The 113361-nt window shown below is 36.3% G+C and overlaps 1 protein-coding gene across 2 annotated transcripts; it reads right to left on the bottom strand.

Moving 5' to 3' along the window:
* Positions 1 to 10482: 10482 nt before the first annotated feature.
* Positions 10483 to 113099, bottom strand: ANO5 (anoctamin 5). Of its 2 annotated transcripts, XM_045808608.2 has the most exons (22): positions 112670 to 113099; positions 101961 to 102007; positions 90850 to 90897; positions 79782 to 79823; positions 76982 to 77095; positions 72694 to 72762; positions 71491 to 71775; positions 66293 to 66406; positions 63758 to 63873; positions 50971 to 51105; positions 50507 to 50612; positions 50338 to 50398; positions 38008 to 38159; positions 35128 to 35202; positions 32846 to 33068; positions 30796 to 30965; positions 30067 to 30164; positions 22791 to 22921; positions 20199 to 20404; positions 17907 to 18085; positions 16433 to 16538; positions 10483 to 13722 (listed from the first exon to the last, which is right to left on the bottom strand). In XM_045808608.2, the coding sequence occupies exons 1-22, from the start codon at positions 112707 to 112709 to the stop codon at positions 13501 to 13503; spliced, it is 2739 nt and encodes a 912-aa protein (XP_045664564.2). In that variant the 5' UTR covers positions 112710 to 113099; the 3' UTR covers positions 10483 to 13500. The 2 variants fall into 2 exon arrangements, with proteins under 2 accessions (XP_045664564.2, XP_087711472.1); XM_087855346.1 differs by lacking the exon at positions 79782 to 79823 and having other exon boundaries at positions 112670 to 112849.
* Between the last annotated feature and the right edge of the window lie 262 nt (positions 113100 to 113361).

Genomic DNA, 113361 nt, shown 5'->3' with positions numbered 1-113361 from the left:
AGCCTTTACAATCCCATTTAGAACCAGAATTAAAAAAAAAAAAAAGGTTCAGAGATCCAATTTCTTTCTAGCCCTAGGGTGGTCTTTTGGAGATGGAGAAAGGCCTTTGGAAGGGCAGTGAAACCGATTAGCTAAGCAAGTCTCGATCCTTACTAGTGACGTGAGGCTGGACGCAGCAATGCTTCAGTGCAGGGAGGGACAGAAACTCCTCCGGACTTCGCAGCCTGTTGTGTGCTTCTCTGCAGTCTAGGAAAAGAACAACCACGGTGCTGTGTGAACACAAAAAGGCAGCTTTAAAATTTTAAATAAGATTATTCACTACCCAAAGTATAGATCGGCATTCCAGAATAGAGACCACTGAAAAGCATGCAGTATTATTTCTGCCCTGTCTTCACAGCTGGAGAGGCAATTTTGTGGTCCGGTGTTGCCATCGGACTGACCTGGTTTAAAACTCTGGTGGAAATGTCACTTTTTTTTTTTTTTTAATGAGTCATGAATCACACAGGTTTTAAATCTACTTTTTTAGGGTTTGACAGTTTGATGGCTGAAGTCATTTAATTTCCTTAAATAGAGGGAGCTGAAACAATTATATATTTATATATATATATATATTTTTTGCTGAGACACATAATTTTAGAAGTTGAAGATTATTTAGCCATTTTCCAACTATTCATTAAAATTGATTTTTGTGTATTCACCTTACATGCTATGACCTTGCTAAATTCAACTATTATTCTATTAGCTTTTGTTAAGGTGTTCTACATGTGCGATCATGCCATTGACAAATGCAGCTTTGTTATTTCCTCTCCAATCTCTATGCCCTTTATTTATTTATTTTTTGCCCTATTACATTCATTAGGACCTTCAGCACAATGTTGAATGAAGTAGATTAAAGCAAAAACCCTGGTTTTGTTCCCCAAATTTTCCCTAGGTTTGATGTTAGTGTAGTTTTTTGTTGATGCCCTTTATCAAGTTGTAAAAATTCTCTTTTGTTACCAGTTTGCTGAGGGTTTTTGTTATGAATGAGTGTTGAATTGTCTTTTTATTTTTCTCCAAAATTTTAAGTAACGTGATTGCATGATTTTTTCTCCTTTATTCTTTACATGTGGCTAATTATGTCAATGAACTATTGAATATGAAACCAACTTTGCTTTGCCCCTTTAGGATAAACCCCATTTGGATGTGATGTATTGTAATATTTATATGTTATTGATTCGGTTTGCTAACATCAATTTAAAGATTTTTGTTTCTATCTTCATAAGGCATAGAAGCCTGTGCTTTTGCTTTCTTGTAATATTTCTTTTTGATTTTACAGAGTAATGCTGGCCTCATAAAATGAGTTGGAAGCAATCTTTCTTGTAAGTCCCTGGATAGACAGATAGATACTAGGTATAGAGATATTAGCCAATTTAAAGTCAATAACCAGTAATTTAATCATCTCTGTCATTTCTACATCTGCTTCTGTTGACTTGTTTGACTTCTGTCATGGATTATAGTTTCCCACTTCATTACGTGTCTAATAATTTTTTATTATATGCTGAGCTTTGTAAATGTTACACCGTTGAATGTCTGCATTTTCCTTTCTTCCTTTGAAAACTGTTTTTAAAATGCAGTTATATTATTATGAATCCATCTGATTCTTTCATGACTTATTTTTAAGCATTGTTGAGTAGCCTATACCCTAGGGCTAAGTTAATCTGTCTCACATGAGACGACTCTAAGGTATCATACAAGGTGTGACCTTTCTAGGATCTCTACTGATTGTCACGGGCGTTCGCAAGTTCTTTCCACCACACATAGTCAGAACTCTGCCTTTCCCCGTATCAGCATGAGCTCTGAGAACTGTTCAGCTGATAGCCACCTGGGAATCATTTGCCTGACCTCACACACAGTTTAGTAGTTGGCAAGAGAATTAAGGGAATTCCTGTGTAGATTTCTGGAGCTCTCTACATAGGTTCTTCTTTTCCAGTGGTACATCCTGCAAATATCAGCCTTCCCAGCAACCTGAACTCCAGTATCTGTCCCCTCCACTCAACAAGCCAGGCCCTGGTGGGGCCTCCTCTCCTGGTGGGGCCTCCTCTCCCTATTATTCAGCCTTGAAAGTGCCTCCAGGCAGAGAGCCCAGAGGCTAAAAGAGTTCTCTTCATTCTTTTCCCTTCTCTCAAGAAGCCCAAATCAGTGAGGGCTAGTTGTTTACTCTTTGCAGGAAGTCCAAGACCAGTACCTCTGATATGCCAGAAGCAGAAGTGCCCTTCATAGGGTCTTAATAATAATAATGTCCCAAAACCCTTAATGATAATAATTAATAATAATAATAATAATAATAATAGGGTCTTACATTGGAATTTAATACTCACGTTTGTGAGTCCTCTAGCACAAAGTCATGAATGGTGGTGCTGATAATTACTGTTCTCCCTCATCTGCCCACCTTTCAGTTCACAGTAGCAATAAATCAATGTTTAGGGTATTATTTAATCATCATGTGTATGTAAATATACTAAAATCCACTGAATTGTACCCTTTAAATGACTGAATTGTATATGATGTATTTATACTTCAATAAAGAGGTCTTTTTTTAAAAAAATGCATTTGGCTTCCATTTGCAAACCAAGAGCTAAGCTTAGAGATGTCACCCATAGAGTTCTTTCAGTGCATAGGAAAAAACAAAAAATAACCTCAGTTTGCTATTCAAAAATAATCTTGAGCAATAATGGATTTAGAACTGGGGAAAAGCAATGTATGACAAATGGGAAATCTCGCTGCTTTGGAGGATGGTGACAGAAAGATGAAATCAAAAAGAGGAAAGAATATTAATCAGACATGAATTTCAATTTCCCCTTCCTAAGTGTCAGTCCAGAGAGGAATACGTATCCTAATAAGGTGAGGGGATGTAAGCAGATGCCCCTGGTGCCCCACCCCTTGCCCTTCACTCTCCTAGAGTTTACTGCAGCTTCAGTGCACAGTTTCCATAGAGACGGTTGGCATTCCACCCCAAGTGCCTGCATCTCTTGACCTTTTTCAGAATGATTTTTCTGGCTGCTAGAATGTTCTTGGCTTGCAGGGACAGGTAGAACTTCATAAGAGTTATTCCTAGAAGCAACCTTTAATCAATGAGCCATGGACGTTGGTGGATAAAGACCCCATCTTGTCCCTCCCTCAGTGTAAGAATTCTGAACTTTGTTTTCAACAGTATCTCTGAGGATTCTCAGTAAAGCTGAACTCTAGTTTCCTATAATGGTAGCCCACTGATAAACACATGCTTTATTCCCTGTCCAATCTTCTCACTCCTTGGAATCACATACTAAAGACAGTATTTCACCCAATCCTTATTGCATTCTCTGCAACAAGCATGGGAAGACTGAGAGAGGGAAGTACTTGCCCTGATATCCAGCTGGGTCTCAAGGAGGAAACTAGGAAGTTATACAGAGGACTCGGCACTAATATGGATCAGCCCAACATAATAACAAAGAATGGGTGGGTGTGATCAGGCCATTTAGTTGTCCTCCTCAAGCCTCCCTCAATTCTTTTTTTTTTTTATTTTAAGATTTTATTTATTTATTTGACAGAGAGAGAGTACAAGCAGGGGGAGTAGCAGGCAGAGGGAGAGGGAGAAGTGGGCTTGCCGACCAGGGAGCCCAATGCGGGGCTTGATCCCAGGACACTGGGATCATGACCTGAGCTGAAAGCAGACACTTAACTATTGAGCCACCCAGGCGCCCCAACCTCCCTCACTTCTTGTGTATAGCGGGTCCTAAGGTGAGAACCTGTAAAACTTCCATTTGGCGCCCTTGGAAGACGGAGGGCACTATCCAGCGGAGGTTGAGAGCAGGCCCCTGGGCCAGGGGGCTAGATGAGGCCATCACATAAGCTGAGAGGCCGCTAGCTAGCAAAACCTGAGGGCAAGTAGAGCTGGCAAGAGGAAGAGAGTTGCTCCTCCTGGAGTGTATTATCCAAGCCAATATCACAGGTTTGCTTGTCATAGAATGCCACCAGGTTCCCAGTGGCGGTGCCTACAAAGGTCATTTGCCAAAGAGCAGTGGAGAACAGTGCACATAGTCCAAAATCAGTGGGAGACGAGAGACCCTTCTCCCATTCCACATTTCCCTCCACTAATAAACTGGAACACCATCTTTGCTGTAGAAACAAGAGGGGATGCAGGCCCCCCTGAGAGACGAAGTATTTTTATCCAGGAATTACGGAGATTAACCTAAGCGTTCTGTTTACTTTTTTGGTTTCAACTAACTCGGGAACTAGGTAACGGTTAGAAATTATATTTCTCCTTGCTACCAGCAGGTGGCGATCAAGATAAGAATGATTACAGACAAAAATAATCCTGCTTATCTCCGTTTCTAATATAAGTTAAATTGTGAACTCAACTGTATACAAATGAAATTACTATTTTGCAGAATCTCCATATTCATTTTATCAAATAGACTGTGTTATATCCCACATTGTTAACTTATTTAATCTTTACTTTCGGGTTATCTCCAATATTTGCCTGTTATAAACAATACTCCCGTGAAAAGAATATACTTGAACTATCAACTTTCCACACAAATTTCTCTATCTGCAGTTTACGAATTTATTATTTCTGTAACATAAATTTCTAGAATTAAATTGTTTGCCAGTTTGTAGTTCGCTGTTGTTTTTGACTGTTGTGAAAAACTTCGGACACATACAAAAGTGGAAAGAATAGCTCTGAAAACAGTTATGTCCCCCTACTGAACTAGAACAAATGTGAACACCTGGTAATCTTGTTTTATTCATATCTCTTCCCATTTAACTTCCCCTCCCCATCAGGGATTATTTTAAAGGATATAATTACTGTGTCATTTCACCCACAAATAGAATGTGTCTCTAAAAGATATATATTCTCAAAATTATAGCAATAATGCCATTACCATACCCAAAATTTGAAAATGATTCCATCATCCATTTTGAGATGAAAAAAATAGTTTTCTGGAAGTTTTTATTATGAATGGGTGTTGGATTTTGTCAAATGCTTTTTCTGAACCTATTGATATGATTATGTGGTTTTTCTTCATCAGTTTATTGGTCTGATGGATTAACTGATCAATTTGTGAAGACTGAACCAGCCTGAGGTGCCTGGCTGGCGCAGGCGTTAAGCGTCTGCCTTCGGCTCAGGGCGTGATGCCGGCGTTGTAGGATCGAGCCCCACATCAGGCTCCTCCGCTATGAGCCTGCTTCTTCCTCTCCCACACCCCCTGCTTGTGTTCCCTCTCTTGCTGGCTGTCTCTCTTTGTCAAATAAATAAATAAAATCTTTAAAAAAAAAAAAAAAGACTGAATCAGCCTAGCATTCCTGGGATGAGTGCTACTTAGTTGTGGTGCATAATTCTTTTTATACATTGTTGGATTTAATATTTTGTTGAGAATTTTTACATCGATGATCAGGAGAGATATTGCCTGCATACTAATTTTCCTGCATAATAATAAAGTTGAGCACTTTGTCATGTATTTATGTATTTATTTTATTTGGAAAATTTTTTTTTATATTGTGTGTTTAAGCCTCTTAACCATTTTCAATAACAGGTTGTCTATCTTATAAATTTGCAGCAGTTTCCAAAAATATTGTGGATATGTCTTTGTCAGGAACATATGTTGTAAATACCTTTTCCTATTCCAGGATTACAATTTCAATTTTTTTATTGATACATAATATTCATAGAGTACAGTGAACAGATATGTACAGCTTAATGAATTCACGGTTACGTATACACCTGTGTAACCCAACTCAATCGAAAATATGAAACATTTTCAATAGCACAGGAAATTGCTTCATGCATTCTCCCAAAGGACAACTCCCCCTGAAAGTAACCATTACTCTGACCTTTCCCATCATGGTTCACCTTGCCATGTTTTGTAACTTTATGGACACCAAAAACATGTACATTAGACATGCAAATGTACTCCTTTGCGTTGAGCTGCTTTTATGCTCTGTGAAATGTAATCATGATACTTCATTATTTCATTGCCGTTAGCATTCTATTTAATTACTATAACACAACTTAATTCTCCATTATATTGTTGTTAGATTTTTAGATAGTAGCTAGTTTGGAGTATAATAAATAATGGACTATGCTTTACATGTCTTCTGGTGGATTTAAGTATCTAAATATTGTTCAGTCACAGGGTAAAGTAATGTTTAGAGTTAGCAGCTCATACCAAACAATTTTCAAAGTGTTGGTAATAATTTTCGGTCCCATCAGCAGTGGAAGAGCATTCCACTGGCCTCTTTCCTTTCTAATACTTGTATTGTCAGTCATTTCATATTTGCCATTCAGAGAGGGGTGTACTGGTCTAATTGGCATCTCTCTCATGACTAACGGTGCTGTTTACCTTTCCATAGTTCATTGGTAATTTGGACGTCTTTGGTAAAATGTCCGTTTAAAGTCTTTTACCCAGTTTTAAAAATTGGGCAGTCTTTATTTCATTTATAGAACTTACTCATATATTCTGGGTATGAGCCATTTTGGAAATACTTTTTATCTGTGGCATATATTTTCACACTCTTAATGTTGTCTTTTATTGAATAGAATTTCCTACTTTTAAAGAAGTTAATGTATCTACCATTTCTTTAATGGTTGTTTTGCTGGTCCCTGGCCATGAAGATAGTCTCCTGATTTGGGTCATTTGTGATTTCTCTTTCTCTTGATCATTTCTTGCTAGGCATTTATTAATTTTGTTAGCTTTTTCAAAGAATTGACTTTTGTCTTAGTTAATATTCTCTGTTGTATGCTTGCTTTCTGTTTTATTTTTATTATTTGCCCTTTTCTCCATTCTTTGGCTTTATGTTGCTAATTTTCTTCCTATATATTTGAGATAGAAGTTTAATCTATTTTCGTAATTTTGTCTAATGTATGCATTAAAATCCAGGTATTTTTTTCTTAAAACAGCAATTTAGCTGCTTCCCACAAATCATGAAATGGCAATATTCATTTTCATTTAAAAAGGTTACCTAATATCCATCGAGATTTCTCCTCTAATCCATATGGCATTGAGAATTGTGTTGCTTAATTTCCAGATATTTTGAAAATTTTCCAGTTATCTGTCTTCTACTGAGTTCTAGTTTAATCTGCTGTGGTCAGAGAACATACTCCAAATGATTTCAGTTCTCGGAAATTGTGTTCGCTTTATGGCCCAGGATATGTTCCATTTTGGCTAATATTCCATGTGCACCTGAACCATGTGTGTATTTTGCTATTTTTGATGTAATGTTCTCTCTATGTCATGTTGATTGATTGTACTGTTAAATAGGCCATGTCCTTGTTGCATTTTCTTTTTCCTGTTTAGTCTACCAGTTACAAGAGCATATCAATATGGTTGTGGATTTATTATCCCTTCTAGTTCTACCAACATTTCTTTTATGTATTTTCTTGTATGTTATTAGTTATAGATCTTTAGAATAGCTATGTATTTCAAAAATTACTGTTTTTTATTATAAAATATCTCGAAGTCTAGTTATTACATCTTGCCTCATAATTTACTTTGCCTGATATTTGTATAATCTATCTTATTTCATTTAAGTTAGTGTCTCCATGGAGTATTTTTTTTCCATTCTGTGCCTTTCAACCTCTTTGTGTCTTTATATGTGAAGTCTCAACAGACAGCCCTGGGATTTTACCAAGAATACTTATCCATGGTGGGCCCTGAACTTAAATATTTTCCCCAAGCCCTAAGTCTGTTGAATGCTCAGCTCAGCTTCTCTCCCTTTCAGCTAGTCCTTTTTGCTTTGGGAATCTCCAATTTCCTTTAGGAGAAAAATCACCACAAACACGGGCTGACCTCGCTCACTGTGTTTTTCTCCCCTCTCTTGGATACTGATTCTAAAAGGCTGCGAGTCCCCCCTTTGCTTTGTAATTCTGATATTTCCAACTTTTTAAAACATTTCACCCAACTTTTCTAGTTGTTCTCAGAGTTTCCATGATCTGAACAAAACCCAGGCTATTATTACTGGAAGTGTAATTTCTTTTTGGTGATTATAAAAGCGGCGGGTCTAACATGTTCCCATTAACAATGATGATTTCTGGAAGCTTTTCGTAATTTCTCCTCTTAAATTCATTTCTCCTTCTTTTTCTTTTTGTTTACATTGCTATTCTCTAACTTCTTTTGATGCTTAGCCTATTTTTTCTTCGTTCTGTTTGAATAGCCGAACTGAAGGCTGTACACTTCCCCTAAAAGCAATCCAGAAGTATTTAGTACACTCACAAAATTTGAGCTGCTCAGAACTTCTGGATCCATGTAATTAGAATTATCTTCTAGGTTCTATTTTGATCGATTTTTTTGATCCATTAGTTATTTCACAATCTGTCACATACTTTTCTAGTTATCTTATTGTTTTCTAGTTTCATTTTATTGTAGACAGAGAAAACCTTTCTGATTGATTTTAGTCCTTTGAAATTTTCTAAGTTTTTTTTAATGACCTTACATTTGGTCATATTTTGTGTTTACAACGTTCTTGAAAAGAAATTCCTATTCTTAGTTATTGAACACGGCATTTTATGAAGGCAAATTGGCTCCATTTTTTAGTCACATCATTCAAATGATCAATAGTTTCATTAATCTGGTAAAATTTTGTTCATACAGTAGTTTTGGTTAAGCTGGAGCTGTAATTTCCAGAAGTCTTTTCCTTATATGGTGTCAGGTGAGATTTGCAAAAGAGGCAGACAGAAGTAAAGCAGCTGCTACTTCTCTCTGGAGATCTTTGCAGCCAGATAGAAGGACACACAAGTCGGGAATCTTGTCTCACTCTTCACGTCCAGATCTTGCTGACCAGCAGGGAAGCTGGGCTGCAAACTCGCAGAAGTAAGTAGGTATACAGAAGCAACAACCTTCCAAAGACTCCTTCACTCGCCCTCCTTCCCAGTCTCACTTCAGCTCTTGAATATCCACACGTGCTCCAATTTGTCCATCGACGGCAGTGTTCCATGAGAGGTGAACAGTGCCTTTCTCGGACCCTCCAAATCTCCCTTTCCCACCATTGATTTCCATTTTCTTCCACAGTTTCAAAAGGCTTATTTTTCTATAACAAATTCTATATTCTACAATATTCATAGTTTTGCTGTCCTGATTAAATTCTGAAAATCTGTGTATTCTTTCAACCTAAAATACATCTTTCATACAGAGAATGTGATGTATTCACCTTGATTTCTGGCCAGTGTGCACTTTTCTTTTCTTGAATATATAGGTAAAAGCAGATATATTTTATTTTATCTTCTCTCTCTTTTTTTTAATTAAGTAGAAACTATAAGTCTAGGGCTCTTAAGGTATAAGATTTGGATTACTTCTGCACACTGCAGAATTAGAACAGTTCTACGAACTTGGAAATCCTGAGTCTACCTGCCCTGATGAATGGAATGACAAGTTTGAGAGTTATTACGAAAAAGTGCTCTAGGCTAGGAAATTTGGCATTGTTAGGAAATTCTTGAGTCTTATACCCACTGAAATTTAACTTGGGAGATTTTTTAAAGCTCCTCTCCCAGAGATTTTTTTCCTAGAGATCTGGAATAGGACCAAGGGATATGCATTTCTCACAATTATCCCAGATAATTCCAATGCATGTGGTTGTGGGTTTCTTTTTCAGAAGTATGGGATTTTTATTCAGATTATACCTCAACATACTATTTTTCTCCCTAGGGCTTTCTATTCACCTTTATCCACCACCCAAAGTAGAAAAAATAAAGAGGCAAAACAATGAAAATAGTTTCATTGCTTTCCAAACTTCTGGACCACGCAGCCTCTTACTCTGAGGAATTTGCATCTCTAAATCTCACAAACACATAATCTAGTGAATTAAACATGTTACATGTAACACATTTAATGTTTCTAAACAAAAAGAGGCTTAAAAACCTTTTGAGGAGGTTTTTAAGAAGAAGAATTATATTAACATTTTACCGTAAGGATAAATTGAATTCATGTCAAAGTATTGCCTTATTCACTGCATGAGTTGAATCTCTTGAGATTTATATACATGTTACTACAGAGCAACTTTCCCTGCATAACCCCATATTCATCTCCTCGGGGGAAGGGAAAAATGGAAGAAGGAAAACAGAAAGGACCACTCATTTTCTTGGTTAACACCATGGCACAAAATCGCTCATAGGAAAGACATTCCTAGTCAAATGTTTTTGGGGGGAATGGAAGAAGGTATCTCACATACATTCAACCATGCTCTTCTTTTTAATATTCTCATGAATTTTTACATAATGCTGGAATACTCGACATACTTGAATTATCACACATAAAGCAGAAGAGTAAAAATTTTCTAGAAAAAGAACAACGTAATAGTTACAGTGAATCATGGTAGCGGACTTCAAAGCCTAGCCAACAGTACTTCTGGAAATGCTCTTTTCCCCATTAACATTCTTTGCTAACATAATAACTACTGCTAATTAAAAACAACTATTATAGAAAGGTTCTTTCAAAACAATAGATTCCCCTTCTGCATGAGCAGTACAAATTCCTCACCCTCAACTGGAGTCAATCAACAGAGATTCATGGTACATGTAGCACCTCACGGTACAAAATCACTTTGGAATCAAAGTTTTACTTTTGACACCTAACAGTTTTCAACTTGAAACTTTGGCTTTTCTCTCACCCTCACTAAGATGGCTTAGGAGAGACATTCCTCTTACCACCCACAGCAGCACCACGCTGCCTCCCAAATGCCTCTCCCCATTGCAAGCAAGCACAGCTTTATAAGGACAGAACTCTATACCGTTCATCTTCTGTCCCTCTTATCATCTTCTTTCCATCTTCTCCATGATAACTGCCTTAATGGCTTAGTTAAGAGAAGAACGTTAAAGCCAAGAGGAGTCATGAGATGCAGCAAAAATAGGACAGCATTCCATCTAATTAAGATACTCCCTTCTTGATGGATTCCTCCGAAATAAGTGTTTTGAAGAGGATTCTGCTTCTTGTGTGCAAAGAAAAACTGATGAAGGCAAGGATTAGGGATGACATTTGAAAGAGGTTTTTTTGGTTTTTGGTTTTTGCACTTAAAATTATTTCAAATAAAGTCTCAAATGTTTCTCGGACCATTTCTGAAAAAAATAAGTATGGGTTTGATTGAATGATAAAAACATTAGCCATGCTGATAAATATCAACTTCTTTTTAGTATCAGGTGCTCTTGATTAAGCCCTCCCATAATAACATGAGTTTAATTAGATAAGCCAAATCTACCTGAATTGATTTGGCTTTAGATTTTGGTTAGCAACCTTTTAGGAAAGTGAGGGATACTTGTATTTCATTTTAAAACCTGTGAAACAAGGAAAAACTTCTTGGTGGAAAATGGAAACATGAATACAAAGTATTTGTCAATAACGTTTTAAAAAGGAAATATCTACCAATCATAGGAATTATTTTCTTGTCTTAAAACTATTTCCTCTCTTGCTAGTTTCTCCATACATTCTAGAAACCCGACACTTGAGTTGGTTTGTTTTTAAGATTGCAGTGTACAGATAACATTGTGAATTAAATTTGTCTTTATTTATCTTAACACTCTGTGTCTATAAATACTGTTAAGCCATACAAACTAAAACTTATATCCAAGAAATCAATTTCCACACTCTTCCTTATTTTTATTAGCACCGAGGAAGAAAGCAATACGTATGAGCTGTGCAAAGGGGCAACACTGTAGTAACACAGAGTTTGATATGACAAACCAAAGATACTGCATCTGTGGCTTTACTTCGTAGTTAACAATGACTGGTGTTCTCAAGCAAGAAATAGGTCTCCTCCTCCTATGACATCATTCTTCAATAATGAGATCATTTTAAATTACACAAAAAAAATGTGTTTTTTTTTTTAAATAAAATCTACCCAGTGGATGACAAGTCATTACTGCCAGTATTGGGGTAACAGTCTCATGGTTTTATAAAATTCATAATCCTCATTTCTACATGCTTAATATGGATCATTAGTTAATACTACCTGCCATATACTTAATGTTGGCAATTCTACAAAAATGTATTAGTATCAAATAATGAAACTACTTTTAAAAAAATATCTTGTGATAAAGTTTCTTCTTTTGTATACAATTAAAAAAACACCATTCTTTTGGAACTGAAGTGTAATTTGAAGCTAGAGATGCAAGTCCTATATCGGAACTGTATCTCTCACTTTTCAGTGTTAAAAATATAAACGAAGTATTTTTTTAAGAGAAAGAAGAACTGGTGTACATGTGTCATAGGCCTAAGTATGAAAGAAATAATGCAATTAATTTTTTTTTTCACTTAGCTATCAAATCCATCACCCCCTTCTTACTTGGTTGATCTACTTTTGGTGTTAAACTCTGTGACTGATGTAATATTGACAATTTCTCTAAAACGAGCTAATATTTGAGATGTTACATCACATCAGATGAACAGCACAACCACTTCTTGTGTGTCAAAGGCATAGGGACAAGGCACTGAGCATTGTATGAAGTGATGCATCAATAGAAAACAGTGTAAACTCATTAAAAGATTCAAGATTGCTTTAAACAGAGAGATCAAGTTTCATAAACAACTTGTACCTAACTTACACAAAGAGCTTATGCTCAAACAGGCTTCATGATGCAAAATACGCATTGTAGAAGAAAAATGATTTTTAAAAATAATTCAACGATTTTTTCAGATTAAAGTCAATAAATTAATCAATATTCATTGTCTTGCATTCGTTAACTACTAAGAAGACACATTTACTTCTCTATAATATCTTTCATTTACTTGAAGAACGGAAGCAACCTAACAACTTCTTAATGCTGTTTTCCAGATAAGACAATCCAGCCTTGAAACTACTGTTACCAAAATGTTGTCTTTAAAGAATAGAGTTGTTAGTTTTGTTGAAACCCAAATGTTCAGTCTCTTGAAAAATCAATTCTGCACTGACCTGGAAGGGGAATCTGGGATTCTGATGGAAGTTTAACTTAACTTACTCAGGATGATTTTGGGAACAAACCCCTGCCATGATATTTTTACCCAACATTTTTAATATGTGAGTTTTCTCAAGTCGTCTGATTTGGGTTTTTCATTCACGTAGTCTGCGATGGCAAGATATACATGGCTCAGGAGGCCTCTTCACTTCCCTTCTTTTTATCCCAACATTTTTCTTGATGGGAGGAGTTATCAAACACCCCAAGAGAAGACCATGAAAATGTGCAGATGCACTGGAACGTGATGGGACAGCCCAAGTCCAGTGTTTAATCTAAACTGCAACATTCCATGATTTTCCAATATTCTGATTCAACATGCACTCTTAACAATCATTTCTAGAACTTCAGAAAACAATATCTGGGGAGAGCAGAGCCAATGAAGCAGACAAGTGGTATTCTTCCAACTTCACAAAGGTGACCTCTGTAGAAGTGTACAAAAACTTTGAATTAAAAAAGAAGGAAGAAGAGGTGGCATGAAATTGACACATGCCTTCTGGCCTCTAGCCCAAAACCCAAGGAAAATTGTGAAGCCAGACAGGCAACCAGTTTCTTGCTCATTATGTTGATTAGACTGTTGATTTAGCCAGTTGTGCTTTGTTTTCCTGAATCAAGACTTGTTTGGCAAGTTCACTAGAATTAATTCTCAAGTTCTCTTTTAATTTGTTAAGCTCAAAGTCATGGAGAATCTTGATAGTCATTAACTTTTCTCGCTTGATTCTGTCCAGAACATCTTTTGGAACATCAGGGATCATCCAGGCCAACAAAAATTTAACCAGAAACGCAACATGCTGGAGGAAACATAAGAGAAAATCAAGGACACTGTTAGAATTGTCAGATGTGCAGTAGAAAGCTCTTACAAATCAGTCCATTCATTCAATAAACTGTGCTCAACACAGAAGGTATGAGGAAAAGCAAAAAGATATGGTTCCTGTCCTGGAACTTTCCCAGAAAGACAAACATTAAATAATATATACTAAAATGTGTAATTACAGAAATTCCAGTTGATCATGGTTATTGAATATACTCTTTATCGGTGCTCACTCCTGAATACCTAATAAAATATTTGTAAGGGAATTTTATGAAATGTTATAACTCACAAAGACAAAGAAAAAAAAGGAAGGAACAGTGATAACAGACTCAAGAGAGTAAAGAAAGCTCGCACTTAAACTTGCAGTTGGTGATAGGACGGTGGTAAAACCCAACAAGTCAAAAGCCAACTTTGTTTAGATCTTCAATAAAGCTCAGGAAAGATGGTCCTAAGGCCTATGAAAGCATACATGTGGGTGGAGTTGAAAACCAAAGAAGGAGCCAATATTTGGTACAAGGAACAGCTGGAATTTTCAGGATCTCTCTCCCGTCGTCATCCAGGTACTGCTCTTCTCCAACCTCACCCTGGCAGCAACTGAGTAATTTACTTCATGCAGAAATCAAACCAGAAAGCTGTGAACTCAGGAGCACCAGAGACGGTGGATGATGGAGGAGTGGTGCCATCCTGAAAATAGGGCAACTACGTGAAATTCAGGGAATCCTAAGATCCTTAGTCTTCTTTGTCTTGCTCAGCTCTCAGAACACAGGCAGCCATAAAGACTCCATAGAAAGGAGTTCAGGGGACTTGTCTCTGGGGAAAGTAAATAGTCTGTGAAATTAGAACTGCAGATACCAAATTTTGTAGGTTTCAAATGAAAAGATCCCCTCACTACCTCATCGCCCTACAGTGAAACCCACCAAGTGACATTCTCCTATGTGCACACAAAGCTTATAATCAGCTTTCATTTATTCACCCTGAAGTATGAGCGGATTGCCAAGAATCAGCAAATACGTAAGACAGTCTCTAAGGCAAAAGCAAAAGATTGAAACAGACAAACAGAAACTAAGAAGAAACAGAGATAATGAAGAAGCAAAAGAACAGCAGAATAAAAAGACAAAAATATGAGTTCATCTATTTATAGGAGAAAAAACAATTACAATTTCAAAACAGGAAGTATAACACCTGAATAACAGAGCTTCCAGAAAGACAGAACAGAGAAAAGAAGGAAAAAACAAAAAAAAACAAAAACAAAAAAAAAACACGTACAAGCAAATTTTCTCAACTTGAAGGGTAAGTACATTTTCAGATTCACAGGGCTCAGTGAGTGTCCAGAAAAATGAGTATTATCCAATAACAAGAAACTGTCTTTTGATGTTTCATAAAAGAAGGACTAGTGAGAGAATCCTTAAAGCTTACTGATTTATAAAAAGATCATAAACAAAGACTGGGGAATTGGAATGGTATTGCATTTTATAACAACATTGAAGTTGACAGAAAAAAGAGGAATGTCTTCAAAATGTCAGGAATACCTAAATAAAGTTGGTTGAAAAATTTTCAGAGAAAATGACTTTCAATCTCGAATTCTATACCATTTGATCATCTGTGAGGAAAGAAAAGAAATGTTCAATATTCAAGGTCTCAACGACTGATCACCCATAATTTTCCTCAGAAAATTACTGAAAAATGTACTTCATCAAAACAAGCTAGTAAACCAAGAATGGGAGAAACACAAACCACAGAAAATATAGTTTTCAATATAAGAGAAGGTGAAGAGAAGTCCCAGGATAATGGTGAGTTAGAGCCTGGCATAATTAGAAACATTAGTAAGAATAATAAATAAACAAAAATCAAAAACTCTCTGGTGCAACTGACCAGACTGAAAGGTGATCTAAACTTATGATGGAAAATATGGGAATGAAAGAGTGATAAAGTCATAAAGAACAGAGAGAGAGAGGGGAAAAATATGGGGAAGGATACACATAAGACTGCTCTCTTTTTCATCATGGAGAATTTGTGTGTGCTTGCATTAGACTTTACTATTGAACTTCATGGCAGAGTGAAAAAGTGCCTTCCCTTTATTTCTCTCTCCTTTATTGGCCCTCTCGTCTTCCGATATAGAACATCACTATGAAATTTACCCAAATCCCCCCTCTGTATTTGTTCTCTTTTAATGCATGCCCTATATCCATAATAAGATTAGATATTCTACAAAGGGGGAAACATAATATAGTGGACAGAGCAGAGATGTGGGAGTGATAGATCTGGCATTGAAACCCAGCTCTAATATTAGCTGATTATCTTTAAACCCACTGCCAATTCTGCTGAGTCTCAGATTCATTTTTCAAGAGTGAATAATAAAGTCTAACTCACAAGGTTATTATTAGTGTCTGGAACCAGTATGTAATAGCTCTTCAGTAAAATCAGTGCGTTCTCTGTCCTTTTCCTGACCTCGAGGGAAGAGGCCCTATTTCTTCTTTTCTTTATGTCACCTTGATATCTTCAACAATAGTAAGTGAATAATAGGCAACAACCCATTGTACTGAAAATATTCCTAAGTTGCTTTCCAGGACAACGAATACTTCCTTCAAAACGATTTACTGAGATAATACTAGTTTTCTGCTGAGCCAATACCCTTAGAAGTCTGAAGGGAGAAGACAGACTAAGTGGAATGCAAGTTAAGAGAGGCTTACCTCCATAACGATGATGAAGGTCATCTTGGCAGCGAGGACGTGCCAGTACTGCATATTATGAAAATATTTCTGATCATGATCAGGAGGATATCTGTAATCTCTGTACCTGAGAAACAGAAGTAAATGCAAAAAATTAGTTATAGCTTCCAAGAGAGACCTAGCATAAATTCTTATTATTTCTCTTAGACACCTTTAATTGACTGCAAAATTAAGTCATAGGAAGGTAACTGCTATTATGTTACATTTCATTTTTGCGCAGATAAAAATCATGGCCACATGTTACGTATATATAGTTTGGTGAAGCAGGAGACACAAGTGAAACTTCTCTCCTGCCCTTCAAAGTCAAATTTCTCAAAAGAGTCAGCAAAATGATTCTGTCTCCATTCGCTCTCTTCCACTCCTTAACAGACTTAGCTCAATCCACCACTCCACTGAAACGCACTGTCTCCTGTCATTAAACTGAAGAAGCATGCTAATCCTCATCTTTTTTTATCTTTTGAGAATAGGACTTGACATTGTTGACCGTTTTTACTCTTTTTAAATTCTATTTTCTTTTGGCTTATCTGACACTGCATTGTTTTTATTTTTCTTATTATTCTTCTGGACTTTTCTTAGGGCTCAACTTTGTAAGGTCACTGTTTTCTACAAAGTTTCTAGGCATTGATGTGCTTCAAAGATTTAGTCCAAGTAGGAAGTGATGAAATCAAGAAAACGGACCCATGTCCATGCCCTTAAGCACTATACTATGACTCCTCCATATGCAAATCTACAATCTAACAATTGTTTGGGCTACCTATGTGTCTATCAACATTTTGCTGTCTCTTGCTATTTCCCAGATGAAGTAGCTCAAGGTTTAAGTGAAGTGGTCTTGATGTATTAGATGTATATTATATATATAACCTTGATGTACTATACATAATCCTTATATCCTGTATCTTTATTATATACAATCTTTAACTAATTGAGTAAAAAGACCCTCACAGTACATGAGATGCTGAGTGTGGAAACAGGTTCACAAATCTAATTTCATGCTCCCTGCATGGAAGAAACCCTTTACATGGGATGGATGGTGTATTTATCATACTATTTCTCCTATTCTCACTCTATCTGTTTTTAAGAACATACAGTTAAATTCAAGTAGGTTAAATGCAGATATAATATGATAATGCTGTAAGATCTAATAGATGTTATATCTTGGGACCAAGGGGCATTTGTTGGTGAGAAATCTCTACAATAAATTTAGAAAATAAGAAACAATTCAAAATTGATATTATTTTTATCCAGAATATTCTTTTACTTTTGAACATTTTGAAATCAGATTCATACGATGAGTGAAGTCTAAAACTGATGCGCTTTACCCAGGATATTTATTGCCCTGAGTAAATCCTTCACATTTCAAGACATGGAGGAAATGGAGAACTTAAAAAATACATTTTAAAAAGCAAAATTAAAAGCTAAGAAATCAAGAGGAAACCTGCAAGTGACGAAGTCTCGTTTTCCCGAAGGTGCAGTGTGGTTTGGAAAATCAGCTATGAGGAATGTTGACAGGCTGTCATTGACATATCCTTTCATGGGCTCAGTGGCATCTGTTGAGTAGGCATAGTAGTAAACTAAACGGGGAATGATGTCCGATGTAAATGCAACAATAAAAGCCTAAAAGATAAAGCAAGAGGGAAATCTTGAGCTAACAATCTAGTTTTTAAAATACCTGATTTGCGTATCTCTCCGTTCCATATGGATGCAAATAATTAAAATGTTATTACAAATTACGTTAATATATGAGTCTTTGGCCTACAACATGAAATAGTCCTTTTCAAGTCTATGATCAGTATTCCACGGGTTCCCAGCTAGAGAGCGGCCAAGTTGAAAACTGAACCTGATGTATCTAGCTGCAAAAACCATGCTCTTTCCACCATGCCTTGTTATTTCTTACATGTTTCACAGCACATTTCTACTGCCCTTAACCAAATTCACTTGCCTGAACCAACTCCATAAGCTAGGACAGTGTGTGTGCATGCGTCCGTACCTGCGTGTACACGCACCTGCACGGGTAGGTGGTGGTGGGGAGGCAATGGACAGAGAGAGAGAAGACCACGTGATGGTAAATTTCCCACAGTTCAGTGCAATTAATTTCAATATTTGATTCTATAGGAAGGGTATTTTCCCATCCTTCGTAAAGCTCTGGAACAGTATAAATACCATGTTTCTTTTAGGTTAGGTAAGTCCATTTAAAACCATCTGGCTCTGCCTTCCACATTTTTAGTGGTAGGTTGTTTTGTTTTGTTGAAGATTTTATTTATTTATTTGAGAGAGAGAGACAGAGATAGCGAGAGAGCATGAGCAGGGGGTAGAGGGAGAAGCAGGCTCCCCGCTGATCAGGGAGCCTGATGTGGGGCTGGATCACAGGACCCTGGGATCATGACCTCAGGTGAAGGCAGATGCTTAACCAACTGGCACCCCTTAGTGGTAGCTTTTTAAAAAAACTTTTAATATTACTTTGATAGCTACTGGTCCAGTCAGGTTTTCTATCACTTACTGAATAAACTTCCGCAGTTTTTATTTTCTAAAAAGGTGACAATTTCAAATAGATTTTAAAATTTTTTAGAATAAAGGAACATATAACAGTCTCATAATTTTCTCACCTGTATCTTATAACTCTTTTTTTCTTGCTGGAGATTTTCAGAGTTCTGTTTATTTTATATGTCTTTTCAATGAACCAACTCTTGATTCACTTAGGAATTATAACACTTTTATTTGTTTTCCAATTTGATTATTTCTGATAATATCTGTATTAGTTATTTCTTACTACTTTCTGTTGATTAGTTAAGTTTCTGAACTCATTCTCAGCTCATGCTTTCAAGTCTTCTTTTTTAATAATAAAAGCATTTATTGCTATGAATTTTTCTATAACTATGGTTTTAGCTAATTCCTATAGGCTTTCATTTTAATTAAGTGGTCTTTATAATTTCAATTTTGCTTCCTCTTTATATAATAAAGCTTACTTAGAAGTGTGAATGTTAGGTGGTTAGATTTTTTTAAATTATCTTTATTATCAACTTTAATTTTTATACCATTAAGTGTATGTAAATATATATGGTAAAAAATTCTGCTTTTGGGGAATTTAGTTGTATTATCATTTTTTAATAAGTACTCCATAAACATAACATGTAAATGTTGCATATTCTCTATTTGTAGTATACAACATCATGTATAATCAAGTTTTAACTGTGTTATTCATAAATCTTTTATACACATTTACATATTTTCTGTCTACTTTGTCATGTGCTATGAAACTGTATCATGGTATTTCAAGGAGAGTGGTTTTGCAATTTTCCTTATATTTCTAAGAGTTTACATGTCATAAATTTCTCTATGTTGTTTAGTGCATAAAAGTATAGGGATGGGGGGGGAACCTGGGTGGTTCAGTTGGTTAAGCATCTGATTCTTGATTTTGACTCAGGTCATGATCTCAGGGTTGTGAGATCGAGCCTGGAGTCAGGCTTTGTGCTGGGCGTGGAACCTGCTTTAGATTCTTTTTCCCTCTCCTTCTGCTCCTCCTCCCCGACCCCCATTCACCCACATGCTCTCTCTCTCTCTCTCTCTCTCTAAAAAAAATTAAAAATTATAGGGATGATTTATAGTTATGGACTGTCACCATGATGAAATCAGCATAGATAAAAATTGAGTACCGCATCATTCATATCTTCCCATCCCCAAAAAAACATAATAAAATACAAAGCCACCCAAGCAAAATGGGTCCACTTACATTAGTTGCAACAGAAAGGACAGCCATTCCATAAAGAATGTCTTGCCAAACACCTATGCTGTGAGCTTTGGCAGCTACGGGTCTCCTGTACTGAGTTGTAAGTTTCCAGGCATCCACTCGGATCTCTATAATATTATTCAAGAGAGCAAGAAGAGGAGCCAAAGGAAAAGAGGCCACAAATAATGTAACAAATCCAAACTGGATAACTGTAGGGAAAAAAGAAAAATTAGTGAACTCATTATTACGAAGGAGGAAAGGGGGGAAACTCTGCCCGAATCCTGCAATGTCCTCATTTTGGAGGGATCTACACCAACAAAACACTCCAGGCCTCTTTCCATTTGCCCACTTCCTCCTCCCCACTGGAAGCATAGTGACTTAGTTGCTGGCTAGAATAGAACGGAGAAACTGGGCATGTACAGCTCAGTTCTGTCCTTGCTGTTTCTTTTGACATCTGCTTGCCTGAAGAAAGCATCTCTTCTTGTCAGACAAGAGATTCTCTTTATTCTTCTTAAAACATAGCCTTTTATTAGGGGCTATGTTTAGGTCTATGCTGGTCTAGTCTTTATACTGGTAGTGACACATTAGCGGGGTAAGCAAGTTTTTCTTTTCTTTTCTTTTTTTTTTTTAAGATTTTATTTATTTGACAGAGAGAGAGACAGCCAGCAAGAGAGGGAACACAGGCAGGGGGAGTGGGAGAGGAAGAAGCAGGCTTCCAGCAGAGGAGCCTGATGTGGGGCTCGATCCCAGAACGCCGGGATCACGCCCTGAGCCGAAGGCAGACGCTTAATGACTGAGTCACCTAGGCACCCCTAAGCAAGTCTTTCTATCTTGCTAAATCTATGAGATCAGGGATAATGACTGATTCATTTGTATGCATCCAAGAGCCAGCATGTGTTGGGTATATAAACGTATTCAACTACAACAGTGTACAAACTACGCTGTTTAAGGTTTGAAGATGCTAATGGGTGAAAAGGCAGTGCAAAGGAAGATATCTGAAAATAAATCAGAAAATCAATCATCTAAAACATTACAAACATATATAAACTACATGTGGGCCAAGGAAATACACAATATTCTGGAATGAGGTGTTTGTTAGGGTCCTGATCCTCTGTACTATCTTGACATCTTTCTAAATAAATTTTATTCTCTTTCCTCATTAAGACTTAACACCTATGTAAGTTAGCTTCTCTTCCCATTTTTGTTCTATTGTTTCTAACAATGAAGTATAAGAATGCATTCAACTGCTGGTCTGGGCTTCCCACATGAGTGGAAACCATGTAATAAGAGATACAGGAATGGCTTTCCACTGAAGGGAGAAAGAACAACTCTTCTACTAGTGCTCTATTTTTAGATGAATTTCAAGTGTTTCTGAATTTCAACTTTTCTCATAGGAGTTTCTCAAAAGAATTAGTCTTGCCATTTACTAACCCAAGTGAACACCACTACTGGACTAAAAGACAGAAAATTCAGAGGAAGCATCATGCAGAAACAACTTGAATTTTCTGGGCTCAAATCCCACATTTTTCCTTAAAATCTTTGTGGCCCATGGCACAAATTGACCCATCCAAATTTCAGTATCCCCTAAAACAAAAGGCAGTGATTAATGAGTACTCTGTGAAATGTTTCAAGATTAGGGATAATGTACATAAAACACCCAGAATAAACTAACTCGGCTGTGTCTCAATAAATGGTAGTTAATTTTCTTATGAAACCTTGATTTCATTTTTTAATTTCAGTGATAATCCCTAACGCATTTATGTACAAATGCATTTGATACTTACACAATTAATTAAAATTACAGCTGTATCACCCTATAAAGTGAGGACTGCCCAATTTTACAAACAGCTATATGAAACGGACTTCTCTCGATTTGTCCTACATTTACCTATTTCAATCCAGGTATCATGTGTATGTATCACAGTGGAGAATCAGTAGCAATTTCAGGTCATTTTTTCATTCCACCATGCTTTTATGGGCCTTGAGAATAAGTAAAGCAAATTGTCCTCCTTAATTCTACCAGAGAAGCAGAGAAGTAACTTGAGAGGAAACATTTAAGTAGACTTTACAAGCAGTCTCCATCATCATCCCTCCTAAAATTTCACCTCAAAATCTCTTCTCTGTTCAGTCCATAGCATTTTTTATGCATTTCTTGTGTTCAACGTGAACTTGCCCACACAACTGTTTTTAGCCCACTTCTTTACAGCCTGAAATAAAGGACTTCCACTAAATGTATGTCAGACTCTGGAAATGTCTTTCAACTTATTCTCTCTCTGGGCTGTCAGTGAGGCAAACAGGAGAGCTATGCAAGCTAATTTGAGACAGGAGTTAAAAAGTGATCCTTACTTTAGTTGGTTCAACAATCTTAACATTCAATTGATAGGAAAAATATCTCTAACATTGGTGTTTTGAAACTAAGCTTCATTCTGCATTCTATCTAGTAAGGAATATAACCATTCACCTGTCTTTTCATCCACCATTCAATGATTTATTGGACGCCTATTATGTGCAGGGCAGGAAGAAATATGAAGAGCTAAAAAAACACTTACTTTACTCAGCCTGACTCTATGTTTCGAGATAGTGGTTAAAAATTACCTGTTTCTAAGTACTCATAGAATAGCCCGAGAGATCCAAAAGTTTCAAGGTCATGATCCTGCTCCCATCGACTGTAAAGCTTTTCAGAGTTGGTCCGAGCTTTTCGACGTCTCCACCAATTTAGAACCATACTGTTGGAAGTGATAAAAGTAAATACATGATTAGAATTTAAAAGAAATGATTTAGAAAACCAGGGTGTTAGATCTAGAAATTGGTGGTAAGAGAGGTTAAGTAACTTAAGATCACAGAACAAGAAGAGTGTAACCACAGCTAAAGTCGAAATAAGGATCTAGTCTTTTTACAACACATGCTGAGGTCAAAGTTCATTCTTTCTTTTTCTTTCTTTCTTTTTCTTTCTTCCTTTCTTTCTTTCCCTCTCTTTCTTTCTCCCCCCCCCTTTTTTTTTAAAAGATTTATTTATTTATTCGACAGAGATAGAAACAGCCAGTGAGAGAGGGAACACAAGCAGGGGGAGTGGGAGAGGAAGAAGCAGGCTCATAGCGGAGGAGCCTGATGTGGGGCTCAATCCCATAACACCGGGATCACGCCCTGAGCCGAAGGCAGAGGCTTAACCACTGTGCCACCCAGGCGCCCCTTTCTCTTTCTTTCTTTCTTTTCTTTCTTTCTTTCTTTCTTTCTTTCTTTCTTTCTTTCTTTCTTTCTTTCTTTCTTTCTTTCTTTCTTTTTTATTTATTTATTTATTTATTTATTTATTTATTTATTTATTTATTTATAAGAAAATAAGACAACCCTGACTCTCCCCATGGCAATATATTTACTCAGAGACAGTTCCGTTAAAGAGCATGAGGAGGACAGGGTCACCATAGGACTGCTTTTTTTTCTATTTAATTTACTAATCTTTATGTTGTCATAATACTCAGAAGGATGCTCAAGGAAATGAGAAATTGATTACAAGAGAAAATATATGGCAAAGGAAACATAGAGGTCTATCAAACACATGAAAATAAGGGCAATAATCCTAAACAAAATATTGCCTAACTAAATTCCATACTATTTGAAAAATAATGTATCATGGTAATGTTGGATTACTTTAAGAAACAGAAAGGTTTTTTTATTAGAAAAGCAATTGATGTAATAAATGACAGTAACAGATTTAAGGAGAAAAATATAAAATTATGTTGACTAATGCAGAAAAATGCATTTGATACATTTCAAGCACCTATTAAAACCTATTTATGATGGAAAAGCAGGAAAAGAAGGAAATTACTTCAATCTGATCAAAACCACTTACCAAAATGCCAGGGCAAACATCATTCTGAACAGGGAAAAGTTAGAAGCTTTCTCTTTAGAATCGAGAACAAAATAAGACTTTGCATGATCTTACTCAAGAATCTATTAGACAAAGCAAAGGAAACAACCAACAAACTATAAAAGACAGCCTACTAAATAGGAGAAGATTCTGCAAATGACATATCCAATAAAGGATTAGTATCCAAAATATATGAAGAACTGATACAACTCAACACCCCAAAAAACAAATATTCCAATTTAAAAATGTCAACATGAATAGCCATTTCTCCAAATGGACATACAGATGGCCAAAAGACACATGAAAAGATGCTCAACATTGCTCATCATCAGGGAAATGCAAATCAAAACCACAATGAGACATCACCTCACACCTGCCAGAATGGCTAAAATCAAACACAAGAAACAGTAAGTGTTGGCAAGGATGTGGAGAAAAAGGAACCCTCTTGCACCGTCGGGAATGCAAAATGGTTCAGCCACTGTGGAAGAGAGTATGGAGGTTCCTCAAAAAAGTAAAAATGGAACTATCCTATGATGCAGTAATTGCACTACTGGGAATTTTCTCAAAGAATAAAAAAACACTAATTCAAAGGGATACATGCATCCCCATGTTTATTGCAGCATTATTTATTATAGCCAAATTATGGAAGCAACCAAAGTGTCCACTGATAGATAAATGAATGTATGAAGAAGATGTGGTAGGGGCACCTGCGTGGCTCAGCTGGTTGAGTGTCTGACTCCTGATTTAGGCTCAGATCATGGTCTCAGGGTTCTGGGATTGAGCCCCACATCGGCTCCACACTCAGCAGGGAGTCTGCTTGAGATTCTCTCCCTCTCTCTCTCTGCCCCTTACTTGTTCTCTCTCTAAAATAAATAAATACATCTTTTTTAAAAAATGATGTGATATGTGTGCATACACACACACACACACACACACACACACTCTCTCTCTCTCTCCATGGAATATTATTTAGCCCTAAAAAAGAATGAAATCTTGCCATTTACAACAATGTGGATGGATCTAGAGAGTATAATGCTAAGCAAAACAAGTCAGGGAAAAACAAGTACCATAGGCTTTCACTCATATGGGGAATTAAAAAAAAAAAAGGGAAAAAAAGAGAGAGAGAGACAAATAAGAAAACCAGACTCTTAACTGCAGAGAACAAACAAATGGTTACCAGAGAGGAGGTGGGTGAAGGAATGGGTGAAATAGGTGAAGGGGATTACTAGTACACTTATCTTGATGAGCACTGGGTAACGTATAGGATTGTGGAATGCCTATATTGTACACCTGAAATGAATATAACACTGTGTGTTAACTACATAAATTAAAACTAAAAAAAAAGAAAGTCATCTTACTTCAATAAAGCAGCACTATGCCGAGCAAATGTTATGAATTCATGGTCAATTTAATAAATAATTTTCTGCAAAAAAAAAAAAAAGAATCTACAGGAGATCTTAGCAAGATGAAAAAGAAAAATGCAAAAGAATTGAAAATGAAGAGAAGAAATCTCTGACTTAGATTATTAACAGTACTGTGAATGAACTGACTGCTTAGAAAACCCAAATGAAGTTAGATAAGAATTATTAGAAAAAATAATGGAGTTTATCTACATATTTTATTCCTATATACCCACAAAACACAGGAAGAAAACATAATTTTTAAAAAGATACCATTTACAATAGCAACTAAAATTGAAAGTACCTTTAGATGGATTTGACAAAGTCCTATAAGACCTATATGCAGAAGTTTAAATCTTTATTTAAAGTCATTAAAGTCCAAAATAAACATTCATGAAATAAAAAGACTTGCTATTATGAAAATGCCTGTTGTTTTATTGAAACAACTGAAATGTAATTTCAATAAAAAAAACAAAATATTTTTCCATGTGGGGTCTGACAAGATGTTTCTAAAATCCGTACAGAAAGACAAAAGACAAAAGATAGCCAATATATTTCTATAGATGAAGAATAAGTTGGTAAGACTTGACCCACCAGAGATCAAGACTTACTATAAAGCTGTATTAATTAAGAGAGTGTAGTATTGGTACAAGGATAGACAAATCCTAGAACAGAATGGAGACCTAGTAATAGCCTTGCACTTGCTATATGGCATAAGCTGGTATTGTAGATCATGGAGACTGGAGAAGAGGAACTTCTTAATAAATGGCAAACACAACAATTACATATATGTGTGTATGTGGGAAAGAAATTAAATTTGAACTTCATATCAAACACAAAAATCTTTTCCACATATATTCAAACTTTAAAAGATAAAGAATAATATTAAAAGGTTAAAAATTAGAAGTATATGAGAATATCATTTTGATCTTGGGGTAGGGAAGGATTTATTAATTAAGACTTGAAAAAGGCTAACCCATAAAAGAAAAGATTGGTAAATTCTACCAAATTAAAAGTTTATTCTTTTATCCATCTCCACCAGAAGTTCCCTAGAGAATGATTCAGCCCACAAGGGTATATTTGCAATGCCAGAGACATTGGTGGTTGTCACAACTGGGGAGAGGGTGGGCTGCCAGCATCTAGTCTGTAGAGAGTCCAAGGATATGCTAAACTTCTCGCAACGCAGAGCACAGCCCCTACAGCAAAGAATTATCTGGCCCAAAATGTCAATAGTGCTGGGGTTGAGAAAAATAAGACAAAATTTACGTTGGGATATAATGTACCCAACACACATGACCAAATCCCAACAAAAATACAGTCACCAGAGGTTATAAAGTATTCAAATCAATTAGAAAAGGACAAATTGGTAGAAAAATGGTTAAACACCATCAACAAGGGTTTCATTAAAGAGGAAACACATTGGCTAAAAATGCTCATTCATGCTATTAATCAGGGGCATGCAAAATAAGACCAAAGTGAGATATCATTTGTACCTTCCAAATTTGTAAAATTTAAAAGATGACATGAAGTACTATAGCAAATGTACATTAAAATGAACACTTACATGCTGCTTATATCCAAACTGAAAGACAAAGAGTGAGGGCACAGAACACCTGAGATTTTTCAGACAATATAAAAAAGATGGGCATACATGGAAATGGAATCACAAAGAAAAGGGGATCACGCAGGTTGAGCAAGAAAAACCTCCCAGGAACCCCAAGAGCACGTCCATTTACTAACTGCTGAGTCCTCACACGGTAACCATTATCTTGAATTTTATAATAAGTACTTCCTTGGTTTCCTAAATAAGGTTTGATTATCTATGATCCATTTTCAGTTAATTTTTAAATGAGGTGTAAGGTTTACAGCAAGTTTTGCTATTTTGCAAATGGAGGTCCGATTGTTCCAGCAGGAGTTGTTGAAAAGACTGTTCTTTCTTCACTGAGCTGCTTTTGCATCTTTGTCAAAAATAAAATGGCCACATTTATGTAGACTTATTTCTGCAATCCTTCCTCTGTTCCATTAATACAAATATGTATCACTTCACCAATCCCAACATCTTGATTAATATTTTATGGTAAGCCTTAAAATCGAGTAGTATAATTTTTCCAACTTTATTTTTTATCAGAATTGTTTTGCCTATTTTAGTTCTTCATCTTCTAAATAAATTCTAGAATCTGCTTGTCTACATGTACAAAAAGAAATTCTGCTGATGTTTTGACTGGAATAACAAATCTATATATCAACTTGGGGGATAATTGGCATCTTTACTAATTTGAGTCTTCCAATCCGTGAACACAACATTTCTCTCCATTCATACAGATTAAACAATTTTTTCCATCAGGATCTGTACTTTTCAGCATACAAATCCCATATATTTTTTAGATTCATATCAAAGTACTCATTTTTTTTTTTTTTTTGGTGCTAACTACCTCTGTACTGATCAATGCTTCTTCCATCCTAAACTTTCATTTTGTATTCTTTTCTTGCTCAACTACACTTTTCAGCGACGGTCCATGAATGTAAACTCTTTTTATGTCTAAAAGTTGTCTTATTTCACCCGCACTTTATACATTAGTTAAACTGGTTCTAGAAATCTAAGGTGCACATTAATTTTACTCAGAATCTTGAAAACACTCCACTGTCTTCTGTATCTAATGCGAGGAGTAAGAAATCTGCGGATAGTGTAGGTGATATTCTTTTCTCTCCTGAAAGATTTTTAAATTGTTTAGCTCTCATGTTCCGGAGTTATGCCATAATGTATCCGGGTGTGAATTTAATTTTATTTATCTTACTTCATAATCCGAATTCTTTTTTTTTTTTTTAAGATTTTATTTATTTATTTGACAGAGAAACAGCCAGCGAGAGAGGGAACACAAGCAGGGGGAGTGGGAGAGGAAGAAGCAGGCTCCCAGTAGAGGAGCCTGATGTGGGGCTCGATCCCAGAATGCCGGGATCATGCCCTGAGCCGAAGGCAGACGCTTAATGACTGCGCCACCCAGGTGCCCCCATAATCCGAATTCTTTTTCATTTCTGAAATTCATGTTTTTCTTCATTTCTGGAAAATTTCCAGCAATTACCTATTCAGAGAATTGGTGAGAAGGAATTGGTGAAAGAATTTTTTCCTCCACCATTTACTCAATTCTTTTTTTCTGGAACCACTGGTAAGTTAATACGGAAGCCTTTAATATAATATAGCTTCCTGTCACTTCAATTTTTTAAAATCTCATTGTAGCTCTGTTGTATTGTACAATGCGGGAATTTCCAGTACTGTTTTCCAATTCATTAATTCATTCTTCAATTGTGCCCAATCTGCAATTGATATCATCTACTGTACTCTTTATTTAAAGTACCATGTTTCATTTATGTAGAATTGGTTCTGTTCATATTTATTTGTTCTTGTTTCATTTATACCTGTTTTTATTTAAATTATTTCTTGACCCTTTTAAATGACAGTATCACTTCCTTTCATGTTTTTAGGATTTGCCAGAATCTTCTAGTTAGAGTAAGTTCACTTTCTAAAAACTGATTCTTCTAGCAGCCTTTGTAGCATGAAATCTCATCATAAGTTTTGGAATTTTGCTTTGTAGGCTTAATTTTACTTGTTTCTTTTTTCTTTTAGTTCCTGTGTGTCTGTCTCCTTTCCTCTATCTGCATATTTATTCTCCCTCTTGTGTTTGGTTTAGGAGTTATCCCCATTCTGCCCTCCAGGCTCTCAATCTAGAGTTGGGACCTAAGATAACAGTTTAGAGTTATTTCTCTACAGTAACCGGGATGTGGTTTATCAAATACTGTTTGCAAAGATATGTCTTGTTCTTCCTTTGCCAGCACATGAAATAGAACCCCAGGAGAACTATTGAACTGTGGGGAGAGGGGGAGAGCAGAGAAGGAGGGTGTTTCCAACCTTCTTTCATGAAGAGGTGAGAATAATCCCAATCCCTAACTTCAAGTACAGTTACACTGGCCGAGCCCTGGTCTTAGTGGAGCCCTTTAGTCTACTTGATACTGTAGGTGCCAAACCTCAATGCTATCATTTCCTAACTAGGAGCCCTGCAAGATGACAGGCTTATGATTCTTTCTCTTTATATTCATGGAAATTTTCAACTTGTATTTGAGATCAACTGTCACTCTGTTTTTCTCTTTTCATAATATATTCATTATTGCTATGCTTTTGGAATAGGAAGCAATCCCTTCACATACCAAAACTTCATTCATGACCAATTTTTATGCCTAAGTGTGTCCATGTCACATGGATATTTTTACAGAGTTCAACTTTCAGTAATCTTGAGAAGTAATATGCAACATATAGAATAATGTACAGAGGATAAAACATTTAGGTTTTATCCATAAAAAATGGAGATATCCCAATGGAATCTCCATAGGAGAGGGAGATAATACCTTTTTCTCAACTTCACTCAAGCAATAAAAATCTATATCTAAAAGCCTATATTACCTTAATACATTCCTGACTATTGATTAAAAGTGAATTTTTGTTGTTGACTTAACAATTTGCTAACAATGATACCATGATAATCAAAGAATTCTTCTTCCAGAGGAAATCTCTCATGGTTACTTGAATCAAGAAAAACTTTTAAGTTGTACATACGGATAAATGGCTTCTTTGACATTTCCAAAGATCTGTTTTCCAGTCATTATGATGGTCAACTGGGTTGTCAATTCTATTAAACAGCCTCCAGGATCACACTAGTCAGAAACAAGAAAAAAAAGAAAAGTGAATGATGAAAGATGGATTTTTGCCAACAAAAGAAATCTTAGACCCAAAGATTAGAATCTGAAAATTTTGATGGGAATGGGTATTAAAGATATATAAAGATATTTAGCTCAACAGTTTCAAGCAGGATCACTAACCAGTTATAAGATAGCTGCACTACATTCAGATTGCTGGATCTCATTCTTAGAAAATCCTGAATAGGGCTAGGAGTTGTTGTTTTCTCCACGTGATTTGGATGCAAGGCAGGTATGGAAACCACTGATGTGGTCTAGCTCTAGGACCCACAGTGGAGCCCTTCCTGCTGTACTTCTGGAACGCTCTCTCTCCTCCTTTGTGAAGCCTCCAGGAATATAGAACACACTCATCCCATTTCATAGCTCATATTTTATTCCTAAATAATAGGCACAAAATAACTGCTTGCCCTAAAGGAACTGGAAAGTCTACCAAATGAAAGGATTGTAAGACCAATACTCTCTGTGGAGAGAGTCGGTGTCTTAGACTTCTCTTAAGTCTTGATAAGATCTGAGTTAGTACTGGGTACACAAAAAGTATTTAGTTAATACTGAGTTCCTGAAGCCACAAACCTCTCAAGAGAATCCTTACCTCTTCACTTCTCCACACATTAAACAAATATGTGTATTTTCCAGGATAGCCCACGAACTTCCCTTTAAAGAAAGCCACGTAGAAGCAGGACGAGTAAAAATTCACAAACTGAAACAGGAACATTTTCAAGGTAAGACTGCTCTCATATTCCTGGTAAGTTCGAGGAATTTCTGTTAAGTAATAAAACACCAAGGTTAAATTTTGCATCTTTCTGTTTCTCCCTGAATTTTGTATTGCCTGGGAGAAGTCACATTATTAGTCATATTATTCTGAGAGCCTGTTGAAATATGGCCCAGTGTTTGTCCTAAAAGACCAATATTGAGGAACTATAGATTTGTTCTTGCCTTTCTATTAGAGACTTTGTATTAATCTAATCACTGGAGAAGCCTAGGAAGCAGTCATCGCTATATTTAGATGGATAAGCTACTTGCGTGGAGTCACACAGTCAGAATATGGAATTCAAACCAGTATCAGACTGGAGAGGCTTATGCTCACCCGGTTACACTGTATGATATCCTGTAAACATATTAGATCTCTCTCTCGTCTGTTGTCAATCAGGTTTAAACAAGGACAGAAGATGATTTCCAAACTAAATTGTGTTTTCCTCTCATGAATTAAATGATTATATCAATTTTGAAAAGAATGTCATGCAAATGGTGGCAGTAATGATATACTTTCTCTCCCCTTTATTTAAAATGCATGATCATGATCTAAAATTTAGTGAATTCCAAAGGTAAAGAATATTAGATTCCTTTTACATCACAGAGAAGCATCAGGAGGTGTAAGAGAGTCAGGGAATCTGTTTTTCTGAACTGATGATCTCCCAACAGCAGGAGCTGATCCAGCCAAATTGCTGAGAGCTTCAATGATACTGAAATGGTAACACATATTATTCTAAAGACACAGACAGTTCCTCCATTTTAGTGACATTTAGCTGCATTCTTACAAAATCTCTAATGTGTATACAAGTGATTTTTCTCACTAAAATCTGTGATTTTTTAGATGCTTTGTTTTTAAGTGCTATCTGCTAGATATTTATTAACAGAGAAAAGCAACAAAATTGGGCAAGAAGTACAAATGTGAAGACAGCATTTAATGAAAGTTGCTTCCTAGCGCATGCTCTCTTTGGTTACTGTTGGACGCAATGATGGTGTAGTGACTTAGAGGAGGGACCTGAGCACACAGAAGAGAAGCTGAGGCCGGGAGGGAGGGGGGTCTCGATCTCACTTACAACTTGCCAGGGTCAAGGCGAGAAGCAACTGTGCTCCACACTCCTCTCCCTGACTGAATCTCCCACTTCAACTGTGACCCCTTTACTGTCCCTTGTAGCTGTAGGAGAACTTTTACTAATTTAAAAGGAAAAGAGGGGCACCTGGGTGGCTCGGTCAGTTAAATGTATGATTTTACTTCGGCTCAGGTCATGATCTTAGGGTCGTGATCTCGAGCCCCATGTAGGGCTCCACGCTGGGCATGGAGCCTGCTTAAGATTCTCTCTCCCTCTTCCTCTGCCCCTCCTCCCTACCGTGTGCACACATGTTCCTATCAGCCTAAAAATTAATTAATTTTAAAAAGGAAAATAATTCAGGGTCTAAGACCTATGGCAACTGAAAAGAAAAGTATTGTATTTTAGATTTACTCAGGAGGAACTGATTGTTTTGTTTTTCCTGCAATGGTTTGCAAAATCAAATATCTTCCAAAAACCATACACATCAAATAAAAATTATCTGTGTCTTGAGAAAAGTAAGGATTTTACTTAAAAGTCAACTAACCCAATCAAAGGAGGGTTAAGGCAAGAATACTCTGAAAGATCTACAGAGCCTGATTTCTTCCATTTAGTTGTTTTTCTTGCTTCCACCATAATGGGCCTAAATGTGGCTGTTAGGGGATTCTGACTACCAGCCTCTGCATCTACCTATAGAACAAAACTGCCTTCCCATGTGCCTTTAAACACTGCCTTTAAAAAGGAACTCGCCAAGGGATGGTCCAAAATGGATGTATAGCACCGGTAGAACATTTTTTCAGTGTCACACAGATGACCTGGCCAGCTTACCCATTTTTGTAATCCACGCAGATATCTTTTCATAAAAGAAATTCAAGATCAGGATGACAATAAAGTTCAAGCAGGATCCGGTGAGTGACGTGGTTATCTGGGGAGTGAGGAAACTTTTGACGTGCTTGAAGGACGCTTCACTTTCCATAAAGCTAGCGAATGTAGCAAACACTGACAGGCGGTACACAATCACAGCTACCATACACGCGATGACAAGGGCCATCTGGAAAAGGGAAACAAGGAATCAGGCACTCTGGTCTCTATCTTTGCGATGCGTACACATCTGAAACATACTACTCTCTTCATCTCATTATATTAAGGTTAGCCCCTCTGACTTGGGATACAGACCAAGCCAGTCCCTCTCACAGAGATGGCAGGAAAAGAACACTGGCAACACAAAAGGGTTGGAGAGAAGACAAGACATATGGTTGCAGCTGGGTGAGTCTAAAACAGACAAGTAGCCATTGCCCATCCTTTAGGCCTTTCTTCTACCAAGCGTTAGAAGACTAGCCAGAAGGCCAAATCCTGCCTGTGGCCTTACTCGCTCTTGTATGGTTCTTTTTTTTTTTTTTTTTTTTTTAAAGATTTTATTTATTTATTCGACAGAGATAGAGACAGCCAGCGAGAGAGGGAACACAAGCAGGGGGAGTGGGAGAGGAAGAAGCAGGCTCATAGCGGAAGAGCCTGATGTGGGGCTCAATCCCAGATCGCCGGGATCACGCCCTGAGCCAAAGGCAGACGCTTAACCGCTGTGCCACCCAGGCGCCCCGCTCTTGTATGGTTCTTGAGTTAAAGATGGCTTTTTGCTTTTTTTAAAGGTTATAAAGAAAAACAAAGATGATTACATGCCAGAGATTTTTTTGTGGCCCACAAGCCTAAAATACATGTGTCTTCCCCCAAAAACGGTTGCCAAACTCTGCCCCAGGATTGTAGTTAAACAGGTAGTGTGAAGGGGCGCCTGGGTAGCTCAGTCGTTAAGTGTCTGCCTTCGGCTCAGGTCATAATCCCTGCGTTCTGGGATCGAGCCCCACATCGGGCTCCCTGCTCAGTGGGAAGCCTGCTTCTCCCTCTCCCACTCCCCCTGCTTGTGTTCCCTCTCTTGCTGGCTGGCTGTGTCTCTCTCATCAACTAAGTAAATAAAATCTTTAAAAAACAAACAAACAAACAGGTAGTGTGAAGACCACGTACCTTCCCAAGAAGAACACATTTAGAGATTCTGCTTCATTTCCCCTCAGAATGTTACCATCAGAGTTCTGACCGCCTGGCAGTTTAGATATTTGTATAGATCCTACATAAATTTTAAACACTTCCCGTATTGCAAAAACCCAAAGATCTGGGGATGCCTTTACCTCAGTGATTGGAAAATCTGATTGTGAAAGTTGGGGGATTGAATCAAATGGAATGAATACTAGAAGTAAAAGATAGAATAATCTTTCCGGGGCCATACTCTAGATTATTTCTCAATCAAGTGCCCTGAATTGATTATTGCTCTATTATTAACAGAGTATTATTTACTCTATCACTTCTCCTCAGTGACTGTTATATCATCTAAGAAAACACACATTTAGAAGGGAAAAATCAATACCTTTTCACTAGAATTATTAAAGATAAAAAATCATGGGATAATATGAACCGTAAGGTTAAACTCTAGTCAACAGCTGCTAATTATTTATAGTTCAAAATGCTAAACTCTCAGAGGGTTAACACTGCTTCTTTTCCTTAAAATTTAAGGCCAACTGTGAGAGGACACACATTTGGAAAGTTGGAGAGCAGGAAATAAATCGTGGTGATGGAGGAATCTATTAGTTAAAAGGTATGGAAAAAACCTGACTCCCTCACCATGAGACATGCTAATTAAATTCTTCAAGTAGAAGTAGTACTTTCTTCTATTTCAGTGAGAAAATAAATTTTAAGAGTATATGCCTCTTTTTTTTTTTTTTGCATTTTGTAAAAATATTTTAAGTGGAGATAAAGATAAATTAATGATTTTTTTTAAGGAAAGAAAAAACCAAATAGTCTGCAAACGAATTGTCTGTTACACTGTTCTGGTTGCTGGGAGAGGGGGGAGGGGCAGGCTCTAAGATGAGGCACCAGTCTCTTTCCCCCAGCACTTTCTCCAAGGTTCAATTATGGCACTTTCATGTGAATCACACGTGATTTTATATAGGAGCTCTATTCAAAATAAAAAGACTGGGGAGGGACACATGGCAGATGAAACTCCTGAGCTAATCCTGATATGATTGCACATCAAGAGATGAGAGCAGTTTTCCGAGAATGCTCACCCATAACGTCACCGTAGCTCCCGATAAAAAGTACCATGGAAGACGACTCCATAGAGGCATGTAAGGTTCCATCTCCTGCAATTTTGAAGAAATCACAGCAAAATTCAAAATCTACCCTCAAAGTTGGGGTGCTAAGCAATAGTCAAAACCACAAAACCCCAGTTACAGTAGAAACCTCCCTGAGTGCACTAGGGCTCATGGGCAGCTACACTCGCAATGGTGCCTTCCCTTCAAGGAGAGACCTTCGGGGCTCTTAGGTGAGATATTTCACACATGATATGAGACATAATGGATACACATAGCCTCAGGGTTAAATTAGAGTGGTATTCAGGGCTTAGTACAGAGGAAACAAAGTCGAAACCTGAGGGCTGCTGCATAAGAGTACGTGCTTTAATAATACTACAGTTTTATTCTAATTGAATTGAATCGAACTGCATTGCTTGATAATTGCTACGCATGATATTAAATAGGGCACCATCTTTATATTTACGGGATTGTGTTCTTCCATACAGTTCAGGGGACCGGACTTCTCTACCTTGATGTTTTTCTAAGTCATATAGGGAAGATATTCATTATATCAGCTGAAACTCTTAGCTATATCAAGAGGCAGTGAGATCTTATCCAAAAAAAAGCTATATTTACTATATTGCCACATAGTAAAAAAGATCTGTCAGCAGAAATCTAAATCATGTAATCCCATCTAAAGGATAGGATTTTTAGGGAGGATTTTTACACCATGAGGATTTTTAGGGAAGACTGAATGCAAACAGAACTCGACAGGCAGATGCAAGTTGGTACAGCCACTCTGGAAAACAGTGTGGAGGTCCCTTAAAAAGTTAAAAATTGAGCTACCCTATGATCCAGCAATTGCACTACTGGGTGTTTACCCCAAAGATACAGATGTAGTGAAGAGAAGGGCCATATGCACCCCAATGTTCATAGCAGCATTGTCCACAATAGCTAAATCGTGGAAGGAAACGAGATGCCCTTCAACAGATGACTGGATTAAGAAGCTGTGGTCCATATATACAATGGAATATTATTCAGCTATCAAAAAGAACGATTTCTCAACATTTGCTGCAACATGGACAGCACTGGAGGAGATAATGCTAAGTGAAATAAGTCAAGCAGAGAAAGACAATTATCATATGGTTTCTCTCATCTATGGAACATAAGAACTAGGAAGATCGGTGGGGGAAGAAAGGGATAAAGAAAGGGGGGGGGTAATCAGAAGGGGGAATGAAGCATGAGAGACTATGGACTCTGGGAAACAAACTGAGGGCTTCAGAGGGGAGGGGGGTGGGGGAATGGGATAGATTGGTGATGGGTAGTAAGGAGGGCACGTATTGCATGGTGCACTGGGTGTTATACGCAACTAATGAATCATTGAAGTTTACATCAAAAACCAGGGATGTACTATATGGTGACGAACATAATATAATAAAAAAAAATACTACGATTAAAAAAAAAAGAACTCGACAGGCAGAGTAGCTGTCCAAGAGCTCTACTGAATGTGTGTGCATGTGCGCATGTGTGTGTCCAATATGTATGTGCTTGTGTACGCATGCTTGCTTGTGCACGTGTGTGTGCGTCCACACACACGGATGAATTACTGACACAGACTCAAAGGGAGGGCTCTGGTCATCCTGAACCACTAAAGAAGCACTGCGAGTATGGCAAAAACCCTGATTTCAAAACCATTCAAGCAGATGATTCACAGTGAATCGATCCCTACTGTTTTCAGCTGGTTTCAAACACAAACATTCAGTACTTCTTGTTTTTACGGCAATAAGTTTAGGCCTGCTTTTAATTTCCTTTTTATACCATGAAATATGAATAGATACACTTTATGTCATGATCATGACAATGCCTCTTTTAATTATTTTCCTAATGTCCTACAGCCACCCAAGTTGTTAATATATTTTCTGAGGTGATTTTTCCCCCTTTGCTCATTTACTGCAATTTTTGTAATGTCTCAGTAAAGTTGATAGATGCTTAGTGAGTGCATGAATGCCTACACTGTGCAAATAATCTTGAGTCTTATACCACAAGAATAGTGGCCCGAACAGAGTGGGAAATTCTGCTGAAGAGATTGTTAGAGACATACTCTATTCTCCCTTTACAGCTTCAGGCCACACAGTGATTATGGATGATGGAAAGGTAGGGATGCTAAGAATATGTGGCCAAGAGTCCAGTCTTTGAAGGCAAAGTACCTTGCATTTTTCACATTAAAAAAAAAAAAAAAAAAAGGTACCAAGAAGTCAAATTACTCAGTCAACAACATATAGGTGATATTTGTCAGTGAAGGATCCCCAGATCTGGACTTTGCTGTCTAGACACTAGCGCAATGATCTTCCCATTATAATAAATTAAAAGGGACTAGGTGAATAAAATCTGGTCTAATAAAACAATCACTCATAAGCTCACTATCTTAATACAATACAACTTTAATTTGGTATATTAACTTAGTATCATTTCCATGTGTATATATATTTATATACTAAGTCCACAGCATACACATTATTTTCCATTTTCCTTTTACTTCATTTATTACAAAAGTATGTTATTTCATGACATGATGTCTTGTATTTGCTTCAAAATCATCTCATGGCAGGGAGGAGCAAGTGTGAATGAAACTAGACTGTCCATGAATTAGTATTCACTGAAGCTGGGTGATGTGTCCATCCTGGGGTTCATTGTACTTTTCTATCTACTTTTTTTGTAGTATTTGAAATACATATGAGAAACAAGGAAAGAAGTTAATAAGATTTATATGTTGGCGAATATTTTGAAGGCAAATTAAAATATACGCTATTACTTGTGCGGCAACCACAGCGGTGTGTCCATCGAGATACGTTGGCCATGGGTTCCCTGACCTACCTTAGTCACTGCATTCATCTTCCTGTGTTTACACATCGCTTCAAATTCCGGTCTCAGCTGAAGCTGCTGCTGCTCCTCTTCAAAGTCCACCAGGTCCCACTCATACTCCATTCTGGCCTGTCGTTGTTTCCAAAACTCCAAAAACAATGTGACTGTAGACAAAGAAATGTATAAAAACAATTGTAATCAAGGATGGAGAAATAAAGTACATAAGAAAATAATCTGTTTTTTTTCCCCTCTACTTTAAAAAACCATGTTGGTTGAATGATGGTTCTTTTGTCACTACTATGTTGGCTTAATAGCATGTAATAACATTGAAATAACTCATGTAGAAATTCAAGTTAATTTCATAGCAGTCCATGCAAGATAAACAATGATACTCTGAAGTAATATTTAAATTTAACTTTTTACTAACACCTAGATTTTGTTTGCATGTTTTTTTACTGAAATCATTCAAGCAAGTATACCAGTTTTTCAGGCTTAGGTAAATTTAAGGAAAACATGAGAGGCATTCCCATAGCACAATCTCTGTCTCTCTGTCTCTGTCTGCCTCTCTCTCTCTCTTTCTATATATGTGTATATATGTGTGTGTGTGTATGTGTGTATACACACACATATATATGATAAACTTTCAATTGCAGCATAATCTTAATAAATTTTCAATTGCAGCATAACACATTTACAGAAAAGTACAAAAAATACAACTGTACAATCTAAAGAATTTTCACAAAATAAACACTCTCGAGTGATCAGCATCAATATCAAAAAATAGAACATGACCCCCAGAAACACTTCTTTAGGACTCTTCTAAGATGTAAGTGTAACTAGTATCCTAGCTTCTAATATTATTATAGGATAGTTTCACCTGTCTTTGAGTTTTTCATAAACTGGTGACATGCCACAGGTAGTTTTTGTGTTAGGTTTGTTTCAGTTCAACTTCTCTTGTAAACTGAATCCATATTGCTGTATGTAGCAAAAATTCATTTATTTTCATTGTTGTATAGTATTCCTAAGTAAATCACAATTCTGTTTTTTCTCGGATTCATGGTCGTTTGGGCTACTGACAGGTTTTCTGCTATTACAGATAGTGTTGCTGTGAATAATCTTAGACATAAATTTTTTGGTGGGCATATGCATGCCTTTCTGTTGGGTATCTATCTAAGAATGGAATACTAACACAATCAATATTAACTTATAATTTTATCACCTGTGATTCAAATTTTAATGTTTCATCTGACTCATTCCCTACTTTTATTTTAATTTAAAATTTTTATAATTTTTAATTTTTTTTAAGTAGAATCCCAACATGGGGCTTCAAGTCACAGCCTTGAGATCAAGAGCAGAGCTAAGATCAAGAGTCAGACACTTTACTGACTGAGCCACCCAGGTGCCCCTTTATCTCACTTAAAAAAAAAAAAATTATTGTTAGAACACCTAACCCGCTTTTTACCCTCTAAACAAATTTTAAGTCTACAATACCCTACTGTTGACTATAGGCACAAGGTTGCACAGCAGCTCTCTAGAGCTTACTTATCTTACTTAACTGAGACTATATGCCCATTGATTAGTTACTCCTCTTTCCCCCCACCTCCCCTTACCTCCAACAATCTCCATTCCACTCTCTAATTCTATAAATGTGACTATTTTAGATACCTCATATAAATGGACTCATGAAGGATTTCTCTGTGACTGGCATATTTCACTGAAGAGAATGTTTTCAAGGTTCATCCATATTGTCATGTATTGCAGAATTGCCTTCTTCTCAAAGGTGAATAGCATATCAAATGTACATACCAACAGTATATGGTGTATATATATATATCACAAATTCTTTATCCATTCATTTGTCGATGAACATTTAGGTAGTTGCCACAATTCACTTATTGTGGATAGTGCTGCAGTGAACATAGGAGTCCCAACATCTCTTCAAGATCCTGATTTCAATTATCTGTAGTAAATACTCAGAAATGGTATTACTAGATCATATGGTAGTTCTATTTTTAGTTTTCTGAGGAATTTCCATACTGTTTTCTAGCTGCACCATTTAGCATTCCCACTAACAAGGTACAAAAATTCATTATAATTCTCCACATCCTCACCAGCTCTTGCCTTTTGTTGCTTCGGAAATAGCCATCCTGACAAGTATGAGATGACATCTCACTGTGGTTTTGATTTTCATTTCCCTGGTAACTAGTGATACTAAGCCTTTTTTCATATACCTATTGGCCATTTGTATATATTCTTTGGAGAATGTCTATGTCAGTCCATTGCCCATTTTAAAATCAGGTTATTAGGGTTTTTTCACTATTTTAAAAAAGATTTTATTTATTTATTTGAAAGAGAGAGTGTGCACAGGTGGGGAGGGGCAGACGCAGAGGAAGAAAGAATCTGAAGCAGATTCCACACTGAGCACAGGGCCTGATTCAGGGCTTGATTCCACAGCTGCGAGATCATGACCTGAGCCGAAACCGAGTCCAATGTCTAACTGACTGTGCTAACCAGGCACCGTGGGCTTTTTTTATTACTGAGTTTCAGGAATTCGTTACGTATTTTGGAGATTAACCCCTTATCAGATAAATGATTTGCAAACATTTTTTGTTTGTCTTCTCTTTTTTGGGTTGTCTTCTCACTATGTTGTTTTCTGTTCTGCACAGAAACTTTTTAACTTGATGTAGTCCAGCTTGTTTTTTGTTTTTGTTACCTGGGCTTTGGTGTTATGGCCAGGAAATCATTGCCAAGATCAATGTCATCGAGCTTTTCCTTAAATTTTCTTTTAGGAGTTTTACATAGTTTCAGGTCTTACATTTAAGATTTTATCCAATTATGAAGTGATTTTTGTGTATAATGTAAGATAATGATTCAATTTCATTCTTCTGCATGTGGATATACAATTTCTCCATACCATTTGTTGCAGAGACTACCCCTTCCCCATTGTGTATTCTTGGAACTCTTGTCAGAGATTAGTTACCCATAAATGCATGGGTTTATTTGTGAACTTTATTCTATTCTACTGGTCTGTATATCTGTCTTTATGCCAGTGCCATATTGTTTTGATTACTGTAGCTTTGCAATTTTGAAATCAAGAAGTGTGATGCCTCCAGCTTTGTTCTTTCTCAAGACTGACCTGGTTACTTCAAGACTTTTGTGATTCCACATGAATTTTTTTCAGTTGTTTTCCCTATTTTTGTAAAAAAGGCCATTGGAATTTTGGTAGAGATCATATTGAATGTTTAGATCACTTTGGGTAGTATGGAAAAATTAATAATATTAAGTCTTCCAATCTATGAGCATGGGATGGCTTATTATATTATTCCTCCAAATATTTAGAAATATAGGTATTGCTTGCTTTGCATGGTTCCAGTATGCATGGGTTTCCGTTTCCATGGATTAGTTACATAACACCAGTCCCCCATCATGACTCAAAATTCAGGTACTGCAGTATATTAACTGTGAACTGTTTCATAAAGCACAAATTTTCCTGTAGTTCTTCAAACCACAAATCACTACATAAATAGCAGATGTGTATCATGATTATTTGACCAATCACATCACTTTAAATGCTGCTGGTATTTGAACAACTGCATTACTGTTATTCTGTTAATGCGGAGACAGCAAATCATGCTTTTGTGTTTTCTCGTCTTCCATGTGACATTTTACAAAAATGTATATCAAAAGATAGACCTGATCAACAAGGATGATAGTATAGCAAGAAATGAAAAGTGATAACAAATAAAACATAAATGGAGTTATAGAAGAAACAGGAGACCGAGAGTATTGACGCTGCTGCCATTTGAGAGACTCTACATACACAGCCAGACAAACCTAGCAAGGGCAAACCTGCTGACATAAATGAAGAAAGCAGTTGTGAGAAAGAGGGATGATGTCTCATAGGAAGTGATGTTGGCAAAACCTTCAGCTTAAACAGACTGTCAGTGATAGTTCATTACAATGAAAGCACAGAGGATAAACTAATGCTCACACCAGATTGTTCTATCCTTGGATACCTTTCCCCCCCTTTTCCCTATCAAAATCCTATTTAAAAAAAAAAAATCCCAAACAAATTCCATATCTTCCATCGTTATCTTAATTCCTTTAGTCAAGAAATAATTCCCCCTCTGTACTCCCTCAGCACTTAAAATTTAATGAGAGTATGTATCAGATTCTGGCCAAATTAGATTGCGACCTTCTTAAGAACAGGTTATATTTCACTCATTTTTTAATTCATTTTTTAATTTAATACTGACTGAGGCAGATGGCTTTTACTCATTTATTCATTTCTTTACTCATATATTCAGTAGATACACTGTTACTAGGAGAACAAAGTTTTAAGAGCATAGTATAATTAACCAGTGTTTTAATATTCCAATCTTTCCCTGAAAGAGATCTACTTGCATACTCAGAAGCTGTTACCTGAAGGTCTGGCTTCCCCAAACAGGCTGCATCTAGGTGCTAAGATCTTCCCCCTTTGGGACCCTGACAGCTTTTGGCATATTCCCAAATACTGGGAACCACTAAGAACAAAGAAAGCAGTGTAGACAATCACAGAGTTTAGAGTTCAGACTGGATTGATCAAAAAGATTCATCTCCTATACCAGATCACATTGTCAGGACTGGGAGAGGTAGCTGTTTTAAATAATGTGCAGAAACCAACACACAGAGACAAAGCAAATGAAGAAACATAGGAATATGTTCCAAACAACAACAATAAAACAAAAACAAAAAGAAAATAAACCTCAGTAAATGACCTTAATGAAATGAAGATAAATGATTTACCTGATAGAGAGTTTTAAATAATGGTCATAAAGATGTTTACCAAAGTCAGAATAACAATGTGTGAACAAAGAGAAAGGAAATATAAAAAAAGTAATAAACACAAATCAGAGAGCTGAAGAATGCAATACTGTACTAAAAATTTCAATAGAGGGATTCCACAGAAGATTAGATCAAGTGAAACAAGGCTCAACAGACTTGAAGACAGGGCAGTGGAATTCAATCAGAGGAGCAAAAAGGAAAAAGAGTGAAGTTAGCTAAAAGGACTTATGAGACATTACCAAGCTGACCAACATTTACATTACAGGCTCCCAAAAGGAGAAGAGAAGTAAGAAAGGAGCAGAAAACTTACTCAAAGATAAAATGGTTGAAAACATCCCTAACATGGTGGGAGGGGTATATCAAATCCTGGAAGCACAAAGCATTCCAAAGGAATCCCAAAAGACCCACACTAAGACAAACTATAATTAAATTCTCAAAAGTTAAAGGCAAAGAGAGGATCTTATAACAGCAATAGAAAAACAACTTGTTAAGTACAAAGGAACCATCATAACACTATCAGCAGATTTTTCAGCAGAAACTTTGCAGGCCAGGAGAGAGTGGCATGATATAGTCAAAGTGCCAAAAGACAAAAACTGCCAACCAGGAATATTCAACCTGGCAAGCTCTCTTTCAGAACTGAAGAAGAGATAAAGAGTTTTCCAGACAAGCAAAAGCTAAAGGCGTTCATCATCACCAAGATGGCCCAGCCTTATAAGAAATGTTAAAGGGACTTCTTTGATATGAAATAAAAGAGTGCTAATTAGTAACACAAAAACATATGAAAGTATAACTTCACTAGTAAAGGTAAATATACAGTTATATATAGTTAAATTCAGAATACTCTAATGTAATGGTAATGGGTAAGTAAGTCATTTATAAAACTACTATGAAGGTTAAAAGACAAAGAGTAGTAAAAATAACTATACGATAACTGGTTAATGGATAAACAAGATGAAAAATGTAAATTGTGACATCAACAGCATAAAAAATGGAGGGGAAAGTAAAAATACAGAACTTCAGTATGCATTCAAAACTAATTTGTCTTAGTTTACCATAGATTATTACTAACTATAAGATGTTTTATATAAGCCTCGTGGTATGCACAAAGCAAAAACCTATAATAGATACATAGAAGATAAAAAGAAAGAACATAAGCATACCATTAGAGAAAATCATCATAGCCCAAAGCATGAGGGCAAGACAGGAAGGAACAAAGAAATTATAAAACAGCCAGAAAAAAATTAACAAAATGGCAAAAGTAAGTCCATACCTACCAATTATTACTTTAATGTAAATAAACTAAATTCTCCAATCAAAAGTCTTGGAGAGGCTGAATGAGTAAAAAACAAGACCCAAATATATGCAAACTGCAAGAGACTACAGCTTTAAGGACATACATACTGAAAGGGAAGGGATGAAAAAAAATATTCCATACAAATGGAAACCAAAAGAAAGCAAGGTTAGTTATACTTCTATCAGACAAAATAGACTTTAGACAAAGGCTGAAATAAGAGGCAAAGAAAATCATTATATAATGATAAAGAGGTCAATCAAGCAAGAGGATATAATATTTGTAAATATTTATCCATCCAACGGCGGAACACCCAAATAAATAATACGAATATTAAGAAAACCGAAGACGGAAATCGACAGTAATAGAAATAGAAGTAGGGGACTTCGATACCCCCACTTTCAACAGTGGATAGATTATTCACACAGAAAAATCAATAACGAATCATTGGACTTAAATTACACGTTAAACCAGAAGAACTTAACAGACATCTGCAGCACATTCTACCCAACAAGAGCAGAATGCATATTCTTCTCAAGTGTACATGCAACATTCTCCAGGAAAGATCAAATGTTGGGACCAAAAGACAAGTCTTAATAAATTTAACAAGTTTGAAATCCTATTAACCATCTTTTCCAACCACAACAGTAGCAACCTAGAAATCAATTATAAGACAAAAACTGAAAAATTCACAACTATGTGGAAATTAAACAACATGCTTCTGAATAATGAATGAGTCAAAAAGAAATCAAAAGAGAAATCAAAAAAGTATTGGAGACAAATAAAATTGGAAATATGACATACCAAAACTTATGGGATGCAGCAAAAGCAGTTCTAGGAGGAAAGTTCATAGTAATAAACGCATATATTAAGACATAAAAAAAAGCTCAAATAAACAACCTAACTTTAGACCACAAGAAACTAAAAAAGAAGAACAAACTGAGCACAAAGTTAGTAGAAAGAAGAAAATAACAAAGATCAGAGTGCAAATAAATGAAACAGGGACTAAACAGACAATAGAAAAGATCAATGAAACTAAGAGCTGTTTTTCTTCTTCAAAAAGTAAACAAAATAGACAAAACTTCAGCTAGACTTACCAAGAAAAAAAGAGAGAGGACTCAAATAAATAAAATTAGAAATGAAAGAGGAAACAGGACAACTGCTACCACAGAAATACAAATAATCGTAACAGACTACTATGAACAATTATATACCAACAAATTGCACAAGCTAGAAGTGGGTAAATTCTTATAAATACAACCTACTAAGACTGAATCATGAAGAAATAGAAAATCTGAACAGACCAATGACTAGTAAGGATCTCGAATCAGTAATCGAAAACCTCCCCACAAAGATAAGTCCAGAAGAAGATGACTTCACTGGTGCATTTTGCTAATCATTTAAAGAATTAATGCCAATCTCTCTCAAATTCTTGCCAAAAATATAATAGGAGGGAAGACTTCCAGGCTCATTTTATTAGGCCAGCATTACTCTCATACCAAAACCAGACAAAGACATCATGAGAAAGGAAAACTACAGGCCAATATCCCTGATGAACACAGATGCAAAAAACTTGAATAAAACACCAGCAAATCAAATTCAACAATACATTAAAAGGATCGTACACCATGATTAAGTAAAATTTATTCCAGGGATACAAGGATGGTTCTACATGCACAAATCAATCAATGTGGTATACTACATTAATAAAATGAATGATAAAAATTTACGGTCATCTCAGTTGATACAGCAAAAGCATTTAAAAGAATTCATGATAAAAATTCTCAACAATATCGGTATGGAGGAAATGTACCAACATAATAAGGGTCATATATGACAAGCGCACAGCTAAGATCAGTCTCAGTGGTGAAAGCTAAAAGGTTTTCCTCTATGATCACAAACAAGACAAGGAAGGATGCCCATTCTTGCCACTGTTTTCAATAAAGAACTAAAGTCCTAGCTAGAACAATTAGCCAAGAAAAAGAAAGAAATGGCATATAATTTGGAAAGAAAAAAGTAAAACTTTCTTTATTTGCAAATGACATTAAATTATGTATGGAAAGTCCTAAAGATTCCACCAAAAATAGAATAAAGGAATTCAGGAAAATTTGAGGATAAAACATTAGTTGTTTCTAGACACTAACCACATACTATCAGAAAGAGAAATGAAGAAAACAATCCCATTTTCCATAGCATCAAAAGGAATAAAATGTCTAGGAATAAATTTAACCAAAGAGGTGAAAGATATGTACATTGAATACTACAAGATATAGATAAAAGAAACTCAAGAAGACACAAATAAATGGCAAGATACTCTACGCTTATGGACTACAAGAATTAATACTGTAAAAATGTCCATACTACCCAAGCAATCTTCAGATTCAATGCAATCCCTATCAAAATTCCAAAGACATTTTTCATAGAAATAGAATAAACAATACCAAAATTTGTATGGAACCCCAAAAGACCTGGAATAGTCAGAGCAATCTTGAGAAAAAAGAACAAAACAGTAGGCATCACACTACTACATCAAAGCTACAGTAATTACATTTTATAATTTATATTACAAAGCTATAGTAATCAAAACAATAGAATACTGGCATAAAAACAGACACATAGACTTATGTATCATAATGAGAATCCCAGAAATAAACCCATGCATGTATGATCAACTAATATATGACAAAGGAGCCAAGAATATTCAATGGGAAAATGACAGTTTCTTCAACAAATGGTTTTGTAAAAACGGATATTCATTTGCAAGCAAACAAAGCTAAATCCCTATCTTAGACCATATGCCAAAATCAACTCAAAATAGATTACAGACAGAATGAGCATAAGACCTGAAACCAGAAAACTCCTGGAAGAAAATATCACGGGTAATAAGCTCCTTGACGTTGGTCATAGCAATGATTTGTTAGATTTAACATAAAAGCTAAGGCAACAAAAGCAAAAATAAACAAGTGGGACTACATCAAACTAGAAAGCACAGCAAAGGAAACCATTACCAAAATGAAAAGAATGAGAGAAAATATTTGCAAATTATATATTTGATAAGGGGTTAATATCATATACATATGATACAACTCAAGAGCAAAACAAAACAATCCATCAAACTGGACACAGAATCTAATTAGATATTTTTCCAAAGAAGACACAGAAATGGCCAACAGGAAGGCACCTACATGGCTCAGTTGATTACTTTGTCTGACTCTTGATTTTGGGTCAGGTCATGATCTCAGGATCATGAGATCAAGCCCTGTGTTGGGCTCTGCATTGGGTGTGGAGCCTGCTTAAGATTCTCTCTCTCTCTCTTCTTCTGTCCTTCAACCCTACTCATGAGCACATATGTGGTTGCTCTCTCTCTCTTAAAAAAAAAAAAAAAAAGCCAACAGGTACACGAAAAGAGGCTCAACATCACTAATCATCGGGAAAATGAAAATCGAAACCACAATGAGATATCACTTCATACTTGTTAGAATGGCTGTCACCGGAAAGACAAGAGATAACAAGTGCTGGCAAGGATGCAGAGAAAAGGGAACCTCTGTGCACTGTTGGCAAGAATGTAAATTAGTACAGCCACTACTGAAGACAGTATGGAGGTTCCTCAAAAAATTAAAAATAGAACTACCATATGATCCAGCAATTCTACATCTAGGTATATATTCAAAGGAAACAAAAATCACAAATTTGAAGTGATATCTGCATCCCCATGTTTACTGTGGCATGATTTATAATAGCCAAGTCAGGGAGATAACCTGTGTCCACTGATGGACTATGAATGGGTAAAGAAAATGTGGCATATATGTATACAGTGGAATAACATCCATCCATAAAAAGAAGAAAATCCTCCCATTTGTGACAACATGGATGGACCTTAAGGATGTTATGCTAAATGAGATAAATCAGAGAAATACAAATACTGTATGATCTCACTTGTATGTGGCATCTAAAAAAATCTTGTAGACACAGATAGATTGGTGGTTATTGGAGTGCGGGGTGGATGGATGAAAGTGGTCAAAAGGTACAAATTTTGGGTATAAGATTAATAAGCTCTTACAATATAATGAACAGAATGGTGATTATACTTAAAAATATTGCATTGTGTAATTAAAAGTTGTTAAAAGAGTGGACCTTAAATGTTCTCATCATAAGAAAAGTAAGTGAAATGATGGATGTTAACCCAGCTTAATGTGGTAATCATTTTACAGTATAAACATATATATCAAATCATCATGTTGTACACCTTAAACTGATACAATATGAAATATCAAATATATATCAATAAAACTTGGGAGGGCGAGAAGTGACCAAATGTCTCAACAGAGAATTGGTTACATAAAGTGTGATAAATTCATAAAAGGCAATTCTATTCAGTCATAAATACACACGCCCACACACACACACCCACATATCCACTGCTCTGAAAGGAGTCTCATCACTCACTGCTTAAACAATGAGTAGACATAAAACTATGTACATCAGTTATGTAAAATTATATGAACTCACATGCCCACACACAGAGCAAAAGATTCTGAAATATCATGGCTAAGATAATGTTTCTGTTTCTAATAATGTTAACATTATTTTTTCTCTACTTCTATATACTACTTGAATTTTTTATGATGAGTATGTATTTTCATTATGAACCAAAAGTGAAATAAAAAGCATTTCCTATCTGCCCGTACAAAGCATAGTAAGCATGATTTTCAGGTCTCAATCCCTTGAACTAGTTGTTCCTTTAACCTAGAATGTTTTTCTTCACATCTATTCCGCCAACTCATCCTTTGATTCGGCTTCATTATTTATTAGTGGTGGTACTAAAACAAATATCCTCAAATTTCCGTTTTCCTAAAATTTGGCCACGATCCTCAAAAACCAAAGGTGAACCAACCCACTACTAGAGTAAACTTTCTCTTCACAATTCTTCCAGTGTCTGTGTGTTCCATGTCCGGCTGCTTCTCTATCTGCGATGAAATAGAAGGTGGCTGTGGGTGCACACCCTCTCTCATTGGAAACAACTGCACACTACCGTATTTGCTGTAACTGGTGCACCTCTCATGCACCGCTGATTCTGAGTAAGGACAGAGGAAGGACTTGGCAGCCACATGAGAAAGATGTAGCTGGACTTAGCAAAGTTGGGGTAATTAGAGGATTGTTGGTAAGATTTCTCTGTTCTCTGTTCTTTGAATCTAGGCTGTTCTCTTCAGAGCACAGCAGCTCAGCATTTAACTCTGCTAAATCCCTCTGCTTCACACCCACACCCCCACATTTGGGTGTCTTTTTGCCTGGATTAAGCTACCCTTGTTCTCTTGCCCAGTTTTTAAATGCACATATTGTGGAAGACTTTTTTTTTAAGTTGGAAAGAAAAAGGGTCTATTTTTTCCCAGAGTCCCCTGAAATTTGGAACATGGTTTAGAAGTCTTTAGGCTTCCTCCTGATGAGTTACTCTTACATAAAATATTTTCCTCACAGGAACAACTTCATGACACCTCTACTTCTCATGTAAAATGAAAAAGATGAAATACGGGGACATTTCCAAAATTAAGGGGAATTCCACTTTACATGGAAGATTTTTAACAAATGGAACTGGAAGCTGGAACCAGAATTATACACAGGGAATTTAGACTCAAACATGGATTTATTAGCCTTCAACAGTTGTTGATTTTTGTTCAACTTTGTGCCCATGATTCAATATCTTCCAGCCAACAAATACTTATGTGTATTCTCTCCTGCATTAAGTACTTACTGAGCTGGGGTTTTTTTTACCATAGCGCTGGGAGACAGTGTGAGCTAAATACATACAAAGTTTCAAAAATGATATTATCTCTCAGGGAAATAAAGAGATGATTAATAAAGACCTTTCTGGACCAAGGACCAAGGACTACAGACCACCGATGCAGACTCTATCAGTGTACTGAGGCTAGCTAGCAAAGACACAAAGGCCCCAAATCATCTTTGATATATAAGGTATGCCATCTGTATACACTATACAGATGGGCTATATAACACATAATAGGGAGAAAGTTATTTTTTTTTTTAAGATTTTATTTATTTATTTGAGAGAGAGAGAGACAGCCAGCGAGAGAGGGAACACAAGCAGGGGGAGTGGGAGAGGAAGAAGCAGGCTCCCATCTTTCATCACACCCTGAGCCAAAGGCAGACGCTTAACCACTAAGCCACCCAGGAGCCCCAGAAAGTTGTTTTTTATGTGACTATTTACTCACCCCAAATTCCCATGAATATTGCAAAGAACACTGTCGACTCATTATCAAATAAATGGGAGATCTGTAAAAATAGCAATAACATCACAAAGGCTACTTAGTATCAAACGTGATAAAAAAAAAAAGAGAGAGAAATTGCAAGTCTTTTCACTGTTCCACAATCCATACATACCTTTGAAGCCAAGCACGTGGTATTTAGTCTCCAATAATCACACACTTGGTCACAGAGTGGGCACATGATAATCTGACCTCCAATTGTAGGGTCACAGATCTCAGTGCTGCAGAGGGAACAGCAAAGTTATTTTCCAAGGGATGTGTTTTCAGGTGACAGAACCACTGTTTATACTGCTTCTCACATATGGCAAAGGGGCAATAAAGCAGCAATTTCTCTAGTAGGTCAAGTCATGTTTTGAGAGACAGAAGCGTTAGAGTTGATCATTACAGATTTTCCATAAAACACCAGGTGAGAGACAGCTGTTATATTTGGTGTTTTGTTTTGGTTTGTTTTTTTCAAAAATATCAATAATCTGCCTGCCATCAGGAAACATTCTGAAACACACGCCAGGGAAATAATAACAACAGTCTCAGTATAACAGCAAGACGTTCTCTCTGTTTGGGCAATTCAGCTGCACTCACCTGTTTGAGTTACCATCCATTGATAATAAGCCGTAAATGAAACAAGCTAAGCCAACGATAGCTGCAAAGGACAGCATTTCGGTGTAAAAGCCAAGAAAGACAAAATACATGGCAATTTTTTCTCCAAAATAATTCCTATGAAAGAAGGTAGAAAAAAGATCAAAGGTTAGAAGAATGGTACCATCCAGAGAGCTTTGGTTTTGTATACAGACAAGATCTGTAGTCCTGGCTCCTTTGTTTCTAGCCCTGCAATTTTGGTAAAGGTACTAAACTCTCCTCACTTTAGTTTCCACCACACAAAACACAGGATGATGCTTACCCACAGAACTGGTATAAAGACTAAAGGAGATAACACATATGAGTTAGAAACCAACTGAGTATAAGTGAAGTTTTAATTTTGAAATGAGGTAATTTGAAAAGCTTCTAAGTTTTAAGGAGAGTTTAAATGTATTGAAATAAAGTGTAGAACGTTCTGCAATGACTTCTAGCAATTAAGATCAAATTACATTCACAATGTGAATGGAGTTTTGATTTATTTCTCTTTCTAATATAAAGAAGGTACTCTGACCACATTAGACGAGGTTCTATGTATAAGCTTCCATCTTCCTGCAATTTTGGATCTCTCGTGGATGTTTATAGGATTGTGAGATGGGTAGCAAACCAAGGAATTAAAAATGACCACTTAATAAGAGTTCCACAAAATACGCAGTTGAGCTCTTGCTTTACAAAAAGTTGAAAAGTTACAGCATTACGTGTCCTAAATGTTTAAGTCTCACCACCAAGGTTTTTTTCTTGTTTCTGTTTTTGTTTTTCAGACCATGTCCAAAGGAATCCCTTAAGGAATCTGAGGATATAGTCTTCTCTGTCTCGAAAAACACATATTTTTAAACCAGATTAATCCTCCTTATTCATATGGAATTCAGCTTAGCAAATCTGTGAAATTTTTCCCCAGTTTCCAAGGCAGATAGATGTGATCCCCACTGCGTTCCAATAGCATGCTAATTCACAATCTATTACGTCGCTTAATATTAACTTGCAATTTCCATACATGCTCGAGAAGAAGACAACTCTAAACATAAGGGTATAATTTCCCAATATTTACATATTTTCTTATTTCCAATACTAATTTTATTGAACCTCATATTCTTCAGTGCTCAAAATTCCTAATCTTTTCTAATTAAATAGGTATCTCACTGCTTATCCCATCTTTCATTCTTTTCACTGATTATAAACACTTTTGCACTGTTGTTTTCTCTTGTTCTGTTCCTCAAATCACTATAAACTTGAAATCAAAGTATAACTCCATCATAGTCCCTTGTTAATTGGCCATTCACAAATTCCTTAGGTTCACTTACACTTAGGATAAGTGAACTCATTTTTTTCTTTTCTGCTGAAAAATATAGCAATTACTTCAATACTGCATAACATCAAAATCTCTCTCTTTTTTACGATTTTGTTTATTTACTTGAGAGACAGATATGAGAGAGCACAAGCGGGGGTAGGGACAGAGGGAGAAGGAAAAGCAGACTCCCTGTTGAGCACAGAGCCCAACACGGAGCTGGATCCAGGACCCTGAGATCATGACCCGAGCAAAAGGCAGATGCTTAACCAACTGAGTCACCCAGGTGCCCCATAACATCAAAATCTTTTAATAAAGGATAAAATATTTGATTTTGTGGAATTTACTATTCATCATCTCTATTTCCACTTGATGTTTTAAAAATTACAAAACCGGGGCGCCTGGGTGGCACAGCGGTTAAGCGTCTGCCTTCGGCTCAGGGCGTGATCCCGGCGTTATGGGATCGAGCCCCACATCAGGCTCCTCTGCTATGAGCCTGCTTCTTCCTCTCCCACTCCCCCTGCCTGTGTTCCCTCTCTCACTGGCTGTCTCTATCTCTGTCGAATAAATAAAATTTAAAAAAAAGAAAGCATTAAAAAATTACAAAACCAATCATTTTTTGAAGTGAAGATATCAATATTACTGCTATAGATTTAACCGAAAAATTCTTTGGGAATTCATAAAGAACTGGATAGTTCAACAACCTTATTTTTAAAGAACTACCTTTTTTTCTCTTTCAAATTTCAAGAATCTAACTCCTTGAGAATTAAAAAAAAGAAAAAAGTCTTCAAGAACTTCAGATCTTTAATTTAGTATTAAAAAATTCTTTAAAAGAGAAATTCTCAGATAAGCATTTATTATACATGGAATCACAGAACTTATTTTACTAAACTTTGGACTTCGGAAGCTTAGCAATCACAGAGTAACAACAAAACCATATCTTACAAATGTAAATGCAAAAGATATCTCAGACTTGTATTATGGTAAAAATGTACACAGTATTGAAATAACATTTAAGGTGTTAAACTATCTCATTATTCGTAACAAAGAAAAGGCGAGAACTCTAGTAATATGAGATACTCTATAAAGACTCAAATATAAAGATAATCTTTCTTTTGAGTATTTATTTTTAGAAAAATGAGCCTTATATTCACACCTACGGTATTTCTTATTCTGCCCATTTTACTTAGACTTTGAATCCATCTGTGGCCCCATAGCATCTGAACAGCGTGTTGACAGGTAGGAAACATTCACTAATATTGTTTGTGAGATCTGGTGAGAAGGCACTGGTCTAATTTTGTATTTCCAAGACTTAGTTGGAAATAATCAGCAAATAATCAAAAGAATGATGATACAATTGAGCTGAGTATGGGCTTGAGGAATGAGCAAACAATGCAAACATTTGATTAAAAGGGATTCATTTTTATAGTGAATTTATGGACATCTGAGACACTTAGCTATTACATTTAATAGCATTTGAATAGCATAATTATATTCCCTATAAATATACTTACTCTAAGCTATTTACTATATAGGCATATGTTAAGAATTAAGCCACTCAAAATAGGTGATATCAAAAGAAAAAATACAGAGAGCTCTTAAATTGGAAAGAAAAAATAGGATCAGAGGGCATATAATACGGAAGACTGATAAACCAATTCCTATTTTTTCTTTAAAAATCAAATCTAATATGACAAAATGATCAGTATCCAAAAGACAGCAAAACTATTTACAAATGTTTGAACATGGAACTTAAGTTTGGTGTAGAGGTAACGTGAACTATGTGAAATCTCAGAAATCAGACTCCTAAATTCTGAATCTCATTCTAGCCATCCCAAGTCATCTTGTTTTCCTTTTTTTTTTTTAATTTTCCATATCCAATCATCCACTAAATGCAATAAATTTTGTTATAAAAATCTTTTTCTAATCCATAGTCTCCTCTCTTTCCTATTACCGGTATCTTGCCTGTGACCTTCAATACCTATTACTGAAAATTTTTAATAGCCTCCTTACTTCCCTGATTTCAATCTTGCATCCGTCTCTCAACTATCTTCCTTATTTCCAATGATGTGATGGTTCTAAACCAAAAACTGAGCCATGTCTTCTTCCTCCTTCAAGTGGTTTTATCCCTTCTTTTAGCAGTGTTCTGCATGATATTCCTGATAAACATTCACGTCTCACCTGCTCCTCCTCCTACATGAAGAACTAAACGTACAATGCTCTTCTCAGCCCAGTGCCCTGTACGATGTCTCTCCGCCTGAGACATTCTTACCTAACTTGTTTACTTTGGAGCTTACTACTTATCTTTCAAGACACAGCTCAAGAATAAGTGCTGTGAAACTTTCCCTGAGCTTCTCATAAAAGTAGGTGCTTTTTCATCTGTGCTCTGTTCTTTCCTGAGTATCGCTCTGTTATAATCATTATACATTTGGGTGTCTTCCCGCAAATATATTCATATTAGGAAACCAAGTTCTGATTATCTTTGTAGCCCTACTTTCTTGCCTGGTATCTAGTGATGTTTAATGAATGTTCATTAAAGGAACTGTGTGCATGGTAATCATGCGTCTATGGACAATTCCTTTCTCTTTTTAAGGATGTTTTTATTTTTATTATCTTGCTATCAAGTGCTACCAAGTCTCTAAAACTTTTCCTAAAAACCATAAAATCAACAAGGAGAAGAAATAAAACCATACCCAATACAGGCCTTAAGCATCATGACAGAGAACACCATGATATATAACACCTATAAGTAAAAACCCAATTCCAACAGAGCACCTGCCACCTGCTGCCACAAACCTGAGGTACCAGAGAGCAAGTGCAATTATGAAGTATTCAAGAGAGAGAATAAAGGGACAACTAAGTGAAAATCTAATAAAAGACAGGAATAAAAACAGGAAACCTGTCAGAAGAATGAAAATGACATGGAGAAGTAAAAGGAGTCTCAGAGAAATTGTTTGATATAAAGGCAGGCCAAAAAAGACCAACATAGGTATAACTGGAGTACAAAGAAAATCAAAACACTGGAAAAGAGCTGATATTTTATTTTATTTATTTATTTTTAACGACTTTATTTATTTATTTGACAGAGAGAGAGCCAGAGAGAGAGGGAACACAAGCAGGGGGAGTGGGAGAGGAAGAAGCAGGCTCCCAGCGGAGGAGCCCTATGTGGGGCTCGATCCCAGGACTCTAGGATCATGCCTTGAGCTGAAGGCAGACGCTTAACGACCAAGCCACCCAGGTGCCCCTGATATTTTAAAACTATAATCCAAGAACACTTTCCAGAAGGAAAAAAAAAAAATAGAAGGTATACATTGAAAGGATCCAGTAGGAACCAGGAAAAACTAACTTAGAACAATCACCTCCAAAACATAATGTGTTAAAACAACCAGATTTTAAAACAAACAAGCAAGCAAACAAAACTCTCGAAGCTTCCTAGCAAAATGATAAAGTAATATTCAAGGACAAAAGAATTTTCTACTCATGAGGACACCCTGGAGGCATTTCCACCAAGCGAGGACACCCACTATCTCACTACTATTTAATATTGTTCTGGAATTACTAGCCAATGCAACTGAACAAAAGAAAATAACTGGAGACCTAAGAATTGGTAAAGAAAAAAGTGACCTATTTCTATTTAAAAATGACAAGTGGGATACCTGGCTGGCACAGTTGGTTAAGTATCCGACTCTTGTTTTCAACTCAGGTCGTGATCTCAGGGTCATGAGATCAAGCCCCATATCAGGCTCCATGCTCAGTGTGGAGTCTGCTTGAGTTTCTCTCTCCCTCTGCCCCTTCTACTCATGCATGCGTGCCCTCTCTCTCTCTCTCTCTATCTCAAATAAGTAAATCTTTTAAAAAATAATAAATAAATAAATAAATGAATAAATAAATAAATAAGACATAGTAATATACCAGGATAACCTTAAATAATCAATTATAAAATTAATTCAATGAAGAATTCATCAAGGTGTCAGAATATAAAATTAAGATGCAAGAATCAATAGCATTCAATATATAAATAATAACAGGTTAGAAGATATAAGAGAATACATAATTTATACTAGCAAAAAAATATATAAAATATCTAGGATTAAGCCTAAGAACGTTGCCTAACCTACACAAAGAAAAATCTAAAGACTCCTGAAAAACCCAAAAGTAGGCTTGAACAAAGAGATATCTTTTCCTTGACATGCCTTTTCCTTGATTAGAATGACTGAATTATCATGAAACTATCAGTTCTACCTAAGTTAATTTATAAATTTAATGTGATTCCCATACAAATACCAATGATCTGTTTTTTAGTAAAGAGCTAGATAAGTTGATACTAAAGTTTATATGGAAGAATAAATATGCAGAATGTACAAGGAAACACTGAGAGTAAAAGCTATGATGAAGTATTAGCCCAACCAGATTTTAAAACATACTATATAGTGCTACATAGTAAAACATACTGTAGCAAAGGTGCTACATGAGAACAGCCTGGTACTGATACATGAGTAGCTAGCTAGATCCAAGGAATAAAACAGAATATCCAGAAAGAAACTCAAAAGCATATAGAAATCTAGTATAAGATAAAGGTAGTACCTCAAACCACTGGGACATCAATAAACTTCTTAATAAATGGTGTTGGGACAAGTAGATAAAATTAGATCTACTCCTCACATGACATGTAAGAGTAAATTCTAAATGGATCAGGAATCTAAACATAAAAAATGAAACTATGGAAGTAAAAGGAAATGTAGGAGAATTCCTCTACAACTTGTGTGTACGAAAAAAGGCATTGTCACTAAAAATCCAAAACAATAAAAATTTTTATAAAGTTGACTTCATGTAAAATAAGAAAATACTTCTACATGGCAAAAACCAAACAACCAAACAAATTAAAAAAAAAAAATAAGCAAAGTCAAAATTAAAATGACAAATTTGGAGAAATATTAGGAATCCGTATTATAAAGTGTTATAAAACCTCAGTATATAAAAAATTTAAAGACGTAAAGAAGGCAAAAATTCTGTAGAAAAATGGACAAAAGATATGAATATACAATTCATTAAAATAGCTATAAAAATGTCCCTTAACTTATGAAGAAATGTTCAATTTCATGCATAAAGGGAAATACAAATTAAAACTACACTAAAATACCATTTCTCACCCGTCAGCTAGCAAGAATTAGAAAACTTGACAGTGCACTCTGCACTTTCATACACTGTTGGTGGGGATTCCAAATAGTCCAATCCCACTGAGAGGGAATTTGGCAATTTTTAACACAACTACATATGCACTTACCTTGCAACCCAACAACCTCACGCGTACGGACCCTAAAGACACTCCCAACAATACAGAAATACACATATCCATTGTTAGTCACTGAAGCACTTTTCTTTGTAATTATGAAATACTAGAAACTACCTAAATGTCCAAGGACATGTAATGGTGTACCAGAAAGCAGAAAAATGAATGACGATGTCTCCATGAATTCATATGCATTGATCTTCAGGATATTTCGCTAAGTGAAAAGAGCAAAGTGCTGAAGAGTCTATATAGAATGCCACTTCTGTTTAATAAGGAGAAATTTTAGAGAATACACATACCTGCTTCTTTTGATAAAGATAAATCAGGAAACAACAAAGTTGGCGAGCTAGAAGGGATAGGGAATGAGAGAAGAGGGCAAGGAATGGGTGAAACGGATCTGGGAAGGAGTGCTGCATCTGGGTTTTAACTAACATTGAAAACAAACTGAAATAAGCCTTATTTTGCCAGAAGTGAGAAGGGTAGAGTTTCAGGAAGGAAAAAAGAAAGAATGTTAGAAGACACGGGATCCAGTTCCAAGGGCTCCCAATGGAAATTTGGTGAAAGAACATTGAGGGACAACTAGTAAATGTGGAAGGAGTGCTGCAGCTGGAAACTCATTTTTGCAACCCAAACGGTGACTGACTCTTGGGTTCAGGTGAGAATGATTCTCACGCTAAGTCTAGGGAGAAATGAGTAGCAGAACTTCCCATAGATTGTTTATTACTAGCAGGGTAAAAACAGTGGAGCAATCAAACAAATTCTTAACTGGATAATCAAAATTAATATTTTAAAAATGAGGAGCTTATTGGAAGCAAGGGGGAAAAATATAGAGAGTTGTGAGACAGGATCGCACTTCGACTGGATGCTCAAAATTATCAGCAACAACCTGGTGCTCCCGGAGCTAAAAGTCATCCCCAAAGACGGTGTCCATGGCCAGTGCTGCTATCTCTAAAGTCACAGGAGGGGGCAGGTGGGGCTGAGACCCAGGTCTCCGAGGAGGAGGTCCTGGCAAGCTGTGGGCTATCTGATGGGGCTGGATCTGCAAGTGTTGGCCCAACTGTAAACAGCATTCAGCCGCAGCAATAGGAAAGCACTGCCACAGTCAGGAAAGAAGCGTTGTCGGGGAAGTGCTCACAGGAAGCAAACAGGAAACACATTAAAAAAACAAGAGAAACAAATCCTCTTTTTCTCCTCCCATCTTTCGGTCTCCTCAGTGCTTCTTGCTGGCAGAGCCCAGCAGTGAGCTCACTGGTAAAGCATACTGGTGATATTCAGAGTTCCAGCCTCAATTTCACAGAGCAGATTATAGAAAGGTGGGCTGCAGCTGAGGAATGATAGCTTAATGACTGGTACAGAAATGAGATCACATTAAGTGTTAATCTAGGAATCCACTATCCAATTGCCACTTCCTACCTGCATAACCGCAGGCCTTGCCCTCCATCTCCTGCGTCATTTCCTTCCAGGCATCCTGGGGAGTCCCCAGGCGTGTCTCACCTGTACTAGGAATATCTTTGGGGGACAGCTTTCAACACTGTGTCCAGGTCATCGTGTAAGGATTGCAGCTCCTCCAAGCCAATGGTGCTCATTTCTCCAAGAAGGAATTCCCCTTTCCCCCTCTGAGTTTTTTCACCAAACCCCATCTCACCCTCTATCCCAAAAAGTTAATCCTCTAAGAGTAGGGTTTTCAAATTGATTGGGGTGTAATTCATATGTAATAAAATGCACCTAAGTGTATAATTTGATGCATGCATTCAAGTAACTGAGTAAGAGATAGGTGAGGCTAGGTAGGTGGCTATGTGACCAGGCTCACAGAAATAAATCCCAGATGTGTTGGAGCGCCTGGGTGGCCCAGTCTGTTAAGCATCTGCCTTCAACTTAGGTCATGATCTCAGGGTCCTGGGATCAAGTCCCAGCTCAGCGTGGAGTCCGCTTCTCCCTCTCCCTCTGCCTCCCGCCTCATGCTGTCTCTTGCTTTCAAACAAATAAAATCTTAAAAAAAAAGAAATTCCAGATGTGGAAAAATGTTATACACAAGATACTAACTAGAGGGAAGAAAACATACCAAATCCACCTTGTTTGTTCTAAATATAGACGAGATATTTTCATAATATTTACAAATCCAACTTGTTTGTCTTAAATGTTATAGACGAGATATTTAGCAAGTTCCCTGGTCAGACTGACCATAAAAGCCAGCAATGGCAAACCATCCGGGACCCCTCTCACTCTAGAGAGCTTTCCTTTCTGTTCTCAACTTGCCTTAATAAACTTTCACTTCACTTCACCCTATTTGTCACAAGATTCATACTTCAGCTCCATGAGACAAGAACCCTGCAATCATGCAACATAACTACCGCCACAATACAGATCATTTCCATCATCCCAAAAAGCTCCCTTGAGACCCTTGCAGTTAACTCCTTCCCCAACACCCAGATCTGGGCAACTCCTCCTTTAATTTAGGTCCCTATAGTTGTGTCTTTTCTAGAATAATGTTTTATAAATGGAAACATAAGACTATGCAATCTCTCAATGGCCTGCTTCTTTTCCTTAGCAAAATGCTTTGAAGATTCATCCTTTGATGCTGCATGTATCCAGTAATTTATCTCAGAGGAAAAAATCCATTGTGTGAATACATGATAATTTGTTTATCCATTTATCAGTTGATGGGCCTTTGAGTTGTTTCCAGGTTTTTCTTATTATGAGTTAGGCTGCTATGAACTTTCAAATAATGGTGTTTCTGTGGATATATGCTTCATTTTTCCAGGATAAAGACTTAGTAGGGGAATTGCTGGGTCATACAAAAAGTGCATATTTAACTTAATAAGAAACTTTTTTGTAGAGTCAAATTTTTTTGTAGAGTTGCTCCACCGTTTTGCATTCCAGCATTACTTAGAGATTTCAAGTTGCTCCACATCTCTGTCAGCACTTACTGCTGTCAATCTCTTAGAGTTTAGCTATTATAGTGGGTGGTATAGTAGTATCTCAAAGACAGATGTTTTAATTTTTATTCCTCTAGTGAATACAGATGCTATGTGTTTTTTGATTACTAACTGGCCATCCATAAATATCTTTCTTTGGTAAAGTATCTGTTATAATCTTTTGTCTATTTTTAATGATTTTGTCATATTACTGAATTGTAAGATTTCCTTAAATATTCTAGATGTCCTTTGTCGCTATGTGTGCTGCAAGTATTTTCTCCAGCATGTGGTTTGCCTTTTTATTTTTATAACAGTGTCTTTTAAAGAGCAGACTTTTTTTTATTTTTATGAAGTCAAATTTATGTATTTTTAAATTGTACTTTTTGTGCCTTTTCTGAAAAGGCTCAATCCCAGGCCATATAAATTTTTCACCTAAACATTCTTCTACAAGTTTTGTAGTTTTAGCCCTTACATGAAGTTCCCTGATCCATTTCAAGTTAGTTTAAATTTTTGTACAGGAAAGGACTGAGATACCTGTTTTGCATATGGAGTTCCATTTGTTCTAACAAATGGACTATTAACAGGACTATCTTTTCCCCAGTGAATAACCAGGCACCTTTATTGAAAATCAACTGACCATATATGTGTGGATGTACTTCTGTACTCTCCTTTTATTAAGGTCTCCATTTGTTAATAATTTCAAGTATACAGAAAAGTTGCAATAATAATTCAGATAACTTCCATATACTCTTTAATTCTTTTATTGTAAAAATGTTCCATTTGTACTTTCTCTCTCTTCATACAACTCTCTCTCTCTTCATATATGAAGAGATATAGATGTTTATCTATATATCTATATCTATATATCAATATCTGCCTTTGACAATATAGATATATACAGAAATGGATATAGATGTAGATATCTTTTGATGAACCATTTGAAAATAAGTTGGTTGAATATGTCATGGTCCTTTACCCCTAAATATTTCAATGTCTCTTCTTAGAAAAAGAATATTATCTTACATAACCATTAAAAAGAAACCTTAGGGATAATAGTTGTTTTCTGCAGTTGCTACCTCTGTGATAACATAGTGTCTTCTTTTTTGCCTTTTCAGTTACCTAGTTAAAAACTTTTCACCTACGTTATCAGTTCTTTACATTAAATTTTGTTAAAATTTTACATTTATTTAAAAATATCATTTCATTATTGAACTAGAAAAGCAGTATAACTTGCTATAAATGGAAAGTTATTATAATAAGAAGAGGAAAAACTTTTAAGAGTTATTAAATTTACGCTAGCCACTGTCACCTGATTAAATATCTGAGTTTCCATTTTGTCGTAAAAGGAAATTTGCAAGGGCTAACAAAGTATTACAGATATAGCCCCACTGACCCAAGATGCAATGTGTTTGTATATACCTAGGGTCATAAATACAAACCTTTGGAGAATACTCAAAGCAGAAACACCTGTTGATAGTTTAAAATGTTAAATGAATACATACTTTAAATATATTTTGAACAATAAAAACTATGTAAACTATATAAACTATTCTGATGACTATGCTTCTCTAAAAATATGCTATGAAAACATTTTCCAAGGGCCCAATGTCTGCAAATGTCCTTAGCAGCAGGTTTGTGATAGCGAAAAATCTGGGACAGCCTGTTTTCCGACAGAAAAACAGATAAATGAATTTTGCAACATTTATAATACAGCACTCCGTGTTCTGTTAAAAAGCATGAGATAGATACGTGTGTATTCTGGAGGAGTACCAATAATATATTATTTAACACAAAAAGAAAATCACAGTAGAAAGTAAATAAAGATGCCTTTGTTTTTTCTAAGGAAAAAATACGATTGTGTATGCATTTTATTATGCATGCACATAAAAATAGAACTGAACAGATATACCAAATCAAGGGCAGTTGCTTCTGCAAAGTTCGACAGAGGTAGGATTTCACTTAAGACTTTGCAAGTCTCTTTAGGATTTGAATTGCTCATAAATGTGCTTCTTTTGTCGTTTAAAAAATTTAAATATATACCCTAGGTATATACAAACACATTACATCTTGGGTCAGTGGGGCTATATCTGTAATACTTCGTTAGCCCTTGCAAATTTCCTTTTATGACAAAATGGAAACTCAGATATTGAATCAGGTGACAGTGGCTAGCGTAAATTTAATAACTTTCAGAAGTTTTTCCTCTTCTTATTATAATAACTTTCCATTTAAAAATTTAAATGACCATTATTCAAAACAATTAAAACAGCTCTCCAACGAAGAGTTCATGTAATGATTTATTAAAAATACCGGCTTATCTGTGCTATCTGCCTTTCATTTGTTCTTAAAAATTTCCCCTTATTTGCCTTAAACGAAACCGTTGAGATAACTGTTCAACTGATTTGGACGTATGCACCAAAATCAGTCTCATGAAAAGGACAGGGTGATGTTGTGCAAGCATAGCACTACCCGCGTAAATCACCGAGTGAAACACGAGGTGTGTAGCAACCAGGGTCTCATCTGATTGTTCCTTTACTGAAATCACAGCACGAGTCCTCCGACATCCTGTATGTACGGGGTATTGTTGGGGCTCAAGGGAGGAACCTGCAGCGGCAGTCTTCTTGCTTAGCCAATGAAACGGTCTAAAGAATTGAGGTCAGGGAACCAGCGCCTTGACGGATCTCTGAGATCTACGCGCGCGTGTGCGCGCGCGCACACACACACACACACACACACACACACCTCCATACACAAGCTTTCTGCTATCTTCTAACTTCCTGGACTCAGAGAAAAACAAAAGAAAACAAAACAAAACTAATATATATGAAGCACTAAGTGCTAGTCCCTATGCTAAAACATATACATGTCTCATTTCATTACTAAATAGCCCCATAAGGAAAGTACCATTGTTATTCCCATTTTACAGATGAGCCTCATAGAGGTTAAATAATTTGACCAAGTTTATGTAGCCTCTAAGGGGAAGAACTTGGATCTGAACCCGCCTACCTAAATACCTAAACGCCCAACCTCTGAACTATCAAGCTACCTCTGCATGGTTAAGAGCTTTCCAGCAACAGCATTCTGCACACCAAAGGAGTGACTCAATGATCGTATGGATACAAATCTAGGAAGATGTAACATGTAGCGGGTGAAAACAGTGGTAAAAGAAAGGGAATGAGATGCTATTGTGAATAAAAAATCACCTCATCATGCTTTAATCAGTTTGATACAATGTAAGGAACTTACCTAATCAAATCTAAAGGCTGCTCCTTGTAAAAATAGGAAAACCGAGCCCAATTCTGGCAAAGTATGTACCTCTCATTGACAGGATTGGGAGGTTCTGAAGGCTTCCAATATTGACCCTACAGATATTCAAAAAGAAAGTACTTGAATGACAAAGCAAAAGACAGGGATGAAGTAAACAAACACAGCTTTTTAAGGTTAGTGCATGAGGCAAATTGTTCTTTTCCTTTTGATTTGAACTTTCATATTCCACTGATACACAACTATCTCCTAAAATCTACAATAAACTATGACAATAGTGATAATCATTAAGATCCTCCACTCAGGGAGTTAAAAACACAAGTTAACATTTGAGACTCTGGCCATACTCCAGCTGCTCTTTCCTATGGAATGCCCTTTCTTCTCTACTCAAATTCTACTAGGGATTCATGCTGACTGTATAACTGGCTGGGACTTTCGAAATACACTAACACTTTTATTTTATAGATGGAAAAATTGTACTCAAGCAAAATTCAGTGAACGGTCATAGTGCTATGACAGGAATCTCCTCCGCACTTGTGTGGTCCTCACTGGTAATCATTGACACAATTTCCCAGAAAATTTAAAACACGCATCACAAACGTCAGCACCAAAGACCCTCAGTACTGTTTCATGCATAAGATTTTCCCAGTGTTACATACTGAGTTGCCTTCTTAATAATATCCCTTCAGGACAGAGCAGAGTATTGTCTACGCATGGCAGTTCAACACATTCTTTTAACTGTTCGCGCAGACAAGTGAACTGCTGAGGACAACATGAATAAACAACCAATTGAAAATTAAGCACATGTGAAAATCTCTATATGATAAGGTATAAGATTTTATATCACCTAGATTCCAACTTTTTTCTTCTTCTGCAGCTAATCCTACTGAATCTTGAAAAATGAAATAAAAAGGTAGCCTATTTGGGTATCTTGAAAAATGATTCTTGAAAGCACAGAGGGAAAATCCAGTACCTAACCTTGCATTCAGGATAGAAAAAAAGAAAAAAAAAAGTAAAACTAACAGTAAGTTACAACGATCTCTCACAACAGCTAAGTACCACTGATTTTCTAGTGATCACAAATAACTCAGCTGGAAGGCTGGATGTACAGATTAAAGTTGCTGGTGACTTGAGGATGTTAGTTTGGCTTAATGACCTGGTAATAGTAAAATGAGAATTAATGCCCTAAAAACAAACCAACAATCCTCAAAATCTTCTAAAAGGAAATGAGCCCTTTTGTGAAGAAAGACTGACAGATAACGCATTGTATAGTATTACCCACTATATATCTCTCTACCAAATGACCATGGCATTATATTGAATCTTTAATCCCCTAGAAGTTCTTTTGCCCCAGAGGGGGAAAAAAATGTGTGTGGAGGGAGGGAGAGGGTTGGGGAAGGAGGATGGCTTCTCTAACACTGGAGTTAATTTCATCTGAATTGGTACTCCCTAATAAAAACTGCCACCCATTTTGGAAAATTCTGCTGTACTCTCATAGAAAACATATCAAAGATAATCAACGAGACAGCGTTGAACAGACCTAGTTCATCAAAAAGCATCTCTCCCTACAGAGAAATTATTTGTGAAAGGAAGAGTCAAATCGATGTGTCAGACTTCATTTTCTTATTTCAACATGCAGCCACAGCCACCCCAACCTTCAGCAATCACTGCCCTGATCAGTCCCCAGCCATCCGGAGGCAAGACCCTCCACCAGCAAGAAGACTGCAACTCGCTGAAGGCTAAGAGGATGGTTAGCATTTTTTAGCAATAAAGTACTTTTTAATTAAGGTATGTACATTTTTTAGGCATAACGTAGTGCACACTGAATAGATTACAGTTTAGTGTAAACAACTTATATATGCAGTGGGAAACCAAAAAAAAATCACTTTTTAATGAGACATGAAATAAGCAAATGCTGTTGGAAAAATGGTGCCAATGGACTTCCATGACACAGGGTTGCAAGAAAACTTCAACTGGTAAAAAAACAAAACAAACAAACAACAACAACAACAAAAAACAACCCACAATATCTTCAATGTTCCATGAAGCAAGGCACAAGAAAAGGAGGTATGCCTATAATGAAAACCAATCATGTATCTAATGAATGAATACATAAATGCATATAATTTAAGTCAAAACTTTATAAATGAGAAAAGATCTAATGGGTTCACATAGAAATTTCCAAATATTCTATTCTGTAGTGTTTTTTTTTTTTAATAAAACTGCTGTCTTCAATATGGGTTCTAAAGGAAATTCACATACAAAGGCAACATTTTTTAAAAATAAATTTCCATTGAAACCACAGTGTAAAGAGGTATTGACCATGTATTTCAGCATAACCGGTAAAGTTCTCACTGGGAACTAGGGAGGCTTTGGGGGATTTTCCCAACATGAAAAAGAATTAAGCAACCTGTCATAAAAGGGGAAGCAAAGGGAAGTTTCTCTCTCCCAACAAGGCGACCTCTGAATGTCAGAGGGAAAGTGGGCTCAGTATTTCAAAACCAAGCTTATACTTACATCATGGAGTGGATAGGCGGATGAGTAAGTATTAGAAGTTAGCAGTCTTTCAATCCCAAACTTTTTCTTCCCATCTTCTATGCCAAAAGGACACCGTGAAAGAATATAATAAACCTATGAAGTAAGCATTAGACACACATTTCAGAAGTTTATGCTATCCACATTTTTTCCCATCACAATTTAACAATGTCCAACTTTGTCTGAATGTGGATACAGGCTCTCATGAAGAAGGAACCTTCCCTCTGTTGTTTGAGGGAAGGTGGAGAGGGTGAGTTCATGTGGAGTTTGCAGGTACTTTAGCTCCTGGGTATGAGAGCTCTCTGTTCCCTCAGGGAGAGGCAGGAATGCTTCTGGAATGTTCCAAGCTCCTCTGGACGTCTTGTGCCAAAATTCCTATAATCAGGCCTTCAAGTTGGGAGTGTAATGTCACCACTAACAGTCCAGTTGGGGGAATATGGGATAGAACTGATACTTAGCTATGTTGATTACTTCAGATACTCTGAGGATTTATACACGGCCTCTTCCTGACATCTGAATTTATTAACACAAGATGACCATATCTCTACAACTACTTTGCAATCACCTATACCTTTGCATCAGTTTTTTCCTCCATATAATTTGGGCTTTGCTGTCCTCTGCTCTCACATTTCTGCCAATTCAATCCTATCTGCATTTTGTTTTTCAGCAACTTTTCAGACTTTCTGCTCTTCTGCTGAATATGGTCTTTTCAGCACTGTTTTCTATCTATTTCCCTTCCCCTCCTTTTCTTAAATCTCACAAGTTAAAGAATTGTTGGTTAGAGTGCTGGCTGTTCTTGAATCACCATGATGGTAAAAATATCATAATTTATGAAAGCAGTTTTAATTTTTACAAATAATGTGATAGATATTAATTATTTTACATACTTTGGATTCTTTCTTTTTTTTTTTTTTTAAGATTTTATTTATTTATTTACTTGACAGAGAGAGAGAGACAGCCAGCGAGAGAGGGAACACAAGCAGGGGGAGTGGGAGAGGAAGAAGCAGGCTCCCAGAGGACGAGCCTGATGTGGGGCTCGATCCCATAACGCCGGGATCACGCCCTGAGCCGAAGGCAGACGCTTAACAACTGAGCCACCCAGGCGCCCCCGGATTATTTCTTTAGGAAAGATTCACCAAAACTAGAAGTCCGTCCTGGGGTATTAACAAAGTGGAAAATTTTACTCAACAGATATTGAGACTTATTATGAAGCCATGGTAAAAAAAAAAAAAAATACAGCATGGTATTGTCAAATAAAAACAAATCTGGACTTAGAAAAGACATTATATGAAAAGATTATTACAAGAGGGGGAGGGAAACTATTGTAATAGGGAGACCTGTGAACATCTGAAAAGTCAGGCAAAAGGGACTTTTCTTTTTATTCATTCATTCACTCACTCATTCATTTGGGAGAGGCAAGCCAGGTTCAGGGACTGTCCTTCTTTGCAGTAAGGAAGGGCTATTATACATGCCAGTATTGGCTTGGGTTAATGTCATCAAAGTTTAGGTTCCTTGTGGGAGGAAAGTTTAATTAATGTTCGGTCAAGTCAGCTAACAAATACTTTGTTTTGATCAGTGGGGATAAATAGTTCAGCTAGCCATTTATCAGACCAAGAGTGAGAATATGGAGGGCCTATGTTTGACTCTTACTACTACAAACTGATTACAAAAGGGAGAAATTATAAGGCTAATTATAAATCTAAAAGAACTGAAATTTCCCTGGTGTCAAAAGGGAAAGAGACTTCCTTGACCTCTCTGTTCTTAGAGCATTTCCTTTAGAGAACTCATAATTATAAACTCTTTTTCTATCTGTTTGAGATTTATGTAAATCTGTAACAAAGCTAAATAAGCCTCTTGACAGTTTTACAACCCAGGAGTGATTTCCTTAAGTTTTCTAGGAGCCATCCCTTTTAAATGTAATCACCAAGCAAACCAGCATCCCTACCTCCCTGTCTCTACGGGAAAGTATCAGGGCACCTGACTCCAACTTGTAACTACTTGCTTGGCATAGAGATATGAGAAGCTTAATTTTTTCTTGGCATAAAGACAACTAACATAGATGGACACTTTAATTGCCAGGTGAATTTAGGATGAACTATGTGGCAAACGGTGCCGTCAAGTCAAACTGGCAGATGGAGGCAGTGGTTATCTATGAATACTCATATGTACCCCATATCCTTTGCAGGAAGTAGCTTCCCAGAACGAGAAGAGTGGGGGATATCTTTAACGGTCCCTGTTTTCTAGGACTACAGAACTCAAGTAACGTTCAACATTGTTGGTATCAATACGAAAGGAGACTAAAAGATCAAGGCTGCAGAACCGGGCCCCGAAGTAGACCTATGAATATATAGATACTTGAGTTATGGCAAAGGTGGAACTGAAAAACGGTCTGAAAAGTTGAATGTTTTCAATAATTGCTACAAAGTAAATGACCACACATACGGTGGGAAGTTGCACCACGCAAAAAATGAATTCCAGGTGGACGCCAGTTCTCAGTGTGGGAAGTAAAATAATACAACTTCAAAAAAATAATATAGGAAATTAACTTCATGGTCTTGGTGGTAGTTAAAAGACTAAGAGCATGATTCATAAAGAAAAGTCTTGAGAAATTGGACATTAAAATTAAAAGCATCTGTTTAGCAAAAGAAGCCATTAAAAGAAAGAAAACGGAAGCACAGTAGGAAAAGATCAATAACATATATGATAAAAAAAAAGGGCTCACATAAGGACTATATAAACAATTCCTACCAATCAACAAGTAAAAACTTAATTGACAAATAGACAAGAGACTTCAGCAGGTACTTCACAGAAGTGCCTATCTAAATAAGCAATGAACACATCCAAACACATATCCGAGAAATGCAAAGTAAAACCATAATGACACATACACAAATAAATTTCAATACAAAGTAGTGAAAATGAATGCACGAAAACTCATGCAAGAGCTAAATTAATGACCCAAACAAGCGTTGAGCCAAGGAAGCCAGACTCAAAACAATATATACTGCATGATGCCATTTTTATAAAGTTTAAAAACAGCCTAACCTCTGCTGTGGGAAGTTAAGTTAACTTCTGCTGAGGACGATGGAAATAGTGATTGGGAAGTTAGTAGGGCTTCTGGAGAGCAAACAAGTTTTTCTCCTTGATGTGGGCGGTAGTACACAGCTGTGTTTGTTTTGCGATGATTCAGTGAGCTGTTCGATTACGGCTTGGGGGCCTACCTCTATATTATGTCATAATTCAAAAAGAAAGAAAAAGATTGGTAAATTCTAGTGTCGAGAAAGATGTGGAACACGGAGCACTCTCATAGGTTGTTATCAGGACTCTAAATTAGTACATCTTTTTCTAAAGAGTGATAGTGTAATATTTTAAATGTGTGTGCCCTTAGATTCAGAAATTTTATATCTGGTATCAATTCTTCAGGAAAATTTATATATATATGCTAAAATATGTAAATACCAGGTTGAAAACTACAGAATTGCTTGTAAATCAGTCAGAATTGGAAATATATAAACATGCTAGGTGTTATAACATATACACCACGAGGCTCCAATGTCATGGTGGTTGGAGATGTCTGCTTTGAGAAGCATGAAGTTCAATACCAGCGTTAAGATGCTCTTGGAATACTTTGTTTGTACATACATAAACTTGAGTGTCCTAAATGAGGATAGGAAGGAACGTTTCCACATTAATCTCCCAAATAACTTCTTCAACAGAGCAAAAATAGTTCTGCTCCATGGTGAAGGAGGAAAAATTGCTGTTTTAATGCTGAATTAATCTAAGGTATCCATGTTCTTTATACAGAACAAGTGAAGAGAAATTGATACTAATATTTCTATACTTGATCAAGTTCCTGATTTGCTCCTCCTGGTTCACTGGTGCTTTGTTAGCTACTTTTTAACATAACAAGTCTATCTAAAGTACTCTACAGTTTGCAGAGTGCTTCACACAGAGTCTTTCATTTGATTTTGACAATAATGTCAGTATTGACCATCATTAGTTCTATCTTCAGAGAGGTTATCTTACTGAGAAAGCAGCAGAGGTGTGACCTGAAACCAGGTCTTCTGATTCTGTGTCATAGGCTCTTGACTCCCTCAAAGGTTGCCTCTTAGGTTTATAGTTGTGATCCTGGTGGTGGTTTTTTATTTCTGGTAAGAAAAGGGAGAAAACTTTTGGGTTTGGAGATTCATGTTTTTATATGTAAATTCTAGACATTGTATTTCATTAAATATTCCTGTCCGTGGATTTTTTTTTTAAATATTGAGAAACTAGAAAAATGATTATTTCAAAATCCTTCTTAAACACTGAAGAGTACTGAACCTAAAGGGAATATGGTCTCAAATCCGGAAAAGAGAGTAAGTGATCTCTAGGGGTTGGGTCCTGTGATTGCTAGAAACCTGGTGATCACATTAATAAGCAAGAGGGAGAAGGGGTCAGAGCACCAAAGAACCAGAACTCTTCTCCTTCTAAAGTCAGATCAATAATAACACCTAACACTTATTGAGCACCTAGCATATTCAGGTATCAAAGTCTTTCATCCTTAACTCATTTAATTCTCAGAGTAACCAATGAGGTAGACTTTATTCCTATCTTAACATGAGGAAACAGTGGTAGGGGAAGCAGGATTCTTTAGGAGAGAGGCTTTTAATGGGAAACGTAAAGATTCGAGGACTAGAAATAGAGAGGAAATATTATTATTCAGGACTGAAAATGGTTTTAAATGAGAGGAAAAAGTTTTGAGGTTTCTCAAATGCTATCTATATAAAGAAATTTTAAAATTCCATTTTCATTTGGAATGACCACTATGGCTCCTGCTGTGCACTGTATTTGTAAAAACCAAACTCTAAGTTTAAAAAACCATTTTACAAAGAATGAATAAAACCGAAGCCCTGGCTCTCAGTTAAGAGCTTTTTCCAGGATTACGTGAAGCCTCTATCTCAACTGTGTCCGCACTGTCAACCTTCTGTGTTAAACGAGTTTGATAAGTCAGTAGGTGAACAGGTTTAAGTGGTCCAGATGGACTTTCGAACCTGCTCCATACCACCAAATACTTATCAAAATGTCTGCAGACACACCATGCAGACATAGCATCACACATGTGTACACACACACATACACAAGCACACGCAGGCACACATGCTTCACTTGAAGGGATGTGACCAAAGGTCTTCTCTACCTACAATTCTGTTTCTTGATGAGGATGGAAAGAAGCTTGACTCGTCTTCAATGAGGAAGAGTTCCTGCCGATGTCTGGTGAATTGGGCAGTGAAATATTCAGGACGAGGGTGCCTCACGTTCTTTGGAAGCTTCAGAGGCCCGAGCATATAACTAAAGGGGATATTCTCGGCTGGAGGAATGTCACTCTCCTTAATAGGCATTTTGATCCCCAACACTTCAGCGTAAGTAACTAGTACCTCCCAAGGGGCGTGGATCTTGACAAAATAAGTCCTTCCATCTTCAGAGTTCTGTAGAAAAAGAAGGCAAAATAACGGGAAGCATCATGATTTATTTGTTACCAAACTGATTAAAGAAACAAAGTTTTATAAAGTCTCAAACAAAATAAAGATGTCACAGCCTTTTCAATTTATTGAAATTTTTCAGCAAAATTTCTAGAGGAACAAATGCTCAAAACATATATCTATATAGGACACTTGCATATACATGTATGTATATGTGTAAATGTTGTGTGTATGTGTGTGTGTATGTGACAGAGACAAAGAAAGAATATTCTAAAAACTATATTTCAGAGTCGATGTACACTAGCCCCAAATCCACAGATACATATGTGATTCTGGGCAATCTCTTAAGTTATTGGTCATTAACCATGAGCTCAGAACTGTGCTTAGGGTATATGAGGGATACATACAAAGGATAAGACATACTTACTCTTCTTACTCAGCTATGTATGGCCTATACCTAGAGGAGCCACTTTAAGTAATAGGGTTCATGACACAGGAGAAGTTATAGATTATGTGGTATAACACATATTTATTAGTTCAGTAAAAACACAGATAAATAAGAACTAGACAATACTGGAATTTCATGGACAGAGTGGGATCCGAAATAGGTCTTTAAAGACCATTTTGAAGGAAATTCTAGAAAAACAGTAGATGGCAAAAGATTTTAAAAAAATAAATAAAAGAATTTACCCTGAATAGAATTATGTATATTTATTTTTACAACATTTCCCACATCATCTTATATTCAAAGCACTGACCTACTTACTCACTGGGAAGACCATAGGCCCTACCATCTACGTATCTGTAGCTAAAAAAACTATTGTATTGCTCCCAAACACGAAGTCTATCTGGTCAAAGGCTGTAGTAGAAGAGAACAATGCTTTAAACACCAAGACTCTGGTACAAATTAACAGGTACATTTACCCTTTTGTCTTCAACTTCCAACTCAAGACCTGTTTTTCTGAGATTTTGTTCAAATTCTTTTCTCCTTTCCTATGGAAAAACAAATCAACAGAGTCATGTAGAACACTTTTATTTGCCCGGTGATAAAAAGACTTACTATTCGAGATGGTCCTCTGTCCCTTCCACAGTTATACATAAAAGTATTTTATGTATTACCCCCATCTTAGCACCATGTCCTGCTATTCACCTGTGCTAAAATTCACAATATAACTATAAAAATCCAATATATCTAGGAATAATTTCCAGGAAATGTGCAGGACCTCTATCTGAAAATATGCACAAAACTTTACTAAAGAACATTAAAAAAAACTTGGTAAACAGGAGACATATCATGCTCCTACTTGGGAAGGCTCACTATGACAAACACATCAATACTCTTAAAAAGAAACGATATATTTAATTCAATTTTAAGCCAAAATATCATTATGACTTCTTAATTTTGAAGAACAGAATAGCGTCATTTACAAAAAAACTTAATTTAATTTAATTAAAACAATCATTACTTGTGGGCTTCAAAACAATGCATTGATTGTTGAAAAATCCTTCAGCCTTCATTATAACTTAAGTGTGAAGAATTTTATAGTAACCGAAAATTTAAATGACCTTATGATGATAATATGGAATGCTTACCTTCAAATGGATAGGTCTACCTTGATATATCTACAAATTTTACAAAGAGTAAAATATAATTTAATGTGCTTTTCTTCTCCACTTGCAAATTTTGATACAGATGAGAAAAGGTCTATGATAATGGTTCAAAGTTTCCTCTCCACTACCCCTTCCTAATTGCCCTTCTTTTATGTTATCAGATTGAGGCAAACAGCAAACTTCCAGAAGACCAAAGAAAAAGGGGGAAGGGGAGGTGGACAAGAAAAAGGAGGGGGGACATTCAAAATATTGTTATCAGAACTGAGAAGGCAAACAACTTTTTCATTCTCGTAACAAATGTCTTTGCAAGTTACATGGCTGCCAAGTCTCTGAGTTCAACAAAAGTGAAGAACTAATAGGATTGTTAGCCAATGGACCATTAAACACTACTTTTATGATACAGTACTGTAATTTGGAGATAGAATTCAGGAGTCCAAAAAAGATTAAAACTGCTTAAATGATAATCTTTCTATTCCAATCTACTTATTTACCTGAACAAGCTGAATTTATACTACCTTATAAAAACAAGAGAGGAACATAGTTGAAGTTGAACCATCTGATTTTGGAAACAATTCTTGTTCATCTACTAATGAAGAAAATATATTTAAAGTCCCTCTGTCCATCTCATTAACTGATGAACTGATAATGAATTTATTTTTTTGTTTGATAATTGTCAAATTTTGTAACACACTCATGATGCTTTATCAATTATGTACTTGTACAATTGTTTAAAAACCCAAAACAAAAGAAAAAGTTTAAGACCTAGACTGTTCCAGTTAAGGGAAATAAAAACATTTCAATGCATATACATATATTTGTTGCAGCAAAAGTACAACTGAACAAACGAAAGACTCCCAAAGGTAAAACATTTACTTGGAAAAATTAAAGTGGGGAAAATGGGATGGAAATTTTAGGTGAAGGAGAAAAATAAATGATGTAAAATTTCAAGTGTGGAAGAAGGATTTCTTCATATAACTCATTTTTTTTTAAATGAATGATGGTGGGTGTCAAATTTCCATGATATTTAAGTTCTATGGATATATGCTAAAAAGCAGTTTAACTGGACCATTAGCAATACATTGTAAATTACATCCTTTGCAACTATTGAAATGTAGGATCAATAACTGTAGGTGGGGAAGACCTGTATCTAGATCAGGATTTTAGGACAGGCGGGGGATGTTCAGGAGCTCATTTTGGACCTGCTAAGTCTGAGATGTCTATGAGACTTCCAAGTAGAGACACAAAAGAGTCATGTGGGAGAGAAGAATGGACTGGAAGGTGAACTTTGGAATTAGCACAGATATGGTTTTACAACTGTGACACAGAACATGTCATCAAAGAAATGCATGCAGGCTGGGAAAAGAAGAGGATTATGGATTGGACCCCAAGGCACCACAATAATAAAGGATCAGGGAGAGGAAAAGATTGAGAAGGAGCAACTAATGAAATAAGAGAAAAACCAAGGGGATATGGAGTTCTGGAAGTCAAGTGAAGAACATACATATGAGAAAGGAATGACAAACTGTGGCACATGCTGCTAACAGGTCAAGGAAGATGAGGGTTGAGACTTGATCACTGGGTTTATTTATATGAAAATGAGCGGAAAGGTTGAGGTGATGGCCTGATGGGAATCGGTTTAAGAGAAAATGGGACAGAACAAAAGAATTTGAGAAAAGAATAGTAGCTGGCAGGGAAACTGAGATCAAGTGAAGGCCATTGTTCTTGGAGAGTGGGAAAATGAACTGAATGAGGAGGTGAAGCATGACTACTGAGGCATGACTGACTTCACTCAGCTGAGGTCCATGGGCACAAACATGCAGTAAAATCTGTAAGTGAACTGCATGTCCTTCTTTCTGCCTGGTTCCAGTACACAGTCGGTGGAAAGGCAAATTTAACTGCAGTTGCTATTTTGCCAAGGAAGCACAAGTGAGAGAGAGGCAGGGATTTGAAGGCATAGGTAATAGAGTCATTGCATTTGTTGACCATGAGATTTAAGCTGGGTCAGCAAAGGAAAGCAGTGGCTAAGGACCAGCAGTGAAAAGGGGGTTAAGGTAATTGTATCTTGTCTGGTCCTGCTTGAAGGAAGCGTATTGGTCAGAAATATTTGAGGGGTTGGTCAGATAGTTGGATGCTTAGAATAAGATGATAAAGACTTGTAGTTATTAGTAATGACAAGATCTAAGGAAGTGAATGGCTGAGCCAGAGACTAAGATAAATGGAAAGGGGAGTTCAAGAAAGAAAGAGGATAGGATGCTAAAATACTCATCTATGTATGCACTGCAATAACCAACGACTTAAGAAGGAATATTGGTGGAGAGAATGAGAGGGAACCAGAACTCAAACTGCCGAGAAATAAAAGGGAAGACACAGCAGCAAAGCAGGGCAATGATTAATCTTATCAGAGTTAAAGCTTGGGGAATTTTAGGGATGAAGGAGGAAGAACAGACTGTAATCAACAATTAGATGGGAGGAGGGCAGGCATTTACCCATCTCCAGAAAAAGGTCCTATGAGTAAAAACCAACCACTACCTGAGAGGACTCTTGGAGAAAGCAATGAATCTCAATGAAGAGCCCAGTTTCAGGGGGACATTCAGAGAAAAGAAAAATGGTAACAGTGGGTGGATTTCAGATGGAAGGGCTTCCAGGGGAAAAGGGTGGAAGAAAGGCACAGGGTCTTATGGGATAATAGCTATTGTTTTTGATTTTTATTTTATGTGATATTTATTTCCCATGTAAGGATTAGTAAATGTTTGTATGCGCTTACACATATGGATTCATTTATTAATTCACTATTTCAAATATTCAATGTTCGTTGAGCATCTACGATACTGCCACCCCTGTTTTTGGCATCTGGGTATACAGCAGTGGACAAGACAAAGTCCTTGGTCTCATGAACTTAATTTATGGTGTTGGACACAGTAAACGAGTTAAAGGACAAATACATATAAGCTCAGAAAGTGATATGCTATAATAAAAAGAAAACAGGATAAGGAATAGAGCATAATGTGAAGGCTAATTCAGACAGCATGGATTCGCCATACATTTTCAAAATGAAAACTGTCTGCAAAAAATAAATATTATGGGGCGCCTGGGTGGCGCAGTGGTTAAGCGTCTGCCTTCGGCTCAGGGCGTGATCCCGGCGTTCTGGGATCGAGCCCCACATCAGGCTCCTCCGCTGTGAGCCTGCTTCTTCCTCTCCCACTCCCCCTGCTGTGTTCCCTCTCTCGCTGGCTGTCTCTCTCTCTGTCAAATAAATAAATAAAATCTTTAAAATAATAATAATAAAATAAAATAAATAAATAAATATTATATTCAGATATACACCTCAAATTTTGGAGATCACACTTAATACTGTGGAGCTACATAAAAAATATACCAGTCACTCGGAAGAAGATAAAGAAGGTAGGGTTCAAAATAGTCCAAAAACACAAACTGACTTCACACAGCCCATCCATACTTAGGTCTTCTCTCCCAGTCTCAGCTTTCAGTAACATTTCAGAGGCCTCTGACTTTCACAATTTAATTCCATGGGAACAGCCCGGTTGGAATCATAGAAATTGCTTCTTTTAATGATCCCCATTTCTCTCCCCTAAGTACTTACCGCCTTTAATTCTGCTTCTTTCTTTACGTCATCAACATACGAGAGCACAAAGTCAATTTGCCGAACCCCATCTCGGAAGAAGATAGAATCTTTGCTTTGTTCGTCTTTTTTAAACTGCAGGAGACAGGAATGACACCACTTTTACAGTTTTATTTTCAAGTGGCAAAAACATGAAAAGAATTAGCTGAAATTTGGTCTAATTTTTTTTTTCAGTCCTGAAATGGCAAGTGAAGACAAATCACCCAAGTGTCAATCAAATGATTGTGTTTGTTTTAGAAAGTGCAATTCCATAAAGGAGATATGTATATATAAACAAGAAAGACCCAAGATGAAGCTAAGCATTTACCTACATGCACACACAACAAAAATGCTGCAATTATGCCAAAATGTAAAATGAACAAAGGTATACATTGATCCCAAAACCCATATTCAGAGAGACACTTGTTATCTTCATTAAAGAACATACCAGTTAGTCCAACAGATAATTCATGTTCACACACTACTTTGGGGGTGTAATTATAGACCAATTAAGGCATCTCGCTCTAAGAAAATTAATTTGTGACTCATGCTTATACTCTGTTTTCATAAAATTGCCACTTTCTAATTCAACTTTTGAAGGGTTAAAATAAAATCCAGGCGCAGTTAAAAATCAGAAAGCAGGTAGCTTGCCAGCTGGGTTTACTACAAATAAATGCTCATGCAGCTCTCCTTTCAACACCAGTCCCTAAGTGAGCCAGAATCCATCCTTTGTTTAAAATCTGTGTTATCAATTCTCTCAGTATAATAGTTAAACTGACAAATTCAATGTTCCCATGTTGTCTAGTTCATTAATTCCTTCCCTTTCAAAACCACAAAAACACTAGAGGCTTCAGAAGAGATCTCATGTTTGACTGATTTGGCCTTCCTCAGACTTTGTGATACCTAATATGTAATATTTGGAAGGGCCCATGTGTCATACTTAGAATGATGCAAACAGATGATAGAGTAGATGTCCGTGATCTCTCTAACCCTGTGATTTCTAACCTCACATACGCATTTTCCAATTGCGTCAGCTAACCTGTGAATGGAGGACTGGATGTTTTTACTTTTCATAACTGGTATTTATGTTAGTTTAGGAGTTTCTGGTATGGGACTCTATGCTGTTTTGTACCCAAGGCAGGCCAGGGAGACCGCCCCTACAAAGGAATGGATATAGATCAGTCATGCATAAGTCAAAAATCTCATGTTTGACCTGGTCTTTGGACAAAGTAACTGTATTTTATCTAAGTGAAGGCAGAGTTGATGTGTCTTGGGAAGAACTCCCAGTGCACAGGAGGAAATGAGCGGGAAAATAAACAAAGAAACAAGACACATCCAGGGAGTCTGGAGAGTCAGTATCACAATATAGTAATTCAAACGTTATGAGTGAGTTCTCTGCACCCTAACAAAACATGCATAATCATCTCCCTTTTCCTAAAACAAAGTAAAAGCATCTGAGAAAACTCACTGTTACCATGTTACCTCTTGATTTATATAAATCACTACAGAAAGGAAAAGCAATCAAAACAAAACAAAAAAAAAACCATTTGAGCTCTTATAAATTATCATAATATTAGCATATTTTATGAAGTCCACCAAAACTCATGGAATCCAAACTGAGGCAGGAAAAAAAAAAAAAAAAAAGACTAATTGGACTAAATATTACCAAAGCTAAAATTAGGGGGAAAAAACAATAATTCTTTTGCTCTTAGTTCATGACAGCTGAAATTTCCATGGTAGAGATTATTTTTAAAATAATATGTATTTACAAGTGTTTTATATTGTTTGGCAAGCTAAATCTAGGTCCACAGAGAAGTTCTGACGACAGAGGATGTATACATAGAAATCAACAAAGATCACACTCAGAGTATTTGACTATTAGGGAATAAACAAAGTAATTAGAAGAAAGTTACTTTAATTTTTCTGAGTGTTCAGTCAAATGGATATATATACTTCCCTTCTGAAAGCCAAATGCTACCTAGGAAAACCCAAATTCCATCATAATGTCATGCCTTAAAATTAACAGTAAAATGTTTAAAAATATAGAGAAATCACTGGCAACCTTATTGATCACCAGGAGGCATATGGAGGCAAAAAGCTGGTTGAAGCAAACTAGGGAGAAAAGCCTGATAATTTTGTTACATATAACTGAAGGCTATCAAAAAACGTCATTCTTCTGTTTTGCTCAAGACATGACAATAAGATAATACTTTGCAACGTGATGTGTCTGTGTTTATATTTCATTTGTTCTTAGAAATGCCCATTTATAATGAGGCAAACATCTGGGTGGCTTTTCTTTGAATGAGATAGTTGTTCTAAGGTTCATAGTCCAGGATCCCTATTGGGAGCTCAAAAACTTCTAAAACTGTAGGCAAATAGTGTGTATGTATGTGTATATGTATGTAATATATATGTATGTGTGTATACATATGCACATACCAAATATAAATATTATATATACCAAATATATATTATAGTATGTATAGGTATATATACTACATATAAATATGTATACACACCAAATATATATTACATATAATATATACATAAATTACATGTATATGAACAGACATACATATACATTTTTTAGAAAGAGGGTCCACAGCTTTAATCAGATCCAGAAACAATTAAGAATCACCATTCTAAAATCTTAATTGCCTGGGGACTGGGGAATCAGTGACAAAGTTCCCCCAAATCACAGGTATATATTGGAATAAAAGTCACTGGGGATTTCACTGCAGCCATCCAAAGCATAAGCAGCATCATTCAGCACTTGTTTTACCATAAGACGTCGCCTCAGGAACAAATTGAATCGTTTTGCAGACTGTGAAACAATCAACAGAAAGTTAGCAAATCCTGCCTGACATTAAAGATTCCCAAAACACAGGCATGCAAATACACATTCAGTATGATCACTCAGGTGAGTGTGTGTGTGTGTGTGTGTGTGTGTGTGTGTGTGTGGCATTTAAAGCTAGAGTGTGGGATTAAGGAGGGCACGTGATGTGATGAGCACTGGGTGTTACACGCAACTGATAAATTATTGAACACTACATCTGAAACTGATGATGTACTATATGTTGGCTAATTGAATTTAAATTTAAAAATTTTTAAAAATAAAGTTGGACGGTGGGAGAAGCTAGTAAGAGGAAAAGAAGAACAAATGTAGGAAGAAAACAATAAAGAATAAAGGAAAGGGGGAAAAAAGAGACTTCAAAGTAAATTTCCTTAAGTTCTTTATATAGTAACTTTAAATAATATGTATTTATGGAACTGAATTAAGGAAGAGAGGAGAGAGAAAAAAAATAATGAAGGAAAACATGAGAAGAATGGAAAAGTAAAGTAAAATATTAAGTATGCCCATATATATCAGACAAAGACAGTAAAATCACTACAATTATACTGTATGGTATGGGAAGTTCAACTCATAGCATAAAATATTTCATAGCCTCCCAAAATACTGGAGTAAAGTAAGGGAAAGTCATTTGGTTATTTAAATGCTGAGTTGTTTTCAATCTTCAGTTACTATGACCTTTATTTTTAAACACCAAGGCAATTACCTAAAACATCTGGGAAAATCAATAATATCTGAAAGAAAACCAAACAATGGCACAAATGGCTGTGTGTATTTTATAATATAATGAAAGGTAAATATTCTAATAAAACTGTCAATAAAAAGTTTTAGTTCCCGTCATGGAAAAAGTTTTGCTGAAACTGTTGTTTTCTTAAAATAAGCTAGAGACCTAAGCAGAGGTGACTACTGCAGTGAAAAATCCCTGCTCTGTAAACCAAGGACCTACCATGTTAGCTGAGTTAATACTGCTGTTGCTTAAGAACACAACAGACACAAGACGGATGCTGGTCATTGCATAAAGCATATTTTATTTTACTTTATTTTTATTTTTAAAATCCTTTTTTTAATTTTTTTAAGATTTTATTTATTTATTTGTCAGAGAGAGAGAGAGAGATAGTGCGTACAGCAGGGGGAGAAGCAGGACCCTGGGATCATGACCTGAGTGAAGACAGACACTTAACCAACTGAGCCACCCAGGAGTCCCTGCATAAAAGCATATTTTAAACTGCATTCTTCTGCTGGGCTGACATTTTTCATCTCAGCACTTTGATTTTCTTAGATCTCTCATGAGATCCACAAGTTACTGTTATTCTCAGATGTTTTTTCCTAAATTCATTACAGAATCACTAAGGGAAAGGAAAGAGTTGTGCACTAAGGGGTGTTTCAGGACATCATTAAAACTGTCATGGGCTCTGTCTGGCCTATTTGCTTTCTGTGGGCTCCTTCCACCATTAAAAAAAATTTTTTTTCAAAATAAAAAGAAATAAATGAGGGGAGCCTGGGTAGCCCAATCGGTTAAGCCTTTGTCTTCGGCTCACATTATGAATGATCTTGGAGTCCTGCGATCCAGCCCTGCATCTGGCTCCCTGCTCAGTGGGGAGCCTGCTTCTCCCTCTCCCTCTGTTGCTCCCCCTGTTTGTACTCTCTCTCTCTCTGACAAATAAATAAATAAAATCTTAAAAAAATAAAAAGAGGGGCACCTGGGTGGCACAGCGGTTAAGCATCTGCCTTCGGCTCAGGGCGTGATCCTGGCGTTATGGGATTGAGCCCCACATCAGGCTCCTCTGCTATGAGCCTGCTTCTTCCTCTCCCACTCCCCCTGCTTGTGTTCCCTCTCTCGCTGGCTGTCTCTATCTCTGTCAAATAAATAAATAAAATCTTAAAAAAAAAATAAATAAAAAATAAAAAAAATAAAAAGAAATAAATGAATATACATATATGTATATATATGTGAATATATATATATACACAATTATATTTATGGGGTTTTTTTGTTTCTTTAATTCTGATTATAGAAGAAATTAAAACATTTCCATGGGCTCCAAAAAGCATCGTGGGCCCTACTACGCACAGGACCCACTGTGCCTATAGAATATGTTGGCCCATTGGGTGCTTAGGTAGCTCAGTCAGTTAAGCATCTGCTTTCAGTTCAGACCCTGATCTCAGAGTCCTGGGATCTAGCCCTGTATCGGGCTCCCTGCTCAGTGGGGAGTCTGCTTCTCCCTCTCCCTCTGCCCTGTCCCCCTGCTCCTGTGTGCTCTCTCTCTCTCGAATAAATAAATAAAATCTTAAGTTGGCCCTAGGGTCATGAATTAACTAAGTACCATACATTCAAGAGCTACTAAGAGTGCAGGATTTAAAAAGTTACCTAAATGATTCCTAAAAAGCCTTCTTCAATAAATACATCTAATATCAAGTTAGTTTGCAGCTTTCCCAATACATATGTTATCTTCACAATATAAAAACCAATGGGATCAATACCAGCAGTTGGTCCTGAAAACATATTGACTCGACAGTTAATATCTTTTAAACTTGATTTTAAACGTATTACAAGATCACCACCAAAGGACTTGATTACAAAAAGATAAAATTATGTTCTAGAGATAAAAATTATAGAATTAATAACCTTATTATGTATTTCCATTATGTGCTAAATTATGTTTGCTTTTTATTAAAAAATGGATAACACTGAAACTAATGAAAAAGTATTTTTTAAAATCATTGCTATTTCCATGTTACCGTAGTAACTATTTGATGTATTTATTTCTGGCTTTCTCTAAGCACTGAATTTTTTAATATAGTAAATCATTATACTTAATGTATGCATTTTTCTTGCCTTTTTCATAATATTACCATAATATTAAAATAAATTTTCATATGTTATAAACTTTTCATAAAGTTTTTTCTATGTAATTTCAATTAATTAAATTTAATCAAATTTATTTGTAAGAAGACACTCTAGGAAGAGAGTTGATAACCGGTATTATTGGTGTCACATAGTAGGAGTTGTCAATAATATCTTTCTCTCATTATATATAATCTTGATCATTCATCTGCATTCCTTTTACTTTATGTATTTCTTTTTTCTCACACCCTTCCCTGGCCATTTTTGAACGCCTTCAACAGGCCAGCTACTGACCAATACAGGCACTACTCAGTGTGGTACAGCAGGAAGCACCTGAGAGACTGTTGACTCCAGCTCCTGTCTCAGCTACTACATCATTGATGACAGATGAGCAGGGCGTGAAAGTCCAATATCATAGACAATTCTGGAATATATACTGTAAGCGAATGAAAATCAATATAACTCATGGAGTTGTAATACAACAAGCCATTCAATGCTCTAAATTTCTAAGCAAGAAAAAGTCCAGTTGCTCTTGAGACTACAATTTCACATTTAAATCTACATTAATCCTTGATGTTAAGAATACAGATACTCAATCTACAAACTATGAATGCCACTTACTGAGTAGACCCTACACAAGTCCTAAATTTAAACAAAAAAACCACAGCAATTAAAGAGTATCACTCTATCTTAATTTCTTTGTGCCAAACACTGGGTACTCTATGTTTAATGTTATCAGGTAGGTTCTTATTAATTATCAGCAAATGGTAATAAAGACATATAACTAGCTAGGTACACAAAAGGCTTACACACCCTTGGTGTTCACCCAGTAAAATAATAGAAACAACAAAAAGTCAACTACCAGCAAATTCTTATGACATTGGTAAAATAATCCTTCTTGAAAAATATGTTTGTCTAAATCCTAAACAATTGCTACGTTTCTGATGAGTTTTAATATTGTATATGTAAGTTTCAATTTAGTAAATGGAAGTTAATTTGGAAAATCCCCAGTTATGTGTGACCGTATCTGGATATGCCGATGCTTATGGATTCAGCAAAAGACTTTGCTTTGACAGTATATTTGTAACTTCCTTGACGATTGCTTTGAGTGCCTTTCATACTCCCAGCCTCTGTGGTCTACTTATTCCTATGCTCAAACTGTAGCTTCAAAATACACAATAACAGCCATGTGGAATTTCCTTTCTATCTTCTAGTTTGGGAATCAGACACAGAAATATTTGCAAATACTTGCAACGGACCTTAAGAATGTACAGTGAAACACCAAGCTTTAAGACTGTTCCTCGAAGACTAGCACATAAAAATCATAGAGGAACAATTGACCATGTAGCAAAAAAATTATGGACATGGATATTTGCACATAAAAAAAATCCAATTTATGAGAAGAATACTAGGAAAAATGACAAAAGATTCCGGTCTTACATGGCAAGAAAAATCAAAATTTCAACGTCTGAATTCCTCAATCAGTTTCACCAAGAAGTAGACACTCCCCCTTTTTTTTAAAGATTTTATTTATTCATTTATTTGAGAGAGAGAAAGAGAGAGAGCACAAGCAGGGAGAGAGGCAGAAGGAGAGGGAGAGAGGGAATTCCAGGCAGATTCCCCACTGAACATGGAGCCCAATGCAGGGCTCAATCACACATCCTTGAGACCATGACCCCAGACAAAATCAAGAGTCAGACATTTAACTGACTGAGCAGCCCAGGTGTCCCGACACTCCTTCTATAGTAATGGGACATATAATGTCAATGTTCACTCTCATTTAGTCATTTTCTTTGTTTTGGTTTTGGGGTTTTTTGCAGAAAAAAAACTTTGGAAGTTTTTTCCAAAAAGAACTGAGGATGAAGTTTCTAGTGAAGATCCTTCTAGTGGAATTTTTTTCCACTGTGAAGACATCTGAAAGCAGATAGAACAGATCTCTAAAATCGAAGACATGCAGAGTATTATGATTTCTCAGGAATTTACTGTGAAATGGGATTATATGAATTTCTAATACCCTTATGCTTAAGACTTTTCCTAACTATTTGTATATCCATTGCTTTAGAGGAGAGAAATTTTTGAAGTTAAAATTAATAAAATGTATTATTTTTATCAACTGTGAGTATATTTGACAACTTTGGCTATACACTAATAGCTATAAATATGCAAAGCTCAATTTTAAATACACCAATGAGACATTTGCAGAAGGTCCCCAAACAGGCACTGCAATTCATTGCTGAGATAGGCCAATATGCAGGAATATGGTTTCTCCCTTTTTTCTAAAACTTCAACTAATATAATGTTAAAATATTCATTATCCTTTTTTGTAATAACATATTTAGTTTTAATTTTTATTTTTTAACTAGCAAGACTATATATACAGTATATATATATATATATATATATATATATATAATGCAATAATATAAAATGTTCACTGATGTATTTATTTTCTGGCCAACATTTTTACTCATTTCATCATTAAGCCTGAAATATATTTTGTCATGCAGGGGAGCTATTTTAAAAAAATATTAACTATTCCAATTATCAAATATGCTGTGCATGGCACTCTAAACAAAGAAGAGACTGGCTCAGAATTTTATAACAATGAGTATTCTAGTGAGGATTCTGAATATGTTATATTAAATACTATAACAACTAATATAGATAAAAGAACCTTAAATATTTTCTAATACTACTACCATCTTATTTTGTTAACTGAGACCACATAAAAGGATGCTCACATGTTGAATAAGCCTAAAATGAAGAGGTTAAAAAAATGTGGCAGAGAGCCTTCTATGTGTTTCCATTTCATACAAGGAAACCTCACTTTTCTCCCGGCCATTCTAACTTCCTTTGTGAATGACCCCCACATAGAGAAAGCTCTGGGTCTTCTGACATTCTACTGCCTTGGTGCCCGTACTATTCATGTGGCATAGCATGGTGCTTTAGGATATCCCATATGCTTTAATCATAAATATATATATGATTATTTATGATTATATATATGATATATATATATGAAGGTCTAATTGAAAATTGAAAAGATATTTATAAGAATATCAAAAATATAAAGTATCTATGAACAAATTTAACAATAGACGTGCAAGACATATACTAAAAATGAAAACGTTGCTGAGATGGATTAAAGATCAAAATAAAGAGATATATTCCATGTTCATGTATTGAAAGATCAGTGTTGTTAATATATAGATTCTTCTCAAATTCATCTAAAACTCTATGCAATACCAATCAAAATACCAGTAAGATTTTTTTTGTTGTTTAGAAATTATCAAAGTGATTCTAAAATGTTTATGGAAATGCAAAGAATCTAAAATAGCCAAACAATTTTGATAAGGAAGAACAAAGTAGGAGTAACACTCTGCCTGATGTTAATACTTACTCTAAAGTGGGAGTAATCAAGACAGTATAATACTGGCATAAGAATAGACAGATGATGGGACAAAATAGAGTTTAAAAGTAAACTCACGTATACACAGTCTACTGATATTCCACTGAAGTCCCAGTGTAATTTATGAGAAAAGGATAGTCACTTGAACAGACAGTGCTGTATTTATATTACAAATAAATAAACTTCAATCCTCACACAAGTCATCTACAAAAGTTACCTCCAAATAGATCACAGGCCAAAAGTAAAAGTTAAAACTATAAAACAAGAAAATCTGAGAAATCTCTCTTACTTGGTGTAAACAAATATTTCTTAGAACACAGAAAGCATGGATCATAAAAGAAAAATATGAGAAATTAAACTCCGAAGACTTCAAAATTTGTTAAAATATTTTAAGTAAAGTCACAGACTGGGAGAAAATATTTGCAATGAAAACAGCTGACAAGGCCTTGCGTATAGAGTACATAACTCTTACAACTCAATAGGAAGTTAACTTGATTTTTAAAAATATGCAAAAGATATGAAAGGATAGTTCACAGAGGAAGACATATGAATGGCCAATAAGCCCATGAAAAGACGTGTAACAGCATTATTTATCAGGGAAATGAGAATCAAAATCATATGATACCACTATCTTCCATTAGATTACTAAAATTAAAAAGCTGACAATATCAAGTGCTGGTGAGGGTGTAGAGCAACTAGAACTCTCATATATTACTGGTAGGAAAGAAAAATGGCAGAACCACTTTTACAAATAGTTCAGCATTCATATAAATTTACACATGTTCTTTCATATGACCCAGAAATTTTACTCCTAAGAAATTAACGAAGATTAATTAAAATATATGTCTATACAAACTATATATGTCTAACATGAGTGTTCCTAACAGTTTCATTTGTAGTGGTCCCCAAACTGAAAACAATATGAACACCCATCAACAGGTGAATAGAGGGGCACCTGGGTGGCTCAGTCGGTTAAGTGTCTGCCCTGGGATCAAGCCCCAACTTGGGGCTTTTTATTAATAGGGGTATGTCAAAAGGATATAGGTCAATCAAGAAAGTTCCCAATAGCCACACCAATAACAATTTGAGCAACAAAATAAATAAAATAGTATTGGGTTTATAACACAAAATAGAAAATAAATATCCATGAGTCCATCCTGGAATGAATGAATGAATGACTAAGAGATAAATTTACCATACAAAAGAATGCTAAATAATTCATTTACCCTTAAGAACTTGAAGCACAACTCCCCCAGTCCTTAAGTGTAGGCTTCATAGATTGACTTTCTTCCAAAGAATATAGTATAGAAAGGGAGAAGAAAAAGAATAACTTAATAGCACAGCAAACTGACAAACACTACTTCAAGCCAGACAATCAAAGTTAACATCAAGAACAGTAAGTCATGGTGACAGGACATACCCTTGATATAATGTGATGGAAATATCACTTAACTTCTACAGTTTTCCTCCCCAAAACACATTCACCCCAGTCTAATCCTGAGAAAAACATCAGAAAAATCCCAATTAAGGGACAGTCTACAAAATACCTAATCAGTATGCCTCAACACTGCAAAGGTCATCAAAAACACAAAAAGTAAAAGAAACTGTCACAGCCAAGAGGAGACATGCCTACTAAATGCAGTGTAGTAAAAATAAATTCAAAATGGATTAAAGACCTAAATGTGAGAAATCCTAGAAGAGAACACAGGAAGTAACCCCTTTGACATTGCTGCAGCAACTTTTTTCTAAGTAAGTCTCCTAGGGCAAAGGAAACAAAAGCAAAATTAAACTATTAGGACTACGTCAAAATAAAATGTTTCTGTACAGCAAAAGAAACAATCAACAAAAATAAAAGGCAACCTATAGAATAGGAGAAGATATTTGCAAATGACATATTTGATAAAGGGTTAGTATCCAAAATATATAAAGAACTGAAACAACTCAAAAAACAAATAATCCAATTAAAAATGGGCAGAAGACATGAACAGACATTTCTCCAAAGAAGACATCCAGATGGCCAACAAACACATGAAAACGTGTTCATCATTGCTTACCATCAAGGACATGCAAATCAAAACTACAATGAGATATCACCTCACTCCTGTCAGAATGGCTAAAGCCAACACCATAAGAAACAGCAAGTGTTGGGGAGGATGTGGAGAAAAAGGAACCCTCTTGCACCGTTGGTGGGAATGCAAACTGGGTGTAGCTGTTGTAGAAAATAGTATGGAGGTTCCTCAAGAAGTTAAAAATAGAATTACCCTACAATCCAATATTCATACTACTATGTATTTATCCAAAGAACACAAAAACACTAATTCGAAGGGATACATGGCACCCTATTTTTATAGTAGCATTATTTACAATAGCCAAGATAACAGAAGCAGCTTACATGTCCATCAATCAATGAATGGATAAAGAAGATATGGCATAGGTATACGTTGGAATATTATTCAGCCATAAAAAAGAATGAGACTGTGCCATTTGGGATGACATGGATAGAGCTAGAGAGTATAATGCTAAGCAAAGTAAGACTGTCAGAGAAAGATAAATATATATGGTCTCACTCATACATGGAATTTAAGAAACAAAACAAACAAGCAAAGGGGGAAAAAGGAGAGAAACAAACTAAGAACCAGATTCTTAACTACAGAGAACAAACTGATGATTACCAAAGGGAAGGAGGTGGGGGGGATGGGTGAAATAGGTGATGGGGGTTAAGGAGTGCACTTGTCATGATGAGAACAGGCTGATGTATGGAAGTGTTGAACCACTATATTATACACCTGAAACTAATATAACACTGTACATCTGAAACTAACGTAACACTGTATGTTAACTATACTGGAATTAAAATAAAACTTACAAATAAATAAATAAACGCAATGTAGTATCCTAGATGGGATCCAGAAGTAGAAAAAGGACATTAGGGAAAAACTAAGGAAATCCAAATAAAGGATGGACCTCAGTTAATAATAATGTATCAATATTATTTCATTAATTTGTAACATACTAATGCAAGATGCTAGTAACAGGGAAAATGGAAATGGGGTGTAAGAAGTTTTATGCACTGTATTCATAATAAAACTGTAAATCTAAAACCACACTCAAGTAAAAAGTTTATTTGAAAAAGAAGCTTACTGTTTAATTTTCACAACTTACTGTTCAACCAAAGACACTGTCATCATAAAAAATGAAATATCATAAATCATTTTCAACTCATTTGGAACCTAGAATTTTAAGTACTAGCATATGACATAATGGGGAAATGATTTACAACTCATATCACAGGCAGGGGGATAACAATAAATATGTAAACAGTTCCAAAAAAAATCAAGAGGAAAAAGAAATACCTAACAGTTTGACAAGAAAATAGACAAAATAAGTGAACAGAGTTATCCAGAAAAATAAATAAAATGACCATCAACATAGGAAAAGATGAATGTCCCACTCATATTGAGAGAAAGGCAAATTTAAACCACACTAAGATACACAGCTAACTGATGGAGCTCCCAACAGCCACTAGCTATCCCACCATCAGATAGGCAAAAATCTAAACTCGTGACAACATGCGATTGATGAGGCTGTGGGCAAATAGGCATTCTCCTACACTTGTTAGAAATGCAAATCAGAGGAGAATGTGACAATATGTGGCAAAATTACATATATGTTTATTCTTTTATACAGAAATCTTATTTAACACCGGCCAAAATATTATTAAGACTGACTCCCAAGGGTATTTATCATAACAATATTTGTAATAACAAAAGATTAAAAACAACTCAAATGTGCATCAATAAAGGGATTGAATGACAACACCATGCTAACCCCTCAAAATGTAATATTATACAACATACAAATGAATAGGAATGAAATCTATATATAATATTGCATAAACTCAGGTTATGTTAAGTGAAAACCAAGGAACAGACCAGTACATATAGTATGCTGCCTTTCGTGGAAGAGACAGGAGGAATATAAATATACACACACACCCATATATGGAAAAGTAAATGACACATTAAATGGATAAACCCAAGTAAAAATGATTACTACAGAGGATTAAGAGGAAAAACAAGGAAGAAAATTTTCTCTGAAAATGCTTCATTTCACAGTTTCATCCTCAGATTTACCTTCAAGCTAATAAAGGCAAAGCTTCAGGGCTGCTTGCTGGCACCAGCCCCTCCAAGGATTTAGAAGGACACTCTAACAATATGTTCTCATGGTCAAATATTTTGTAAATTTTTTAAGGTAAATTATTGTTCCATTATTCTTCTTAAAGAGTGACACCAAAATAGCATAAGCTTTAGGCTCCATTAAACTTTATTAGATTATTCTCAGGCATGTACTTACAGGTAAATGGATTGAAGGGATAACGTATGAAGAAAGAATACTAAACCACAATTCAGAAACTCGAGTTCTAGTCCAGGATCTGCCTCTTCAATGTCTGGATAATTTTAGTCATTAAACCTCTCAGACCCTTCATTTTTTTCTCATTTGTAAAACTGAGAAATTAAAATGCAAGCAAATGGCTATGCTTTATGTGTATTTCTCATCAATATATTTGATGGTACTTTTATCCCCAAAAGAAGCTGATTTTTTTCCAAAGTAATAAACTCTCAAATATCATGTACGAGGACCTGAAAAAATAACTGACCCAGGAAAGAGAGCATCACCCTCTCTGACTACAAAATAATACCCCATTTGTGTCCACGCAGGAAAGTATAGGACTAATGGTTGCTTACCACTGGTTCTTCACTGATGAGAAAGCTGGTCTCTCTGCTGCTCAGGGACTGGAAGACAGAACGCTGTTAATAATAATTCAAGTGGGGAGCATATAACTTTCAACGACAAAAGTTCTAGGTTCTCAATACAGAAATACTAAACCTGCCATTCAGAGGACTTATGAAACACCTGAAATTGAATGCAAAACTGTGTGTATATATCTGCATCCATGTGTGTGTGTTCATGCTTGTGTGTGCAGGCACGCACGTGCGTGTGTGTGTGTGTGTGTGTGTGGAGAGAGAGAAAGAGCTTTAGAGAGAATGAGAATTTTGAAGGTAGCTTTATCAAATCATAAAAAAAAAATCAGAAAAGCCAGAAATAGTTAAGAAACTACTATATTATAGAGAAATAACAAAGAGCGCCACTCTTTGAATGATGCTACGTCCTGAACAGGACCACAAGGAAAGGCAGAATTAATTAGCTATTTTAGACCTTTCAACATTTGTTTGGAATTATTAAATAAATACTTATTAAATGAGATAATTACGTTATTTAATTTATTAAATTATTAAATAAGGTAAATACCTTAGGAAACACACCACCAGAATTCTTAAGGGATCTGTACTTACAACCCAAGAAAAAAGCCACACGTTGATATAAATACACACAGAACACTTATAATTAAAGCAACAGCGATGCCTCCATTGCTGTATGGTGGATTTTAAATCCACATGTTCCCTGATAAATTGCACACCACGGCACATGCTCCTGAGACCACACCCTATCACTTCTCCGTGGTCTCTAGTGACAGACACCATAGGGTGCTAGGGAGAGGCAGCAGTCAGCAAAAATGACCTGAAACTCATGTCTAGACTGGGAATTCACTTACCTGGTTCTTGGAAAATCACAAACAGCCATCATTATACCCAGGTGATTTTGGGCAGACCAATTTTGAAAATAGGAGATAAAAAGTACTATCAACATTTTAAAAAAATAATTCAAAGGGCATCTGGGAAATACACAATTGCAAAACGCGCCAAAAAAAAAAAAACCCACAGTAATTTATCTGTGCTCTTAAGGAGGACAAGGAAGAGATTTTGAACACTTACTAATTTTCATATTACAATATTCAAAATAAATTCCTTGAAAAGATGAATGTCATTTATGGTATTAAAACTATACTGAAACAGTTGGAAGAACTATGGTAGGCTAAGTCTAAGAGTAAACATATGCTCAAAACACTCTTTCACTGATATGTGTTCTGCCTATGGACCTTGGATGAATTCCATTAACGCACCTAAATACATCAGATATGAGCTAATGAATATCTTGATCACTCAATTCCAAAATAGCAGTCTCTAATAATAAATTGTGCATCTGTATTTCTGCCTTTAAGATAATATATGAACCAATTATAGCTGCACTTTATGTCGACTCCTCATAACATAATTTTTTTCAATTATCGTAGAGAACAGCCAGTTATTTACTTACAAGAAGGTACAAAAAACCCATACATTAATTGTCCCAAAAGCAACCTGGCTAGTCACTTTACAATCTCTCACTATAAAAAAATATGAACTTGCTGCAACTTTCCAATCAAAGTCTGTGGGTATATCTTCAGTGTGCAAATTAAATTCACATAGGTTCTGTCATACCTTTGCTGAGTATTTCATTGTTTCATTTGTCACTGACCTTAGTCTCGGGCCAAAGGAGAATCTGTACTGTTGTCAATTCTACATTTCCCCCTTCCATAACCATGACTTTCCTGTCTCAGGCTGTCTCTTTCCCTCACCCCAACCATTGAGGAATTGAATGAAATGGTACAAAATGGAATGAAATGAATAAATAGATGAATGAAGGAGGCAAACTCCCAGTAGCAGAAAAACCAAAACCAAAACCAAAACAAAACAAAAACATGGCGATATTCCAGAGACCTATACATCACCATAGAAACTAAGTAGCAATCCTGACTATTCTCAATGTGAGAAGCAATTGTTCGGAAATTGAAATTCAGGGGGAAAAAAGTACTTCTATGCAGGATTCTTAAAACAGTATTCTTAAAGAAATAATACTATAGCTGATTAAGAAAGCAAGCTCTAGAATCAGCCTGGCTGGGTTCAGAAGCCCAACACCAGAATTTTATGGATATAACAATAAACTAGTTTAGATAGTCTCATTTTAGAGACTCCTCATAACCTTTTTCTTCAATTATGCAAAACTAAAAGCTTTATACACATAAACTTGAGCAAGTTAATCTCTCCATGCCACAATTTCAGTACAGTGAAATTAAATATGATAACACATGGGAAGCTTTCAATAAATGTTGACATTTTAAAATTAATTTTTGCTTAATTTCTAGTGATCATATCATAAATTGAATACATTTATCATCCCATAAATTTTTAATTCACATGAATTCTCTGAATCTCCAAAAAAATTTTAACAATGTTCAGTGATGACCTACATCAACAGTAGATTAGAGGTAATACTCTAGAATTTAGTCCTTTAAAAGTTTAAGCAGAGTGAAAGCAGAGACCATTTGAAAGTGTAAGAAAATTTTAAAATAGTGAGCTTAGAATTTCTATGTATTCTGTCCGGTAAAAGACCCAAAGATTCATCTTAGCTGTGAACGTGCTAATGGACTAAATTGGATTATTCTGGCTATCTTTGCCTCAATCTAAATCTTGAATGAATATTCTCTTATTAATACATCTTTTTTAAAAACTTGACTACAATGTAGATTTTGTGTTTTTATAGCATTTGAGCATTTGAGTCAATAAAAGGAAATCAAGTTGGCATTGAGGAAAAGCTAAATAAGTTGTATTCACTTATTTTTTTCCTTTTCATCTTGAAATAATTATAGATTCCTAGAAATTTGCAAAGATAGCAAAGAAATCCCATGTGCCCACCATCCAGTTCCCCACAATGATTAATGCCTCACGTAACTATGATACAATCTCAAAACCAGGAAACTGACATGAGTACGTGTGTGTATAGCACTGGATTATATCACATGCGTACATTCAGGTAGGAACCAGCCCAATTAACACACAGAGCAATTCTAGCCATAAGGATCTCCTTTGTGCTACTTCTTTAAAAGTTATGTCTGTTTTCCTCCCCCAAACATCCATAACCCCTAGCAACCACTAATTTTTTCTCCATCTCTATCACGTCATTTCAAGAGCTATAAAAACAGACTCATACAGTATGTGGCTTTTGGGATTTTTTTTTTTTCATTAAGCTTGATGCCTTTGAGATCCATCCAAGCTGTGTGCGTATCAATAGCTCGTTCCTTTTACTGGTGGGTAGTAGACCACGGTAAGGCTATGCCACAGTTGATTTAACAGTAGTCACCGGGGTGCCTGGGTGGCACAGCGGTTAAGCATCTGCCTTCGGCTCAGGGCGTGATCCCGGCATTATGGGATCGAGCCCCACATCAGGCTCCTCCGCTATGAGCCTGCTTCTTCCTCTCCCACTCCCCCTGCTTGTGTTCCCTCTCTCACTGGCTGTCTCTATCTCTGTCAAATAAATAAATAAAATCTTTAAAAAAAAAACAAAAACAAAACAGTAGTCACCTACTGTAGGACATTCGGGTTGTTTCTACTCTGGGCTACTACAAATAAAGCTACTCAAAGCACTTGTTCAAAGGTTTTTGTGTGATTATAAGTTTTCATTTCTGTGGGATAAACACTGGAGGATGTGATTACTGAGTCACAGGCTAAGTGTATGTTTAGTTTTTTTTAAGGAACTGCCCCAGTTTCCTAGTGTGACTGTCTCTATTTTCCATCCCCACCAACAATGTATGAGCCCCGGTTTCTCGGCATCTCCATTGCTGTTTGGTATTGTCACTATTTTCCATTTTAGTGGTTTTCATGGGCATACTGTGATAGCTCACGTTGGTCTTATTTTGCCATTCCTTAATTGCTAGTCATAGCGAACATCTTTTACCTGCCAAATGTATTTATTTGCCATCTATATCCTCTTTAAGGAAATATATCATGTTTCTTACTCATTTGGGTTGGTTGTTTTTTAATACTGCATTTTGCTGTTTCTTTATAATACCACAGATAGGAGTCTTTTGTCAGATACGTGATGTGCCCATGTTTTCTCCAGATCTGCGGCTTGTCTGTTTCTCTTACCAGATCTTTCCTAGAACAAAAGTTCTTAAATTTGAAGAAGTCCAACTTATCAATTTTTCTTTAAGGATCATGCTTTTACATCATGTCTAACAACTCTTTACAAAGACCTACTTTCCAAAGGTTTTCTCTTATTTTTTCTTCAAAAAGTTGTAGCTTTATGGTTTACATTGAAATCTGTGAGCAGTGTTGAATTGATTTTTGTGTAAGGTGTGAGGTTGAAGTTAAAGTTCATAAATCTGCCTTTATATACCCAAATGCTCCAGCACCATTTGCTGAAAAGACCATTCTTTCCCATTGAGTTGTTTTTACACACTTGTCCAAAATCACTTGGTTGTACTTGTGTGGGACTAGATCTGCAGTTTCCATTCTGCGTCATTAATCTACATGCCTCTCTCTGCAAATACCACAATATCTTGATTAAACTGCAGCTAAAGAAAAAAAAATTCCTCCCACTTTCTTTTTTCAAAACTGTTTTATCTCTTCCACTTCCTTTGCATTTTTATATAAATTTTAGAACAATTTTGTCTATGTCTATAAAAAGTCTTGCTGAGACTTCGATAGGAACTGCATTAACCCATATACCAATTTGGGCTTCCAAGTGTTCACTGATCATATATAGAAATGCAATTGATTTCTGTATGAAATTCGCTTCTTAGTTCCAGGAGGAATTTTTTTTGTTTTGTTTTGTTTTGTTTTTGGTTTAGTTTTTTGTTTTTGGAGGGGGTGGTTTTTTTTTTTTTTTAAGATTTTATTTATTTATCTGACAGAGAGAGAGACGGCAAGAGAGGGAACAAAAGCAGGGGGAGTGGGAGAAGGAGAAGCAGGCTTCCTGCCGAGCAGGGAGCCTGATGCGGGGCTCCATCCCAGGACCCTGGGATCATGACCTGAGCCAAAGGCAGATGCTTAACGACTGAGCCACCCAAGTGCCCCAGGGTTGGTTATTTTTTTGTTTGTTTTGTAGATTTCTTGGATTTTCTATTTAGACCACTGTGTCATCTGCAAATTGGCAGAGTTTTATTTATTCCTTTCTTATCCATGTCTTTTAGTTTCTTACCTTAATGCAAGAATTTTCAGTACTATGTTTAATAGGAGGAATAAATGAAGACATTCTTGTCATGTTTTTGACCATGGAGGAAAGCATTCAGTCTTTTACTATTTAATATGATGTTACTGTTTTATTGATGTTCTTTTTCAGGTAAGGAAGTTCCTCCCTATTCCTAGTTTTCTGATATTAGCTAGATATAGATATATAGATATGGGTGTATATATAAATGTTTTTTCCTGAAAAAATAATAAAATTATCTGATTTTTATTCTTTATCCTTTTAATATAATCAAGTACATCAACTGATTTTTGGATAATGAATGAGCCTTCCATCACTGGAATAAACTTCACTTGGTTATAGTATTATATGTTTTTCATATTCTATTTGCTAGTATTTTACTAAGGATTTTTGTGTCTATGATCATGAAAAATAGTCTGCAGTTTTCTCTTTTTTTGGTACTATTTTTTGTTTGGTTTAGCAAAGCCTCTAAAGGGTAATGCAAGCCTCTAAAATGAGTTGGGAAGTATTCATTCCTCTTCTATTTTCTGAAAGAGATTGATGTTAATTATTCTTTAAACATTTGGTAGAATTCTCCAGGGAAACCATCTGGGTCTAGAGATTTCTTTGGGGGGAAGGAATCTTTAAGTTATTCATTTTATTTCCTTAATAATTATGGGACTATTCATATTATCGATTTAATATTGAGTGGGTTGAGATAGTTTGTGATGTTTGAAGAATTCATCCATTTCATCTAAATTGTTAAATTTATATGTGTAGAATTATTCTTAGTATTCTTTTATTATCATTTTGATATCTATGGAGCCTATAGTGATATGCCTTGTTTTATTCCTGATATTATGTCTATCTCCTCTCTCCCTTGCTGGTTCTCTTTCTCTATCTCTCTCCCCCACATTTTTTTTTGTAAGTTTAGCTAGAGGTTTATCAATTTTATTATCTTTTCAAAGAACCAGCTTTTTGTTTCAATTATTTTCTCTCACATTTTTCAATTTTCAATTCACTGATTTCTGCTCTTTATTATTTCTACCATTTTGTTTTCTCTGGGTTTATTTTGCTCTTATTTCTTGAGACGGAAGCTTATTATTGACTTGAGACTTCTTTTTACTAACAAACATTTTAGTGCTACAAATTTCCCTTTCAGCATTGCTTTGGCTACATCCTTCAAATGTTAATATGTTGTATTTTCACTTTTATTCAGTTCAATGTTGTTTTGGTTTGGTTTTGGTTTTTTCTTGAGACTTTCTTTGTCCTTCAGATTGTTTAAAAGTATGCTGTTTAGTTTCCAACTGTTGGAGCTATTCCTGTTCTCTCTCTCTTACTGGTTTCAAGTTTGATTTTATTGTGGTCAGAGAACTCACTCTACATGATTTTGAATTATTTTAAATTTGTTAAGGTTTGTTTTATGACCCACAATATCTTGGCGTATATTCCATCAACACTTGAGGTAGATGTGTATTCTGTTGTTGTTAGGTGGTATAGTCTATAAATGTCAATTATATCCTATCAGATGATGTGTTGAGTCCAACTATATCCTTGCTGGTTTCTATTTAGTTGTTCTATCTGTTGTTGAGAAAGAGGTGAAGTCTCCAGTTATAATTATAGAGTTGTGTATTACTCCCTTCCATTCATATTAGTTTTCGCTTCACATATTGTGATGCTATTATTTGGTGCATACAACTTTAGCATTGCTGTATCTTATTGTTGAATGGACCCTTTTTATCATTATATAATGTCCCACTCTATCTATGGTACTTTTCTTTGCTCCAAAGTATACTTTATAGGATCTTAAGGTAGCACCCCTACTTTCTTTTTATTATAAAGATATAGATATCTTCCTTTGCATAGATCTTCAGCCATAATGTATACTTTTAATCTCCTTATTGTCATGTTTTTTAAGCCACTTTTCAAATTTCTGTCTTACATCGCATGTAATTATTGATACACATTAGGGATTAATTCTTCCTTTTTATTTTTTTGTTTTCTATTTGTTTCCTCCGTTTTGTGTTTCTCTGTCTTTTCATGACTTCCTTTGGGTTACTGAAACCTTACTTTATAATTCTACTTTTATTTATCAAAAAAGTTTTTGAGTGTATCTCTTCATATAGTTTTTTAAATAGCTGCTTCTTATATTACATTATATATACATTACTTATCACAGTCTATAGTTTACATACTTTCTCTCTCAAGTAAAGTGTAAAATCCTCACCTCCCTTTAGATCCCAAAACTTTGTTTATAATTGTCTTATATGTTTCTCTGCATACATTGAAAACCACATCAGACATTGTTAAAATTTTTACTTCAACTGTCAAACATAATTTTGAAAACTCAAAAGGAGAAAGTCTTATTTTTATCCTTTCTGTTGTTATTTCCCTCCTTCCTCATGTTACAAAATTCTTTCTATTCTTTGTTAGAGAACTTCCTTTGGTTAATCTGTTAAGATAGATGTGGGGGTGAAAAATTTCTTCCGTCTTCCTTCACTTGAGAATGTCTTGCTCATTCTTAAGGATATTCTCACTGGCTGTAGAATTCTGGATTGGCTTTTTTCTTTTTCTTTTCTTCTCTTTCTTTCTTTCTTTTTTTTTTTTTTCACTTGAAAAAACATGTGTACTGGTTCTTTCAGCCTCCATGGTTTCTGATGAGAAATCTACTGTCATTTTAATTACTGTTCCCTTATTGTTAAGATGTTGTTTCTCTCTCACTGCTTTCAAAATTTTCTTTTTCTTATATCTAGTTTTGTGAATTGTTGTGAATTTCTTTGGATTTATTTATTTCTGTGGTTCCCTCAATTTCTTGAATCTGTAGGTTTAGGTCTTTTGACAAATAAAAATTTCTATTCTATCTCCAAGTTCAGTGATTCTTTCTTTTATCCTTTCCACTTAGCTGTTGAGTTTTTTTGTTTTGGTTATCCTATTTTTCAGTTTTAAACTTTTCATTATGTTCTTCTTTAAAACTTCTTTTTTGCTGTTGTTGTTGAGACTATTTTTTTGTTTGTCCAAAGAATGTTCACAAATAATCACTGAAGCATTATTATGATAGTTGCTTTATAATCCTTATCTAAATATTCTAACATCTGTGTCACCTTAGCATTAGTACCTGTCTTTTCTCATTCAAGTTGATATTCTTCTGGTTCTTCATAATACATGTGATTTTTCTCTAGAAATCTGGACTTTAGGACTTTAGAGTATTATGTTATGAGTCTAGATTTTATATAAACCTTATGTTTTATTAAGTCTCCTCTGATACTACTCTGGTGGGTTAAGTGGGATGATGTCTCACTATCTGATGCAGGTAGAAGTTCAGATTCCCCACTCAGCCTCTGTGGACATGAGGGGGTGGTAAGGTGGTAGAAGTGTTTCTCATTAATGCTGGCTGGTGTTGGGAGTTCAAACTTACCATTAGACCTTCACTGATCCCAAGCTGGCTAGAAAGGGCAAGGGTGTCTCCTCCTGTTCCCCACATGGCCTTCACTGTCAGGGAGTGGCATGGGGTGGCTTTTCTCCTAGACAGTGGTGAAACTACTGGCTCTCCTTTGGACTACCTCTGATACCAACCCAGCAGAAAAGGGTTGGGCACCTTATTACTACTGATGAGCGTGGAAGTGTAGGCTGCTTACATGGTCTTCACTAAGGATTGTGAGGGACAGACATGTTAGCAACCAGTGGGAATGAAAGTCCTGGCTCCCCACTCAGTATTCTTTGACACAAACTCTAGGAGGAGTTGGGGCATCCTGTTATCACCAGACGGGGGTTAAAGCCTAGTCTCCTCACTTGAGCTCTTTTGGAGGGAATGATGGTACGACCATGTTGTTGTTGTTGTTTTCCTCTGGTGTTGGGCTACAAAAAGAGTGACTGATTAAAAGCTTTCTGTATTACTAGGTCACCCTTTTCCTGGTCCATCACCAAAAGAAAATGGGCTTTCCTTGGTGCTTTGTCTGGGCCAAGTAGCATTTCTGCACTTGCTGGCCTCTCTGGTACCCAGTCTGTACTAGATAAAGTAAACAGAAAACCTAGGGAACTAACTTCAATGTTGTTCCTTGGGTCCTGAGATCACTAGACAGTTTTCTTCTTCTAACTTTCAGAGTCTTCTTGTTTTATATATAATGTCCAAGGTTTTTAGTAGTACTTAGCAGAAGGAACAGGGAAAATTTCTTCTACTCCATCTTTCTGGAAGTAAAAGCTATAGTCACTTCTGAACTGATTAATTCAGTAATATATACATTTAATAATTCCAAACTTTATTAGGCATTCTTCAACTATGTTTCAGAGAGATAGCTGTTTTTACTCCAAAGTACTTTATATGAAAAAAGGTAAGTCAAATGTAAAGCCTTAAAAATCTAAGCAAAATTGTTTCAAATGAAGACCTAACCAAGGTTGAAAGCAAGGAAGCAATATCCATTGCTTTTTAAATATGCAAAGAGTTAAGGAACAGAACAAATATGACTTGATGGAATTGTTTTTCTATTACAGAAGTTTAAGTCTAAAGTGTGTGTATATGTATGTATGTATGTGTGTGTGTATATATATATATTATATGAAAGATACACACAGAAGCAAAGAAATGAACTGTATTAAAAGTTAACTTGAGCAATGCATATAGAGATCTGTGAGGAGTATATTATTATTATGTCAATATGAACAACATGAAAATGACAATATTCTTATTACCATTTAAATTGGATCAGTAAATCTCATATGGTAACTGTTTCTTCAGTCCACTCCAGAGACATACAAATTATCCATGTTACTTTTTACACAGTTACCTTGATTCACTTACTCATTTAATAAATATGTTCCCTGTGTCACATTACATCACTTTAAGGTGTGGAGACTCTGCTTTATGACAGTGGTTTCCAAACTTCAGTAGCAATAAAGATCACTTGGGGTGTTATTTTTAAATCATGACTCTATAACTTTGTTCCCCAACAATATGATTAGCAGTCTAAGATTGGACCCAGGAGTTTGCATTTTTAAGAAATTTTTAATATAAGTGTTATTTACATGGTCTACAAACTGCCCTGTAAAAATCACTGAACTAAATGATTTTCATAGTCCTCTTGGTTGTCATATTCTATTTCTCTCAGCATCTTGGTCACAGGTTTTAAAGGAATCCCAGACCTCCTGTCAATCTCAAGTCAACCAGCTTATCCAGCCATTCTATCTGGTGGGTTGTGTTTTCTGGGGTGGGAATTTCAGTCATTCTTTAAAAAAAAACTATCTACTTTTAAAGAACTTTTCTTCTATCTGGGCTGGACACCCCTAACCCAATTCAAAGAAATCTACCTCTGTGAGTGCTTTTGTGTCAACTAGAGCCTACCAGAAAGATTATTTTATCTGAAATATCTTTAGAATGCTTATACTCTGTATACAAGAAATTTAAATTTTTAGTATCTTTCTGCAAGTTTATATAAATAAAATAGGTCTTTAGTTAAGATTTTTTTATTTTTACAACTTGTATTTAATTGTATATTATTTCATTTAATATATGAACTTAATTTGAATTGAGTCACTCAAACTGTAGCATAGTCAACAGTAAGCACTCCTTACATACCAGTAAGACTAACATGAAAAGCTGTCACATATCCCACCCGTATTACACTCTAGCAGAGTGTTAAGTAAGATATTCTTCTCTTACACAGCAAGACTCAGCATATCTGAGTTTGTTTCACAGGAAGCCTCAAAATAAATCCAAACTTGTATTTGCTCCCTTATCACATCTAGAAAGATCGAATATTAAATGAATATTCATGTAATATGGAATTTGCTTTCCTTACCAAAAACATGAATAGATTAGAGGACAAAATAAAAAGAATGTAGTATGAGTAAATAATGAAATACAAAGACCCAAGTATTCAGACGAAGTACATTTCTAACCTTGTCTCGATTTTCTGTTCTGACTTATAGGAAGCTAATACATATACATTTAACTTACCTCATTCATTCCGAAAACATATTCTGCTTCTAGATTGGATATTCTCTCTAAATTAAATAAGAAAGGAAAAACACGTTAGAATGACCAACCGATCGGAAAAGGTTAAAAGTCCGCATGAGGAGAAAACAGAAATTCCAAAATCGAACTAAAAAGTTCAAAGAAAAAGTACTGGAAGGAAACATCCAAGACCTTCCTGGAGCTAAGCTGTTCAAAATAGCAGCCAGTAGAAGTCAGCACCAAAAACTGTCTATAATCTAGGGGAAAAGCAAACACTGATGCGTAGGATATAATCTCACCCACTAAGAAATAAACTTAACTCTAATAAATGCAGTTATTAATCTGTAGCCACAAAACTGCAGAGAGGAAAGCATCCAATAGGGATGTCCATCTTTACCTCTTAATTTTCACTGTGTGAGATTTAATATTCTGTCAGTGTGTTTTCCTGGAATTGAACCAAATTGTCTGCAAGGAAAGCACTGAAGGACACCACCAATTCTAAACAGGCCAAATTACTTTCCTCATACAGAGTTATGTTTGTGATAGTTACATATTGAGTCATTTGGACTGAAATACATCTTCGAATAAGTTTCTGATACTAAAAAAAAATTAAACGTAGAAGATTCTTATTCTCTAGTGAATCCAAGTTGGAGAAACACTGAGAAATACTTATATAAAAACATTTTTTGGAGAAAATCACAGTGGGAATGGAATAAAGGGCCATCCACAGTAACTGTACTCTTGGAAGTGTTCGTATATATTCTGAAAATATAGAAAATATAAATCTATACCATTTGTATACCCTTTTCTATTTCTTTTTTCTTTCTTTCTTTTTGCTGTTCTTTCTCCTTTTTTTATGGTGTAAAATACACAACAAACTTTACCATCCAACCATTTTAAGTGTACTGTTCAAAGGTATTAAATATATTCATAATTCATAAACCATCACCACCATCCAACTCCAGAACTCTTACATCTTGTAAAACCGAAACACAATACCCATTAACAATAACACCTCATTCTCCTCTCCTCCAGTCCCTGGCAACCACCATTCTACTTTCTACGTACTTACTTTCTAGGTTTGACTACTCTACATACCTCATAAAAGTGGAATCGCAGAGAATTTGTCATTGTGTGAGTGGTTTATTTCACCTAGTATAATGTCCTCAAGGTTCATCAGTGTTGTAGCATTTGTCCTTCCTTTTCAAGGCTGCATAACATTCTACTGTATGTGTATACCACATTTTATTTATCCATTCATCTGTTAATGAAGACTTGGATTGTTTCCACATTTTAGCTATTATGAATAATGCTGCTATCAACACGGCTGTAAAAATATCTCTTTGAGATCCTCCTTTCAATTATCTTGAGCATATACCTAAAAGTGGAATTGCTGGATAGTATGGCAATTCAATTTTCAATTTTCTGAGGAACCGCCATATTGTTTCCCACAGCAACTCTACCATTATATTCTCACCAACAGTGCATAAAGATTTGAATTACTCCACAACCTCATCAAATCCTGTTATTTTTTTGGTTTTTTGATAGTGGCCATTTTAAGGGGTTTGAGGTGGTAGCTCACTTTAGTTTTGATTTCCGTTTCCCTGATCATTATGCTATTGAGCATCTTTTCATGTTCTTATTGGCCATTTTTGTATCTTCTTAAGAGGAATGTGTATCACCAAATCCTTTGCCTGTTTTTTAATCAGATTTTTTTATTGTTGAGTTTCAGGAGTTCTCTCTATATCCTGAATCAGATATATGATTTGGAAACACTTTCTCCCATTCTGTGGTTTGCCTTTTTAATCTGTTTATAGAGTCTTTTGATGTACATTTTTTTTAATGTTCATGAGGTCATTTTGTCTATTTTTCTTTTCTTGCATGTGCATTTGGTTTCATATCCAAGAAACCACTGCTAAATCCAACATTATGAAACTGTTGCTCTCTTTTCTTCTAAGAGGTTGATAGTTTTAGATCTTACATTTAGGTTTGATCCATTTTGAGTTAATTTTAGTATATGGTGGTAGGTAAGGGTCCAATTTCATTCTTTTGTATGTGGGTATCCAAATTTCCAAGCACCATCTGATGAAAAGACTGTCCTTTCCCCCATTGAATGGTCTTGGCACCATTGTAAAGAAGTCACTTGACCATGTATGTGAGAGTTTATTTCTGGGCTTTCTTTTCTATTCCATTGGTCTATGTCTGTCTTCATGACAGTTCCACACTGTTTTTATTACTATAGCTCTCTATTAAGTTTGGAAAACAGGAAGTGTGACTCTTCCAGTTTTATTCTTCTGTTTTAAAATTGTCTATTCAGCATCCCTTGAAAGTTCATATGAATTTTAGGATGGGTTTTCTACTTCTGCAAAAAACATCATTGGAATTTTGATAGGGACTGCACTGAATCTATAGATCACTTTGGGTAGTATTGACATCTTATTAACGTTAAGTCTTCCAATCTGTGAACATGGGGTATATGTTTGCATTTTTTAAATTTTTTTCAGCAATGTTTTGTAGTTTTATTTATATAAGTCTTTCAACCTTCGGTTAAGTCTTAAATATCTTTTTCTTTTTTTAAGTTCTTTCATTTTAATTTCAGTTAGTTAACATACAGTGTTGTATTAGTTTCAGGTATACAATATAATAATTCAACAGTTCCATACATCACCCAGTGCTCATCACAACAAGCGCACTCCTGGATTAAAGACCCAAATGTCAGACCTGAAACCATAAAAATCCTGGAAGGAAGTAATTCTCTTTACATTAACTGTAGCAACCTTTTTATAGATATGTCTCATTCTATAAATAGAATTATTTTCTCAATTTCCTTTTCAGATTGTTCATTGTTAGTGTACAAAAATGCAATTGGTTTTTGTGTAGTGACTTTGTATTCTACTTTTATCACTGCATTTATAGGTTCTAACAGGTTTTGGGGGGGACTTTTTAGGGTTTTCCAGATATAAGATCATATCATCTGTGAACAGAGAGAATTTTAATTCTTCTTTTCCAATGTGAATGCCTTTTGTTTCTTTTTCTTGCCCAAGTGGTTGGGCTAGGACTTCCACTACTCTTTTTAATAGAAGGGGTAAAAGTGGATATCCCTGGTAAATAACAATAGACATAACTCATATAAACAAAAGCTCTTTCAGGTTCCTAATAATTGTTTAAAGCACAAAGAGGTCCTGAGATCAAAAAGTTTGAGAAGTGCTCTCTTAGGTATAAATTCAAAAGAAATACAGGCATTATGGGAATGTACAAGTATGTTCATAAAAGCATTGCTGGGAATAACCAGGAAACCAAAATTGTCTCAAATATCTAGAAATAGCAAAATGGATAAATACAATTATGTGGTATTATAGCCAATAATATATATAATAATACCACATATTGTATCTAGTAACAAAATTGAATGAATTTCAATTACATGCAAAAAAGATGGATAACTCTCCAAAGAATATTACTTAGCAAAAAAAAAAAAAAAAGGAGGGGAGCAGAAACTTCAATATTTAACTTATATAAAGATAACTATACAAAACCAAGGATGTTACTTAGGGATGAATACTTAAAGGCAGATATTGCTTGGAGACAATTCTCCACAGGTCGCTCACATTTCTGCATATCTAGCAATTGAGACACTGACTGCCCTTTGTTCTGGATTATCTTTTCAAGGATCTTGGTTGAGTGAACACCCTTGGAAGATACAGCATCTCCTTCTATATATAGCAAAGGGCAGGTTTGCTCACAGTCTGGGACTATTGCAGTCTCCCTCCAGAGTAAACAGAAGGCATAATTACTGACCAATACAAAAGACTCAAGTTCCTTAACTTGAGACTGCTCTCCTGTATTGCAACCCACCACATATGCAGGTATTTTCTGGGCCTCTTTGCTTTATTTTTGGCAACTTGGGCCCAGCAAACAGGCAGAAAATGCTGCCACTCTGGCTACTATTGATCCTGTGAGTAATAAACCTCCTTTGTCTCTGATCCATGTGTCTTATGTCTTCCACCAGTATCCATGAAGCTGTAATGGGATATTCCGTTAACTTTCAGCTACGGTAAAATCTCAGAGCTTTAACAGTTCTTGATACTAGATCATTAATATTACAATCATAATAATGTGATAATAGCTAACATTTGTTGATTCTCCATTGTCAAGAAGTTTATAGTTCTGTAGAGGAAGACCAAAACTTGAGATAAATGCTATAAACAGAGCTGGGCGGGGGAGTAGTTTAGATATGAGAAAATCAGAAAATCTGTCTGAGGCAGATATAGAGAGAGAGAGAGACAGAGAGAGAGCACTGAAAGTTGAGGGAATTCAAGCCACGTGAGAACATATAAAGGCTGTCAGGCAGGAATGGTTCTGAGGGGCTCAAAGAAGTGAAGGTCAAGCTGGAGATGAGTAGGTAAACGGTAGAAGGGCAGGACAGAACAGAGAGGCACAGAGTGGGGGACAGTTTGTGGAAGACTTTGTATACCCATAGTTTCTTTTTCTAAGTATAATAGTAAGCCATAAAAAAGCTTTTTTTTTTTTTTTTAAGTAGGTTCCATGCCCAGGGTAGAGCCCAATGCAGGGCTTCAACTTGTGACCCTGAGATCAAGACCTGGGCTGAGATCAAGAGTCCGATGCTTGATGCTTAACCAACTGAGCCATCCAGACACCCCCACAAAAAAGCTTTTAAGTCGTATTTACATTGACATTGTATGAGAAGCACAGGTCCCTCAGTGAAGAATGGGTTAAAAGGAAGGTGGTGGAGGGATGGAGTAAAGAGACAAATTAGGAGTTGTTGCAGTAAACCAGTAAACCAGGAAGGAGGTGTGGCTGTCTGGGCTGCAGTGGGGGCACGTGTGTGTAAAGACACGTCAATGGCTTACAGACACTTACGTAAACATCTGAAACAAATTGCTGTCGAATTTCAGATGTGCAGGTTGAGGAACAAAGATTGAGGATGCTCCTAGGCTTGGGCAATTTGAGAAGATTCTATTTAATACAATGGGTAAGATTTTAACGGTGGGCAAATACAGGAGAGGCTGCCACTGGCTGCCCACAAATCTTTCTCCTCCTTCCTCTTTACTAAGAAAACTCTGATCACTGGTGAAGCAACATGCTTTAGCAAAAACAAAAACAAAACAAAGAGCACAGTTCCCAGACTTCCTCACAACTTACGTGCGTAAACTGAAAGCTCTCGAGTATCATACAAATGGCATTAATGTCTACCACACCAGGTTTGTGCAAGCATTAAATGAGACAATGCATGTGAAGTGGTTCATTCAGCCACTGGCACAGAGGTCAATGAATGTTAGTTACTTTTGTTGATATGGTTGTTATTATTAGGATATATTCTAGTATTGATTTTGAAAACTTAAATTCTTTGACATAAATTCGAGTGTCAGAATAAAGATGAAAGAATTTCTTTCGTATTCAGATCTTTTTTGTTGCAGCGTCTGCTCTTAAACAGTTACTAGTTACGGCAAGCAAAGCAGGACAACTAAACAAACCGTGGCTCTAGGTGCATCACTTAACTTTTCTGAGTCAGGCTTTTTCATCTAAAAGACTAAAAACATAAGTAAAAATTATTTGAAAAATATAAAACATGGTCCAGTACCATCAGCAAAGGGTTTTACCCATGAATACTATCTAGATGTATAGCTCAAAACTGCACAATACGGCAACCATCTCTCGTTGGATTTTCGAATGAGAAAAAAAACCAATCTAGCAAACTCTTATAATAAGCACATAAAAAATAGGATTCCAATGTCTTTCAATGTATGGTACTTGCATGATGACTTAGGGGAGCCTTTTATTTTCTTGAGCACAAAAACAGTCACTATGCAGAAGGACTGTTCCAAGTACAAAGGAAAGAAGTGCAAGCCTTAAGCGAGGATTAGAGAGTATATTAGAATTCTGGTTTTTAGAAGAGAGTTGAAAAAATGTAAGCACTAACCCTTCCTTCCCCTTAGTAATTTTGCTGCATTTAACACAAAACAACTCACTGGGGGGAAAAAAAAAACGTTTTCAAATCTCTATCAGAGCTGGATGCAATGTGTTTATTTGAAAATGTGGAAAAGGGAGAACACAGTTCCTCCAGGTTATCTCCTACCCCTACTAATTCTCTCTTACCCTTTTCCCTTTCCACTTGCTGCTTCCTTTCCTTAGAACTAACAATGGTCTTCTTCCTTGGCTCACTACTGCTCGTTTTTCACCCTGTATCCATTCTGACATCCTCCTTTTCAGTGCCGGCCTGAAACTTCTTCATCTGACCCCTATGTTGGCCTCCTAGCTGCTCCCATACCACCCGGAAGGGAGCCCTCTCTGGGTACCCAGCCCGATTATATCACCCTCCATGAGAGGGCAAGCCCCCTGAGAGCCAGGTGGGACACACTTTGCAAACTGTCCCCTTTTCTGAAAAGCAGAAAGATGAGAAAAAACAGATGTATTTCCTCATACACTGTGTTCCGTCTCACAGAGTTCTCACTAGCTCTCTCTCTGACACACACATGCACAATTAGATGCTCGCACATGCCAGAGACGCAAACTGTCACACTCACTCACAAAGTATGAAGTTGTCATAACTACACATAGTCACCAAACCTCTGTCAAAACATTTCTGAGGCAAGATTTGAAGCCAACAACTCTAAGTCAGCCTCTTGTCATTCCTCCAGCATCCTCTAAAATCAATGGAAAGAATTATACTCTTCCTATGGGCTAGAAACCAGAGATATGAAGGGTTTAATACCAAATGTTATGGAGAATCATAAAATACGAGTGAAAGTAAAGCCAGCCCAGAGACCGAGGTTTGAGTTTTCTCTGCAAGCACATTGCTAAGAATACACACTCCAACAAACCCTGAGCCCAAAAATAGCCCTTGCATTTACCAAATGATCTTCTCAGTTTACACCTCTTCCAGCAGCACAAAACAAATGCATGCAATCAAATATTGACATTCCTAAAGGAGGGCTGATTTGGTTAAATGCAATGCTTAATGCAGTTGTAAAGATTCAAGCAACTTTACATTCAACTTTAATAGTGTCTTTTCCAATGTTAAGCCCTTAAAACTGTCTTTTGCCATGTTGAATGTGTCATAAATCAACCAAAGAATGAATATTTCAAATTACAACTTCCTTACAATGTCAACCAGTCAAAAGTTCAATTTCAGCAACATTGACGTTTTACTACCCATATTTGTTTACGTAACTATTTAAATATTGTTACACTTGGGGTGATTGTGCGGCACAGTTGGGTAAGTGACCAACTCTTCGTTTCCGCTCGGGTCATGATCTCAGGGTCCTGAGACTGAGCCCTGCATTGGGCTCCAGGCTCAGTACAGAGTCTGCTTGAGATTCTCTCTCCCTCTCCTCGGCTCCTCTCACTTATTCTCTCTCTCTCTCTCTGAAAAGTAAAAAAATAAATCTTTAACTATATAAAGATACATATATATCTTTATCTATATCTTTATATATATATGCACATATATATAGTTACATTTTGCCTTGATGATTCATTTAAAAAATTATTAGATAGTAGGAAAAGAGCTAATTGGAGAAGATTGATTAATTATGTGTTCAATTTTGAAGAAAATAAACTAAGAAAATGTAACAAATCCTAGAAATATCTCATTAACTATTACATCTAGAAGGTAAAATGTTAGCATTCTCTAAGAAAAAAAATCTCATCACATGTAAATCAATCATTAACTTTCTCCTATTTACTCTTCAAAGGTGATTTAGGAAATATGTAATATACAAGATCCAGGCTTACCTGTATCAGTAAATTTACTGGAAGAAATCTATATACATTTTAAAACACAGAAATGAAAATAGCTCCTAAAATCTGATGCTGTGGAACCCAGTCATTTTCAGCCTTCTTCAACGAACACTTTTGTAATACTGTGTCGTTAAACTCCAGGAAGAAACATATATTTAGAATATTTAGAATGGCTTCGGAAAATCCATTGGATTGTTGATGTTAAAAAATACACCCTCGTTTTAAATGCATTTTTCATACAACTCCACTAATAACACGGGTCTCAGTGATGGGCAGTAAAACCAACAGAGCAAAATAACTGACATATCAAAAAACATGAAGAAAACTGAGAGTCATCTGAGGGGCCAGGACCACCCTACTCCTTAGGCCTTGCTCTCACCAATGCCGCACTCCTCCACTGCTTGGATGCTGGATCCATGAACAAAACCAGAAACAGGAACTTGGACTGGATGCAGTCCTCAGACCCAATCATCTCATATACGGTACTCCACATCAATATCCTTTTCTCCCGCCTCCACCCGAAACAGAGGCAAAGCTTCAATCACATTAAGAGGGAATACAGAGAAGTTACAATGGTCTTTGCCAAGTAAAGGGAAAACAAATTACTTTGGGAGAAGTTCTAAAAGTCTTCCTGAGATGGACTTAAGCTACAGTCTGACCTCGTGGCTAAAGTAATACTAATTTGAATATACATTCTAGTAAGCAAAATTATCCTGAGGCTACATTAGATCATGCTTCTAACATCTGAAAGAGAATAATGGTCAATCTCGGTAATGCCATATTGATACATTTGTTCTTCATTATGCACAGAAAGTTGCATATTCCACATTTTCCTCTCCTCTCTTCCTTCAATGAAAAATATATTTCTGTACCTTCTCATAGCTTTATTTCAGAAGGACTAATAATAAAGACTAACTGAATGTTTTAAGTGAAAAAAAATATCTATTAAGACCTTCGGATTACTGAAATTACAACTGAAAGTAATTCTTAGCAAAGCAGGAAACCATTAAGTATAGAAAGGGACTTTCAACTTTATACATCTAAACATCATTTCACTTCGCACAACGAACCAATCATTTTCACTAACAAATTTTTTGCATCACTTAGCAGAGCCATTAGCCAAAGCTTAAAGTTTTCAATAGTTTTATTTCCTTCTACCTTAAATTGTTTCTTGATTTAAAGAACATGGAATTGCTTTTACGCTGACACCATCAAGAACATGGAAAGACAACTCACAGAATGGGAGAAAATATGTGCAAATAGTACATACAGTATATATAAAGAACTCTTACAATGCAATAATAAAGACAAACAATTTCATTTTTAAAACGAGCAAAAGACTTAAGTAGGTATTTCACCAAAGAAGATATATGAATGGCCAATAAGCAGTGGGAAAGATACTTGATGAGAAATTGCTGGGAAAAGGCAAATCAAAACCACAGAGATACCACTTCACAACCACTAGATAGCTATAAATAAAATAAAAAAAAAATTGACAATGACAAATGTTAGTGAGAATGTGGAGACATTACAACCTTTACATATTGTTGGTAGGAATATAAAATGGAAAACAGTTTGACAGTTTCTCAAAGTGGTCAATATGAAGCTAACATATGATCAAATAATTCCAGTCCTAGGTATATACCCAAGAGATATGAAAATATGTGTTCATGCAAAAACTTGTACATGAATTTCAGAACAGCATTATCTGTGGTGACGGAAAAAAAAATGTAACAACCCAAATGTCCACCAACTGATGACTGGATAAAATGTGGTGTATCTATAACGATGGACTATTACAACGCAATAAAAAGGAAGGATGCAAAGTACAGAGATGAACTTCAGAAACATTATGGTAAGAGAGAAAAGACAGTTACAAAAGACTCCATATTGTATGAGTCTCTTTATAGGAAGTGTCCGGAATAGGTACATCTGGAGAGTAAATAGATCAGTAACTGCCTAGAGCTATGCGTAGGGAATGGGAGGATGGGGAGGACAGGTAAGGTTTCTATTTGGGGTGATGACTGCAAAACTCTGTAAATACACTAAAAAGCACGGAATTGTACACTTTAAAGGGTGACTTACGGTAGCTAAATTACATCTCATAAAGCTGTTGAGAAAGGACAGGCGGATGTAATAACGCATTCTATTTCTTGGTGCCTCTGAAGACTGAATAGCAAGACTACTTAGTGTTTTATCACTTAAAAAACTGTTTCCATGTTCAAAATCTAATACCAAACAAAACATGAAAAGAGAGTGTCACTGAGGGAAGTGTCATTGAGAGTCCTGGAGATAGTCCCAGAAAAATACGTGCATTCTTAGGCATATGGGTGTACTAAAACAGATCCACAGAACATGGGTCTGTACAACCGCCTTAGCAAACAATGAACAGATATTTCTCGGCGGAACTGAAGATTCAATGAAAGCCAGTAAAACAGCAGCTTTTGCAGGTGCACAGGATCCCAAGCTGATCGACCTTAGTGTCTGCCTCTCGCATAATTACCAAGGCTCTCAAAGCTTGATCAGTAATGGGCAAATGAAGAGAGGCAAAAGAACTCAAGGGCTAGCTCCCTACACAGGGGACCGCTGTCACGCACCCTAAGCGGCGGCTCCGCGTGGGAGTCTGAGGCCGGATCGCCTCAGCTCACGCGCCCCGCGCGCTCGCCTCGCCTCCCTGCATTATTCCACCGCTCGGCGGCGCACCTTGGAGCAAGGAGGGGTCGCAGGACGCAGGTCCCCGGCTAGCGCGAGCAGCAGAGGAAATCACGGTCCGCCGACACCCAGCCACCCGCCGGGGCAGGGACTGCTCATCTTGCAGCCCCCGTCTCGCGCAGGGCACGCCACCCGGAGAACGTCCCCGGGATCCAGGCCGCAGGGCCGCCAACGTCCCTCGGAGTCCCCGCGCGCCCAGCCCAGCCCTCCCCCGCGCCCCTGAGTCCGCCAGCTCCTACCTTCCTCCTGCACCATTTCCAGGACGTCTGGGTCGCCCATCTTCGCCAGCTCGTTAATGGCACTGACCGAGGGGTGGCAGATGGGCCACTGCGACTGGAGGTGAGGTCTGTGGTAGACGTTGAACCGAATCGTGGGCCGCCGGCTTTGCTGGCCGGACACCCAGTTGGTCAAGTTTTCGTCCGCCTTCACTCTGAGGCCCTCGTTCTCGGTGTCCACCAGCCTCGGGTGCTTCAGCCAGTTGGGCTTCTCCAGCTGGCGCTTACTCTTGACCTGCTTCTCGCCCTTGGCCGGGCGCTTCACCTCCCTCTCCCGGTAGCACTCCCGGGTGCCCTCCCAGTACCTTTCCCGGAGCTTCCCGGGCTCCGGGACGCCCTCCCTCCGCAACTCCTCCCTTAGCTTGCCGATACTCTCTGCCGGGCCGGACTGCCCCTCCGCTTCCACCGCGTCCCTCTCTCCCCGCCCCTCTCCGCCCCTCCCTCCCTCAGGGGCCGCCCTCTCCCCGCCCCTCGGCTCGGCTGGCTCCCAGCCCGCCTGCCCCTCTCTGCTCCCTCCGCCCGAGCCCCTAGGCCTCGGCTCCTCCGCCTCCTCGGGGCCCGCCGCCTCCGGGACCCCCACGGGCCCCGCCACCTCCCGGTTTTCCTGGCCGCTCAGCCGCATCAACAGGTCTTGCTGGTCCCCTTCCACCCGGTTG

This window comes from Ursus americanus, chromosome 24 (assembly GCF_024610735.1).
Source record: "Ursus americanus isolate L20-20 chromosome 24, mUrsAme1.1.p, whole genome shotgun sequence".
Taxonomy (NCBI): Eukaryota; Metazoa; Chordata; class Mammalia; order Carnivora; family Ursidae; genus Ursus; species Ursus americanus.
This window is presented reverse-complemented; position numbering and strand designations above follow the sequence as displayed.

What these genes read in the sequence shown, in the direction of transcription:
- ANO5 (XM_045808608.2), bottom strand. Translation starts at nt 112,709, where the DNA reads ATGGGCGACCCAGACGTCCTGGAAATGGTGCAGGAGGAAG. An exon ending in CCTCATCAAGAAACAGAATT is followed by an intron (nt 66,407 to 71,490) that starts GTAGGTAGAGAA and finishes CTTACTTCATAG; the next exon opens with GTTTATTATATTCTTTCACG. An exon ending in TCCTTTCTGTTGCAACTAAT is followed by an intron (nt 18,086 to 20,198) that starts GTAAGTGGACCC and finishes TTTATCTTTTAG; the next exon opens with GCTTTTATTGTTGCATTTAC.